Source organism: Cynocephalus volans, chromosome X (assembly GCF_027409185.1).
Source record: "Cynocephalus volans isolate mCynVol1 chromosome X, mCynVol1.pri, whole genome shotgun sequence".
Taxonomy (NCBI): Eukaryota; Metazoa; Chordata; class Mammalia; order Dermoptera; family Cynocephalidae; genus Cynocephalus; species Cynocephalus volans.
The window spans coordinates 41,426,785-41,570,963 of record NC_084478.1 but is presented as its reverse complement, the minus strand read 5'-3'; the positions used below and the strand labels follow the sequence as shown (position 1 = coordinate 41,570,963).

At 39.4% G+C, this 144,179-nt stretch overlaps 1 protein-coding gene and 1 pseudogene across 4 annotated transcripts; both read right to left on the bottom strand.

Annotated features, from left to right (window-relative positions):
* Positions 1 to 53,312: 53,312 nt before the first annotated feature.
* Positions 53,313 to 124,145, bottom strand: GK (glycerol kinase). 4 transcript variants are annotated; one of them, XM_063083227.1, is made up of 20 exons: positions 123,926 to 124,145; positions 112,202 to 112,275; positions 109,574 to 109,680; positions 103,016 to 103,093; positions 87,272 to 87,348; positions 85,062 to 85,199; positions 83,115 to 83,224; positions 82,592 to 82,658; positions 79,635 to 79,670; positions 79,175 to 79,242; positions 73,302 to 73,344; positions 72,752 to 72,832; positions 63,387 to 63,465; positions 62,515 to 62,611; positions 61,963 to 62,047; positions 61,319 to 61,439; positions 61,064 to 61,207; positions 59,083 to 59,163; positions 55,457 to 55,543; positions 53,313 to 53,483 (listed from the first exon to the last, which is right to left on the bottom strand). In XM_063083227.1, the coding sequence occupies exons 1-20, from the start codon at positions 124,001 to 124,003 to the stop codon at positions 53,473 to 53,475; spliced, it is 1,662 nt and encodes a 553-aa protein (XP_062939297.1). In that variant the 5' UTR covers positions 124,004 to 124,145; the 3' UTR covers positions 53,313 to 53,472. The 4 variants fall into 4 exon arrangements, with proteins under 4 accessions (XP_062939297.1, XP_062939294.1, XP_062939296.1 ...); XM_063083224.1 differs by lacking the exon at positions 85,062 to 85,199; XM_063083226.1 differs by lacking the exons at positions 55,457 to 55,543; positions 85,062 to 85,199.
* A 19,970-nt stretch (positions 124,146 to 144,115) lies between these two features.
* Positions 144,116 to 144,179, bottom strand: part of LOC134366650 (protein FAM136A-like) — a 415-nt pseudogene continuing 351 nt past the window's right edge.

The window sequence follows — 144,179 nt, the reverse complement described above, 5'->3', positions numbered from 1 at the left end:
TCCCCTTGCCAGAGCATGAGAGGACTCCTCCCCCATAAATATTTGCTGTGATAATCAAGTCAAACTCCTAGAAGTAAAACTCAAAAAATAAAACCAGGCAGCCCCTACACTTTTAACTGTCAGGGTTGTACACACTAAGTCTCCAGCAACTTAATAACTGCAGTTCATATTTTTCTACCCTGCCACTGGTTCCCATGAAGGTTTCAGCTTGTGGGTTTCTGTTCTTGTAAGTTGTGATTCTCTGTATCCACCTGTCTTTCCAGTTTTGGAGGGCAGCAGTTTTCTCTGTGCTAAGGTTTGAATGTTTGTATCCCTCCAAAATTTATATGTTGAAATCCTAACCCCCGAGGTGATGGTATTAGGAGCTGGGGATTTTAGGAGGTGATTAGTTCATAAGGGTGGAGCCCTCATGAATGGGATAATGCCCTTATAAAATAGACCTCAGGAAGCTCTTTTATTTCTTCTGCCATGTGAGGATGCAGTGAGAAGATGGACATCAATGAGGAAGCAGGCCCTAACCAGATACCAAATCTACTGGCACCTTGATCTTGGACTTCCTAGCCTCCAGAACTGAGAAATAAATTCCTGTTGTTTATAAGCCACTTGGTCTAAGGTATTTTGTTAGAACAACCTAAACCTTGTTACCTCACTTCTCTAATACATCTAATAAAAGTTGATTTTTCATTTTGTTCAGCTTTTTACTTGTTAAAATGGAGTAGATCTTCCAAGCTCCTTACATGTACAACTGGAAACCCAGCTTTCTTTATTAATGCCCTAATTAGAACAGTAGCTACAATTTGAGAACTCAACTATATTTCAGGCATTGCACTAAGTATCTTACAGTTGAAGAAACTGTAGCTTGACTAGTTAATTATAATGCCCAGGGTTACAGAACTAGATAGGGACACAGGTGATCATTAGCCTTGTCTGTCAGACTTCCGAAACTATGCTTTTCATTTTGGGGTCTTCTAAATCTCAACCTAATCTAAATGTATACATCTCAAAACCAACTCTGAAGACAGATGCACTTATATTTCTCCAATAAGAATTATTTTCATTAAGAGATGATAAGAGTCCAACAGTCTTCAAAATAGTTACACATTTATTCATCCCACATACTACTAATGTAAGTTTTGCTTTGCATTCTGAGGCAGTCTGAAAGCATGATACGATTTTTTAAAAGTCTATGCAGTCCATGCTCTGATGAAACAGTAGCTTCTATATATATTTATATATATTATATATATATATATTTGCTTTTAACAAAAGGCAAAACCAGAATCATGATCTCAGGTGAGAATTGGAATTGCTTGCTTGATATTCTCAGGCAGTACTTTAATTGGTGAATGTGAGCAGAAAAAATTTGAAGGGTACATCAAAGCAAATTATTTCTTTTGATGTAGTCATCCAAGATATATTTTGAGTACGAATGAGATGAGAAGAAAAGAGATCCAGACAAATTTTCCCAGATGCCAGGCATCCAGCAGATAAAAGCAAGGCTCTCAAAAAACCACCTGGTGCTCCCATAGAAGTTTAATATTATGGAGTCACAGGAAAGTGACATCAGCAAGATGGAAGAAGAGGAGGTCCCCTCTTGTATCCCTCCACAGCAACAATAATTTCACAGCCATCCACAGACAAAAGTGCCTTTGTGGAAGCTTCAGGATCCAGGTAGGTTATTATGAAATCCCAGTAAAGCCCAAGACATAGAAGGGTCTTTTGAGAGGGCAGAAGTGCACCCAGGTGGCAGACTTGCTGACCACATCCCCAGCTCCGCACTTAGCAGTAGGCTAGCCCCCATTTACATTCAGCTACAGCTCTATTTGACCTTGGTCCTACTACCAGAACCATCTGCCTAGGGAACTAAAAGGAGTCACACCCACTTATGGCTTGGATGACAGGCCTGCTGAACTCAATGTCAGCTCTAGACTCTGAAATGGCTCTAAGACTAGGCTCTAGCTCTTCTCAGCAGTAATTAGAGATCAGTCCTCCCAGTGGCACAGTGACACAGGGGGAAACATACCTGTCTGAGTCCTTGGGGCAGGCTTGCTAACCTCAGTCCTACAACAGACCCTGAAATGTCTGAGACTCAGCTGCAGTCCCTCTCAGCAGTATTCTGAGAACAGTCTTGCTGGTGGCACAGGGAAACAGAGGGAGACATGCCTACTTTAGTCCCCTGGGCAGGCCTACTGACCTCAATCCTGGATGTGAACCCTGAAGAAGTCCTGCAATTCAATCCATTTCAGCCCTTCTTGACCATAAACCAACGCAGTACTGCCTACCCAGGTATCACCCAATGACCCAGTGAAAGCTTTCCCATAAACCCAGAGGAAGCCATACCTGTTTGCAAACCTGGTAATAGGCCTGCTGTTTGTGGACCCTGAAGTGGATATCCATCCCAGGGTTAGGCCTACAGACCAAGGTTCTAGAAATAGTTCAGTCCACCCAGGGACCAGATAGGATCCATGTATGCTTAAATCCCCTCATAATAGGCCCACCAACCATGACCCCACTGCAGACACAGCAACAGACACATGACCCAGCTCCAACCACATTTTATCATGATCACAGGTGATTCCATTAGCGCAGGAACCTAACAGGAGAAGGCCTGCTAAAACCAGTCTTTAAAGACTGGAAAAGGTGCTTGCTTCTTCAAATGCATAGACAAGCAAGGCTACACAGATAATGAAGAATCAGGCAAATATGATACCACCAAAGGAAACTAATAAAGCTCCAGCATCCAACCCCAAAGAAGTGGAGATCTATAAATTAACTGAGAGAGAATTTAAAAATAATCATTTTAAAGAAGCTCAATGATATGCAAGAAAATACAGATAATGAAATGAAATTAGGAAAACAATGCATGAACAAAATTAGAAATTTAATAAAGGAATAGAAACCACAAAAAAGAACCTAACAGAAATCCACAGGTGAAGAATGACAGATCTGAAAAATCTAATAAAGAGCTTCAACAGCAGGCTTGAGCATGCAGAAGAAAGAATTAGCAAACTCAAAGACAAGTCATTTGAAATTAGCCTTAGAAGAACAAAAAGAGAAAAGAATAAAAAACAGTGAAGAAAGCACAAGGGACCTATAGGACACTAAACATACAAATACACTAATTCTGGAAGTCCAAAAAGGAAGAGAGAGGGGGAAAAAGCTTATTTGAAGAAATACTGTATAAGACATCCCAAATCCTGGGAGGGATATGGACATCTAGATTTATAAAGCTCGAAGGACCCAAGTAAGATCAACACAAAGAAGAAGGCTCTAAGGCCCATTATAGTCAAATTGGACTCGAAGGCACGTTATAGTCAAATTGTAAAAAGTTAAAGAGAATTTTACCCCTCCCTCCCACTGCTCTGCAACAATATCCTGGAATGTGAAAAATAATATTAATAAAATTTCATTTTCTTTTAAAAAAAAAGAGAATTTTGAAAGCAGCAAGAGATAAGAAGCTTATAACATATAAGGGAACACCCATATGCCTAATAGTAGACTTCCCAACAAAAACATTACAAGCCAGGAAGAAATGGGATTGTGGAATATACTACAAAGCATATGTAGGACCTGGTTTTCCAAAGCCTTGCAGTTTCAAATATTGACCTTGCGGAGGACTGGAAATTTCCCTCAGGGTATAAGTCTCTGTTGCAAGATAAGGATTGTGGCACAACAGGTTGCTGGCTCAAAGACAGACTAGTTACTGATTGTTATGTAAAGATACTGAGAAATTGCTGTTAAGAAGGAATGTTTGCTGAGATTAAACTGTTGTTGACAGGACCACTTAATTGCCTTACTGGAATGTCATCTGGCTTGTTTCACTGAAAGTTACCAGCCTATACTGTTAAACTGTAACTCCATCTTTGTTCTCTTCCTGTAACTTCCTGGTCTGGAAAATAAATGCAGGAAGAGCCCCAATTCGGCATTAATTTCCCAAAGAAGGGATGCCTCTCTCTTGAGGGTTCCAGGAGATTAACCACTTCGGGACCTCTCACTGCTCAGAAGAGATGGGCTTTGAGTAATCCTTTCATCTCTGCCACCCAGGAGAAGTGGGGTGACAAATCCGTGGGGGGCAAAGCAACGCAAAGCAACATGGGATGATATATTCAAAGTGCCAAAACAAACAAACAAACAAACAAACAAAAAACCACTGCCAACTATACTACTAATACTATACCCTGCAAAGCTATCCTTCAGAAATGGAGAGATAAAGACCTTCCCTGACAAACAAAAACTGAGGAAGTTTGACCACAAGACATGCCTTACAAGAAATGCTAAAGGGAGTTCAAGTTGAAACAAAAGAATACAAATTAACAACACGAAAACATACAAAAATTTAAAACTATGACAAAGGTAAATATATAGACAATTTTAGAATACAGGTTGAGTATCCCTTATCCAAAATGCTTGGCACCAGAAGTATTTCAGATTTTGGAATTTTTATTGATTTTAGAATATTTGCATTATACTTACCAATTCAGTATTTCTAATCTGAAAATTTGAAATCCAAAATACCCCAACGAGCATTTCCTTTAAGCATCATGCTCGTGCTCAAAAAGTTTCTGATTTTGGAGCATTTTTGGATTTTGAACTTTAAGATTAGGGATATTTAACCTATACCACAATGGTGGTGTATAAATCACTTTTAATTCTAGCATAAGAGTTAAAACACAAAAATAACAAAATGACTATAACTACAATGATTTGGTAATGGATACACAATATAGAAAAATGTAAATTTTGACATCAAAAACATAATATGTGTGGGAGAAAGTAACAGTGTAGTTTCTGTACTGATTGAAGTTAAGTTGTTATCAGTTTAAAATAACCTGTTATAATACAAGATGGTCTACATAAGCCTCATGGTAACCATAAAGCAAAAACCTATAATAGATAGACAAAAGATAAGAAAGAAAAGAATCAAGGCATACTAGTACAGAAAATCATCAGATCAGAAAGGAAGACAGAAGGGCCAGCCCATGGCTCACTTGGGAGAGTGTGGTGCTGACACCAAGGCCACAGGTTTGGATCCCTATATAGGGATGGCTGGTTAGCTCACTTCAGAGAGTGTGGTGCTGACAACACCAAGTCAGGGGTCAGATCCCCTTACCAGTTATCTTTAAAAAAAAAAAAAGAAAAAGAAAGGAAGACAGAGAGGAAGAAAGAAACAAAGGATCAACAAAACAACCAGAAAACAATTAATAAAATGACAGTAACAAGTTCTTACCTATCAATAATTACCTGAATGTAAATGGTTTAAATTCTCCAATCAAAAGATATGGAGTAGCTGAATGGATAAAAACCAAAAAACACAAGACCCACTTATATGGTGCTTAGAAGAGACTCACTTTAGCTTTAAGGACACACATAGACTGAAAATGAAGGGATAGAAAGAGATAGTCCATGCAAATGGAAACCAAACATAGAGCAGTGGTAGCTATATTAATGTCAGATGAAATAGACTTCAAGTCAAAAACAGTCACAAAGAGACAAAGAGACAAAGGTCATTATATAATGATAAAGGAGTCAGTTCATCAAGATGATATAATAGTTGTAAATGTATATATGAGTATACCTAACATTGGAGTACATAAATATATAAAGCAAACATTAATAGATCTGAAGGGAGAGATACAGCAATAGAATAGTAGGAGACTTCAATGCCTCACTTTTAGAATAGATAAATCATCCAGACCCCCTCCCCCCAAATAAGAAAACAGCAGTCTTGACCTGTGTTTCAGACCAAACGGACCAACCAGACATATGTAGAACATGTCATTCAACCTTAACAGAATGCACATTCTTCTCAGGCAAACATGAAACATTCTGCAATATAGATTATGTTGTTAGGCCAAAAAAAGGCTTAAGTATAAGATGACTGAAATTGTATGAAGTATCTTTTCTGACCACAATGGCATGAAACTAGGATTCAATGACAGGAGGAATTTTGAAAAATACATAAATATGTGGAAATTAAACAACATGCTCCTGGATAACCAATGGGTCAAAAAATAAGTTAAAAGAGACATTAAAAAAAATTGAGACAAACAAATGGAAACACAACATACCAAAACTTATGGAATGCAGCAAAAGCAATTCTAAGAATATTTACACATATATTAAAGAAAGATCCCAAACAACCTAATTTCACACTTCAAACAACTAGTGCCTGAGGTTGAATGTCCCCACTAAAACTTAATCCCCACTGTAACTGTTGAGGGTGGGAAATCCTATTATGGTAATTGAAAGGGGGAGCCTTGAAGAGGTGATTAGATTTCAGGATGATGCCACAGTGAATGAATTAATAATCATGGTCAGAGGCATGGTTCTGAGGGCTTTAAAAGCGGAACACAAAATGTCTGTCTGTCTCTCTCTGCTCCTCCATTTTCTGCCATGTGAGACCTCTGGATCACTGTTTTCACCAGACCCCCCCCCCCCAGACCCTCACCAGATGTGTTCCCTGGACTTTGGACTTCTTAACCTTCAAAACTGTAAGGATTCCCCCCCCACACACACACACAAAGTACCCAGTTCCAGGTATTTTGATATAAGCAACAGAAATGGATTGATGCAACTAGGAAAACAAACAAACTACTAACCCTAAAGTTAGTAGAAGGAAAAAAAATAAAGATCAGAGCAGAAATAAATGAGATAGAGACTACAAAAATAGAAAAGAGGAATAAAACTAAGTTGATTTTTTTAAAAAGATAAAATTGACAAACTTTTAGCTAGACTAAGAAAAAAAGAGAAGAGAAAGTCAGAGATAAAAAAAAAAGAAGATATTGCAACTGATATCACAGATATACAAAGAGCCATAAGAGACTATTACGAATGATTACATGGCAACAAACTTGATAACATAGAAGAAATGGATAAATTACTAGATACATACAACTTACTAAGACTGAATCATGGAGAAATAAAAAATCCAAACACAGCAATAGTCAGTAAGGAGATTAAGTCAATAATAATAAGTCTCCCACCAAAGAAAAGCCCAGGACCTGACAGCTTCATCACTGAATTCTAAACATTTAAAAAAGAAATATCCCTCTGCTCCACCATTCTCACCATGTGACACCCTGCATTGCTGTAGAGTCACCTCACCATATGTGTTCCCTGGACTGTGGACTTCCCAATCTCTGAACCGTAAGCAATAAATTTCATTTTCTTACAAAGTACCCAGTTTCGGGTATTTTGTTGAAAGTAACAGAAACAGACTAATACAGAAAACTGGTACCAGAGAAGTGGGGTGTTGCTTATAACAAATACTTGAAAATCTAGAAGTGGCTTTGGAACTAGGTATTTAGGAGAGGCTGGTAGAATTCAGAGGGACAGGCTAGGAAAAGCCTAGATGCTGATGAGGAAAGTTTGGAACATCTTAGAGACTGGTTAAATGTTGGTGAATAGAATGCTGATAGAAATATGGGCTGTAAAGGCCGTTCTAAGGAGGTCTCAGAAATAAGGAGGATTTTATTGGAACTGGGGCAAAGATCACCCTTGCTATGAACTGGCAAGGAACTTGGCTGCATTCTGTTCATGTCCCAAAGTTTTATGGAATGTGGAACTTAATGATGACCAGGATGTTTGGTAGAAGAAACTTCTAAGCAGCAAAGCATTCTGGAAGCCACAAGGCTACTTCCAACAGCCTACACTGAATTATGACAGAAAAAGCATGACATAAAGACAGAATTTGTAATTCAAAAGAAAGCAGAGGGCAAAAAGTTGGAAAACCTAAAGCCTGGCCACAAAATCAAAGGTGTAGCCCAGTGACCATTTGCTCAGGAGATTACAGAAGAAAGGGATTATCAAGAGAATGGAAAAAAAGGATTTGAAGATGTTTCAGAGATCTTCAAGGCTGCCCCTCCTAACAAAGGACTAGAGGCCTAGTGAGTGAGAATGGTCTTGGGGAACAGGCCCAAGGTGCCCTTCACAGGCTTTCTGCCCAGGGCCACCTCAGGAAGCTGCTTCGTACACCTGTTTGATTGCTCCATCCTGGCTGTTTGGCTGCTCCAGCTGTAGCTAAATTGGTCCCAGGTGTGGCTGGGCCTGCAGCTTTGGAAAATACAAGCTGGAATCATTGGCGGCATCCACGTGGTGTTAAGCATGCAGGCTCACAGAATGCTAGAGTTGTAGAGGTTTGGGAGCCTCCACTCCAGTTTCAAAGGGTGTATGGAAAAGCCTGGAGACCCAAGAAGAGATGTCACAGGGATGGAGTGACTGCAGACAGTCTTCACTAGGGTAATGCCAAGTGGGAATGGGGGGTCAGAGTTGCAGCAGAAAAAACCCAGTGCCATGCCTAGTGGAGCCTTGAAAGCAGGACGGCCATGGAGACCCCAGAATTATAGAGCTACCCAGATGCAATGCTACCCTGCCAAGAGCTGAATCATGGTCTGAGACCAGGAAATCCATAGGAACAGAGATGCCTGAAGACTTGGGGACCCAACCCCCACATCAGTATGCAGAGGACGTTGAACATGGAGTCAAGGTACATGATTCACCAGCTTTGAGATTTGATGCCTGCCTTTCTAGGTTTGAAGCTTGTTTGGGATCCATTACCCTTTTCTTTCGTCCTATTTCTCCCCTTGTGAATGAGAATATGTACCCTATGCTTGTTCCACAATTTTATCTTGGTAGTAGATAATTTGTTTTGATTTCACCTATGGAACTTTGAACTTTGTAATTTTGAGTTGAAACAGGTTAAGACTTTGGGGATGGAATGAATGTATTTACCTGTGTGAAGGACATAAGCTTTGAGGGCCGGGGTGGAATGATATAGATTGAACTGTAACCCCCAAGATCCATATATTAGAAACGTAACCCCCACTGTGACAGTGTTAAGAGGGTGGGAAATCCTATTACCATAAATGAAAGGTAGGGCTTTGAAGAGGTGATTAGATTGGAGGACTATGCATAGTAAATGGATTAATAATTTGATGGTTTAATGGTGGTCATGAGCATGGTTCTGAGGGCTTTAAAAGGAGAAGGAGTGTGGAATTAGCTCTTGCTTCTCTGCCATTCTCACCATGTGACACTATGCACTGTTATAGAGTCAGTGTTGCCTCACCAGATGTGTTTCCTGGACTGTGGACTTCCCAGCCTCTGAAACTGTAATCAATAAATTTTGTTTTCTTACAAATTAAAAAAGAAGAAGAAATAATACAAATTTTTCTCAAAAGCATACAAAAAATTGAAGAGGAGGAAACACTTTCAAACTCATTTTAGGAGGCCACCATTACCCTGATACCAAAACCAGACAAGGACATTACAAGAAAAGAAAATCACAAACAAATATCCCTGATGAACATAAATGCAAAAGTCTTCAACAAAATATTAGCAAACTGACTTTAACAGCATATTAAAAGGATCATTCAACTTGATCAAGTGGGATTTATTCCTGGGGTGTAAGGATGGTACAGCATATGCAAATCAATAAGTGTCATACACCACACTAACAGAAATAAGAATAAAAATCATGATCATCTCAGTAGATGTAGAAAAAACATTTGACAAAATTGAATATTCCTTCATAATAAAAACTTTCAACAAATTAGGCTTAGAAGGAATGTACTGCAACATAATAACAGCAATATATGACAAGCTCACAGCTAACATCATGCTCAATGGTTGAAAGCTTTTCCACTAAAATCAAGAACAAGACAGTGATGCCCATTCTCATTACTTCTGTTCAACACTTAGTACCGAATGTCTTAGCCAGAGCAATTAAACAAGAAAAAGAAATAAAAGGCACCCAAATTGGAAAGGAGGAAGTTAAATTGTCCCTGTTTGCAGATGACATCATTTTATATATATAAAAACCCTAAAGACTCCACCAAAACCTGTTAGAACTAATAAACAAATTCAGTAAAGTTGTAGGATATAAAATCAATATGGAAAACTTAGTAGCATTTCTATGTACTAACAATGAACTATCCAAAGGGGGTTGGGGGAAATCAAGAAAACAAACCCATTTACAATAGTATAAAAAAAATACTTAGGAACAAATTAAACCAAAGAGGTCAAAGATCTATACACAAAATACCATAAGACATTGATGCAATAAATTAAAGAGGACACAAATAAATAGGAAGATATCTCACATTCGTGGATTGGGAGAATTAATATTGTTAAAATGTGTATACTACCCAAAGTGATCTACAGATTCAATGAAATTCCTATCAAAATTCCAGTGATGTTTTTCACAAAAATAGAAAGAAAAAAAATCCTAGAATTCATATGGAACCATAAGAGACCCCAAATAGCCAAAGCAATCTTGAGCAAAAAGAACAAAGCTGAAGTTATCACACTACCTGATCTCAAAATCTACTACAAAGCCATAGTAATTGGAACAATATGGCGCTGGCATAAAAACAATGGGACAGAATAGAAAGCACAGAATTAAACCCACACATATATGGTCAACTAATTTTCAATAAGGTCACCAAGAAGACACCATAAGAAAATGATAGTTTCTTCAGTAAATGGTGTTGAGAAAACTGGTATCCAAATGCAAAGGAATGAAATTGGACTCTTATACCACACACAAAAATCAACTCAAAATATTTTAAAGACCTAAACATAAGAACTGAAACTACAGAACTCCTAGAAGGAAACACAAGGAAAAAGCTCCTTGACATTGGTCTTGGCAATGATTTCTTGGTTATGACATCAAAAGCAAAGGCAACAAGCAAAAACAAATAAGTGGGACTACATCAAAGTAAAAAGCTTCTGCACATCAAAGGAAGCATTCAACAAAATGAAAAGGCAACCTGTGGATTGGGAGAAAAAGTTTGTGAGCCATGTGTCTATATGATAAGGGATCAATATCCACAATATATAAGGAACTCACTCAACTCAGTAGAAAAAAAAAGAAATAACCCAATCAGAAAGTGGGGAAAGAACCTGAATATACAATTCTCCAAGGAAGACATAAAAATGACCAACAGGTATTTGAAAAGGTGCTCAACATCACTAATCAGGGAAATGTAAATCAAAACCACAATGATATCATTTTATGCCTATTAGGATGGCTTTTACCAGAAAGACAAGAAATAAATGTTGGCAAGGGTATGGAGAAAATGGAACCCCTTTATACTGTTGATGAGAATGTAGATTGGTTCAGCTACCATGGAAAATAATATGGAGGTTTCTAAGGAAATTAAAAAATAGAACTACTGTATGACCCAACAATTTCTCCTCTGGGTTTCTACCCAAAGGAAATAAGATCACCACCTCATAGATATCTGCACTCCCATGTTCATTGCAGCATTATTCACAATAGCCAAGATATGGAATCAAATGAAGTGTCTGTCAATGGATGAATAATGAATTTATGTTGCATATGCACACACACACACACACACACACACACACACGGAAGAATATTATTTAGCATTAAAAAAAAGAAAATCTTGGTATTTGTGACAACATGGTTAAAACAAGAGGACATTATGCTGTTGGGAAAAATAGGAATATGTCAGGGCCCCTTGGATGTTCAGAACCTTGCTGAGCAGTTGCTGTAAATATCCTCAGGTGTTCCTTGTTACTACTTAATGTAAGTTGTGTACGGGCACCCAACTGTCCAGGGTTGTGGACTTAAGTATAAAAGACTAACAGCTCTGACCCACAGTGCTTCTCAGAACTCTCAGAGAAGCCACTAGGTAGTTGCTCCTAGATCTGAATAAAACCCATTCAGTTTTCTATACCTACAGCTCCTAGAACCTTTTCTTCCCCTATTACTTAGCTCACAGACCTGAGTGTGGAGGGTTTGTAACCTATTAGGTCATATGAGAACCCTTTTTCGGACGCGCCCCATCATGGCACTGGCTACCCTTCTCTTCCGCCTTTTTCCTTCCCGCCAGTGCCACAATACCTTCCTGTCGGCGCGAATCGCATGCCAATCAGCACAGGCTCCCTGCTCCTGGCCCCTTAGCAACATAATCCATCCAATCCCCAAACGCCCCATGTCCCCTGTAAACCTATCAACTCTCTTCTAACCCTATAAAACAGATGTACTCGCTAAATAAAATTGGAACTTCTCCAGTGAGCTGCCTTGCGCTTGTGCCTCATCCTTTCATAACCCAATCTGTGCAACAGACTCAAGAGGTCTGTAAGCCCTAGCTTTACATATGCTAAGTGAAATAAGATAGACACAAAGAAAAATACTGCACAATCTCACTTATATGCAGAATCTTTAAACAATTGAATACATAGAAATGGAGTAAGATGGTGATGGGGGAAACAGAGAGATGCATGTCAAAGGGTGAAAAAAGTGATTTTGGAGTCCTATTTGGGTCAACATTTGAATTTTTATTGCTTACCAGTTATATGGGCCTTTAAAATATCTTCTTAAATGATGTGAGTTTTATTTTGTGCTGGTGTCCAAATCCTTGGTTTTGGTTTTTCCTGAGGCTCAGTATATCCCATCCTTTCTTCCACTTAGTTCAGCCTCAAAAAATGCAAGCGTCTTCCAACAAATCTTTTTCGGCTTAAGCTATGTAGCTGTTAGCTACATAACTACCCTCAAAATCAGTGACTTAAAACTAGCGTTTATTTAGCTCCTGATAATGTGGATGATTCCAGGCTGGGCTGCCTTGGTTGATCTCACCTGGGTTCACTCATGCATCTGTGGTCAGTTGGCAGCTGAATGATCAAGAGGATGACCTCACTTATAGGTGTGACAGGTGGGTGGCTGTTGGCAGGGATGCTGTGGAGGTTGACTGGGTCATGTGGTTTCCTGTCCTCAGCAGGCCAGCTTGGCTTTTCCACAGGTTCCATTACCGGCAAGACAGGGAAAGCCTCAATGTGCAAGCACTTTTCAAGCCTCTGATTGCATTACATTGTTTAGTATCCCATTGGCCAAAGCAAGCAAGGTGATAAGCCAAATTGAAGGGGTGAAGAAATAACTACACTTTGTGAAGATAGGGAAAGAATTTTGGCCACATTTGTAATCTACCACAGATAGTTGAAATTGTGTTTCTGTTCTTGTAATCAATTACCAACAGAAACTATTTAAAATTTTTAAGTTTTAAGAAAGTGTTAGTGTGGAGTAATGTTTACAATCATATCTCATTGCCACAGCAATCACTTGTAACTAATAAGGTATAGGAGCCAAAGGAAAGCTTCTTCACCCCTGAAAGTTCATTAATAAAGATCACTGACAAATTTAGACTAATGTGAAGAAAAGGCATAACAAGTTTTATTATTTAATGTGCTGGGGGGAATCACAAGAGAGTAATGTCCCAATTTCCAATGGGGTACAGAGCTTATATACCAGTGTTTGTGAATGAGAAGGTGAGGGGAGGTACAAGCCCCAGAACAATGGCCTGAGACCAGTTTTCTCCAGAGCTCTGGAGGGAGGTGTTCTCACAGGTGAAAGAAGGAAGTCAGAAGTTAAAAGTTAAGTGGAGACATCTTGTATACAAATGAAAATGTTTCAGGTAATCTCACAGCTGCCTTCAGAAAGAATAGATCCTAGCCATAGGAGGGCACCTCAGAGGAAGCCTGGCCATTTGCATTTATGAATGTAAATTTCTTTCCACAAAGAAACAGTCTTCTAGCTAATCTTGTTTTTCCACTCTCCCTGAATTAGCCATTTTGAAATATGTCAAAGAAATATATTTTGGTGCCAAAATATTTTGCTTCCCCACAAAGGCAAACTTTACAAGAAATATACTTCAAGTTTTTAAACCATCAGCGACTTCAATTTCCTACTGGCATTTTAACAGGGTAATCCCATTTTCAAGGACTTTAGATAAGATGTTTAATGAATCTCAGAGATGCACATTGTATATATTTATTCTTTGTCCTGAAATGCCTTCCTTTGCAAATCTGGTTGATAATATCCCAAAGTCCTTTTCTGCTAGTAGGCAGAGGGACAGTTTTATAAATTGTTGGTGTAAGACTGGCCGGAAAGCACGAATCTTACTTGTTGGGAAGGCTCATCTCATGAAGACCAGGAGACAGAGAGTGTTGCAATCAAGCAAGAGGAGTTTAATCCAGCATGCTGGGGTCGCTCAGTCTTCAAGACAGAAGCAGCCCCCAGCCCTTAACACAGGTGCTTTTTATACAGTTTTTTAGACAGGCTTTTGCAACAGGATGAGTTGTATACTGCTTACGGGTTATCTGAGGTGATCTTTAGATTTACTGGTGGTCTTTAGCAGGCTGGCACACCGGTAAGGAACAGTATATTTCCCAGTCATTCATCTTTCTTGTGGTCAGGCCAGGCGGCCTCTAGATAAGGAGCTGGTCCCTGGAACCGGCTGGTGGTTCCTCCCTTCCTGGAATCTAGCGTGCCTGGGCCCGCCTTGACTCCGCTTGGCATTTACATAACCCCTTAGAAGCTGCCTTACTTAAAATGGCATTAGTTATGTTTTCTCGTTTTTAGCAAGCATTAGTACAGAAGCAAATTGTGTATGTTTAAGTTATATTTTTCTCTACATTCCTCCCTTTTTCTTGTACGTATTTCAGTCATGAAATACTGATTCCTGTTGGTTTAATGCCTGATATTGTTGTCTTAACATCATAATCTGAACAGTGTTAATGCGTTCCCTAACAAAAGCTAGTAAGCAATTTAAAATGCAGGGACCGAAGGTCAGAAGCAATATTAAAATAATTAGTGGTCCTAACAGGGTCGATACGAGGGTCATGAGCCAGGGGGAGGGATTGAACCATGACTCAAACCAGCCCTGATTTTGTTCTCTTTCTCTTTTTCTTTTGGCTAGGCCTTCCCTGATTTTGGCCATGGAGTCTTTAATTACCCCTGAGTGATCAATGTAAAAACAACATTCTTCTTTTAATGCAGCACAGAGCCCCCCTTGCTGAAGGAACAAGAGGTCTAGTCCCCTTCTATTCTATAGGACCACCTCAGAAAGAGAGGTGAGGGACTCCTGTAACTTAGTAATTGAATTTTCTATATCTTTAATATCAGTATCTATGGCTGCCTGCAAACTTTGGTAATTCTGATGTTGAATAATCAGAGCTGAAGCTCCTGTAGCTGCCCCAGCTTCTCCCAATCCTAAGCCTAAGAGGACAGAGAGCATGATACTTAGGGGCTCCCTTTTGGTTTGGTAGTTCCCATTATTTTCATCCCAATATGATAATAGTTCTTCATAGGGGTGATAAACGAGCCGAGGCAACAACCGAACCAAGACAGAAATCTTGGGTCCCTTTTAGGACCTGTGACCCCAGTAGCGCAGGCCCACCATCCTTCTGGAGGGGGCAACGGATATGTGTCACTAGACCACTGGGTCACATCAAGAGTCTGGTTGCACAGCTGGCTGTGTGAGGAAGGTATTTTTCCCACACATGTTCCTTGCCCTGTAACAGCTGACAGAGTGAGTTTGACCTGTCGTTGCTGCCAACAACAGTTGGAGACATCAGTTGTAGTATTAATTTTCATTTCTGAAGGCTATTCCTTCATAATATGGGGAGCAACATTATAACAAAGCCAGCAGGAGTGGGTAGCTTTGGGATTGGTACTATTTAAGACCTTGAAGGTTTCAGAAATTAGGCTTAGGCTTAGGGGGCTGAGTTATTTCCTTTGGTGCTGTAGCCTCTGACCCTGCAGTGGGGACTGAGGACTCTGGTTGGGTACCTGGGGGTGCTGGGGTAGTCTTTGGTTTGACCCCTGGAATTAGGTATTTATTTGGGCCTATGGCAGTATACTGGGTTTCTGTTTTTAGCTTGATGGTAAACAACAGCCCATCATCATACCTCTCTTTAAAAAACCTTAATCCCCACATATATCCTTTATCCCTTCCGCTAGCCTTTTTCCCCTGCTTCTGTGAAAAACACTCTGAGGGGGTGGCACCACCCACTGCAGGTAGAGACCTGTGTCCACGTAAAGTTTCTGCTTCCTGATCGGCCTGCCCACCCTTCAGCAGGGGGAGAGGGGTGGGTATATTCAGCAGTTACCTTTATATAGTCCCAGGAGGATGAGGGTTTCCATATGTATCTCCCGTGGTCTCACAGCCCCAGTTTTTACAGAAATATTCTGCTTTGCCTCCACACTGATAGTTTAGTGCTCTGTTACGGTGGAACCCAGGGCACACATAGAAGGTGAGGGCACTCAGCATACTTCTCCATTTTGCTGTAGAGCAACCACCCCATGGATCGAGCCCGTGGTGCTCCGGTGGGGAGGGGATAGAAGGGGGGCCTGCAAGTATCAAAGTATCCTTCTAAATCCCAGTTGCTTGGGGCTCCTAAAGCTAGTTTACACACATCTGGAAATAAGTCAGGCCACCACCCTCCTGTAGTTCAGATCGTATCTCCCACCCCATTTACAACATACCAAGTGAAATTTCTGGGGATATGTGGGATGCTAGCTCTTTGGCCCTGGAAGAGAATTGTTAGGCATAAGAGGAGCAAGAGAGTTTTCGTCTTACAACACTTAGGGTATTCGAACAATTTTCAGTCTTAAGGGGTGCTCCTTGGAACTCTGGACTCTCCAGGTGGTGTCTCTCAGTCCTTGGTCCTCTGGCGGTGCAGGTTTTACATGCGAGATGTGGATCCAAGCAGAGATCCCGTCTACCTTTACAGCCGTTGGTGTCGTCAGGAGCACTAGGTAAGGTCCTTTCCAGCGGGTTTCCAGGGTCTGGGAGCGATGTCATCTCACACAGACTGTGTCTCCAACCTGGAACTGGTGAGAAACCTCAGGGGTCCCAGGTTCATAGGCAGCCACCAGCTGCGTCCAGACTTCCTTCTGCACCACTTGCAGTCCTTTCAACCTGGCATATAAGTCACTGTTACTGTGGCAAGTGGGCTCAAAGGCATCCCCCAGTAAAGTCAAGGGGGCAGGGGTACCATAGAGAATTTCAAAGGAAGTCAGGTTGAACCGAGAGGGGGTGTTCCTAGCTCTAAACAGGGCTGAGGGAAGGAGCACCACCCAGTCCACGCCAGTCTCCATGGTTAATTTAGTCAGGGTCTCTTTTAGAGTTCTCTTCATCCTTTCCACCTGTCCTGAACTCTGGGGTCTGTAGATACAATGTAATTTCCAATTGACCCCTGGGTATCTGGCCACTCCCTGGCTTAACTTGGCAATGAAGGCAGGTCCATTGTCGGACTGATTACCTTGGGTACCCCGAAGCGTGGGAAGATTTCTTCCAGGATTTTCTTGACCATGATGGTAGCAGTTTCCTGCTTTGTTGGGAATGCTTCTACCCATCCAGAGAAGGCATCTACAAAAACTAGGAGATACTTGTAACCATATTTACCTGGCTTGATCTCTGTAAAGTCTACTTCCCAATATACTCCTGGTCTGTGACCCCTGAGTCTCTTGCCAAGTCCTAAGGTATTTTTACAGACATTTACTTTTTGACACGGCACAAAATTTTTAACTATTTGTTCTGCCAATTGTCTTAGCCTTATGATGTGATATTTTGTTTGTAGGGCAGTCTGGACTAATTTGTTAACTCCCAGATGAGTGCACTGGTGCATTTGTTTGATCATGGCACATGCTTGTTCTTGTGGCAAGATAGGCTTGCCTGACGCTGCATGCCAGCGCCCTTTTTCCTGATCAAAGTGGTTATTAGAGTCCCTTGAGATCACTGCTACATCCTCAGCAGAGTATTTAAACTTGGGCTTTTCTAGCTTAGGGACGTTAACTAACAGAATAGACGTGGACCCGTGGGCTGCGGCTCTTGCTTCAGAATCGGCCAAGTTGTTTCCCCTGGCGATGGGTGAATCCCCTTTCTGGTGGCCCGGGCAGTGTATAATACTCACTTTTAGTGGTCTGTGAAGGGCCTCTAGCAGGGCTATGATCTCTGCCTTGTTTTTGATTTCTTTTCCTCTAGAGGTCAGTAGACCCCGCTGTTGATAGATAGCACCATGCACATGGGCAGTGGCAAAGGCATACCTGCTGTCCGTGTAGAGGTTGATCCTTTTGCCCTCTCCTAGTTCAAGGGCTTTTGTGAGGGCGATGAGTTCTGCCTTCTGAGCAGACGTTCCTGCAGGTAAGGCCTGTGCCCATATCAGGTTCTGGCCATCTACTATAGCAGCTCCTGCCTTTCGTACCCCTTCCTCCAGGAAACTGCTGCCGTCAGTGAACCAGGTGGCTTCGGCGTCCATCAGAGGCTGATCTGACAAGTCTTTCCGCCATCCACGTGCCTCCGCAAGCACTTGTTGGCAGTCATGGATAGGAGGGTCAAGGTCAGGGTCTGGGAGCAACGTGGCTGGATTGAAGCTCGCCAGGGGAGCAAAAGTAACCCGGTCTGAGTTCAGTAACAGAGTCTGATAGTGAGTCATGCGAGCATTTGTGAGCCAGCGGCTGGGGGGCTGGTGTACAATACTCTCTAAGGCATGAGGTGCCGAGATTACCAAACTCTGTCCCATAGTCAACTTGTCAGCATCTTTTACCAGAACTGCGACTGCTGCTATTATCCTTAGAGAAACTGGCCACCCCGAGGCTACAGGGTCTAATTTTTTAGACAGATATGCTACAGGCCTTTTCCAGGGACCCAGTTTTTGAGTTAGGACCCCCTTTGCAACCCCCTTATTTTCTGCCACATACAGGTGGAAGGGCTGGGTTACGTCAGGGAGCCCCAGAGCCAGTGCGGACATCAAGGCCATCTTGATGTTGTCAAAAGCCTGTTGCTCCTCTTTTCCCCACTTGAAGGGCTGACTGTTTTTAGTGAGGGGATATAACGGGGCTGTCATCTCAGCAAAACCAGGTATCCATAGGCAGCAGAACCTGGCAGTACCTAAAAATTCCCTGACTTGTCTTGGATTAGCGGGTGGCAGAATGTGAAACACTGTCTCTTTTCTGGCCTCAGACAACCATCTTTTCCCATCTTTAAGAAGGTACCCCAGGAAAAGCCATATAGGGAGTTTCAAGATGGCGGCGGCTGCGGCGGCTGGCGCGGAGTAGCTGAGGTGGAAAAGGTGGCCACTGGGCCTCAGGCAGCCGGGAAACTTGTGGACCTTCCTCTGGCCATCTCTTAAGGGAGGACTGCTGCTGCTGGCCGGTTGTGGGGGCTCAACGCCACTTTGCCCCCGGCAGGAGAGGCTGCGTCATCTACAGGCAACAGTTTTGAAGTGTGGAGCAGGAAAAGAACTGATTCTTAGCTGGAAAAGTGAGTCTTGAAACAGGGAACACGGCGCCAGGGCTGCTGTGGATGCAGCCAGGATCCCGGAGGCTGGGGCCGCACTGAAGGCGGCCAGCTGCCCTATTCAGGATTCGAGGTTTCAGGCCGGCATTAAAGAAGTTTCCTGGGAGCGCCCGAGCGGCGCCGCGACTGAACAGCCCGAGGCGGCAGCGCCGAGAACACGGAAGGCAAAAAACCAGAGACAGAGCGAGCGCCCGACCTGGCACAGCACTGTGAGTGATCCCTGGCACAGCTCTGTTCGGGGGGTGGATGCCCACGCGGCTCCCACCTGCACCACCAGGCCACTCACTGCCACGGTGCTGCCTCCATTTTCCCAGGTGCGGGCAGCTCCGCCCTGCTCGGCCATCACTGAGCCCATTTGCTTGGCCTGGCGCGGGGCTTTCCGGACCCTGCGGGCCGACCTCCTCTCCCACTCCCTCCGCGGTTCTCTGGCAGGGCTGGGGGTGTGGGGCGTCCCGACCAGTTTTGGGAGGGCTAGGAAGTACGGGCGGGCCGACTGTCACTCCACCACACCCTGGACTCCGGCCCTGGTAAACTTCCTGTTACTGGGAGGCAGATACCATCTCTGCGACCACCAGTTTGGAAAAAAGCCTAACGAATTTCTGGTTGGGAATAGTGTGGTAGGAGAGTTCCCAGGTCCGCTTGAACCTGCCGGAGAGCAGGCTGCAGGCGGGCACTAGACTCGGTTTATACCGGGAGGATACAAAGGTGAACAAGACCCGAGAAAGATCTACACAGTGCTACAAAGGCACCCAGAGAGACCGGTCGTCTGTGCCTAGCAGAAACCTGGTAGACTTCCTGGGCGAGGCGGTGCTGAGCAGGGTCTTGAAGGCCCAGCTGATAGACGAGGGGTGCAGAAGACACGCCCCAGCCCAGCACAGTGTGCACAGAGGGGGGAGACGTGCGGCCAGGGAGGCGGAGACTCGACAGGAACCACACACCCGGTGGGGTCGCCACTGCACGATCTAACAGCCTGGGCCAGAGCACACGGAACGGGGAGAAGTCCTGTACAGAAAGTGAAAGCTCAACAGAGATCATACACCCTGTGGTACGTGATCCACCAGCCCAGCAGAGTACAAGCTGACCAGAAAGGTGGATCCCCGGAGAAGCCCAAGACCCGAGGCAACCACACACACAAGACACTAGAGGCCAACTGAGCAGTCACGGCGGGAGCCATACCAAATTGGCAACCACAGCAACATCCTAGTTAGTCATTAGTCTTAAACCGCTGGACTGTGAAACCCCCTGCCACAATGAATAAACACCAAAAAAAAGACACCAGAAATACAAAAAATCAAGAAAGTACACCACCAAAAGTTAATAAATCTCATACTCTAGATCCTATAGAACAAGAAGCCCTTGAAATAACTGACAAGGAATTTCGAGTGATAATTCTAAGGAAACTGAATGAGATACAAGAAAACTCAGCTAGACATCATGATGAAATGAGGAAAAGTATACAGGATCTGAAAGAGGAAATATACAAGGAAATCAATGTCCTGAAAAAAAATGTAGCAGAACTTGCTGAACTGAAGAAGTTATTCAGCGAAATAAAAAACACAACGGAGAGTTTAACCAGCAGGCTTGTCGAAGTTGAAGAGAGAACCTCTGAACTTGAAGATGGGCTGTTTGAAATAACACAAGCAGACAAAAAGAAAGAAAAAAGAATCAAGGACATGGAAGAAAATCTGAGAGAGATATCAGACAACCTCAAGCGCTCAAATATCCGAGTCATGGGTATTCCAGAAGGGGAGGAAAATGGAGATTCCATTGAAAACATATTCAACAAAATAGTGGCAGAAAACTTCCCAGGTATAGGAAAAATCACTGATCTTCAGATCCAGGAAGCTCAACGATCTCCAAACGTATTCAACCCAAAAAGGCCTTCTCCAAGACATGTCATAGTCAAATTGGCAAAACTCAGAGACAAAGAGAGAATCTTAAAAGCTGCAAGAGAGAAGCGTCAAATCACCTATAAGGGAGCCCCAATCAGGCTAACATCAGACTTTTCATCACAAACCCTAAAAGCTAGAAAGGAATTGGATGATATTTTCAAAATACTAAAAGACAAAGATTGCCAGCCAAGAATACTCTACCCTGCAAGGCTATCCTTCCGAAATGAGGGGCAAATAGTACATTTCTCAGACAAACAAAAACTGCGGGAGTTCACTACCACAAGACCACCCTTACAAGAAATCCTCAAGGGAGTACTGGGTTTGGTTCCTGAAAAATAACTACCACTGCCATAAAAACCCAAGAAAAATCAAAACCCGCTAGTACAATAAAAATGGCATTCATGAAGAGAAAACAAGCTTACAAAAACACTATCTACAACCTAAGGAACCAACAAACAAAGAAACCAAACAGTAAATCAGAAAGCAAGGAACAAAAGACACCTAAGACAACCAAACAACCAATAAAATGCTAGGAATAAATCAACACCTTTCAATAACAACTCTTAATGTTAAAGGCTTAAATTCCCCAATTAAAAGACACAGACTGGCTGACTGGATCAAAAAGCAGGACCCAACTATATGCTGCCTACAAGAGACCAACCTCACCCATAAAGATTCACACAGACTAAGAGTGAAAGGATGGAAAAAGATTTACCATGCAAACAGAAAAGAAAAACGAGCTGGAGTGGCTATTCTTATATCTGACAAAATAGACTTTAAACTAAAAACCATAAAAAGAGACAATGAGGGACACTACTTAATGATAAAAGGACTGATCCATCAAGAAGACATAACAATCATAAATATGTACGCACCCAATGTTGGAGCAGCCAGATTTATAAAACAAACTCTATTAGACCTAAAGAAGGAAATAGACACTAATACCATAATAGAAGGGGACCTGAACACTCCACTGTCAATATTAGACAGATCATCTAGGCAAAGAATCAGTAGAGAAACACAAGATCTAAACAAGACTCTAGACCAATTGGAATTGGCAGATATCTACAGAACATTCCACCCAACAACCTCAGAATATTCATTCTTCTCATCAGCACATGGATCATTCTCCAGGATAGATCACATATTAGGTCACAAATCAAGTCTCAATAAATTCAAAAAAATTGGAATGATCCCATGTATCTTCTCAGACCACAATGGATTAAAACTAGAAATTAATAACAAATGAAACTCTGGAAACTATACAAACACATGGAAATTAAACAGCATTCTACTTAATGACATATGGGTCCAAGAAGAAATCAAGCAGGAAATCAAAAAGTTTATTGAAACTAATGAAAACAATGATACATCATACCAAAACCTGTGGGATACTGCAAAAGCAGTATTGAGGGGAAAATTTATTGCATTAAATGCTCACTTCAGAAGAATGGAAAGATGGCAAGTGAACAACCTAACACTTCACCTTAAAGAACTAGAAAAACAAGAACAATCCAATCCTAAAGTTAGCAGACGGAAAGAAATCATTAAGATCAGAGCAGAACTGAATGAAATTGAAAACCAAAAAACAATTCAAAAGATCAACGAATCAAAAAGTTGGTTTTTTGAAAAGATAAATAAAATTGACAAACCATTAGCATGGCTAACAAAAAAAAGAAGAGAGAAGACTCAAATAACAAAAATTAGAAATGAAAAAGGCGATATTACAACTGATTCATCTGAAATAAAAGGAATCATTCGAGACTACTATAAACAACTATACGGCAACAAATTTGAAAATCTGGAGGAAATGGATAAATTTCTGGACACACACAAGCTCCCAAAACTGAACCGTGAAGACGTAGAAAATTTGAACAGACCAATAACAATAAAGGAGATTGAAGCTGTTATCAGAAGGCTCCCAACAAAGAAAAGCCCAGGACCAGATGGATTCACAGCAGAATTTTACCAAACATTCAAAGAGGAATTGACACCGATTCTTTACAAACTATTCCAAAAGATTGAAATGGACGCAAATCTCCCAAAGTCATTCTATGAAGCAAACATCATCCTGATACCAAAACCAGGTAAAGATATAACCAAAAAAGAAAACTACAGGCCGATATCCTTGATGAATATAGATGCAAAAATCCTCACTAAAATACTAGCAAACAGAATACAGCAACACATACGAAAAATTATTCATCACGATCAAGTGGGATTCATCCCAGGGATGCAAGGTTGGTTCAACATAAGCAAATCAATAAATGTGATACACCATATTAATAAACTCAAACACAAGGACCATATGATCATCTCTATAGATGCTGAAAAAGCATTTGATAAAGTTCAGCACTCATTCATGACAATGACCCTCTATAAGTTAGGTATAGAGGGAAAGTATCTCAACATAATTAAAGCCATATATGACAAACCCACTGCCAATATCATCCTGAATGGGGAAAAGCTGAAAGCTTTTCCTTTAAGAACAGGCACTAGACAAGGATGCCCACTCTCACCACTCCTATTCAACATAGTGTTGGAAGTACTAGCCAGAGCAATCAGAGAAGAGAAGGAAATAAAGGGCATCCAGATTGGAAAAGATGAAGTCAAACTGTCCCTGTTTGCAGATGACATGATCCTATATATCGAACAGCCTAAAACCTCTACAAAAAAACTCTTGGAATTGATAAATGATTTCAGCACAGTAGCAGGATACAAAATCAACACACAAAAATCAGTAGCATTTCTTTTCTCCAATAGTGAATATGCAGAAGGAGAAATCAAGAAAGCCTGCCCATTTACAATAGCCACCAAAAAAAATAAAATACTTAGGAATAGAGTTAACCAAGGAGGTGAAAAATCTCTATAATGAGAACTACAAACCACTGCTGAGAGAAATTAGAGAGGATACAAGAAGATGGAAAGATATTCCATGCTCTTGGATTGGAAGAATCAACATAGTGAAAATGTCCATACTACCCAAAGTGATATACAAATTCAATGCAATCCCCATCAAAATTCCAAAGACATTTTTCTCAGAAATGGAAAAAACTATTCAGACATTTATATGGAACAATAAAAGACCATGAATAGCCAAAGCAATGCTCAGCAAAAAAAATAAAGCTGGAGGCATAACACTACCTGACTTTAAGCTATACTACAAAGCTATAATAACCAAAACAGTATGGTACTGGCATAAAAACAGACACACTGACCAATGGAATAGAATAGAGAATCCAGAAATCAACCCACACACTTACTGCCATCTGATCTTTGACAAAGGCACCAAGCCTATTCACTGGGGAAGGGACTGCCTCTTCAGCAAGTGGTGCTGGGATAACTGGATATCGATATGCAGGAGAATGAAACTAGATCCATACCTCTCACCGTATACTAAAATCAACTCAAAATGGATTAAGGATTTAAATATACACCCTGAAACAAGAAAACTTCTTAAAGAAAACATAGGGGAAAAACTTCAGGAAATGGGACTGGGCTCAGACTTCATGAATACGACCCCAAAAGCACGGGCAACCAAAGGAAAAATAAACAAATGGGATTATATCAAACTAAAAAGCTTCTGCACAGCAAAAGAAACAATTAAAAGAGTTAAAAGACAACCAACAGAGTGGGAGAAAATATTTGCAAAATATACATCTGACAAAGGATTAATATCCAGAATATATAAGGAACTCAAACAACTTTACAAGAAGAAAACAAGCAACCCAATTAAAAAATGGGCAAAAGAGCTAAGTAGGCATTTCTCTAAGGAAGATATCCAAATGGCCAACAGACATATGAAAAAATGCTCAACATCACTCAGCATCCGGGAAATGCAAATCAAAACCACATTGAGATACCATCTAACCCCAGTTAGGATGGCTAAAATCCAAAAGACTATGAACGATAAATGCTGGCGAGGCTGCGGAGAAAAAGGAACTCTCATACATTGTTGGTGGGACTGCAAAATGGTGCAGCCTCTATGGAAAATGGTATGGAGGTTCCTCAAACAATTGCAGATAGATCTACCATACGACCCAGCTATCCCACTGTTGGGAATATACCCAGAGGAATGGAAATCATCAAGTCGAAGGTATACCTGTTCCCCAATGTTCATCGCAGCACTCTTTACAATAGCCAAGAGTTGGAACCAGCCCAAATGCCCATCATCAGATGAGTGGATACGGAAAATGTGGTACATCTACACAATGGAATACTACTCAGCTATAAAAACAAATGAAATACTGCCATTTGCAACAACATGGATGGACCTTGAGAGAATTATATTAAGTGAAACAAGTCAGGCACAGAAAGAGAAATACCACATGTTCTCACTTATTGGAGGGAGCTAAAAGTTAATATATAAATTCACACACACACATACACACATACACACACAAACCGGGGGGGGGGAAGAAGATATAACAACCACAATTATTTGAAGTTGATACAACAAACAAACAGAAAGGACATGGTTGGGGGGGAGGGGGGAGGGAGAAGGGAGGGAGGTTTTGGTGATGGGGAGCATTAATCAGCTACAATGTATATCGACAAAATAAAATTAAAAAAAAAAAAAACCATATAGTGAGATAAGAATATGTAACATTTAATATCATTTTCTCAAATTTTATGAGAAATTAAAAAATGAGAAATATTCTATGAAAAAAAAAAAAAGAAATAAAGCCATATAAATGGAAAAAAAAAAAAAAAAAAAAAAGAAGGTACCCCAGGTAACTGATCTGTTGCTTGCAGATCTGAGCCTTTTTGGCAGAGGCTTGATAGCCCAGTTCTCCCAACTCTGTGAGGAGATGCTTTGTTCCTTCTAGACACAGTTCTTCGTTGGCTGCTGCCAAGAGGAAATCATCTACATACTGTAACAGAGTTACCTGGGGGTTAGAAGCCTGGAACATAGCCAAGTCTTGGTGGAGGGCCTCGTCAAAGATGGTGGGCAAGTTTTTGAACCCTTGAGGCAGGCGGGTCCACGTGAGTTGCCCTGCTAGGCCAGTCTCTGGATCTTTCCATTCGAAGGCAAAATAATCTTGACTTTTTACAGCCAGCGGTAGGCAGAAGAATGCGTCCTTGAGGTCCAGTACTGAGTACCAGGTCCTGTCTGGGGGTAGAGAGCTTAAAAGAGTATAGGGATTAGGAGTTGTGGAGTGGAGGTCGGCCACCCGCTTGTTTACCTCTCAGAGGTCTTGGACCGGTCGGTAATCATTAGTCCCAGGTTTTTGGACCGGTAGCAAGGGCGTGTTCCAGGCTGATTGGTACTTCTGTAGGATCCCCAGCTGGAGCAAATGGGCAATGTGGGGTCAGATGCCTTCATGTGCCTCTCGGGACATTAGGTATTGTCAGACAGCTATAGGACTGGTCTGAGCCTTCAGCTCTACGTGGATGGGGGGCCGATTCTTAGCCTTCCCTATCCCTGCAGTTTCTGCCCACGCCTGGCGGTAGTTTTCTAACCACCAGTCCATCTGTCCAGTCTCCCACCCTTGTTTTTCAAACAATTGGTATTCATCTTCCAGCCTGAGAGTTAGTACCTGGAGAGGCTTTCCTTGTTGATTTAACACCCGAGGTCCCTCGGGGTCAAAATGAATTTGAGCACTCATTTTGGTGAGAAGGTCTCTTCCCAGTAGTGGGTAGGGGCACTCAGGAATGACAATGAATGAGTGGGATACCCGGCCTGTGCCTAGGTCCACTGTTCTTCGGGTAGTCCATGAGTACTGTCTGTTCCCTGTAGCCCCTTGTGCCCATGAGTTCTTTTTGAGAAGGGGTCCATCTGCCTGTTGCAACACTGAATGTTTGGCTCCAGTATCTACCATGAACTTAGTAGGCTTCCCCTCCACTGTTAGGGTTACCCTGGGTTTGGGGAGGGGGTCCGAATCCCATCCCTCTAATCACTGTCTTCCTGCAGGGCCAAGACCTTGGGGGCCTGAGGCCTTTTCTTTTTCTTGGGGCATTCTCGAGCCCAATGTCCTTTCTGCTTGCAGTACGCACACTGATCCTTTGCTAGGGGTTCCTTCCTGTTGCCCAGTACTGTCTTACTGGGTTCCCTAGTTTCCCTGACTACAGTGGCCAGAATTTTGTGAAAATTCCTTTCTTGGCACTTTTCTCTCTTTATTTCTTTAGCCTCCTGCTCTTTCTGCTTTCTTTCTTCTTTTTCTTCCTCTGACTCTCTATTATGATAAACCTTTTCAGCCACCTGCACTAATTCCCTCAATGACTTATCTTGTAACCCTTCAAGCTTCTGCAGTTTCTTCCTGATGTCTCTACTAGACTGGTCAATAAAAGCAACTGTCACTGTAGCTTTGTGCTCCTCACTACTAGGATCATATGGGGTAAACTGATGGAATGCCTTCATGAGTCTCTCCAAAAATGCTGACGGAGACTCATTGGGCCCCTGGATTACCTCTCTTACCTTAGTCAAATTGGTGGGGCGTTTTGCTGCCCCTTGGAGACCTGCCATTAGAGCCTGGTGATAGACTTTCAGGTGCTCCCTACCTTCTGCCGAGTTGAAATCCCAGTTTGGTCTGGTCAACGGGAATCCTGCATCTATGACATCGGGGAGGAGAGTAGGTCGTCCATCGTCCCCTGGAACATTCTTTCGAGCCTCCAGGAGGATTCGTTGTTTCTCCTTGGTGGTGAACAGGACCTGGAGGAGCTGCTGGCTGTCATCCCAGGTGGGCTGATGAGTAAAGAGAAGGGATTCTACAAGGTTAGTGAGACCCTGGGGGTTTTCAGAGAAAGGGGGATTCTGAGATTTCCAATTGTAAAGATTGGAAGAAGAGAAAGGCCAGTATTGTAGGGGCTGATTGCCGTCTTCGTCAGGAGGGCCATAAGCCCGCAGGGGGAAGATAGGTATTGCCTCCGGAGTAGCTGCCTGCCTACTGCGTGTCCCCTGCGCAGGACCTTCTTTTGCTCTTTGTGGATCCTCTGGTGGGGCTGAAGGATGGGCTGCCTGTGGGTGAAGGGAAGGAGGGTAGGGAGGAGGGGGATCAGAAATAAGCCAGTCCAAGTCAGTGGATGGCAGGACCTCTGGTTTCTTTTCCATTTCTCGAAGGGCAAATACAGCCGATGGACCTGTTAGGGGAACAAAGGGATGGACCCACGGAGGAGGATCCATGACTAGATCTTCCCAGACAATGATATAAGGTATCTGGTCTGGGTGACTTTCAGAACTGAAAATCTTTCTTTTTACCACTGTGATCAATGGTGGAGAGAAGGAACCTTCAGCGGGCCACCCGAGTTGGAAAGTCAGCCACTCCAAAGAACAAAGTGTCACCCACTTATTCCTTCTAACCTGCACAGACAAATTATTAGCTCTGTCCTTCATGTCAGTCCAGTATTTCAGAGTCAGACTTAAAGAGGTTGAGACAGTCTGCCCCATGTTGCCCCAGAAAATCGTCAGTCCCCACACACATGCAACCAGACAAACAAAAACCAAAACACTGATGCGCCCCTGCCACAGGCGCCACAACCAGATTATCAGAGAACTCGGGAGGGGTCTCCTTCCTAGAGATCTCCTGTGGAGCCGAACTTGTTTGTCTCCCACAGAGGAATCTGGAGCGTCCTCCAGGATTCCTGTGGCCGTGACGTGCTGGTACATCTACCCGCCGCTATGACCACAAGAGACCGATGGCTCTGTCTCAGAGCCTTAGAAAATCAGAAACCAGACCGATGTCTCCGTCTCGGAGCCACCAAAGAATGAAACCAGACTGATGACTCTGTCCTGGAGCCACCGAAAAGCTGAAACCAGATTACAGCAGACAACAAAGACACAAAGACAGACACAGCAGACAGACAGATGACCACAGTACCTGCTCAAGCGATCCTCCGTTCTCTAGTCTCTGGTCCCAGAGAGAGCCGGTTCCCGGCCAATGCACCAAAATGTAAGACTGGCCCGAAAGTGCGAATCTTACTTGTTGGGAAGGCTCATCTCGCAAAGACCAGGAGACAGAGAGTGTTGCAATCAAGCAAGAGGAGTTTATTCCAGCATGCTGGGGTCGCTCAGTCTTCAAGACAGAAGCGGCCCCCAGCCCTTAATACAGGCGCTTTTTATACAGTTTTTTAGACAGACTTTTGCAACAGGATGAGTTGTATACTGCTTATGGGTTATCTGAGGTGACCTTTAGATTTACTGGTGGTCTTTAGCAGGCTGGCACACTGGTAAGGAACAGTATATTTCCCGGTCGTTTATCTTTCTTGTGGTCAGGCCAGGCAGCCTCTAGATAAGGAGCTGGTCCCTGGAACCGGGTGGTGGTTCCTCCCTTCTGGGAATCTAGCGTGCCTGGGCCCACCTTGACTCTGCTTAGCCTTTATATAACCCCTTAGAAGCTGTCTTACTTAAAATGGCATTAGTTATGTTTTCTCGTTTTTAGCAAGCATTAGTACAGAAGTAAATTGCGTATGTTTAAGTTATATTTTTCTCTACATTGGTTGTGGGAAAGACAATAACAGCTCACTCATCCTGTTGCAACAGTTAGCAGTTTTGATTATTTTGTCACACTTCATGTGAGTTTTACCAGAAATGCTGTAGGCTTAAACTTAAACCCCTCCCAAGTTGGTAGATGTGGCTCAGCACATATTTTAATCTTCCAGCTCAATAAAATACTCCTATTTCCTCAAGCATTGATGAAACCATCTGGAGCCCAGAATGACCAGACAAATGGGCAACATTGGTTACAATTGCTGTTCCTCAAGGAACATTAACTAAAATGTCCTTTTAAAGTAAAGCATCTGGACCTATTTATCAGTGTTTAACAATGTGGAGGGGGTTGCATCCTAACCAGAATATTGCACTAAGATGCTGAGTATGCATCAAAAGAAAATTCAACAAGGAAAGACTGCCAACGTTTCTCCTTCCCCTAAGACTTAGAACTCTCAGTCAGTGTCAAGTATGGCAAAAAATCCCCAATCTCTGTTTCCATATTTTAGAGTCTTTTTGATTTTTTTAAAATAAGGTTAGAACTTTCCACTAAATTAGATTCTATGGAAACATAAGTAATTCCATGGACACTGAGCTTTTCTCTGCCCCACCCAAACATACACACACACACACAACACATCTGACCAAACTCTTGAACAAATCTTAACTTTTCTTCTGAGAGAGACCTCCTCATTCAGTCCCTGACCCCTCAGAGCTTCTGATTCCTTCCACAGGGCCACTACTGAATTTTGAAGGCTTTTAAGTAGTGTAGTGTCATATCAGATTCATGTTTAGAAAACTTGGTTAGAGCAGCAAGATTGGGACAGTTAGTTTTTCAGTGTAGAAAAATAAACTCCAAACACACAGGCTTCAAAAATAATTCATTTGATTACTTGTGATTCTGTAGGCAAAGCAAATCACATGGCCAAGCCCTGAGTCAATGAATGTTCCAACAAACTCATGTTGGAATTTAATTCCCAATATGATATTTGAAAGGTGAGACATTTAGGAAGTGATTGGATTGTGAGGCCTCTGCCTCATGAATGGATTAATCTGTTCATGGGTTAATGGGTTAATGGTTTAATGGGTTATCAGGGAGCAGACTGGGGGGTTTATAAGGAGAGGAAGAAAGCATGTGGAAAAATGCTCTTGCTCAGCTCTCTCACTATGTGATACCCTGCATCACCACAGGACTCTGGACCGAGACCCTATCAAGAAGGCAGCCCTCATCAGATGTGCCCTCTCAACCTTGGAATTCCCAGCCTCCAAAACTGTGAGAAATAAGTTCTCTTTCTTTATCAATTACCCAGTTTCAGGTATTCTGTTATCACAACAGAAAATGGACTAATACAGTCATTGCACATGGGGACCACTGAAAGATGTGGATACAGATGTGACCAAATTTGGAACTATCAAAGGAAGAGAGGGAGCAAGATGGCTGACCAAAAGGAAACATCCCTTGTCTCTCCCACAAGGATGGAGAATAAATCAGATCCATGGCTACAATTGGACAAGAAAAATGAAAGAAGGGAACACATTGAGGGAATAGCAAAGACATTGGTGAGTGCAGAAACTCGGAATAGTCACAAAAAGAACAGAAAAATTATTGGCCAACACCACCCCAGTCCCAATTCCAGAGGAGCCCAGACTCTTGAGGAGTTTCTGGCCATGGGAAAGTGAGCAGAACTGTGACCCAACCCATGGAGGAGTCCGCACTGCCCCTGTAGCCATGCACTTGGTGTCAGGAATTGCTGTGGGCACAAGCGGCTGCACTGGCCTGGGAAGGGACACACACTGCCACCCCCAGGTCCCAGACTGCTGTGCCTAGCTTGGTAGCTTCAGCTCTGTGCCATGGTAACAGATGGTTTAGTGCAGCAAGGGTGACACCCTCTGGACAGAGAGGGTTGGTACATGTGCCCTGCAGACCCAAAAGGCACCTTGTTCAGGCCCAGTGCCTCGGCTGGCCAGTGATCCAGCCTATGTTGGCAGGACACACATACAAAATACTTATAGCTGTGAGGAGGGGGAAGCGGACCCACATGCCTGTCTCAGGGGTGGCCCTCATGAATGGGTTAATCCACTGATTGTTCAATAGGTGGTCATGGGCACGGTTATGATGGCTTTATAAGGAGGGCAAGTGAGAAGCTTAGCTCTCTCTTGCTCAGCCCTTTCTCTCCATGTGACACCCTGCATATCTGTAGTGAGTCACAACCAAGAAATCCCTCACCAGATGTGTTCCCTGGACTTTAGACTTCCCAACTTCCAAAACTGTAAGAAATACATTTCATTTATTTATAAATTACCCAGTTTGAGGTATTCTGTCATAAGCAACAGAAAATGGACTAATACAATCATAATGTATTGTCCTGTAGAAACTCACCACTGTTTGCAGTTCTACATCCAGAGAAGTACCCATTTAGATTTATTTTTCATTTACAAACTAGTTCCATATCTACACAATGGAAACCGCTTAATTCGTGATTATTCAAGCATAAAGGAAACAAAATCTTGTTCTCTTTGTCTATATTCTTATTTGTCCCTTCGAAATTGTCTAGTTGGATTAGTCATTCATTCCAAAAATAGTTATTTGGCTTATTATGTGTAAGGAGCAATGCTAAATGCCATGTAAGATATAGTCACCCATTTGCTAGCCCCTCCCCATTCCAGACTTATTCATTCAGCAAATATCTATTGAGTATATTTTATATGCTAAGTAAAATTGTCGCTCTGCATATCAAAATCATTCATTTGATCAACAAATAGGCACTACATTTAACATTAGGGCTCCAAGGGTGAGCAAAATTCATTTTTTGCTTTCTAGAGTTTATACTGTAGTTTGGAATATAGACATTCATCTTATAATTACACAAACAGGAGTATATTCAATCAAAAAAATGAGATAAGAGGTAACTACAATAAAGGAAAAGAATATAACCTGGACCAGGGGGCCAGAAAAGGCTTACCTGAATAAATGATGCCTGAGGTGAGATGAGAAGGCTGGAAGGAGTCACTGGGGGGGCAAGAGGAGCAGAATCCAAGGCAAAAGCAACAGCATACAAACAGGATCTGTGGCAGGAGGAGGTGCTGCCTATAAGCGGAGCTGAAGGAAGGCCTAGAGGTGGGAGGTGGGAGATGGAGAGCTGCACACGCTGTTAAGGGTTGTAGGTCATGACACATCACATAGTTACAGAAGGAATTTTAAGGGGGTGGAGACACTGACTGTCGGGAAAAATAGGAAAACGTCAGGGCCCCTCGGATGTTCAGAACCTTGCTGAGCAGTTGCTGTAAATATCCTCAGGTGTTCCTTGTTACTACTTAATGTAAGTTGTGTACGGGCACCCAGGTGTCCAGGGTTGTGGACTTAAGTATAAAAGACTAACAGCTCTGACCCACAGTGCTTCTCAGAACTCTCAGAGAAGCCACTAGGATAGTTGCTCCTAGATCTGAATAAAACCCATTCATTTGTCTATACCTACGGCTCCTAGAACCTTTTTTTCCCCCTATTACCTAGCTCACAGACCTATGTGTGGAGGGTTTGTAACCCAATCTGTGCAACAGACTTGAGGGGTCTGTAAGCCCTAGCTTTACACTGACAGATTTGTTTTAAAAACGATTGCTATGACTGTTACATGGAGAACAGATTGGAGCGGGGCCAGGGTGGATGTAGGGAGATGTGTTAAGAGGAATCCTTGTTTAGTAGTTCAGGTGGGATACTGGACTAGGATGGTGCCAGTGAAAATGGAGTTGAAATTTATTGGAGATAAAAACAACAGACTTTGGTGATGGGTATATGCAGGCTGAGGGAGAGAGGTGTCAGAGTTGACTCCTAGATCTCTAAAAGTTTCAATATTACCTTTATCAAGGTTTCTACCAACATCTTAGAGGTAGAAATAAGCCGCACTTTCTTACGGATAAAAATTGCAAAGGCATTCACATGAGGTCATTTCCATGGTGTATCAGTTAGCTTTTACTGTGTAATAAACCACCCTCAAAATGTAATGTTTTAAAACAACAAAAATTTATTCACTTGCAATTGTGAGCCTTAGCAATTTGGGCTGGGCTCAGATGGGTGGTTCTGCTGCTCCCATCTGGGCTCACTCGTGTGAATGCAGTCAGTTGGCAGGCCAGCCTACAGCTCTCAGCTGAGGTGGCTTATTGACTACTCCACATGATCTCATCTTCCAGTAGGCCAGCCTGGTTTCTTTACATTGTGGTATCAGAGCTCCAAAGAGAAGCAAGAGGAGGCTAGCCCCAAAGTGCTGTCACTTCTCAAGCTTTTGCTTGCATCTCGTTTACTAATGTCTCATAGGACCAAGCAAGTCACATAGTCAAGTCCAGAGTCATTGTATAAGAGGACCACCCAAGGGCATGGAGCTGTGTCCAAATTGGAGATCATTACTGAAAAAATCTGCCACACATGGTTTAATTGTTTTAATGTGAAGAGACTTCAAAGCTTGTGGAAGGATTTCCTATGATCCCAGTAATTTCTTTACATTTATGTAGAGTCAATACATTAGATTATGTATAGCCACTATTTGCCCTAGTGTTCTTGACTTAGTGTCTAGCTGTGTTGCTGTATTATATGTCCTCAGTAGCCAAGAACAAAGCATAAAGTTGACTGATGCTTCACTCCTCCCGTGGAAATTGTATTTTGGTCTGTCCGATATCTTGTTTGACTCAAAGTATTTCATGGATCACTATACTTTCCTTATCTGAGCTCTCTGTTTTTAAAGATGTCCTTTCTTTAGAACAGATACAATGATTGCATCACTCAGCTGTTGGTAAGTAGTGAAAAAACACAAAATTTCTACGGCATACAACACTAAACATTGATTTTGCTCACATGTCTGTGGGTCAGCTGGGGGGTCTGCTGATATAAGCTGGATCTGGGTCAGCTCTATGTGTCTCTTTTTGTCCTTGATCCAGAGAGATATCCAGGACACATCCTTCTCACAGTGGTGGCAGAGGCACCAGAAGACACACTCAACTGCACAAGCACTTTTCAAGTCTTTGCTTGTCTGTTAATATCCCATTGGCCAAAACAAGGATATATTCAAGTCCACAGTCAAGGGGTGGGGAAATATATTCCACAAAAGTAGAGAGGAAGGAGTATTTTTGAACAATAACATCATATTGACTTTGACAGCTAATAAGAGTTTTCCAGTAATGACTTTATCTTTTAAATCCACTGGCCTTACTGAGTTCCTGGTTAGGTTGGTTTGCTTGTTTGTTTTTTAATTTGCTTATCCCTCTGCCCCTCTCCCCCTCCCACCCCAATGGTTAAATTGTGGCTTAAAAAGTTTTAAGACACAGTAGATTATTTTTTTGACCTTTTATTTCCAATTTCTTCCCTAAATGATGGTTAATTTATCCGAGATGTCTTTTCTTTTATCTATTTTATTTATGAAACTTATAAAGACATTTTAGTTTTTCTATTATTTCTACACTTGTCTGTTGCCAGAACAAGTGGGTAGGAAATTTGTTCACTAAACTAAGTTATCAAGTGTATCACTCACTGTGCCCTTTTTACCCTAAGTATATCAAGAGATTTTTCCTTTTCTGGTATTTTATTATTATTCACAGAGGAAAGATCACCTTCTGCCCTTATCTTTAAATGTAAGTTCTAGACATTTATCAAACATCCAGCACTTTCAAAGACAGCTCAGGCTATTTTGCCAGTTAGCTGAGAAGCAATGGCCATGAAAAGAAGTTCTGAAATCCCCCCAGAGAATCAGTGATAAAAAATTGAATTACTCCTGGAACAAATAAATCTTCTGTAGCTGATAGAATAGAAATTTGCTAATTTAGAGTCACCTACTTAGGTACAATCTTGTAGACTTTATGGATTAATAATAAATATTAATGGCAGAAATTACTGAGGTAGAAAATAAAGGCATGGAAGTAAATATAACTGCAAATATTCATCATGACAACATTATTGAGTGAAAGTGGCCCACATTTCTAGGAAGGTCTGTGTTATAGACTAGACTATGGAATCAAAGCTAACCTAGTAGGATTTCGAGGCAGGTGGCTGAGTTACACATGACCATATAGTTTCACTACCACTTCTTGGTAACATTTCTGAATGTGTACATCACCCAACTTTTGGCCCCAGAAATGCATATGGCAGGACAATAGTTAATCATGACCGGAGAGTCAATGACACTAAGAAGTCTAGTTGAGTGGTGAAGAGCTTTGACTTTGGGGCAGCACCTACTGCCTGGCAGAAGACAGGAGCATGCCTGGAGTCCTAGGCAGGAGCCACGGGCAGCCCTCCCACCACCCAGTAGAAGGCAGGAGCATGCCAAAAACACCACTTCTTCATGGGTGGTCCACCACAGCCACTACCACAGCCATTGCTTCCACAAGGGCAGCTCACTGCCACAGTAGCAGCCATGGCCACTGTCCAGGCAGCCAGCCACCAACTCAACTGCATCAACACTAGGAGAGTCACCAGCAGAGACCAGAAAAAGAAGAGGTAGTCTCTTTCCTCAAAGTCCACTCCGGAGTAATAAAAAAAGCAACTGCTCTACCAGATGCCCAGACATCAATGTAGAGAAATGAGAAATATGAAGAACCAAGAAAATATGACACCACCAAAGGAATACAGTAATTTTCAAGTACCAGACCCCTTAGAGCAGGAAACCTTTGAAATGACTGAAAAGGAATTCCAAGCAACAATCTTAAAGAAACTCAATGAGATATGAGAAGACTCAGTTAGACAACATAATGAAATGAGAAAAAAATATCAGGCAAGAGAAAGAAATAAAAGGTTAAACAGATTGGAAATGACAAACTCAAACTGTCCCTGTTTGCAAATGAGATGGCAGATAGAATTGCCATACTGTCTTTCCATCTGTTTGTGTCCTCTTTAATTTCTTTCAGTAGTGCTTTGTAGTTCTTGTTGTAGAGATCTTTCACCTTCTTTGTTAAACTGATTCCTAGGTTTATTTGGGTTTTTTTGTTTGTTTTTTAGTGACTATTGCAAATGGGCTTGCTTTCTTGATTTCTTTTTCTGCTAGTTTGTTATTGGAGTATAAAAATGCTACTGATTTTTGCATGGTGATTTTTTTATCCCGTAACTTTATTGAAGTCATTTATCAGCTCAAAGAGTTTTTTGGTAAAGTCTTTATGTTTTTCTATATGTAGGATCATGTCATCTGCAAACAAGGACAAGTTGACTTCATCTTTCACAATCTGGATTGCTGTGTCTTTATTTTCATTAGTTTCAATAAATTATTGGATATCCTGTTTAATTTCTTCTTGGACCCATAGGTTGTTCAGGAGCATGTTGTTTAATTTCCATGTATTTGTATAGTTTCCAGAGTTTTGCTTGTTATTGATTCCTAGTTTTAATCAATTGTGGTCTGAAAAGATACTTGAAATGGTTTCAATTTTTTAAAATTTGTTGAGACTTGATTTGTGACCCAACATGTTGTCTATCCTGGGAATATTCCTTGTGTTGATGAGAAGAATGTATATTCTGTAGTTGTTGGATGAAAAGTTCTGTAGATATCTGCCAGCTCTAATTGGTCTAAAGTGCAGTTTAAATCCTGTGTTCCTCTGTTGATTTGCTGCATAGATGACCTGTCCAGTTCCAAGAGAGGGGTGTTCAGGTCCCCAACTATTATTGTATTGGTGTCTATCCTCTTTCTTTAGGTCTAACAGCATTTGCTTTATTTATGTAAGTGTTCTGGCATGGGTTGCATATATACTTATTATTGTTATGTCTTGCTGGCTAGATCCCTTTATCATTATATAGTGGTTTTCTTCATCTATTTTTATGGTTTCTGGTTTAAAGTCCTTTTATCTGATGTAAGAACAACTGTTCCTGCTCCTGTTCATTCTTGGTTTCTATTCACATGGTATATTTTTTCCATCCCTTCACTCTTTGTGTGTGTTTACCAGTGAGGTGAGTCTCTTGAAGACAGCATATAGTTGGGTCTAGCTGTTTAATCCGATGAGTCACTCTGTTTCTTTTGAGTGGGGAGTTTAACCCATTTACATTTAGGGTTGTTATTGAAAGGTATTGTCTTACTTCTGGCATTTTGTCAATTTTCTGTTGGATGTTGTAAATATCTTTGTTCCTTTTCCCCTTTTTATTGTTTGTCTTTGATGTCTGTTGCTTTTTTGAGGTGGTAAGATTGTTTCTTTCTCTTTCTCATTTTCACTTATGTTCTACCATTGGGTTTTGTTTTCTTGCACATTTGTGGTAGTGACTATCATTTTTTTGGATTCCAGATGCAGGACTCCCTTCAGGATTTCTTGCACAGTTGTTTGTGTGTTGGCGAACTCACGCAGTTTTTGTTTGTCTGGGAAATGCACTATTTCTCCCTCATTTCTGAAGGATGGCCTTGCTGGGTATAGTATTCTTGGCTGGCAGTTTTTTTCTTTTAGTATTTTGAACATATCATCCCATTTCTTCTGGCCTGTAGAGTTTCTTTTGAGAAGTCTGCTGTTAGTGTGATGGGGACTCACTTATAGGTGAGTTGACACTTTTCTCTTGCTGATTTTAAGATTCTCTGTCTTTGAGCTTTGCCAGTTTAACTATAATACATCTTGGAGAGGATCATTTTAGATTGAATCTGTTTGGGGATCTTTGTGCCTCCTGGATCTGAAGGTCCATGTCTCTCCCTATACCTGGGAAGTTTTTTGTTATTATTTCATTGAATAGGTTCAATGCCTTTGCCTTTCTCCTCCCTTTCTGGAACACTTGTGTTTCAGATGTTTGTGTGCTTAAGGTTGTCTGCTAGTTCTCATAGATTTTCTTCATTTTTTAAGTCTTTTTTCTTTTCATTTTCTTTTTTTTTTTGTCTACCTGGGTTATTTTGAAAAGGCTGTATTCAAGATCAGAAATTCTTTCTTCTGCTTGGTCTAACTTGCTACTTAAGCTCTCAGTTATGTTTTTATTTTGTTGAATGAACCCTTCAGTTCCAGGAGTTCTGCTACATTCTTTTTTAAGGTATTAATCTCTTTGTAAATTTTCTCCTCATATACTGGGTACTTTTTCTCATTTTATTGTGTTGTCTAACTGAGTCTTCTCATATCTCATTGAGTTTCCTTAAGATTGTTGCTCAGAATTCCTTTTCAGTCATTTTGAGGGGTTTATGCTCTATGGGGACTGGTACTTGAGAATTACTGTATACCTTTGGTGGTGTCATATTTTCTTGTTTTTTTGTATTTCTAGTATTTTCATGTTGATATGTGGTATTGGGTAAAGCAGTTGCTTCTTTTATTACTCTGGAGTGGGATTCAAGGAGTCTTCATCTTCTTTTTCTAGACTCTGCTGGTGACACTCCTTGTGTCAATGCAATTGAACAGTGGGCCACCTGCATGGTGGCAGTGGCTGCTGCTGTTGTAGCAAACCACCACTGGGGCAGCAGTGGCTGTGGTGGTGGCTGTGGTGGACCAGCCACGCAGAAGCACTGTTTCCAGCAGTAGCAAGGGCTGCAGTCCTCAATTGTGCTCATTCCTTCTGTTGGGTGGGGGCTGCCCACAGCTCCTTGTGAGGCTCCCTGGCATGTTTCTGACTTCTGTTGGTCAATTAAATGTTGTTATTGTTCCTTGTCATCACCTCACCTGAGCAACAGTTTATAAACCAGAGGGCCAATACTTTATATTAAACCTCTTAGGCATTTAGATTTAAAGTGAGAGATCTAGACTCAAATTCTGGCTCCTTCTTTATAAGGACATGCAGTATTTTTCAGGCTTTGGTAACCTCTTCTATCTCCCAAGAGGTTCCAAAATTAATGTAGTTTATTGATATTTCTCAAATATCTATTTTGTAGGTGTAGCATTATGCTAATTAAGATATTGCAGCAGGTGTCTGCATTTTCTCATGGCCACAATCCCATTCATACAGAGTATACGGTCTTTGTTTCTACAGAGTTCTGTCTCTCCCTGTCTTCTTTACTTTCCCTCTTTCCTCTTTGTATTTCTTGGCTGTCCTCTGAGGGCATTTGACTTTTTGACATGGGTGTAGGCCATAAAGAGACCAGAAGGATGCAAAAGGAAGGAGAAAAACCACAGTAGTCCATCTTCCTTTTGTAACACTTTATCTTATCATTACTATTTTTCCTACCTATTAAATGATAACAATAGCCAATATTTATTGAGGAGTTGTTCTCTGACACTCCTGTTCTAAGCAATTTATATGTATTATTTCATGTAATTCTCACAACTCTAAGAGGTAGGGATTGTTATCTTTATTTTCTAAATGAGGGAATGATGAAAACAAGTTAAACAACTAAACAAAGATCACAGAACAAATTATTGTGTGTCAAACCCAGAGAGTCCAAGGTTTTAATTACTATGCTCCTTTCCCCCACTGCTTTCCTCTGAGGTTTTAAAAACATGTTTTCTTTTCCTTAAGATTGTTGTAAGTTGTGATTTGCTTTCAATTTTATGCTGTTCTCTATGGAGTTGCAATTTTTTACTAAATCTTTTAAAAAGTCAGACAATATAGATATATATAAGGTAGAAGTGAAAAGCCCTCTTTTCCATAATCTACTAGGAAAGCATTCTTAATCGGTTGGGGTAGACCTTTCTTATGAAACTCAACAGCATTCTAGTTACACCGGTGGCCATTTTAGGAGAAAGCCAGTATCATAGAGTTTATAATGGGATGGCCATGATATGCAGGAACTATGTCCAGAATTGTACCCTGAGTATGATAATTTCTGTTGAGCTTTCCTCTCTTTGCCTCAATTTTTAAGGAAAATGGGGATGTAGAAAAGTGACTCCTGGGGCAATTCCTAGGAAATAAAATGGCTAACAAGTGGAGCCAGGGACCAGAACCTCCGCCCAAAACCAAGCACACTGCCAGTGCCTTGGGCCCCTCCTGGGGGCCCAGGGCATGGAGCTGGGGACTGGACCCCCCCCAACCAGGCACACCACCAGTGCCAAGGAGCATGCCAAAAACATCACCTCTGTGTGGGTGGCCCACCACAGCTACCACAGTAACCACAGCTGCCGCAAAAGTGGCTAGACATCACAACCACCACACAGATGGTCCAAAAGCCACTGCAGTGCATTGACACAAGGAGAGTCACCAGCAGAGACCAAAGAAAAGAAGAGGATGTCTCTCTCCACAAAGCCCATTCCAGAGTGACAGAAGAAGCATCTGCTCTATGATAATATTGGGGGACCTGATCACACCTCTCAGTATTGGACAGATCATCTAGGCAACAAATCAACAGGGTAACCATTACTCTTTCAGAGGGAGAGAAGAAATCTAGGGTAATTAGAGGGGAGAGCGGGAGGAAGAGGGGGACGGGGTGAGATTGGACAAGGATCATAAAGAATAATTACGATTTGTAACAATATATATGCTAGTAATATTGATTTGATCAACATATCTCAATGTTGAGACCCCAAAATATGTATAATCAATTATGATTTTTAAAAAAGTTTAAATGAGAAAAAAAAGTGGCTAACAGGCCTTCCTTCAAATCAAATTTCAGTGACTGATCACCACACATGCAATGAAAAATCATTATCTAAAGCCACCAGGAGGCCCATCCCTCATAAAGTGGCATTCTAAAATACCATTCCCATCTACCAGAACAGTCTCTCTTGCATTTGAAAGTAAATTCTTAGACTGCTATCCATTTGTTCATTCAGTTCACTCATCTAACACATATAGTCATATATTCAGCATTTACCATGTGCTACATACTCCAAGGCACTAGGGATTAAGAAATTCAGAAAAAATCCTTGTCTTCATGGAGCTTACATTCTAGAGAACAGTAAGGGAAATGGACAGCAGACAAAGTAATTTAACAAAATACATAGTGTGTCAGATGGTGATAAGTGCTATGGAAGAAAATTACTACAGAAAAGGATAAAGAGTGTTGGGTAGGCTTATAAATTTGTTCTTGTTGCTTTTTTCCCCTCATTTAAGATATTTTCTTTTATAGTCTCTGTTATACATTTAATTTTCTTAGTCTTTTTTATTGTAATAGTTTACATATACAAAAGTGCATAAAACATAAATATGTAGCTAAACATATTATTACAGGGTGAACATCCACGTACTCACAACTCCAGTCATGATCTGAAACTGCCATCATCCTCAAAGCCTCCCATGTTATTGCCCAACTATCATCACTCCACATATTCCCAGAGGTAACCACTCTCCTGACTCCTATGTTAATCACTCCCTTGCATTTTTAATAGTTTTACTACCTATATATGTGCTGTGGATTGATTGAATTGTGTCCCCCAAATTTCATATATTAGAAACTTAATCCCTGTTGTAACTGCTGAGGGTAGAAAATCCTATTATGGTAATTGAAAGGTGGGGCCTTGCCGAGGTGATTAGGTTATAGGACCATGCCATAGCAAATGGATTAAAAATAGTGGTCATGGGTGTGGTTTGGAGGGCTTTAAAAAGAGGGTGAATGAGAAGGTTCATCTCTCTCTGCTTCCACCATCTTGCAATGTGAGACCCCTGGGTCACTGTCACCACCACCAGATGGACTTTGGACTTCCCAGCCTCAGAAACTGTAAGCAATAAATTTTGTTTTCTTTCTCAATTACCCAGTTCCAGGTATTTTGTTATAAGCAACAGAAACTGACTGATAGAATATGCCTCCAGCTTCTTCAGTGCCCATCTCAGTTTTTGAAACCAGATCATGCTTTTCTCAGGGTGGCCCCTGGCCAATAACTGAGCAGGTGGTGGTACTCAGGCATTTCTACCCAGTGTGAGACTCCTCTAACAGGCAGTCTTTACTCCAGAACTCCCAGCTGGGCTGACAGAGATTTTCCATCTTTTCTTTCTGTGTTCTGGGTAATTTATTCTGATCTACCTTCCAGTTTACTGATTCTCTTTTCTAATGTGTCCAATCTGTTGTTCAATATATCTGCTGCATTCTTGATTTTGGTTATTGAATTTTTCATTCCTAGTTTAGGTTGGTTCTTTTTCAAACCTGCCATGTCACTCTTTATAGCTTTCTGCTTTGCATGTCTGCCTTTTCAAGTTTGTCATTTATTTCTTGAAACTTGTCTGATTATATCCGAAATCGTTAAAATCTCTTTCTTTCTGCTGTTATTTCAGCAGGTTCTCATTCATGATGCCTTGCTTTCTAGTACTATCTTTGACTCCATGCTGGTCATTGCCTTTGGAAGATTATTTCTGGTGGCGTCCAAAGGCCCACGATGGAGAGACTTTGTGATTTGATTTGATTAGGTGCCTGGGAGCACTACCAGTCCAGATTGAATCAACCAAGTTCAGGGCTTGATGGAATGAGCTTGTTGAGGCTATTAGTCCCTGGGATACAAATTTGCATAAGGGCAGGTATGTGGCAACAACTTTTCAAATATTCTTTTCTTCTTTACTAGCCCTGCTGAAAGTCAAGGCAGCCTTCTCTGTAGTCTCCTTGGATAGGGAATGAGGGAGTAGATCCAGTCCTTACCCTGGAGGTGTACTCTTTTGGAGTCCTTCTAAAGTGCTAGAGAATCTCCTTCCTATATTTTGAATGTATCTTGGTCCTGGACTTCTGGATCTGGACTCCAAATGTAAAGTTTATTCATCTTTGGTGCTCTGATAGCTCATCTCTCTGACTATAGGCTATCATCCCAAATTAAAATTTTCCTTGGGAGTTCACTACTGTCTTTTCAGCTCTTCAATACTTTTAAGGTCTGATTTCCATGTTTTCAATGAAATGGTTGATCTGAATAATCTAGTGTGATAGATAAATATGGCTGCAAACTATTTGCAGTTCTTCCTACCAAGAAGTAGAGTCTATTTTTCCTTCCCTTGAGTCTAGGCTGGCCTTACAATTTGCTTTGACCAGTAGAAAGCAACAGAAGTGACATTGTGGGACTTCTCCAGCCAAGGCCTCAAGAAGCCTTACAACTTCCACTCTTGCCCTCTTGGAACACAGTCACCATGAGAAGTCTGAGCTATTCTGCTGGATAGGCAACGTGGAAAACAACTGAGGTGCTCTGGCTGACAGCCCTACCTCATAGCCAGATGCGTGAATGAGGTCAAGAAGAGCCAGCCAGCCTCCAGGCAATGGGCCATCAGACTGTAGAGCCAAGAGTGATCCAAGAGAAACCAACAAAACTGGCCCCACTGAGCCCAGGCCAAATTGATGGTCTACAGAATTGTGACCAATAAATTCATTGCTTTAAGCTAATAAATTTTGGGGTGGTCTGTTATGCAGCAATAGATAACTGATACACACCCAGGTCACTATTCATCAAAAACTGCAACTACCCTAAACTGAAATTTTAATGCCCAAAAATCACTATTAATTTTTGTTATTCATTATATTGAGAAGATATTGATGGAAAATTTGTTAATGATCTAAGTATATTTTACTACAGTAACCAAATGTTTGACAGCAGAATTGATTTGTTTTCCTTCTGATTTCAGAAAAAAATCTTTAAGCATACCTGGTTAAAATGGCCAAGTTCATTTGGATACACCAAAGTCAATTGATTACTAAAAAATGGTAAGAAAAACTGTACCTTCCTTTCTCCAATCCCTTTCCCCAAGGGGACTAAAATTAACTCTACTAAAAGCAATATTTAGAAATAAAACTCATTATTCCTTAACCTAGAAACCTGAGAGCAGAGGAAGAAATAGTATAACCCTGAGGCCATTCACTGTATTTCAAGTTAACATCTCACTCACACATTTTGGATAAAAAAACCCTTTTTGATGACTTTCTACAGGAAAGCTCCAAAAAGTTTTGGGAGCAAGACAAGTCTCTTTGACTATACCCTTCTGGTTGTGTATTTTCAGCATCTATACGTCTGTAACTAAATTTCTCACTAACAGTACTGTACAATGCAAAGCAAAATGTCATTATTTCTCTTAGGTAATAATTAATTTGGATTACCCAATTCCAAAGTAGTCTATGAATCTTTTAGAGTCATACAATAAAAGAAAAAAATTTAATTTTCTTATTTTAAATAAAAATAATTGTTTAAAATACACTTTACCCAACAGATGCTTAAGGAATTAGGGCGTTGAAATTATTGGCTCGGTAACTATTTTATGATTAAAGGAATTTAATCCTATTTGTAGCTTATTAACATTGATATGAATCTATTGGGATTTTCTAGAAGTATACCCTTTGTCTCATACAGTTGTATGTGAAATTTCTTTTTTATTACAGATTGTTCTATAAATGAGATTATTCATCATTTTTCAAATTAGGTTTTATTATATTTGGATGCTGTAGTTCTAATGGTGCTTAGAACATGTGATCAAAATGCTGAAGGACTGTAGTAATAAAGAATACTTTCATAAAAGTTAGATTTGCTTGGTATTGAGACAATAATGATCCTATCAACCAACATAAGGTACAATTAACACAACCTTGATTTGATCACATACGTGAATTGTTATAAAAATAAATTATTTTTTCTTTATAATTTTCTAGAACCAAAAAAATGAAAGGCAAAAATACTGTAAAATAAGAGTGAAAAATAATTTGGTTTGTATTGGGAAAATGATGGCGACACAATTTTGCCTTGAAATTGGTTGATTTGTATGTCATTCTGAGTCAACTACGAACAGAGGTGTTTTTAAAAAAGTTTTAAGAAAACAGGCTGTAGCTAAGAATATACTTGTGATTGAATAAGTTTAGAAGAGTATATAATGTGTAATTAGCAGACATATTCTGATTGTTAAATGTTAAATTATAAAGAGAAATATCTATAAATCTTACTTTTATGATGAGCTGGAAAGTCTAAGGAAAATTAAAGACACAGGAAAGTGTAAATGGATTGATGGCTTCAGTTAAGCCTTTGGTTTTTATGATTCGAGCTTAAAATCACCCTGTACATCTCCCATGGTTACTACAACGCTTTCATTTAACTTCTGCGGTACGTGATATTGAAAGGATGCCCGAGAAGGCAGAGAAACCTGACTGGAAAGCAGCGCCACCTAGGGGTTGAATTTGTTTCTTACAAGAAACCAGCTTCTCAAAAGGTAACCAGATCAGTAGTTCCTATTCTGCATGGCCTTTAGCAAGCTGATAAAACAGTTTAGACTATAAGTGATGGACTTGGAAAAGATAGGAGAATCTTGTATGGTATACATTCCTTAATAAATTATGATTGAATATTTTAGACATTTCAGCAGAAACGGTTCAGCATCTGTCCATCTCATAAACACTTAATATTGACATTATGGTGTCTAAAAAATAATTCAATGAAAAAAATCATAGCCACTAAATTGGAAGCCCTATCTACCATGATCAAATGAAAGAAACCTGTTAACGCTTGTAGCTTTACACTGTAGCTTCACCAGTTCTTCCTAGAGTTGGGGACAGAAATCCTTGGCTTGAACTGCATAGTTGCTTGGCTCAAGCCAAGAATCTGGGGCTAAGCAGGGAGGATTTTCTTTCCTTAGTTTTGAAGGGCAGTCTTCTTTTGGGGAGGCCCATGTGTTTATCAGCAGGTGCAGTTCAATTAGTCCAACACAGTCGTTGGAGTTAATTAGGAAACAGTAATAAGCAGTAGCAGACTTCAGCATATACGGAGCCCTGCGTGTTATAGGCATGGCTCTGCTCAGACCTGGCATACATGTGTGCCTCTCTCTGAGAGGAAGGAATGGGGAACATGGTGTCTCTGATGAACACTTATACACTGGAGACCTGAAACTTTCCCTCCAGTAATTTTTATTATTCCAGTTTGTAATTCATAGAGAGAAGAGCTCTGGTTTTGTTTATTCTAAATGTGCCTACTTAATAGAAAACATTAAGAATCTCTCTTATACTCACGTGTGATTATACTGTACAAAAATAAGTACTGTGTGTTGATGGTGGGTGAGTGTCCTTGAAGGATACACATATACACATATATATTTAACATACAGAATTAGAGAATTAACTCAGTCTGTGGAAGGATACATAAAGATAACATTGAAAAGTCATGAAGAACTCTAGCAACTTAGTTTCAGTCATTAATTATATCTCTTCCTTTAAAATCTATTAGATAAAGCAACTAACTAAAACTAACAGCTCCCTGAGTGTGAACAAAGAGAACTAAAATATCAAAATACAATGGGGGGGAAAAAACCCCAGCACAGGTGAAATTGGCTGATTGTTCTGTTTCAGAGTCCAAGTTTCCCTTCAATCAGTTGTTAATCATTTTGATTATTACCCTACTGTCTTATTTTACTCATGTCTTTGTGGTCCCGTCTTTCCCACCAAACAGGTATAATTTCATTCAATTTTATTATTTAGTGCTTTCTTTGGACTGTAATGAACTAGAACCTGGAATACAATAAAACACATCTTATCATGCCTAACTTAAAATCCAATATGATGATCACAATTACTTTTCCCTTAACATTAAACTTAAGTGTAGAGTTGAGAGTTTTCTGTCCAGAAATTTTCTAGCCTTAACATATAAATGTGACGGGCTTACAGCCATGCAGCTATCTATTACAATTCACGGAAGGCACTATATAGGAAATAAAACAAACGGTTATTTCGTTCTTTTCTGAGACTTCTAAATTGAGTTCATAACAAATGAATGGCTAAGTAAGGATGTAATTTCTAATACACATTATTTCTTCTACATATTAGTACTTTATATGACGTGCTAGAAATAATTTTGCCAGAAGACAAGATCAATTAGATTTCAACTCTTTTAACTGGGAAGGCTGTCAGGACAAACAAAATTACTCTGATAAAGACTGAGTGATGAATTTAGTTACACACAATATGGAGGGCAATACACCTTATCTTTTTATGATGAAATACATCAAGCATACAGAAATGTAGAGAATATAGTAAATACATGTGTACCCACCACTAAGCAGTGTCAAATCTTAAGATTTTGCTATATTTTCTTTAGCTTTTTTTTAGAAACAACTCAGGTTCTAATGAAGACCCTTTCCCTGATTCCATCTACACTTTCCAAAGGTAATCACCACCCTAACTTTGGTATTTATCATCTCTATGCATGTTTTATACTTCTAGTTCACCTGTGTGTCCATACACGATACCTCAAAAAAAAAAAAAAAATCAAAATAACCACAGGGATTATTTTAGGACTATGAATTTTATTATTTTAGGACTTTTTTCTAATTTCTATTTTCCCATTTTTCTGAGTAGTAGTATTCCCATTTCCAGGCAGTTTTGTCAAAAGAATAAAGTGGACAGGAATGCTTGTTTTACAAGGAGTTCCCTTGGCAGCTGAGAAGCCAGATGTGTGAACTTACAAATACTTAATGCCATTTGAATTAGATTTACAATTAAATGAAGCAGTAGATTACAAACCTATTGTTTCCTCCCACAAGCTTTGTAATGAAGGAAGAGATGTGGTGGTAAAGTCTGAAGGTTTAAATTGAAGTAGGGGAGATGAACGGATGAAATCAAACCTTTAAGAAAATTAAGAAACAGTACAGTTAAAAGGTTACACTTAGGGAAAAGTCAAGTTACTGATAATTACGGTAATATATTTTGGGTATACTTTCAGAAGACTGCCTCTTCATTTGTCAAGTCTTTAGAGGAAACCAGCTAGCGGCATCCTTTAATATCAGGTCTATTTTATTGGATAGACCATAAAAACTCCTGGGAAGGTGAATGGAAGAGCTGAACTTATATCTCATCATAATCTTTTATGTGTTAGTGACTAAAGCATTTTTCTTATTTCCAATATTAAACGCTTGGGAAAACAAGTTAGTGAAAGTGGAACAAAAAGGAAATTTATTAACCTCCGTTTTTCAAGGAGTGAATAAAGTTCATTTTCTTCAGAGGGCTCATTTCAGGGATCACAAACCCATATGCCATCAGGGACTGGGCACTTACATTTATTTTACATAATAAAAATTAAAAGTAATTTTGTTGTTTTAAACAAACCTGTAGGCTGAATATCGCCTGTGGGCCACTAACTCATGACCTCTGAAAAATTCTCACTACAATTTTATTGAGATGTAATTCACATACCATGCACCCCTTTGAAGTGTACAAGTAGGTGGTTTTTAGCATGTTCACAAAGTTGTGCAACCATCATATCTATTTTTAAAACATTTTCATCACCCCCAAAGAAACCCCATACCTGGTAGCAGTCACTTCCCATTTCTACTTCCCCAGCCTCTGGCAATCACCAATCTTTCTGTCTCTATGGATTTGCCTATTCTGGACATTTCCTATAAATAGAATCATACAATATGTGGCTTTAACTTTGCATAATATTTTCAAGGTTGTAGCATGTATCAGTACTTTATTAATTTTTACAGCTGAATAATATTCCATCATATAGAGATACTTTTGTTTATCCATTCATCAACTGACATTTGGGTTGTTTTCCTCTTTTTGGCTATTATGAATAATGCTGCTATGAATATTCATGTATGATGACCTCTGAATTTAAGTTCAAAAATTTTAAATTAGTTTTGTTAGTTAATACATTAATATGGTTCAATATTATACATACTAACAGTTAAGATGGTTCAATATATATAATGAAAAGTTTTTTCCCATCTGCCTCTCAAATGCTTGATTACTCCTTCCTGTCCCAGTAGGTAACTATTGTTAGCAGCTTGTGTCCAATATAGGCAAAAATTCTAGTTTTATCTGTAATAGAAAGGTAGCATACTTCGTGCTGCTCTGTGCCTTGCTTTTTCACTTATCCTGAAGATGTTGCCATATGTCTCTAGAAATAGATTCTTTTATAAAGCTACACATTTTCTATTGTGTGGCTGTACCATAGTTAATTTAACCACTCTCCTTTTGATAGATGTTTTGGTGATGCTTTAAACTATTTGATATTTATGGGAATTACTTGTAAACTAGTCATACAATAATAAGCAACCAATGAGATAAATACTATCAGGTTTAAAAATAAGAAATAAAGGAAGCTACTTAATTTTAATGCTAAACTGGAAAACTGAAAAGGGCCTGAGGCTGCTTTTAGAACACAATATCATCATTCTTGCAACTGTTATGCTGTCAGGTGGAACTAGTTATCTGAAATAGGATGACAACTGGCATTTAAAGATACTGGCTTTCTACATATGGATGTCCAATTTTCCCAGCACCATTTACTAGAACCATACCTCTCGCCATATACTTAAGTCAACTCAAGATGGATTAAAGAATTAAATATATGTCCTGAAACAATAAAACTCCTAAAAGAAAACATAAGGGAAACAATTCAGGAAGTAGGACTTGGCATAGACTTTATGAATACGACCCCAAGAGCACAGGCAACCAAAGGAAAAATAAACAAATGGGATTATGTCAAACTAAAAGTCTTCAAGCACAGCAAAATAAACAATTAGCAGAGCGAAAAGACAACCAACAGAGTGGGAGAAAATATTTGCAAAATATACATCTGACAAAGGATTGATATCTTAACAGCAAAAAAACAAGTAACCCATTTAAAAAATGGGCAAAGGGCCTGGCCAGTTTGCTCAGTTGGTTAGAGTGCAGCTTTGTAGCACCAAGGTCATGGGTTCGGAACCCCTTGCCGGCCAGCCACCAAGAAAAAAAAAAAAAGGATCATAAAAATTTAAACAAGTCAGGCACAGAAAGAGAAATATCACATGATATCACATGTTCTCATTTATGGGAGCTATAAATAAATAAACAAATAAATATACAAACAAATAAAGGGAAGGGGAAGAAGACACAACAATCACAACAATTCCTTGAACTTGTTAAGACAAGTGAACAGATATGATGTTGATGGTGGAGGGAGAAGTGAGAGGGAGGAAAAGGAGGAATTGGTAAAGAGACATGAAAATCAACTACACTGTATATTGATAAATTTTTAAAAAAAAATATTGGCCTAGTTGAGCAACTTGTTTTTAACCTATCTTCTCTTTCTCAGAATATTTATCATTATGGCTCTCAAATTTAATTTAATGGGTCGTTTTCATTAAATCTGATGACACAAAAGTCTCAGGAAATACTTGTAGAGTTTTTTGTCTGTGGTATTTGGCACACCTTATATTTAATTGTAAGGGCAGAACTAAGATATGTGCCTATAAAGTACAGACAAAGCAGCAATCAAATTGGTTTAAATAGTCACTCAGTTTTCTACTAATTATTTACTATATGAACTTATTATGCAAGTTGTTAGGTTGCAAGAACAAAGGATTAAGTAAACTTCATTATTTAAATATTATTAGTTAAAACAAGCAACAAGTTAGTTAATACAAGTTATTCTTAAAAAAATTTTCTACATCTATTTACTATTAGGTAAACACCACAGGGTAAATAGTACCTACTCTACTATCAGTACCATTAGTTTCTGTGCTGTGACAACTTTTATATTTGGTGGTTTCTCCAAAATAGCTATTTTTCATTCCCACATGATACAAAAAACCCATAAACATTTCAAAGAATTAGGCTTTGGGCACCTCAAAAGAACCACTAAAAAAATCTGAAGATATCATTACAGAAGCAAAGATGTATTACTTATTTTACTGATTAGTTGGAGAACAAAAGGTTGAAGTGTCGAGTTGAGAGAACAACGGTGTACTAGACTCCAACTAACCCAGGTAGAGAGAAACTGAAGTGCAGAATGAAATCAGTAGAAGGTCATGGTTAGTCATATGAAACTCTATTGATAATGGCTATTGACCTTGTCAAGGTATTTTCTGGAAATACTGAGATGGGACAGTGTAGTCTGTTCTATTAGAATGATTAAGGTGTTCATCATTTCAGAAACTACTTCTTCAGCTGTTGGTTAATTCTTCAGTGTGCCTGATTAAGTGCTAACGGCTCAGTTTCACGTTTCCTGAAACATCTTTCTTAATTTAACTTTGATCGCATTTCTCGTCTGTAAAATGAGAAATGCAAGTAAGAATAAAGGGTCAATTTATTTTAAGTAAATTTATCATTAAATATCAGTGTGTACAATTTCAAACATTCATAAATCTTGCTATTTATAGAAAAATTAATGTGATCTTAAAATTTGAACAGTGCTTTTCACAATTATTTACAATTAACTCAACCTACCTTTGTGGAAACACAATTATGTTTAAAATACCCCTGCCACAAAGTGATAATTTCACAGTACCTTTCTATAATATTTATGTCACTTAAGTGGCAGCTGCATCAATAAAACCCTGCAGATTCGATAATTTGGAAACAACACAAGCAAACAGTAAATACAAGCTACCATTAATTTCAAACAAAGCAAAACCTTTTATATTAATATATAAACTTTCTCATTCAGCACTAATTGAAGAAAATACATAGGAGGCAATATCTTCTTGTTTAGTACAAAACAAATTTTAAGATATTTTAAAAATTGATATAAGAATCTAGATTAGGAGAGTTCTTTGTAATACTAAATATTTTGAGAAATTCTTGCTTTCATTGGAAGGCATCCCTAATGGTAAACCTTTTTCCAGTTGTAATATGACATTAAGCAGAGACTATTCTCTGTCATCCCAGATAGAATTTATAATTTCTTATTTACAATTGATAATATTTGAATTGAAGAGTCTTAGCTTTATTCCTAAATTTTTTCTACTTAGGTTTTTAACTTTTTTGACATTCTTTCATCCACTCAAAAGGATCCCAAATATGTCTAAAATTAATTCAAAGGAAAAACAACTTTACTTGGACTAGTGATTGTGTTTATTTTATTTTTTATTTTTTATTTTTTTAAAAGATGACCGGTAAGGGGATCTTAACCCTTGACTTGGTGTTGTCAGCACCACGCTCACCCAATGAGCCAACCGGCTGTGATTGTGTTTAAAAACAATATTTACTATAGTATTCCACAAGTTTTTTCTTTTTTTTTTTTTTAGCATATATCTAGCTAAGACAATTAAATAAAAAGGTAAGCTATAAGAAATATGGTTGAAGTCACAATAAGGTACGTTTTCTTTTATTGACAAAGAACATATACTTAAACTTTAAATGTTGGTTTTTTGGGTTTTTTGTCTTTTTCATGACCGGCACTCAGCCAGTGAGTGCACTGGCCAGTCCTATATGGGATCCGAACCCCGCGGCGGGAGCGTCGCTGCGCTCCCAAGCGCTGCACTCTCCTGAGTGCGCCACGGGGCCCGGCCCAAATGTTGGCTTTTTAAGAAAAAATTTTTCCTGGTAAATAATATGCATAACCATTACCCAAAAATGTATATAGCTGTTTCCCCCCCAAATATTTATATACGCAGTAGTCCACTTAAGACCAGCCTTGTTATAACCTACTGAATGCAATGTGCTCTTAATTTATAAATGGGCTACCTCAGTATATAAAATATATAGGCATGTCTGTTATACATACAAAGTTAAAAAATACAAAATGGAGGGATGGGAGAAAAAAGTGTCCTTCCCTATAAGATCTAGAAAGGAAGTCATTATAACTAGGGAGACCATGTAAAATTTCTGAAGAACTTCAGTTTTGGCAAATACTTTTCAGAAAAATATCAAAGCTATGAGAGTTACTACATTTCCATTCTAATTATTTTTTTATTTTTAATTTTTTTGGCAGCTGGCTGGTACAGGGATCCAAACCCTTGACCTTGGTTTTATCAATAACACTATGCTCTAACCAACTGAGCTACCCAGCAGCCCCATTTCCATTTTAATAATTTAGCTGGGATTTCTATTTAAATATTCAGTGATGATGTATGTTGTGGTCTTCTAATATGTAGAAAGGAAGACTTTTGGGGGTCTGTTAAAAACAAAAAGACACTCATTTTTAGCAGGTTAGTAATAACCCCTTAATCAAGTGTATTATAATGCAGAGAATCAAATTCCTGGCTCATCAGCATTTGAATATGTTATGTTTGACGGAAGATTCCAATGGACAGGATCTGAATTCCTCCTAGATCTTGGAGGGAATGGGGCAGACTGTTATGTCAATGGAGGGGTCAGCCCCAAAGGTGGCCAGCCCAACCTTAATTACCGATGTTAAAAAACACACCAAATGTTTTTACAGCATTCTTTCTGCTGCATTTTCTTTATTTCAAGCCACAGGTCTATTTGGAGGGTCATGCAGCAAATGGCTTATAAATAAAATCAGTGTCTATGAGTAGTGTCATCACATGAAGAGACAGAATTGCTGGATTCTCTTGTTCCGTAAAAAGTTCACATCTTGGGAATCCATGAGTTGGTGTTACTTATGGGATACCTAAAATGGGGGACACAAAAACCATACATGTCAATAACACATACATGCAATTCAAGAGTTAAAGCAATGAAGCTATTCAGTAATTTATTGAGCTAGAAATTCCATATGATTTCTAAATAATGCCTCACAGTTAAAATGCAACAAATATAATGACCAGTTCCAAAATCAGCAAATACAACGGTACTTCAAAAAGTTCATGGAGTACTGGCCAGCCACCCCCCCCAAAAAATTATGGAAAGATTCATATTATTTCTTAATTCTATTTTTCCGTGAACTTTTTGAAGTACCTGTGTATTACCACTGTTGCTAATTTTTTACTAAGGCAGATAACTTTCACTGTTCTCAAATGTCAGCATATGTCACCAAAGACAGAACCTAAAGATGGTGACCATATGCATTTTAGAAGCCTATGAATTTGGACATTTAACATATCCTCTAGCTTGGAGAGATGATACATGTCTCAATTTTTAGCCCAGGCTTTTTCATGCTGTCATGATACCAAAGGGGAAACAAATAACAAAAAAATCAATGTGAACTTTCAGCTGCAGTGTTTTATTTTGTTTTGTTTTTTTCCTTTTTCCAGATCATCATATTATGCAGCCCAAAATACTCAGAATAATGAAAAGTAATAGTACTTTTTCTTAAATGGCATATGTTTCTTTATAAATTAAGGTTACAGTTCTCATGGGAATGTTTAAGAGTCTTCCACCAAACATTCCCAAGAAGCAAAAAGAGAACACACACCTGCTAATTCTGTATAGATTTACGTATATAGAAGCCCTTTGTGTAAGATGTAAAGCACTAAATACCAAAATAAGGTATTACTATGAAAGCAGGTGATTTGAACAAATTTATCCTGAATATGCTTGGATATAAAGAATATAGAAAAAGGTAATATCTAGCTTTAAATTTTCATGCAAATAACCCAAATTTTCTCATTAATTAAAAGATAATCTAATTTTCTGCTGATATAAGTAATTTTCATTCCATATTTATATACAGTACTAACCTGATGATGCTAAGCTGAATAAATGTTTGTCAGATTTCTACAAACAGATGTTCTTCCCACAACAATAAAGTTTAAATTTTAGATTTTAAACCCAGGTCATCATCTTATAAATTAAGAGAGATAATTGAACTCTTCCCCTAATCATGAAGATTTTTTAAAAAATGTTTCACTTTCATGGAAACATATGGAACAATAAACAAGTTATTTCCATTTAAGTCAGTGATTTCAAGAAATATTCAGCTATCATCAGGAGCAGCATCCAAAAAATGGATATGATATTCAAATCAACAGATTATGCAATGTATTTTTAAACATGCTGAAGTCATTTTACTTTTATAAGAATATTCAATAGAGGTTAATGTACAAAAATAATAATTCGAGTTTCATTTCAACCCCAATTTATTTAAGCAATAATTTAAAAAACTTCAGTTCACAAAATTGTATTCTTCTAACTAAAATAAAAGTGACTATAATCTTCCCCAGTTTTAGAGTTTTACAGGAACTCTGCTAACATGTTCTTGCCGAAACTCTTGCCAGGATTAAAATGTTAAGACTTGCTTAACAAATTTTCAGAAGTACAAAAAACAATTTATATATATTTGAAAGCCAATTCAATTAATATCAAAATTACATGTGGACTTTTCATCAGTCACTCTGGAAAGCCTTCTCATTTAAACAATAACATTAGTACTTTCACTTTTGCTTATTGCTGCAGCTGACAGCAGAATGTGGCCCCTCAAGGAAATCATCACCAACTAAAAATAAAAAAAGGTTAAGCAGAGTCACAGTCCTTAATTCTAACTGCCCTCTGAAATTAATTGGTCTAACTAATTAGACCTTTAATTGATTTCCCAGGTTCCTAAACATAGGAAGAATGAAAAACATTGAAAACTTTCTGCTGAGTTATACACAAATACATTAAAGCTCTAACTAATAAAATCGTCTAATTTAAAGAGTAACTAACCTGAGATGTACCTTGCTCCGATTAACATTACCATGCTACTCACTATAAAAAAGCCAAAGGGCAGACTACAGAAGATACTAGTGTCACCTGTGGTCATCCAAGTAGAAGGGAATTCCAGTCAAGCAAACCAAAAGAGAGACACATAATTACAATATTTGTGTTAAGAATCACATATAGCAAAACAAAATAAGTTATAAAAATAGTATATTCATAAAAGAGTTATTACTTCAAATCAAAAATATGATCAATATTGAAGGCTTATGAGTTAACATACAATGCAGATAAGCATGCCACAAGTAGCCAAAAACATAATACATACAGACCAACATTAGCCTTCCACCGGCAAAACCAAAGAGAGCCTATGGAGAACTTTTTGGGAGGCTGTTGATTTTTGCTTTCTCAATTCTTCCCCAAAGGATACTAAATAAGCAATTCAAGTCCCCCGAAATTGAAATTATAGGTCCTTTGGCTGTCAGAGAAGAGTTGTATTAGTCTACTGAAAATGAATTTAAATCTCTATTTTTCCTAAAATATTGGTTTGGTTTTATTTTTTAAACAGAATTTGGTGTGTAAGGTAATGAACCTACCAATATTATGGTAACTGAAAAACTAATTTGTATTAATCTACATTGAAAAAATTACCCGAGAACGTGATTGTTTCGATATTTTCTAAGCTGAATTCTCTTGGTAGCCCTTCCTTTAAACAATATTCTTTATATATACCCTTTTCTTAAATTTAAAAATTATGTATCTTTGAGCTGGCCGGTTAGCTCAGTTGGTTAGAGCATGGTGCTAGTAACACCAAGGTTCAGAGTTCTATCCCTGTACTGGCTATGTAACCCCCCGACTCCCAATAAATAAATTAATATAAAAAAATAAAAATTATATAACTAGAATATTTAACACTCTTTAAGTTTTTTCAAAAATAATGTCCAAAGAGTTAAGAAAATACAACCATTAGACAAAGGGGCTTCATTAAAATATAGCTAATTAAAGATTCTCTGTGTGGGCATATTTTGTGATATAGTAAACTGATAATAGTCACTTCTTTGCTTTTTTTGAGAGAGTATTTCTTCCCCCTTAACATGCATTTCTTTTCCTTAGAAGGTAGATTTTTGTTAAAGACAGGCGAAGCCATTTCCTCATCTACCACTGCTTAAGTTATTTTTAAAAATTTAAAAATTTAAAAATTTAAAAAAATAAAAAACAAGGTTTCTTAGGTTTCCTTTTGTTTCCATATTTGTAGAGACCATATTTTAATTTGATTTTAGAAAAGAATATATTTCCTAGTTCCTTTAGAGCAACCCATCAGTTATGCTAAGTTAAAATAACTGATTTTTCTAATGTTCCTACAGTGAGCTCTAGTTTGACAAAAAGGTCCTGAAGGTTATCTGCATTTAGCAGTCCGTATCAATTTAGGTGACATCCATTTAATGAAGGTATTTCCCTTTCAATGATATATGTACACATATATACATGCATACACATATATATGTATGTATATACATAATATGTATATATCATATATGTACAAATATAATTGTTATTTGATGGCTATGTAATGCATTTAAATCAATTTGACCTATATTCGAAATGTTGCTTTGGTGAGTTTTGAGCCCAAAGCCAAGAAGTTGTCTTTTATGATAAACTCTCTCTCTAAAAATAAATCAAACCCCCAATCACATCTACGACATTTTAAACACATCAAATGTATGTTAAAAATCATTTTCGATGCATTCAAATAAAGTTATAAACAAGAAAATGAGTATAAGAATGCTTCAAAATTGGTAAGCTGCTTTGGAAGTTAAGCAAACGTAATATTCTTTCCCTAAGTTAAAGCAATTAAAAAAGGATAAGATACCAGGCAGCAATTCTAATACCCTTACAACTTTATTAAAATAGGATTCTATCTGTACTGCTGTTAGCATATAGCTTATATTGCTTTAAGGAATACAATTACCACTTCATTAATTAAGTATTATTACTCTGAGTTTATTATACAGCTCAGAGAACCCCCAAATATTATACATTAGTGTTTTTCATAAATCTATTCAAAAAACATTGTCAATGCTGATATCAGAAACTGAAGAAATCATGTAATTTTTTTTGTTTTCTTTTATCAACTTTTTTTTGGCGTTTTAAATTCATTGATAGTAAGGTACACAAAAAGAGGGGGGAATGATCAGTTGGTTGTGTGGTAATTTTGTAACTAAAATTACATCTTCAACTGCTAGCAAGGAGAACTGTGTATGTGTGAGTAAGATGCGGGAGTAGAGGAAAGGAGACAGGAGGATTGTGCCATTTAAAAAAACACAGGGCTGGCTGATTAGCTGACTTGGTTAGAGCACGGTGTTGATAACACTAAGGTCAAGGGTTCAGATCCCCATACCGACCAGCCACCAAAAATAAATAAATAAATAAATAAATAAATAAATCCAACTGGTGAAAGAAATCATGTAACTCGGCTTCTCATAAGCCATTAATTAAGGGCAAGTAGAAAAGAAGCCACGGCCCTCGTCTGTTGTATCTCACACAGCAACCAGCACTGTGCTGGACAAATATTTATGACTGAGAAGTTCAATAGTGTAGGGTCTCAAAATTACAGTCTTAGCTAGAAAAGCTTTGCCACCATCTTGGAAAAGGAATCTGAGTCTCAGAACAAAAGATTTTTTTTTTTTTTTTTTTTTAAAAAAAAGGATATTAAGCTTTTTTAGGAGAAAAAATAAAAAGCTTCAAGTAGAAATATCCAGGACTGAAAACACAGATCACAGTGATCTGTGGTAGTGAATGGTCACAGAAGCTTCTCCTAAAAGGCAGATACATTAAAGGTTTTGATTCTGTACTCACTTTGGGGTTAGAAGGCAGGTATTAGTTCACTTATAAACTCTTCTTCATTAAAGTATATGCCTCAATATATTATTGGCTATTGTTCCATTCATTATGCTCCAAATCTTTTATTTAGCAAAGAATTATAATACTATATTCTGCCATATTAAAGGCAGCTTACGGCTGTTTAAATCTAAATGGTTTCCTTAAGCCAAATAAATACCTTCCTACCTAAGCCACTGAAAAATAAAATAGTCCTCTATTTTCTGCCAAGAGCATTTGCCAATCCATTATGACACTTCTAATTTACTATGTTTGCTACATTTCTTCCTCTCCGATTCCAAAGGAATTCCCATTATGTACATTCCCTAAGTACGTGGAATCATCCTAGGAAGAAGCAGATATATTCTGAAATTAATATAGGTTTGGGTTGGTTCAGGTCATAAAGACAGCCCCCCAAAAAGGTGAAGACAGACATTGAGAGAGAGAGAGAAATTTAGTTGACTTTTTTCCCATTAAGAATAGAAATAATTTTACTTTTGGAAAACTAAATTATTATTTGAAGTAGCAGGAATAAACTAATAAGGAAAGATATGGCAGGATAGAGTTGAAGTCTGTATATCAACCTGATAATTGACATTTTCTGTTTAGAACTTAAAGTGTTTTCAAAATGTTAGAAATTCTGGACAAATGATAATGCGGTTTCTTCAGAGCTTGGCTAAGTGTAAATGATGAAATAATTAATCTATTTAACATAATAGGAAATAGTGGCAATGATAAACAATAAAAACATTTTTTACCAATTTCCGGATACTGAGTTGTAACCCAACCCATTGACTTCATCACAGCTTTCTTCCATGTAGAATAACGAATTTCACTTTCTAGAATTAGAAGGTAGGAAAAACATACATATGGAAAGTAATTTGCTGAGATGTTCTAAGTACCATACTTATGAACACTCAGCATTCTTGACAAATTGATGCAAGCATTAATCTAAACTGGGGCTTTCCCAGGACTCAGATTTGGGAGCATATTTTGCTGGTGACTGCCAGTGACTGGAAGAGATGCTTGCTTGGAAACTAGAGTAAAGCAGGATGGAGGAAATTCGGCATGGGTCTGTGGGGTGAAGGAAGACTGGGAGACAGACTGCTGTGCAGACCGGGCCTTTCACAAACAAGTGGTGATGAATTAGAAAGGGAAATCCTATTTGATCTGTTTTCTCTTTTGGGGGGGGCGGTGGGTAGACTTAGTATGAGGAGAGGGGTATGGTGTGTGTGTGTGTGTGTGTGTGTGTGTGTGTGTGTGTCTGTGTGTGTGTGTGTCTGTGTGTGTGTCTGTGTGTGTGTGTGTGTCTGTGTGTGTGTGTCTGTGTGTGTGTGTCTGTCTGTGTGTGTGTCTGTGTGGTGGGAGAGGGGAGGGGCTGGTGAAAGGGAGGACAATTGGCCTAATTGATCAACTCCAGGTTAAGGTCTTAAATGACAGCTTTCCTCAGAAAACAGCAACCCTTAACCCTTTGTGCAAACTTTCTTGCTTTACAAGTAGGAATAGTATTTGGAGGTCGTATACCTGCTCTGAACATTTCTTGCATATTAAAAGTACATTACTTTTTCAGAAGTAGAAAAATTTTTTGAACTTCATATTTTATCCAGTATTGCAAAAGTTAAAAAATTACAGGAAGAATATTAGATTTTGAAACACATTTCTACATCAGGGTACGTAGTATACTGTCTGACTATCAAATTACTAGTATTCCAATTCATTTTCTTATATATGGAAAAGAATGAAAAAATTAAAAAGCACTGACATAGTCTCCCAGAAAATTAAACGAAAATGCATTTGAAAGCTTATATACCAATAGCTCAAAATCCAAACTTTGATGCTATTTTATGCATAAGTTTCTAAAAAGTTATAAAACCAAATTCAATGCAACAGGTCTTCAAAAAGTTCTGATTCATATATCTTTTAATTCCGTTTTTCCACAAACTTTTTGAAGTACCCTCATATATAAAACCTTATTTTTTTATTCACATTTTGCTTCAATTTAAGAGATGCATCACTATATTTTAATAAGGGTGTTAACCAGAGCTTGTGGCTTAGGTTTCTTAGCATAGTGAATGAATATTTAATGCTCATTCACTTAAATTACTGCTGCCCTGTCAGGCTGGTCCTGCTGTGATTAAGTTATCAGAGTGTCGGCCAGCTAATCACGTCCTAAAGCTGGGCCATCAGCACCCAAGATGATCTGGTACAGACATTAGGGGTGGGTGGCTGATAAATCTCCCTTCGCACTTTTAAAAATGGCTATTCTGGGCTGACCCCGTGGCTCACTCGGGAGAGTGCGGCGCTGGGAGCGCGGCGACGCTCCCGCCACGGGTTCGGATCCTATATAGGAATGGCCAGTGCACTCACTGGCTGAGTGCCAGTCACGACAAAGACAAAAAATAAATAAATAAATAAATAAAAATAAAAAATAAAAATGGCTGTTCTAACAAGCTATAACTGATAGTGTGGCCATGTTATTCTCCTATACAAAAGGACTACAAACAGTGGAAGTGAATGCTTTTTTGTTTTTTAAAGTGATTTTAGAAGTTTGGAGTTTTTTTGTAACAAACTATTTCTCATTCACACTTATTCAGTATAGCCCAATATGCTTAGTAGTGAATCAGAAAAAGTAATATTTACTATTTGGTTCTTTAACTTCTAAGTGAACAGAACAGCAAACTCCCTTGCACTAAGGTCGTTTTCCCAGTACATATTAAAAGTTTCATTCTTTAAATGTACCCTCCGCGTTGATCTGAGGCTCGAAGCGCTCCATGGTGACAGCTGACAAGTCCTCGGGGTCGAGACTCCACACGGCGACCCCTTCTGCAGCGCCAGCTGCCATCGCAGCACCCAGTGCAGTTGTTTCCGGCATGGAGGGCTTCACTGAGGGCAGAGAGCCACATAAGCATCTTCACAGGCACATGTGTTTAAAGATCTAGTTCTTCCGAAAGAAAAATTACTCCCAGAGTTTAAAGGAATGGAAGGCTTACTAACCTACTGGAATATACAGAATGTCTGCTTGTAGCTGCATAAGAATTTTGTTGTTGGTCATTCCTCCATCTACCTGCAAATGTCTGAGTGGAATTCCACAGTCGCGATTCATGGCTTCCAAAATCTGAAATAAACCAACGCAATTAACATAACGAAACTGCTTCATAGTAACGTCTATGAAAATGGCAATCCTCCACTCAAAAACCCTCAAGAGTTTCCCAAAACCTACAGAATAAAACTGAGATTTCTTATACTGGTCTTCGAAGCCTTCCTTGATCTGGTCACAGCCAACCTTTCTCTCACTACACCTCTGCACTCACCCTGATGTTTAGCCAAGCCAAACAACTTTATTTTGCATGCTGGTTTCCTGCCTTAATGCCTATGTTTGTGCTATTTCCTTTGCCTGATATGTACCACTCAGCCTCGCTGCAAACGTAAAACGTCCAGTGCCTAGCAGATAATGGAAACTTAGAAGGTACTGACAGCTGGCAAAAGGAAGAAAACACTTATAGTTCGAATAGTGTTAGGCAGGCTTAATTTTTGATTAACTACATTTTTAGTATTTAATAAATTTCAGGCATTAATACATAATTTGTTTAAGAGTGATGAAGTGGATTAAGTACAAGAAAACAGGTCCATATTATTACCTCTCGGGTTTGGAAACAAACAGCTTCTAATGCAGCGAAAGCAATATGGCATTTATTGGTGAACTGAGTGAGTCCACAGATTATCCTATAAATACAAAGATTTTAGATTAGAGTGGTATTAATGAGTCATCAGTCTGAAATGTCTCCTATATGGAAAGGGTGAATTTGGTAGTCAGCAATATACAGGGAAAGAAAGCTGGACATAATCATTAACACAGAATGTCCTTATAGCCCACAATCCTGCATCCACATATGAAAAAGTTCATGATCCATCTGAATAGATGACAATAACATATCCTTTTGCTATACAACTTGTAGATGATTTAAAAGATAACATTAACTTGAATATGGATATGGCAGGGGTTACTGTCAGCTCATTTATAACTTCTTGGGGCTTAAAGGTTTTGAATTATACTCTCCAAATAGAAAAAGATTTTCTCAACACTTTAAAATCATTTGAAACCAGATAGGAAACTATTAGCTAATTAGTTATTAACTAATTTGGTAAATAAATCAAGACCCCAAAAAGCATACCATATTTTCAATACTTACCCTCTTGCACTGGGCTCCCAATAAGGTGCATATAACCCTGAAAATGCTGGGACGAAGTAGCAGCCATAAGAAGTACCTACTTCTTTAGCAAGTTTTTCTAGCATTAAAAAAACGAAAAACAAAAATCACACTAATATTTTACTTTATTGAATAAAAATACCTATTTTAAAATTAGGACAGGGCTTTTGGTTTCTGTTTCACTGGTGTAGCAAAATATTCCTAATTAACGGTGGTCTACTATGAGCAACAAAAACAAGTTTTCTCACATTGAACGCCGCCACTAAAATGTGATCCAACTCAAGAAATCAAGGAACTGGACTCATTTCCTTAAGGTATTTTAGCCTGTTACCACTATTTTTGAGGTTGCTGATTAGGAGATGAAGAAATGGCCTCAAGATGTATTTCTGATTGTCTCGCCTTCAGGCAAAGTTGAACAAGTGGATGAAAGAATGAGTAGGAGAGTTCAAACTAATTATCCATAGACTGATAATAACCATATTAATACTCAAATTATAGGTACCAGAGTTTTAATGCTCACTCTAGTCTAGGAGTTAAAGCTCTTTCTCATCAGATAAATTTAACTAGATTACTTTACCTGCCAATTCTGGCAATCTCCAGTGTTCAATTTTATACTTGGGTAATTTTTATGTCCTACCCTGCCAGTTTATTAATAATCACCACTAATTATGTCAATTCATTGTTTTATAAATCTTCACAAAATAATCTTTTTTGGATAAGTCAAACTCCTAATAGGGATCCATATAATTTATGGATCCCACTTGGGGCAAAGCTTAAGCATTTACAGATTACAGAGATAAAATATTAAAATTTTTCATTCTTCAGATTTTAACCCTTTGTTAGAACATACTTACCAATTTCCTCTGAGGTCTTTATAATTCCAAGATTATCTCTTAGCCAGCGAATAACAGCACCAGCTATAGCTACAGAACCCTAAGGAAAAAAAAATAATAATAATCTGGGACAGAATATATATTATCATTGCAAAAGATTTTTATTGAGCATATTCTCTGTGTATGATACTACCAGATGGATGAAATTCAAACAATTTAAACTTCTGGACTCCTACAAATATGATAAACTAGATCTTCTAATACAAACATAGTTTTATCTGGGCTATTAATAAAAATTTTTCATGGGATAGGGAAAAGAAGTGAGCTTTCCAGCATACCCTTGGACCTATCCCTCTACATGGACATCAACCTGTTGGGCAATTGGCTTCTTGTACAATTTTTCTATCAGTTGCTAAGCTACTGAGGTATATTATCTAGAATACATTCCCATCTTATCCACAAAGTTATTGGGAAAGGCCACACTAAAAGTTTTTTCAACTTCATTTCCCATATCTAATAGTATAATAAATTAAACAAAACAAAACAAAAAAGAAGTTAACAAAGAAGCTAGCTATTCAGTAATTACCCTTTAAAACAAAATCACCAAGGGACTGGGAGTGAGCTGTGGCAATAATGATGAAAATATATGATTCAGAGTCAGATAAACTGGATTTGAGTTCCAGTGTTAGTACTTAATTGCTATGCAATCTTAGGCAAATTACTTAGGCTTTCTGAGCCTCCATTTCTTCCACCTACAAAATGATGGTAACCACAAAAATTACCTAAACAAACTACTGTGAAGTTCAATATGAGAGCACATGTTAAGGTTCTTACTGAATGTAAACGTCATTAATTTTTCAAGTTAAAAAAGTATCAGCTAAATTCCATCAACTGATGAATGGAGATGTGGTATGTGCACACAACAGAATATTATTTGGCCACGAAAAGGAATGAAATACTGATACGTGCTACAACATGGATGAGCCTTGAAAACATTATACAAAGTGGAGAAGCCAGGCACAGAAGACCATATATCAAGATTCCATTTATATAAAATATCCGGAATAGGCAAATCCACAGAAACAGAAAACAGAATAGTGGTTGCTTGGTCTGGGGGGGGAGGCAGTTATGGAGTTTCTCTTTGGGGTGATGAAAATGTTCTAAAGTTACATGGTGGTGATGATTGTAAAAATCTGTGAATATACTAAAAACCATTAAACTGTACACTTTAAAAAGGTAAATTGTGTGGCATATGAAGTGTATCTCAATAAAGCTATTACAAAAGGATCCTGAGGATAAAAACAGGTATCAGCACAAACCATTAGGAATTCCCCCAAAATACTTTTTTTGCTCTGATGTTTCATCCATACAAATTATTTACGTAAATTTCCACAGTCCCCCCAAATCAACTGTCAGGTGATATTAAATATAGAAACCTGTCCCCAATCCTACTAACTGAATTGCAAATGGTCATCCCTTCTTGCTGTCAGTCATCAGGATGCAAACAAACTAGAGAATGAATATACTGATACATTCCAACATTCATAGCTTCGATAAGGAGTCACTATATGTTACTGCAAAGCGGCAGAATGCCACAATTGTTCTATTAATACAGTGGCTTTTTAACTACAAAACGTTATTTGCGGAACAGATTTGACACAGCTGTGCAAATACAACGAAGCTTTAAAAATGAGGCAAAAACAAACAAATACCTTACAAGGGACTCTAACCCACCTTGTCCCTTAATACACTTAAGAAGTTCTTAATGCGCTTCCTAACTTTGATGTTTACATATGTAAGTACTTAGTGGGACCATTTAGGAGAACTAAGTAAATTTTTTGTTTAGAGAAACTTAAAAATTTTACTCTCAAATTTCCTTTGGAAGGAGACAATCCAGAGATACTAGCTGCCAAATACTAGTAAATGTATAAGAGTTTCTAAACCAGTGCTACCCAATAGAAATACAATGAGCCATATATGTAATTTAATTTTTTGCCATATTAAAAAAGTAATAAATAGATAAGATTAATTATGTTATTTAACCCAATATATTAAAAAAATTATTTCAACATGTAATCAATATTAAAATTATTGAGAATTTTTTTTGTACTAAGTCTTTCAAATCTGGCATATATTTTACACTTACAGTACAGTACATCTCAATTCAGACTAGCCACATTTCCAGTGCTCAATAGTCACATGTGGCTAGTGGCTACCATATCGTGCAGCACAGTTCTAGACCTAATTGAAAAACAGATGTCCCTTTCCCTTATCCTCTCAAAAGACACTGACCCTAAATAGCATCTAACCAAGAAATGTGTATATTTTCAATAGTTTTAGGTGAGCAGAGTTAAAGTATGAATTTTAAAAGTCACTATGCTAGAAGTCCAGTAGAGTGGTTTTGTGGCAATCAGCCAGTGGGACTTTGTACTGTTGGAAACCAAACGCAAATGTACCTCATTTCCACTGAAAAAGGTAGGATCCTGCATACTTAGCCAATTTTTTTTTCTTTTTGAGAGGAAGCAATATGGTTTTAGCAAAAGGGGAATCAAGGTTTTGATTACAGGTAACTGGTTGAGAACGAGAGGGTGTTATTTAGATTAAAACAAAAGAAAAAATGAATAAATAAAGCCACTGCCAAGGCTCCAGGAGAAATCGTTTTAAATTTTGTTTTCAGGAGTGTACAGGAGTGTTTTGTTGTGGTTGAAGAAATAGATTCAATACAAGAAACTAAGAGATAAAAACTCTTATCTGAAAGAAATATATAATTTTGGTATCAGGATATAATACATGGTATAATTTAGCCTTTAAAGAAATTAATAAAAATAAGAGAAATCTCCAAATTCACAAGACATGTGATGTTCTGAATTCAGAAGTAAGAGATAAAATGGAAGATGGTATAATGCTTTGAAGCTAGACAGGAAAAAGAGTACAGGAACAGAAACCTAAAATGATAGATAGAAGGTTATTGTCTACTTGGTATCAATTAAGTCAACATAAATTACATGCTAAAAGTAAAGATCTAATACTTCAGTGCATCATCTACATGTCATCTACAAGGGCTCAGGTTCTGAGTCATGACTCTGGGGAAGGTGCCTGCAAGCCTAATAGTTTCACTCTAAGGAAGACACGTGGAAGGGAGATGGAATAAAGAAGAATGAATTACATGATAATAGGACAAGAATAAATTACTTAAAAACTAGACATGTAGCCTGGAAAGTGAAAGGCTCAGAGACAGAGTATGAGAAGATTGGATTAAAAATAATCAAGTAGATCTGACATAATGTCCTAACAGGCAAACATACTTTTTCTCAAAAGCTCCTTGATATGGATGCAACTGCCATGAGCAGTATAAATATGAAGTAGAATATTTCAGGATGCAGTAGAGTTGTGTCTTACAAGGCAGTTAGGGTTAAAATCAGTGAGTATGGAGAAAAATGATGTAAAATGAAGATGATCCTTAAATTGCTTAAATCATCCATTAGGCATAGTAAACATAATTTTGTGTATACTACAGTACCATGTATCTCTACATATATAATTTATACTATACTTAATTTGTATATATTAGATTACAAAAGCAAAGTCTAACTCTGTAGCATTTTTAATTTGCATAGAGAAAGGGAACAGAGTTGAATTGGGGCAACATTATTTTTGAAATGTAATATGTTTCATTAATACCTCAGGAACAAGTTAGGGAATTAAAATTAAAAGCATTTATTGCTCATAAGGTTTGCTTTTTTTTTCTATTTGGCAGCCGGCCTGCACAGGATCCAAACCCATGACCTTGGTGTCATAAGGCTGCATTCTAACCAACTGAGCTAACCAGCCAGCCCACAGAAGGTATACTTTTCAAGAAAGTTCATTATAAGTCCAGAAACAATGTTTATAGGCTGTGGTAGACAGATTCTTAATTAAGGGGGCCCCCATGAGCCCCACTTCCTGGTATTCACACCCTTGTGTGATTCCCTCCCCTTGACTGTGGGACCTGTGATTTGCTTCTAACCAGTAGCGCACGTCAAAAGTCACGGGATGCATGTAATGATGTGCATGTGATTACATTACATAAGACCACTGCACTTGTCCTGCTGGACACTTTCCCTCCCTTGCTGGCTTTGAGAAAGCAGAGACCATGTTGGGGCCCCCATATGGCAAAGAACTAACTGTAGGTGGCTTCTAGGAGCAGAAGGTGGCCTCTGGCTGACAGGCAGCAAGCAACTGAGGCCCTCAGTCCTACAACCACAAAAAAATTGAATTCTTCCAATAACTTGAGTGAGCCTGGAAGCAGATGGAACCTCAGATGAGACCACAGCCCTGTGAGACTCTGAGCAGATCACCCAGCTAGACTGTGCCTAGACTCCAGACCCATGGGAACTGAGAGATAATAAAAACGTGTGTTGTTTTAAGCCACTTAAGTTTGTGGTAATATTGTTATGCAGCAATAGATAACTACTGCATAGGCTTACAACCTAGAATGCAATATCTAGCTCAAGAAGGATGATACACTTCTAAAAAGGAAATCTTAACACTATAATCATAAAACATACCAAAGAAAAGATGGGGGAAAGAGACATTTAAAGAAACCAATGATGTGATATAGGACACCCTCTCTGAAACTCATTTTTAAAAAAAATGGCATTACATAGGATTTGGTATTTAAAAAATATTCATTGAGTGTCCACTATCGGCCAGGCTGCTGGGATATTGGTGAACAAGACAGACAGGTACCCTAGCCTCAGGAAACTTATATTCTAGTGATGGAATACAGGACATGAAAGTCTCAAATCCTAAGTAAGCTCAAGTTCAAAATCATATTAAAGGCTCCCCAAAAGATTTTTGTTTTATGAAACAATGTTATGAAAAAGAAGAGAAACAAAGAAAGGGAGAAGCACAGCTTTGGGATAGTGTACTATGAGCACATGACGGAAGAAGGCGGAACCACTCAACTGCTCTATTTTGCTCCAGCTTCTTCCACCACTAAGAAACATCTTCCAACTGCAAGGGGAGGCAGGGACAAATTTAAGCAGTTTAACATGAAGTTAAAGTTGTAGAACAACTTAGGATCACATGCCCAATTCCTTTTTACGAATAATGAAAATGAGACTTCAGAGATGTTAAAATGTCAGGCCTAGTATCAACTGCAGGGTGCTTGGGAGAAAAAAAAAAAAAAAAAGAATTTTCTTCACGATGAAAAGAAAATGTAGATGTCTATCTACATCAGCAGAGACAGTGAGTTTATACTTCAAAAATCCCCTTTATTCTAAACACAGAGGATAAAAGACAAAATCTAAAATGAGAAAACTAAAACCACACACACTGACTCAAAATACAGAATAACGTCTATGTGGACAGAAACAGAAATGCACAACCGAGTGGGACAGCAGCCACAAGCATGATGGGTTCTGATTTCTTTTTCTGTGTGTGTCAGGCAGTAGTGGTTGCTGGGAACTGGTTCCTCTAGAGGAAGGGGTCCAAAATGCTTTGTGCAAGACACGGAACAGAATCAAGCTCACTGTTGGAAACCGGGGGCTAGGTGGCGCACTCCTACTGGTGTAGGGATGCTGGAAAAATAAGCCACTGTCTACTTGCTGACTAAGGCTCCAGCTTCATGGAAGATGAGACTGAAAGTGAATATTCCAAAATACATGAAGAAATCTATTATTAAAAAAATCAGCCAACAAAACTTAACAGCTGGCACAGAACTGACTCCAGTCTGACAAGGACTTTAAAATAAGAATGCTGAAAGCATTCAAAAAGATAAATTAAGGCATGACTTCCATTAGAAACAAACAAACATGAAGTTATGAATCAAAAGAAGAGAGAAATGAAGCGCCGGCCTGTGGCTCACTTGGGAGAGTGTGGTGCTGATAACATCAGGACCACGGGTTCAGATCCCTATATAGGGATGGCCGGTTGGCTCACTTGGGAGAGTGTGGTGCTGACAACACCAAGTCAAGGGTTAAGATCCCCCTACCAGTCATCTTTTATCTTTTTGAAAAGAAAAGAAAAGAAAAGAAAAGAGAAATGAAACAAACTCAGGGGAATATGAAAAATAACCAAATAAAAATCCTAGAAAAATAATGAAATAAAATAATGATAGGATAAACTCTGGACTAGACAAATATGACGAGTAAATTAGTGTTCCCATACACTGCTGGTTGGTATATAACTTGCTATATTAACTGAAAAAAAAGATTGTGCTACCTACTCAAAGCGAAGACACACAGAATTTATAGCCTAGAAATTCTACTCCTACAAAAAGCTATACCCATAGACATCAGGAGATCTGCACAAAAACGTTCATAGCAGCATTTTCATAATAGCCAAATACTGAAAACTCAAATGTCATCAACACTTGAATAAGTACTAAACTGTGGTAATTTCATATGGCAATGAGAAAGAATTAAAAAACATATATATCAAACAACATGGATGAATCTCACAAGAATAATGTTGAGTGAACTATAAAAATGTAACAACAGCCAAGCTGGGGCTGCTGGAGCTCAGGGGAAGAGGAGGAGAGACCTATGGAGTTCATGAAGGCAGGAGAAGCCACGATGAGAGAAAGAAAAAGCTGCGCTGAGTGTTTCGGGCTGCAGCTGATTTAAGGCTGGGACTGCTGAGCACATGGAGCAGAAGCCGGCAGAAGCCACAGCTGTGTCCTTCAGATGGAGTTGTTTGGAGGCGGCAGGGGAGAAGAGGGCCTTGGTGGCCCCCAGGACAGCAAGACCACTAATAGGGTTCCCGTGGACCCATGCAGGAGCGAGGAGCCAGAACAGCTGAAAAAGGGAGCCATTCAGAGGCTGGTGAGTCATTGCAGAGGACTGGTGCAGGGCCTGTCCCATGGGAAGTGTTTGGAGCACAGGCAGTGGGAGAGATGGGCCCACCAGGAAAACACTGGGACACAGCAAGGACAGCCAATCCGGCCCCCAATCAGCACAGGACCACTCAGAGGAGATTGGACGGGAATGCAGAATTGCATGGGGTGCCGTTCAATAAAGACTCAGCCACAGATCAGAGTTTCTACACAACCCAGGTACACCTGATCTCTGGAGAGCTGGAAGTACCTATAGGGTCAACCATTAAATCCTAAATCCTGAGCTGCATGAAAAGTCTTCCCTAAGGAAACAGCAGCAAAGCAGCAATTTAGCTCAACCACAGAGCTCAAGTACTGGTTCCCACAGGAAGTTCCCCTGTTAAGAAGTAAGCAAAGGACAAAAAATTAGTTCTGGTCCAGGCCACCACCAGGACCTTGGGCCCGTCAGGGGACCTGAGGTATGGAGCCGGGGACCAGCCCCCCCCACACACACACAACGGGGCATACCACCAGTGCCTCGGGGCCCCTCCTGGGGGCCCAGGGCATGAAGCCAGGGTACCAGACCCCCCCACAACCAGGCACACCACCAGTGCCAAGGAGCATGCCAAAAACATCACTTCCATGTGGGTAGCCCACCACAGCCACCACAGTAACCACAGCTGCTGCGAAAGCGGCTAGATGCCACAACCACCACACAGATGGTCCACCAGCCACTGCAGTGCATTGACACAAGGAGAGTCACCAGCAGAGACCAAAGAAAAGAAGAGGATGTCTTTCTCCACAAAGCCCATTCCAGAGTGACAGAAGAAGCATCTGCTCTATGATAATATTGGGGGACCTGAACACACCTCTCAGTATTGGACAGATCATCTAGGCAACAAATCAACAAACTAACCATTGCTCTTTCAGAGAGAAAGAAGAAATCTAGGGTTATCAGTGGTGGGAGGCGGGAGGGACACGGGGATAGGGAGAGATTGGACAAAGGGTATAAAGAATAAGTACAATTTGTAACAATATACATACTAGTAATATTGATTTGATCAAAGTGTCAACATCAAATCCCCAAAATATGTATAATCAATTATGATTCAATAAAAAATAAAATAAAATAAAGTCAATCATTAATTTTTTTTAAAAAAAGCAGTTTTGGGTGCTATATTCAAAGAGAAGTTGGAAGACTATCGGTAAAGGAGACAAGAGAAGGCTTTTAATATTGGGAGGGAGGTTAAGACCGGGTGACACCTGTCTCTGAGGCCCTTTCCAGGTTTAAGGCACCTATAATTCTAAATCACTAATTGTCTCCTGTGTGAGGAAAAAAGAGTATCATGCTATTGTTATTATTATTATTATTGTTAACACTTACTGAGTGCATATTCTTTGTGCCTAGTAATAAGCACTCTCCAAAGAGAAAAACAGAGGGGGAGAAGACTTGTAGGATTTTAAGTTCTGAGAAGTGTTAAGATACCTTTAATACACTAACCAACTTTTTCACAAAAGCTTCTATTCATAGAAAAGGGGTAGGGAGGACAGATTACAGTATTTATGGGTAGGAGAAAAACTGAAATAAACTAATATTCTTTATGCTCTAGGTGTAACAACTAATAAAATGTTTTAACTATAACTAGAAGTCTAAAACTTGTGACCAAATTATCATCAGGCACTCCAGGAAGTGAGCCTCAATAAGTTTTCATATCAACTATATACTTGTACATTATGAGGTAGCCACTTCAAAATTAATTGTACAGAAATGCCTATAAGAAATGTATCTGATTTTCCAGGAAGAGTACTGCTTCTTTGACTTTTAATGTTTCTAATAAAAACTTACTATATCCTATGGAGTTAGAATGACATATTCCTACTATAATTGACAAATATGTTTGAAATAAATGTTTCCAGTGATACACGGCATAAATCTCCTCATTTTCTTTCCCATGTCAAAATGTTACACAGATTTATTCTTCTGGGAAGACAAGTGAAGAGAGTCACTCTGCCTTTTTGCAGCCAGTGGTTCTCTGTGGAACACTGGGGCATTTTAGTCATAAGAACACAGAATTTTCAAGCTAAAAGAAAATGTTACAGAGCAAGTCAATCCCTTCATTAAACTTGAGAGACAGGGCCGGCCCCGTGGCACATTTGGGAGAGTGCAGCGCTTGGGAGTGCAGGGGCACTCCCTGCGCGGTTCGGATCCTATATAGGAATGGCCGGTGCACTCACTGGCTGAGCGCGGTGCGGGTGACACCAAGCCAAGGGTTGCGATCCCCTTACTGGTCACAAAAAAAAAAAAAAAACTTGAGAGACAGAAACCCTTACATTGCAGACTGGTCAAGTCATATGCCCAAGCTGACACAATTAATTGGCAGAAGAACTGAGGAACTAATATAATTAAGAACTCCTGGGAATCCTGACCCCCAGCTCAGTCCCAGGTTCCTTCCACTAAATCAAGTGCCAAACACAGAATGTTTTGAGTCCTATATGTTAACATTTACCAGAAAAGGTGCTAGAAAACACTGTAATTCTCATTAGCTTTGAATGTCTGTCTTATTATCCATACTGATTGAAAAGAACTTACTTCCAATGCATAATAGACTGGTTTGTCTCTGCCAAGTTTGTAAGCCACTGTGGTTAGAAGGCCGTGTTCAGAAAATACACACTGTAGGAAAGAAAAAAGAGATTTCAGTAATAGAGAAAATGAAAAGATAGCATAAGAATATTTTTAAAAACTAAAACAATACAGGTACAAAATAATCTGATGAATAAACCAATTAAATAAATCTTACTCGAAATTATCAGTATTAAGAAGAACACACTTAAGCTGTACAAAGTTTTTCCCTTGTTTCAAATTAGGTTTGCATTAAGAATCTGACATGGTCCCAGTCTAGACTTCCCATCAACATAATTAGAAACACACATACAAAATTCAAAGAACCTAAAATGGTTCTTACTAGAACCATTCAAATTTCACAATTTGCATCATTTTTATTGAGCTCTAAATTAAACCCTAATAAAGATTAAATTAACACTGAACACTCAAAAATGACTTAATGGCAAATTATACTCAAGTATTATTTACATGAACTTAAAGAAGACTTTTATCAATCTTTTAATTTTAAAAAACCAACCTTACGGCCCGTATTACATAGTAAGAAACATCCTGTTCCATACCTATAGTTGGGAGAAGAATGAACAGTATGGCAATTTTATTCAAAGTAAATGATGAAACATTAATAATATAAATGATCTAAATTGACATATAATTTAATACAATAAAAGTCATTATATTAAAGTTTTAGAAAGTCCCCAAAGCTTAACAAACATCATACTCTTTAAAGAATAAATGTTTTAAAGATCAGTCTAGAAGAAAACGTACTTAGTACAATCTTACAGGAAAAAATGCAGGTATAGTATTTAGCATTTAGTCAGTCATAGCCCAGGGCTAAGTTTATAAAATACCACTGAATTACAACAAATTCTACATTCAGTCACAGTTATGTTACTACTAATCTATGTGGATTGAAGCATCGTGACTAACAGCCATTCACCAATGGAGCTGGCCAGCTTAGTTCTATCATTAATACAGTCATAAACTGAGAAATGCCACTGTCTTCTGGCAGGGAGAAGAGGCTAGGTGCCGTGTGGGAGAGTGTTGCTGGAAAGCTGGTATAAGAGTGGCATCGAGGGGAAGGCTATTTAAGGCCTCCCTTTCCCATTCTCTCTGCAGGATAGGGCATTAGAGCAGTGGTGGGAGAATCAGAGCCAGGACGTAACACAGCTGACATGGAAGAACTGAGTTTATTTTGTGGCAGCCTTATCAGTATAAACTTTGGACTCTGCAACAAGTCTGGCACTTGGACATAAATGGGTAGTTTTGACTTGTGTCAGGCAGATAAGCAGCCCTACCTGATAACAGTAAGTGTCACAGAGAAAGTTTTAAACTGAGTTGGGATAACAAAGCTGGCTCAGCTGCAGCTCAGGCTTCCCTCCCCACAGGTCATGCAGTTGTGCTCTGCACCACCACAGTTCTAACGGTATTGGTGACATTCCAGCAGGTGGGAGAAGGGAGAGTGCTCAGTCCAGGGGCTGGCAGAAGGATCCAGCAGAAGCTACCACCAGTCAGTACTAAGTCACAAATCCCATCAGCTGCCTTCCATCAGTTGCCTGTGCAACAAACACACACCGAGGGCAATTTTTTCTGATCAACATTTTTCCAGGCACCATTGTTCTGAATAAGGATTAGCTCAAGATATTCTATTTCTTCTCACCCAGATATATTCTTGGCCTGCTTGATGAACATTCAGGGAGTGTGGGACCAATGAATATCTAAGTTTGCAAAGACACTTGTCAACAACACCAGGTACAGGTAGTACATTTACAAACTAAAACATAAATCACTACACCTCTTTTTACTGCCACAACACTGAAAAAGCTTTATATTTCCAGCTAATCCCTTTTAATAAATATTCATAAAAATGAAAGTTAATTACCTATTTTATGCTTTTTAAAGGAGAAATCTACCAATTTAGCACCCGGATAAACGCTCTTTATACTGAATGGTTGTATGCAAGCCTTTAAGTACAAAACTAATGAGAAGGCTCAGGGTACTTAGTAAAAGTGAATTTTTAATTTAGTCTACTTAAGTAATTAATGAATATTATCAATACATGAAGAGACTTCTTTGCTACATTTACTCCACAGCTTTAAAAGCAGTACCCAGGCAATTATTTTCCTCTTAAATTTTATTATTCTTTCTTCCAAGTCATCAAGCACGTATGGTGCTTTCAGCATTTAAGTGGTCTACCTAGCCTTCCTCAACATTGTACTGTGTTCAAACATCCCAGAAAGATGTCTGACTTTCTAACCTCTGCAGAGATCAAGGTTGCCTGATCTCCCTCATGACTATTAGATCAGGACTGAGCAGTCTAGAGAGGTGTGCCCAAGACGGCCCAGTACAGGGCAGGGTGAGTGGCCCTGGGTGAAACCGTAGAGACTTTTTATTACACCCAGTCAGTGCCCATGGGGAGATGAGGCAGCCATCTTAGGTTCTCTTTCTGAAAAATAGAATTTAATGTTTAAATAATCCATGTTCATTCTAAAAAAAAATTAGAAAATACAGCTAAACTTAAAAAAAAAAAAAAAAATTTAGAATCATCCACAATTGTTCTCCCACCCTGAACCAGAGATGACCTTTCCATTGAATTCTGAGCTGACCTGTCATTTTCTCCCTGCTGAGGTTGGGAAAGATTAACTAAATTCTCAATCCCAATCCCTCCAACCTCTTAGGATTTCATTCTGCCCATCACTGTCTCCCATTTAATTTACAATTTCCATCTGTTCTCTGTTCAGACTCTGAACAATCTCGGACTTACCACAACTTAAAAATAAAAACAAACAAAATTCTCAAAATGTTGCATAATCCTGTTAACCTCACCAACTGTCGAATTCTCTCACTGTTCCTGGATGGTTGTATTTTTATAAAGCACTTTCTTTCTTGCTGTCTCTATTTTGACCATTTGCAACCTGGCTTCCATCTTGAGCGTTCTACTAAAACTTCACTCTTAGAGTCACCAAACGAAGACTTAATTTCTGTGGACAATGGTCTAATGGTCTGTTCTTGGTTCTCAGCCTGCATCACCTCTCTGTGGTATTTTGTGCTGCTAACCATGCCTTCCTCTTAAATATCTCTACCCTGGGTTTCCACACTAATGAATAACAGCATTCTACTTTTCTGATTTCTCCATCCTGGTGTTTAAATATCTCCTCTCTCCCTGTAGGAGGGTACTTCAAAAAGTTCGTGGAAAAATAGAATTAAAAGATAATATGGTTTGGATCCCTGTACCTGCCAGCCACCCCCAAGGAATGGCATCTATTCCTGTTGATTTAAAATCACCTCCATATAGGGGAAATCAAAAATTTCTACTTTCATACTGAACTCATTTCACATTTCTAAATATGTGCAATATATAGCCTGCCAGTACCATAAACATGCTCCAAACAGAGATTCTTCTACTCAGACCTATTCATTACTTTGTCTAGAATGTTAGACAGACATTCCATGGTGTCCAGGTCCCTAGACTCTACACCTGCTTCCTTTCCCTTGCTCCTCTGCAGTGCCATGCACGTACACCCACAGCCTCCTTCTTTGTCCCCATCCTTCCCAGTTCACGGCCTCATTACTGGGACACCTCTTTGCCTCTAGTCGCTGCTCAGTGACCCAGCACTGCTATATTATCAACTGACAACTCCAGTCATCTCTGAACACGAGCTCATAAACCTTCAGGAGTTTCCCACTGCCTCAAGGAAAAAGATCCCATAGCCTGAAATTTAGGGCTTCATAACTTGACTCTAGCCTTATTTTCTACCACTTCCTTATCCTAACGTTCTCTACATTCTTGAAAAGTCTTCAGTTTCCCTGTTGGTATCTTTGTTCAACGTTCCCTGCATCCCTCAATATTGCTCATTTTTCAAAGCATCTCATTGCTAACATAATCTTTTGTAACTTTTTTTCCTTCCCTTGGAAGCCCAACAGCATGACTTCAAAGTTTCTTATGGCACGTAAGTCCTGATTTATGTGTGATTAACTGTATATTCATGTTATTTCCCCTCAAGGAGGGAAATATGAGATCCAAGATCTTATAATTTGCTATTTCCCTCTTTCAACTTGCAGTAGCTGCAGAGGTACTCAAACAAGCACTCTCTAACTTCAATTCACTATTAAGGACTTGGCTGATAATGCTTAAGAGGAAGGGGAGTAGTGAGAAGAGGAAAAGCAGGCTATTTTATTGGGTACCTACTACCATGTGCTATAAACAAGGGCTCCTCAAAAAATTAATGGAAAGATTTGGATTATCTCTCAATTCCATTTTCCTACAAACTTTAATTTTTTTTTTTTTGCCAGCTGGCCAGCATGGGGACTCAAACCTGTGCCCCTAGTGTTATAAGGCTGTGCTCTAACCAATTAAGCTAACCGGCCAGCCTCCATGAACTTTTTGAAGTACCCTCGTACTCTGCGAGGCACTTGATGTTATATAGATAGCATCTGACTTACTAGCATTAGTGTTCCCCGCAGAGGAGAGAAGGGGGAAAATAGCTTAGTTTTCTTTTTTTTTTTTTTTTTTTTTTTTGTGACCGGCACTCAGCCAGTGAGTGCACCGGTCAGTCCTATATAGGATCCGAACCCGCGGCGGGAGGATCGCCGCGCTTCCAGCGCAGCACCCTACCAAGTGCGCCACGGGCTCTGCCCGAAATAGCTTAGTTTTCTGTCTTATTTCTCTTGACTCCTGATTCAGCTGCCTGGAACCCAGATTCAGAGAATGTTTCCAGACTCATGCTGACTCAGACGATCCTGATTGTGTCCTCAGGTTACCATGACCTATAAAGAATTGCATACCCCCACTTCCTGAAACACTCCCACAGGAATAATGTCACACTGCTGCATGAGGACTGTGGACCCTGCTAGACTACAAGAATGTTTAATCTAGAAATGTTAGACATTCCTTATTCACAAAAGAAGAACTTTAACCACTGAAGTTAAAATTGAGAGAATAAGGAAATCCTCAAGAAAAGAATAATTCAATGTAGATCTCTTGCCAGGTCTGTGAAAATCTCTTTTACACAGGGGGCAGTGAAATACATAGGTTAAGAGCCCTGGCTGAGGAAAGAGATGGACCTGAATGCAAATATTGCATCTCCCACTTGCTAGCTACACTACTTTGCATCAATTAGTTATCTTCTCTAATTCTTGCATAAACTAGTTATTTTCTCTAATTCTCAGTTTCCTGGTTTATAAAATGGGAATAATAGGATTTGTAAGTAGATTAAATGACATAACATGTTTAAAGCACATGGATTATCTTGTAACAGCCATTGGCTGAGCTTGTATTATAATTACCACTATTATTTCGGCTTCTGAGGCCTATTTGTTTCTGCCCATCAATATGTGTAAAAGGTAGGTAATTTGGGGTTTTTTTTGTTTTTTTTTTTTCAATGTTTAAAAGATTACCTTCAGAAGGAAAGAAAGACCACAGTAGTGCAGTGGTCTTACAGAGGGAGGGAACATTCTTAAGGCTGTAAAGCAGAGGGGGGGAAGAGGGGGAGGAAGAGGGTGATTGGGGGGACAACTGGGTGGGGACACGGTATAAAAGCAATTTCTGGTAATTTGTATCTCATGAATATTCATAATAATCAAATAAATAAATAAATAAAAGATTACCTTCCAATAAGTATAGTCAACGATGTAAAAGAAAAAGAAAGAACGCCAGACTCAGAGTCAGAAGGCATGGGCTGGCGATCTGGCTCTGCCTTTGAGTCAAGGTTATGACCTTAGGCAAGCACTTAACCTCTCTGAGCATCTGTTTTCTCATCCTAAAGTGGGAGTCACCTTCTTATTCCTCTTAGATATAGGGCTTATTCCAGACTCTGCATGTATGAGTAGTTAGGAGAAGAGATGAGGAGAGAAATACACCAAATCTCTACTTCTGTCATTCTTTCTACATCTTGTCAAAAGAGAAACTTCAGATAATAGGGAGAAAATATAGTGCCAGGAAAATAACCTTGAAAAATCCCACAAAAATATGACTTTATAGTTATAGTGAGAAAGACTTAGGCAGAAATAATATGCTGAAAATTGTAGTTTAGATCATGGCTCTTCCTTACCTCTTCCCAGCCCCGCCGCACCCCCTCCCTGGCCCCACAAATCTCCCCCAAAAAGGCAAGAATACTTTAAATGAAAATTTAGTTTCTGGGATAGAAAACATATTGAATTTTATAAATTAAGGTCTTTATAAACCTTATTGGCGTGTTTACATATGGTATAATGTATTTTACTTGAAGGAGATAAAGAAAAACAAATGGTAAAAAATTTATACATCCATATTGGAGCTATTAAGCCACTGATTTTCAACCTGGATGAACTTCAAAAGCCTTTCCTCATTCAAAGCACCAAAGGGGGGAAAGAAATAAAACAGCATTGGTTTTTAAGCATGTTTCTTAAACTCACGTATTTTTGGCTTGTCCATCCTGGAAACACATTTGTCCCACCAGTGCAGCAGACTGGTCCCCCAAACACTGAAAGTATAAATGACAATAAAGAATACTGACTAACACAATATTAATTTCATTTTTAGAAAAGCCACAGGATTTATTTTTCCTTTTTTATTTATCAAGGAATGGATTGTCTATGTTTCTTGCATTTCCTCCACCTGGCCACTTTTCCCACTTTTTGACACCCTTACAAGATAATAGTTACGGGAAGGGAGAATTAAGAATTAATTTATTCAAAAGATTCTAAATGGCCCACACTGTGTCAGGTAAGAACAAGAATTAGCCAATTAGCCAATGTTGCTGTTCTTACTTGTTTCCCCTAGTTTAGGAAGAAGTAGACATTAAAACAGAAGAGAAAAGCCATAACGTGGAAGGCGGGGGATGGTGGCAGGGAGATGTTTGGTGGTGAAACTTACCCCAGATATTGGCACACCTTCCAAGGCCCCAGCTTTCTAATAAAATTTTAAAAAAAGGATTGTGAATAATTACAAACTTTTGGCTCTACTAACATTAACTGCAACAGGAATGAACACAAGTAGCAGGGTGCCAGAGGATGTGGGCAGACGAGACAAAGCAAGTGTTTCAACTACATGAGTGGTACAGAGACAGATACTAGAAGTACTCCTAGAATGGCAATAAGAAACATGGCACTGGAGAATGAACATGAAACACTGGACTGGGAGTCAGGAGATGTGGGCTCTACTCCTGGTTAGTTAGTGTTAAGCCACGAGCAGGCTACTGAAACCTCTCTATGCCTCAACTTATTTACCTATGAAATGGAGACTGGGCTACATAATTGCCAAGTGCATTGATGCTTTGCTGCTATTGTCATTATTTAAGGAATAACTAATGTATCCTTTAAATAGCTCCCAAATCAGCATGTAACATATTTATATTTTGGAAGGCTATATTTTACCAACTCGTCTTTCTACCCAAGCTCCTCTCGAGTAAGAAACACAAGAGTGTTCAGGTATTGGATATTATTTGCTCATAGCAAACATCATTCTTCAAATTTAGATAAGCAACAGTTATTTTATGTCACAAATAGTGGTTTTTATTTTGATCAATATGGCCAGCATTCTAGGAAGAAAAACGAGACTGTGGCTGACTTTACAAACTTAATTTTTAAAAGACATACACCAGCACAAAGCAATTTTTGCTGATATTAAGGAATTAGAGGAATTAAGGCATGTGATCTCTGAAGCAGGGGTGATATACTCGGAGGAGCACAGAACTAAAGCTATGGACTGAGTCTCCTGAGCTCTGGGAGCTTTAGGCTCCATATCTGTTAAAGGGAGGAGAAGAATAGAATCCACCTCACATGACTATGATCATAAGGAAATAAAAGCATATATGTGGAAACCCTTAACAAAACAGAAAATGCCTTATTTTATTTCTTTTATGCTTTCTGGTTGATTTAAGACCTGCTATTTTTAATTATTGTATGTATTTTTTGAAAATCTGAAACTGGATACTAAGTAAAGGGTAAATTTCATAAAAGGCTTAGAATCAAGAGGAAACATAGAGACTGTGTATCTTGATATATTTAAATACTAAAAAGAAGTCTTTGCTTATACTTTGGAAATTATCAAACTATCAGCAGGATAGGATGTGTTCAGACATGTACAGTGCTCCTTTTCCTTCACAAGGAGGGGCCTCTGGAGGATTCCTGGAACATCCTCTGATGAAGCATGCAGAAAAAGTGACAGTGCATTTCCAACTAAATGATCTGAAAGGTTGGTCAAGAGATCATTTAAGGTAGATGTTTGGGACATTTAAAAACTAATTTCCCTATGATGCTAAAGCCCAAAGCACATCACAACTGTACTTTGTAATGGGGAACATCAGAATCTCTCATTCTGGGAAACTTAAGTTTTTTATTTTAGAAACATCACTCTCAGTCTTATTGAAAACTTAGAAAACAAACTAAGTTATTTTTTAAAAAAAGAAAAACGAAAATGTGACAAGAGCTTATAATGATTTGGAGGGCACGGAAATTCTAGACACATCTACTTAGTAAATGAACCTCTTTTTGTCTAAAACTCAACGGAAATGCACTGTATCTTTTCCATGTGAATGGGTAGCATAATTGGGCAACCTACTCACCAGGCTATGAGAGATTTTCTATAGTCAGCGAGGGGGAAAAAGGGGACAGAAGCAGAATATTTTAAATGCAAGAGAAAACTAGGCCAGTTAAAAATTTTTTTTTTTCTTCAACCATCCTCTGAAACTATTTCAAGAATATTTTCTTTTTCTCTGACCCAAGTTAGTTTGTTGATAGCTATGAAATTATCCAAGCACTTTTATTATAGAGAAGCAGTGACAACGCCTCCCTTAAGAAATTCCATGTTGAAAAAAAAATAAATTAAAAAAAAAGAAAGAAAAAAAAGAAATTCCATGTTGGGCTGTCCGGTTAGCTCAGTTGGTTGGAGAACAACCTTACAACCCCAAGGTCATGAGTTCAGATTCCCATACTGGCCAGCCACACCCACAAAAAAAACCCCTTGTTGCTTTAAAAAGCTTTATTATAAATGAAACAGTTAAAAATTTTTGCTCAAGCTTTATCCAGAGCACTTAGTTTCAACTCTATTATTATTATTAACTCTATAAGTGGAGTTTCTAATATTTCTTATGAAATGCCTAAACAATATTTTTTGCAATTTATCTGAGATTTATTCTTAAGTTTAATTATAAATTCCAGATTTTTGTACTCAAACACCAGTTCATATCTTCCTAGAGGTTTTCATTCCTCATGTTTAACCAGACTCTCAATAATGCTAAGCATACTTTTTTGCTGAAACTACTTTTTTTCTGGATTTCAATAACAGCAACAGTAAAAATGTCCATTTATGGTAACCAGTTTAATTAGCAATCCTAAATCAGAAGCAGACTCTTTGCTTTCGTTTTCTTGGCGAAATTTTGCTTATGCTGACAAAGAACCTAACATATAACATGTTAGGCCAATAAAAGAGTTTCAACAAAAAAAGAATGCCCTCCTATGAAGAGTCCCTCCTCTAAACTAAAAGCAGACATCACAACTCCTAAACAGTTATTTGGATTGAAAGAATAAACTGGCTCAAATATTCCCATGCCACGGTGTGGAGTTAGGTTACCCCATTAATACTTTAAAAAACAATAATACTCAAAGAAAGGACAATTCAAGTTTATAAATATTGAATCAACTGGTAAAAAGAACTTGAAGGTTTTTATATTATAAAACTATTTAAAACAATACTAAATTCTTATTTTACACACTATCAACATTCATAGACAGTCACAAATCCCAAACTATAAAACATAATTGACTTTTGAATTTCCAATAGTAAAGTATTTTTAATGAAAAAAGATTTTTTTTTTTTTTTTTTTTTTTTACCATTAGGCCATAGATCTCAGAAGAACTCCGAACATTTGGAAGAATTTCCATTGGAATCCCAAAAAAACTGAAAAACAATAAGATTGGGTACATAACACTATTTTAAATACAAATCTAGAAACGTTTATATGTATTTAAAGGCAGAAAATATAAATAACAATTAGGAAATAGATATATTTGAGCAGAGTTAAATAGTAATAAATACATAGCCAGCAGAACATAGCCGTATGCTTAGATGTTTAACATTCTAAATTTATGCAACCAAATCAATAAAAATTTAAAAGCACAAAAAACCAAAGTATTTTTAAAGGAACTTAATCTTCTGTGAAGAATAATTAATTTGGCTTGTTTATTATATATGCAATAGTCTCTCTTATACACACTCACACAACATGGACTTGCATATTGTAGTTGAAATATTCAGAAGTTAAATTTTGGTGCTCTGCTGACACCTGAAAATAGTTTTAGGTTATATATAGGTAACACATTGGGAAAACTATAATTAGGGCAAAACACAACTCACTCGCAGAGTTCTTTATCCCAGTCCAAAGAATGAATATTGAAAAGCATTGTCCTGCTTGCATTTGTTACATCCGTACAGTGGACACCTCCATTGACTCCTCCTGTCAAACTCTATAGACAGAATATAAAGGACAGGTTAAATGTGCACTTACTTACAATCTAATTTACACGTTAAGGGCCATATCATCAGCAGAGCACATACAGCAGGAGAATGGAACATCTCAATTACTTAGTTTTCAGCAACATCCAACAGACATAAAATGTAAGCCGCATATGTAATTTAAAATTTTCTAGTACCTACATTAAAAGAGTATAAAGAAATAGGTAAAATTAATTTTAATAATACTGTATATTTTATTTAACCTAATATACCTAAAATATTGTTTCAACATATAATCAATATAAAAAATTAGAGACATTTTATCTTCTTTTATTTTGTACTAGAGTCTTTGAAATCTGGTGTGTATTTTACACCCATAGCACATCTCAATTTGGACTGACCACATTTCAAGTGCTCAGTAGCCCCATGTGCCCAGTGGCTACTGTATTAGCGCAATTCTAGTTAATTGATGGTTAAACAAAAAATTAGTTTTGTTTTTATCTTCTACCTTTGGAAAATTCACAGTCTTTAAATTTGGCAAGGTGGAATACATTCTCCTAAGGGTCTTAGAGAACACTGTGGTGTTGTTATCTCATTAGTTTTTCTGTTTGTTTGTTTTTTTGAATAACAATTCACATTGGGCTGTGTCTGCACTGACCCAAACATATATCCTGAAAGCAGAGTTTTAAATTCTCTAAGGTTAACACCCTTGTGCCTGAACTAGAAGCACCGCTGCCTTCCTTTATGTGGAAGCAATAAGAGGTAAGAAAGAACAAAGGTGGATAAAGAGCATCCCATAGGGTACAGCCAAAATGTGCTCCCTTGAGTCTCCCGTGGCTCACAGTTCTCACATCCTGCCTTCCTCTGGTTTGAGGCAACTACTCATTCAACTGTGACTGACACAAGTGAGCCATGAGCACAAAGCACAACCTACACTGGGAGGGGTGGAGAAGGCATCTCTTCCTGGTAGCAGTTTGGAAAAACCTGCTCTGTGGATCCAGCAAGTGAAAATCAGGACAATATTCCCTTGAAGTTCCCTTGAACATTGAAAAAGATCATTACATACTTACTGAAGAATTTACAAATGAAATTATATGTCTGGGATTTGATTTAAACTTATCTGTGGGGAGAAAGAGTGAGTATAGTTGAAAGAAGGTTGGCTATAGGTTGATGACTGCAGCTGGCTTATTGTTGGAGAGGTTCATTACACTAGTCCCTCTACTTTGGGGAACACTGAAAAATGATAAAAATAACAGAGAATGGGAGAGACACAGAGAGAAACGGAAAGAGAGAGAGAGAGAACCACCATAGGACATGTACTTTGAAGATACATCTTGCAATGTTTGAAATGCTAGTTTCTACTCATTTATGTTCAGCTTAGACAAAAAAATATTATGGTACAGGAGTTTTCACTATGATTTAGTTTCATATTATGGCTTGATTATACAAGAGACAGCTGTGTAACGTTGAAAGGAAATGATAAATGTTGCCTTGATGTTTTATCATGTTAAACAGTTATGTCTTCTAAGAAATGGCTAGTTGGAAAAAAAGTATGGGATAGGCAAGAGAGAAAGGCTACCTAAATTACTTATCCTAAAGGTAGCAGATATGAGATATAGTTTTGGTAATTATCCTCTATTTTCACTGAAATAAGGCAAGAAAAAATACAGAGAAGTAGGCAAAAATGCCTTTCAAATGGAGGCTGTAATGTTCTGCTGTTTCTTGAGTGGTTTTTCTTAACAATGCTGCTAACTAAAAAGTTTAAACTGTTAGTAAAAAACAGTAGGCAAGGCAGTCTAAAAAATTCCTGAAAAAAATTCTCCATACATTCAGTGTATTTAAACATACCCAAATAAGCCATGAATCAATGGTCCCAAAAAGAGCTCTATTTTCTTCAACAGCCTTTTGAACTTTTCTCACATTGTCAAGGAGCCAACGAAGTTTCAATGCACTGAAGTAAGTGCTAAGTGGAAGGCCTGTCTTGGACTAAAACAGTTATGAAGTCAGCAAATTAAAGTTTTAACAGTTTAAAGCAAACCAAAGAACTAAACAAATCACAAAACATTCAATGGCCCTAAAGGCAGTCCCATGGTATTATGAATGAAAATGCTTTCCCTATCTCATGGCACAGGAAAGCGTGTTCGTAAACAAAAATCAGGGCAATATATTTGCAGTTCAAAGAGCATCCATGTAGCAAGGTGAAGAGAAAATTAAATAATCCAGTGTCCTGTAATTAGAGTGACAAAGTAGATGTTAACTTTTTCAATAAATTAGTATTATGCTCATATGTAGAACCTAGTACAAAACTCTGCTATTTATTTTATATTCCAGGTAAGTGCTATTTAAACTACTGAAAATCAGAGAGTATATCAAATTACAAAGTAATGACCATAACCAAAAATTTTATGTTTTCAAACACATAAGACTTAATAACAATAATATATTTTTGTGTACATACACATGTATATTCAAATAACAGAAGTAATATAAAATTAGTGAAGACTAACACAGAGCTCAAAGACATGCCAGATTAAAGTAATAAGAGTGGCTCTACATAAAAAAAGCAGTTGCCTAAATTCAGTGAATACATTTGAGCAGAGGGAATGTGGACTGAATAAAGGCTTAAAGAGTAAAAAAAAAACCCACATATGGGCTTATCAATCTTCCCTGAGAATGGGTCAGGTCGAACTCTTATGTTAGTATATGAAAAACCAAATTTATTTATAAAAGCTAATTAAAGTTAAGCGGTTAAGAAAATACATACACAGCAATAATGCAACTATCTTTCCTCTCCCCTGATCTCTATTCTCATTTATCACCTAACTACAGAAAGTGATACCTTCTTCTTTCTTATCTCATCTGAGTATGTTTCCTAAGAAAACTCAAACCAAAGGATCTGACATTTTAATGCAACCTATAAGTTAAGAATCTTAAGTCAAGGTTTTCTAGCTTTCTTAGAAAAAGAAAAGGATCAATGCTCAAAAATAATGGAAGGAAATATTTATGGAAATATTATTTGATTTGAAGGACCAAGGGTCATCGCACAGGATGACCAAGAAAGATCCCACAAGCCAACAGTGAGGTAGTGCATAATATCTTATTGTCACGATATAGGTAGAAAGTGTAAAAGTTGCCTGAAATGGCACTGGAGACGAAAACATGCATCCCTTGAAGCGAAGTGCAAATAGAGGCGAGGGTGAGGGTTAGGCAGGGTGACAAAGAAAACAAAATAGGAAATGGGTAAGGGTTTATTTAGGACAAGCCTGAAGTTATCTGTGTGGGAGGGGGAGCATGAAACGGTTTGTTAGATTGCTGCAATTAATGGAATTTGAACACTAGTTCCAGAACCAAGGACCAAAAGAAAATGCCATAAATATCCCACTGACAAATAAAAAGGGGATAAACAGAAAGAGAGAGAAAGAGAGAAAGAGAGAGAGAGAGAGAAACAGGAGAGAGGGAATTTCCTTTTGCGTACTAGAACTTGGCCTTGACCTTACTAAGAAAAATGCCTTGCCTATTTCAAAAATTCTCTCTCCCTTCATTTATCTGAAGAGAGATTTATATAAGGACTGAAAATTAGGCAATTTTTATTAGCCTTCTTCATATAAAAAAAGTGAAAGAGGGTAGATAAAAGGGTAGAGTGTCTTCTACTTTCTCTCTCTCCCTGAATCCAGGTGCCTAAAAACTCAAAGGCACTCAGAACTTTTTCTGAAGGGCAGTAGAAAACAATAGGGATGGATTTGGAAAGCACGGTTGAGTTACGGAAAACATCCCTTGGAGAGTATGGCGGCTTAAGCCACTGGGACACCATTTTAATCTCCTCCAGCCTGTCTACGTTGGGGTATTATTGTTCCAATCCATCACAGGGCGAGAAAGACAGGAAGGTAAAGACTTGAGTTGGCCGCAAGTATCTACGGGAAATAGGGAAATATTCTATAAATTGTATCAAATAACTACTGTGCCGTCACATGTAAGGCCTAGATAGTCTTTCTGGGAGACCTGCAAACTTTTTTTTAAAAGAAATATTCTTATAGTATACTTTTGAAGAGATCTCTTACCTTGACAAAGTTATTGTTTCCTGGAATTCTTTTACTAAGAATCTCAACGGTAGACTGGGTTCTTAGATCAAGCCACACTATAGACCAAAATATAATAATATATATAAAAAACTTCATTAAAAAATAAAAAAATAATGAAATCACTGTCAAGGATAGGAGACTGGTTAGTTTCCATAAGCAATTAAAATGCTATAGGTTTCAATAGATAGAAAATTAGAGATGAATGGGCATATTGTTAATATAAGGGAGAATTTAAAGTTTTTATGCAAAATTACAGACCAAGTTAGGAGAACAGTACAAACCTTAGGACACTTATTTTGTATTCTTTTTACAGAAAAAAAACCTACCAAAAAGTGTTTGAAATATAGATTTTCTAAGTATATGAGGGGTCTTGAAAAAGTTCATGGCAGGATTTGTATTATCTTTCTTTTTTTTTTTGGCTGCTGGCTGGTACAGGGATCAAACCCTGGACCTTGGTGTTATCAGCACCACACTAACCAACCGAGCTAACCAGCCAGCCCCTGTGTTATCTTATGATTCAATTTTTCCACAAACTTTTTGAAGTACCTTTGTACCTAAGTACAGGGAAGATCTAAAAGCTAGGCAGGCTAGCTGACAGTGCAAAATGCACAGCCTAGGATCACTGTACCATGAACAAAGTGTGTATCTTAGAAAACTTGTGGGCAATTTGTGACAAAGTAGAGAACGTGATCCTGTTACTGAAGGAACAATTGATTCAGTCTCTCATGTATAAAATGCTTTAATTACGTTAAAATCTTTCAAAATATGCTAGACCTAGAAGCGTTGTGAATTTTTTTTTAAAGTCATCATTCTTTCTTCATGCTGTATTGTAAGAAAAAAATCTCCATTTTAATGGATCAACATTATCTCCACTAAATAGCTATTTTCCACTTTCTGATCCCCTAGTAGAAAGTAATTGTTTTGCTTCGTGACAGAGGGCTTGAAAAGGAAAAAGCATTAAATAGCACATAAAGCAACCTTTATTTGTCAGATTTAAGTTTGGTACTTAACTTTTATAACTTTTACTCTACTAGCGGTCACTCGATATATATCTAGGACACTACCCGTGCTCAGATGCCTCATGAAAAAATTCAGGCCCATAAAGGATTCCAGGGAGGATTACTCAAGCTTGCCTACTACACACGCTTGAATGCAGGCAGTTATTGTCTAGTTTGGTTCACTCTTGACTATATTATTCTGTTCTCTTCACTTTAAAACCAGTTCTTTCCTGTTGTGAATTTTAATCAATTTTTTCTAATTACTTACACTGTCATTTCCCTTCAGGGCCCTGTGCTTGATTTTGACAGTGGCTACTTCTCATGAGATTTAAATAGGGAACTTCAGGACATGATACTGGTTTCCACAGGTGTGAAAAGCAGCAAGAAAAGACTCATCACAACCACAAAAATCGGAAAAAGAGGAAGACCATGAACATCAGTGGCCTGTAGAAGACCATCTGCATTTGCTGCCCAGCAACTACTCTCCTGCATCTGGGAGCACTATCTCAAATTCTCTCTGGGAAATTAGCCCTTTCTCTTTCTAACCTATGTGGTTTGCCTGAGATTTGACCCTACCCCCAGTGCCAGTATTGGGGCTGGAGCCCAGTGATTGGTTCTGGACAGCCTGTGGTCATACAGCTCACTTGAGACTTGTGCTCAGTCTGCAAGAGTCCCTCTTCTCAGCAAAGCTCGGCAGTGTGTGGCTTAGACCTGCTGCCTTCATGAAGGCAGAACTGAACCTGCCACATCTGGAGCAACCCCAGAAAAGACAGACTTGAGGGGGATCTAGGTGATATTGTCTGAGTCCAGAATCAAATAGCAGCTAAAGTAAGCTATACTGTTGGATCACTGGTTCCATGAGCAAAATAATCCCCCCCCCTTTTTTTAAACTTCACTTATTGGAATTAAGATTTCTGTTATTTACACTGCAATTAATACAAGCCATTGGAGACATCATCTTGGAGGTGGCAAGGTCTCCCGTGTCCAGGGAACAGGGGCAGTCTACTTCTTACCCAGTGGCAGTTTTGTATGACTGCAATAAAAATGGACCTTCCTTCCAGGCAAGCAACCTAACAGGTGTTATTGGCTCAACAGGAGTAATAGGAAAAAGTAGAAGAATTAGAAAGAAGTGTTTTAGGGCCGGCCCGTGGCTCACTCAGTAGAGTGTGGTGTTGATAACACCAAGGCCACGGGTTCAGATCCTTTTAAAAAAAAAAAAAGAAAGAAAGGTTTTAAATCTGTGATAGGCAGAATTCACAAGCATATCTCAATCCTCAGTGTTTCAAACTATAGTGAGATAGGAGTTTAAAAATCAATTTAGTGAGGGCTGACCCCGTGGCTCACTCGGGAGAGTGCAGCGCTGGGAGCGCAGCAGCGCTCCCACCGCGGGTTCGGATCCTATATAGGGAAAAATCAATTTAGTGAGTTTTGATTACCTACTTTAAAAAATGAAATAGAATGGATTAGAATGGAAAATATCAGAGTCCATGCAGTTGGTAAGATAAATATTGATCTGTGAAACTTTTGTTTTAGTTATCTGGGCTTGCTGAATCATGATGTAAAACATTTTTTTACCAAGCAACACAAACAAATATACTTGAAAGCCACTTCTCTAGGCTTTTTGTTTAATCACTTAAAACCTTGTAGACCAGTGTTTTTTCTTATTTGAATGGGCATACATCCACTAGGAAGCTTAACAATGGACCCTATCCCCAGAAATTCCGGGATAGTAGGTCCTGGAATGGGGCCCAGAAACCCGCCTTTTAAATAATTGCCCCACTTTGAGAAATACTGCTAGACTCCACAGCAGTGGTTCTTACCTAGAAAGCATACCAGAACCACCTGGAAAACTTTGAAATAACAACTCCATGCCCTACCTTTCAGGATTCTGGTTGCAGGTCTAGGCAAGGCCTGAGCCTCTGCACTTTTGTTAAAAGTATCCCAAGTTATTCAGCATAATACTAAAACCCAAGAACTTTTTTCCTAGGCCATGTTCTTTAGGATACTAGGTGTGTTCCAAACATTTATATAAAAACAAAACTAAAAAACTGACAATCAGGTAGCTGCCTGAGTCCCAATGGCTCTGTGACTCTATTGTTCCTTGACAAGAACAACTTAGGTAACTGGGCTCTTTATTCCTTACTTGAAAGCTTACAGTTATGACTGACAACAGTAGCATCCACACAGTTAAATCCTCACTACAACAAATCTAAACACTGGATGTGAAATCAGGAGACCAAAGTTCTATGGTTTGGCTTTGCCACCAACAAGCTATGTGACTTAGGCAGATCATTTTACCTTTCTTGCCTGGATTACCTAAATATAAAATAAGGAGGCTGGACTAGATGGTCTCTAAAGTCCTTCTCTTTCAATTGTTCCATGATCACAGAAGGCTGTCATGATATTTACTTTGTTTTTATGGCCAAAGACTTAAAGGCAATTAGAGTACATGTAATGAATTAGTAAAACTGCCAAAGAGGAAAATGTCAGTGGTTGGTACACTACCAAGTAATTCACAAATGCTCAAAATTAATTAAATTAAGAACAAAAAAATTAGAAAACTCATTAAAGAAGCTAAGATGGCATAATTAGATTTGCAGAATAAGAGACTAAAAGCCAAAGAGAGGACACCAAGCTGGAAGACTAAGCCCCTTCTATAGGTAATTTCTGAGAACAATCAAAAGTGACAGATCCAGATCCAGCAGCAGCAGTCAATCTTCCCCAACATGTCTGAGCTGGAAGGCTAGGAAGTAAACAAAAGCCAGAACACCAATACCTGAGGAAGTACCAGCAGCTGCAACTGAAGAGCCAGAGGGAACAACGGCAACTGGAACTGAAGAGCCAGGAAAAACTGGAGCAGCTGGAGCATTAGAAGAAATAATGGCAATTCATGCTAGAGATGGCCAGATTCAAGGTCTATGTACTCTTCTTGACCACTTCCAAAACGGTAGATCACTTAGGCAAGTTCATTGGAATGAACATTTTCTACACATTTGAGTGTAGAAAAAGAAAAGGAAAAGGTATGGAGTAGAAGGGGGCCAAAGGAAGTCCAGGATGAGTCTCTGCTTCAATAGTATTTCCATTTGGACGAAGACCAGGTAAATACCCGCTTCTTGTTCAGGATGATTCTTCCCTACCTAGCAACATACACGCATCCTAATCAGATAAGCAGCTCAATTGGTCATCGAATGCTCACTCAACCACTGAATTGGAATAATGCCTGATGTACCGAGGGAGCACATCCCTAGGGAATGGGGGATGTTAGACAGGAATGCTAGAGAGCATGCTACAGTCTCTCTTGTTGCCATCTACAGTAAGACATGAAAAGGCTGGTTTAGGAAGGCATGGTCCCAAGAAAGCACTTTCCTGGTAGGGTTGGCCAGAGGTAAAGGCTAGCTCCACAGAAAGGAACAGCATGTCTAGAGGGAATAGAGAATTGCTAACTTCCAAAGTAATTAGGAAAAAAAATAGAAGGGAAATAGACTCTAAGGAGTCCAGAACACTGTATAGCCTGCTTCTGGAAGGCATGACCCTTATCTAAACCAACTAAATTGGAATTAAATGGCCCAGACCATCAAACAAATATGTAAAAAACAACTTGAATGATCTGAAAATCATTTTAATTACATAAAGTTGCATCCAATATGTCTGGCAGATTTAGTTCTGGAGGAAAAAAAGCACTAAGAGTGAAGAGAAATGCAGTTGCCTCAATCCCCACGGACCAGGGTTAGTGATGTAGTAACAGTACAGAAAAAGAAATTATTTTTAGAATATTTAGAACAATAAAACCTCAGGAATTTGCATAATTTTTGGTTAGTCTTAACAACAGAAGGAAAAAGCATCTAAGGAACAAAATAAAAACTAAAAAACTTACTAGAGATCATCTAAATTATTTCCAGCTGACTAGAAACAAAGGCAAATAATAAATCTCCTCTGAGATGGTTTGTCATGAGGAGCTTCTGGCCTGATAGGAAGTGAGATGAAGGGACTGGCCAGTTGGCTCAGTTGGCTAACTGTGGTACTGATAACTCCAAGGTCAAGGGTTCAGATCCCCATACTGGCCAGCTGCCAAAAAAAAAGTGCAATGAGAGTTCCGATCAAGATGGCGGAATAGGGCCGAGCCCGTGGCGCACTCGGTAGAGTGCTGCGCTGGGAGCGCAGCGACGCTCCCGCCGCGGGTTCGGATCCTATATAGGAATGACCGGTGCACTCACTGGCTGAGTGCCGGTCACGGGGGAAAAAAAAAAAAAAAAAAAAGATGGCGGAATAGACGGTCCCCAGCGTCACTCTCTCCCACCAATCAACGAATTTATGACTATAAAAATGTAACATCAGCCAAGCTGGGGCTGCTGGAGCTCAGGGGAAGAGGAGAAGAGACCCACGAAGTTCACAAAAGTGGGAGAAACCACAATACGAGAAAGTAAAAACTGCTCTGAGGGTTTTGGGCCACAGTCGCTTTAAGGCTGGAGCTGCTGAGTGCATGGAGCAGAAGCCAGCAGAAGCCACAGCTGTGCCCTTCAGATGGAGTTACTTGGAGGCAGCAGGGGAGAGGAGGGCCTTGGTGGCCCCCAGGACAGCAAGACCAACCACTAATAGGGTTCCCATGGACCTGTGCAGGCATGAGGAACCAGAACAACTGAAAAAAGGGAGCCAATTCAGAGGCCGGTAAGTCATCGCAAGGGGCCGGCACAGGGCCCATCCCACGGGAAGTGTTTGGAGCATGGGCGGTGGGGGAGACGGGCCCACCAGGAGAACTCTGGGACACCACAGCAAGGACAGCCAATCTGGCCCCCAATCAGCGTAGGACCACTCAGAGGAGACTGGTCGGGAATGCAGAACTACATGGGGTGCAGTTTGATGAAAAAACTCAAGCCCAGATCAGAGATTCTGCAGAACACAGATCCACTGGGTCTCTGTAGAGCTGAAAGTACCTATAAGGTCAACCATTACACCCTGAGCTGCACAAAAAGCCTTCCCTAGGGAAAAAGCAGCAAAACAGCAATTTAGCTGAACCACACAGCTCAAGTACTGGTTTGCACAGGAAGTTCCCCCATTTTAGAAGTAAGCAAAGGACGACAAATTAGTTCCGGCCCAGGCACACCACCAGTGCCTGGGAACCAGAGGCTTGGAGCTGGGGATCAGACCCCACTCCCACATCCAGGCACACTGTGCCAGCGCCTTAGGGCCTGCCTGGGGACCCTAGGCATGAAAAAGGGGACTGGACCCCCCCTTCCACAACCAGGCACACCATGTCAGCATCTCGGGGACCCACCAGGAGACCCGAGGCATTGAGAAGGGGACTAGACCCCACTCCCACATCCAGGCACACTGCCCGCACCTCAGGGCTCTGCCTGGGGAATGGAGCCGAGGACCAGACTCCCGCCCCCATAACCGAGCACACCGCCAGCACCAAGGAGTATGCCAAAAACATCACCTCCATGTGGGTTGCCCACCACAATAACCATGGCTGCCACAACCACCATGCAGATGGTCCACCAGCCACTGCAGTGCATTGACACAAGGAGAGTCACCAGCTGAGATAAAGAAGAGGATGTCTCTCTCCACAAAGCCCATTTCAGAGTGACAGAAGAAGCATCTGCTCTATGATAATATTGGGGGACCTGATCACACCTCTCAGCATTGGACAGATCATCTAGTAGACAACAAATCAACAGAGTAACCATTATTCTTCCAGAAGGAGAGAAGAAATCCAGGAGAGGGGAGGGAGAGAGGGTTGGGGAGAGATTGGACAAGGGGCATAAAGAATAATTATGATTTGTAACAATACATATGCTAGTAATATTGATTTGAGCAACATATCTCAATGTTGAACCCCCAAAATATGTATAATTAATTTTGATTCAATAAAAAAAAAAAAAAAAAAGTGCAATGAAAGTGAGGCTCCAGGTTATAGAACACATCCTAACCAAGCACTGCTCACAGCTATGCAAAGTGTCACTGGGTTGTTTCCCCACAAGAGAGATACTAATAGTAAAACAGATTTAATTACTATGTTTTACTATTTGCCAAAAGTTAAGTTATTAATTAAGCTAGGTAAGAGGTTGTTTGCAAGGGAAAAGAGACTATATTGACTACTGCCCCTCACCTGATGACATTTTCAGAAACAGGTGGGGCCAAGAGAAGACCAGAGAGTGGGGGAGGAAGGATTAAATTAAAACCTACTTCCTCTCACATATTCTCATGCCAAAAGGTGGAGGCTGAAATCTATTTCAGCTCTTAGGTGTATAAATGCCAAACAAAATGTTAATGACTGACCTGAGTGTGAGTGACCCCAGGTAGGCTCTGCATTTCCCTTAGGAAAACCTGTCCTGTATAAACCAGTCATTTCATCTGGCGTTCCTGGATTAAAAGGGTTATCAAGCTCCAACCAGCCACCAAAAATAAATAAATTAATAAATAATAAAAAGGCTATCAGCCAATTCAGAACAGTGGCCACGACAAATACTTATTGAAGTCTTACAGTCTGCCAGGCACTATTCTAAGTACCCTACACGTATTAAGTCATTGATCTTCACCTCTAGCCTATGAGGTCCATACTTTTAATTTCCCCATTTTAACCATCAAGGAAAGAGGAGCAGAATGGTAGGAAGTAGAAAGGTCAAGATTCGAACCCAGAGTCTGAACCCGGAATTAAACCCCTATGATAAGGAATAGCCACAACAAATTCATAGTCTTAAATGGAATTTAAAAAACTATTAAAGATTGGATACCTCAAAGTTGAAATCTAAGTCAGTTTCTCTTTGTTTAAACTAACCAGAGTTGCCCTCTGCCTGAAAGCAGGCAAGCAGCAGAGCATGCCCAGGGGACCTAGGCAGGAGCCGAGGGCAGCAGCCCTCTCTGCCCAGAAGCAGGCAAGCAGCAGAGCACGGCTGGGGGACCCTAGGCAGTAGCCAAGGGCAGGCTCCCCTTCCAGAAGCAGACATGATGAAAAGACCACTTCCATGAGGGTGGCCCACCACAGCCACCACCATAGCCACGGCTGCCACAAAAGTGGCTTGACACCATAGCAGGAGCTACAGCCACCATGCAGGTGACCTGCCAGACACTCAACTGTATTGACACAAGGAATGTCACAAGCGGAGACTGGAAAAAGAAGAGGATGTCTCTCTCCTCAAACCCCTCTTCAGCGTAACAGAAGAAGCAACTGACCTACCAGGTGACCAGACATCAACGTACAGATACTAGAAATACAAAAATCCAAGAAAATATAACACCAACAAAAGAATGCAGTCATTTTCAAATACCAGAAAAAGGAACTCTGGGCAACAATCTTAAGGAAACTCACTGAGATATGAGAAGACTCAGACAACATAATTGCAGTGGATTGAGTTATGTCCCCCCAAAACTCAATGAAGCTTGAATTGTCTCCCAAGTTTATGTATTAGAAACTTAGCCCTCACTGAGATTGTTAAGAGGGTGGAAAATCCTATTATTGTAATTGAAAGGTGGGGCCTTGAAGAGGTGATTAGATTGTAGGACTGTGCAGTAGGACATAGATTAAAAATGATGGTCAGGGGCATGGTTTCGAGCACTTTAAAAGAAGAGGACTGTCTTTCTCTCTCTCTGTGCTTCCACCATATTGCAATGTGAGACCCCTGAGTTACTGTCACCACCACCAGATGGACTTTGGACTTCCCAGCTTCAGAAACTGTGAGCAATAAATTTTGCTTTTCTTTATAAATCACCCAGTTTCAGGTATTTGTTACAAGCAACAAAAATGGACTAATACAATAATTAAACAAGAAAAAAAAATCTAGGATATAAAGGAGGAAATTTACAAAGAGATTAATGCCTTAAAAAAGAATATAGCAGAACTCATGGAACTGAAAGATTCACTCAATGAAATAAAAAACACAACTGAGAGCTTAAGCAGCAGGCTAGGCCAAGCAGAAGAAAGAATTTTTGATCTTGAAGACAGTCTTCTTGAAATAACCCAGGTGAACCAAAAAAAGAAAAAAAGAATTTTAAAAAATGAAGAAAATCGGGCCAGCCCATGGCTCACTCGGGAGAGTGTGGTGTAACACCAAGGCCACAGGTTCGAATCCCATATAGGGATGGCCGGTTGCTCACTGGGTGAGTGTGGTGCTGACAACACCAAGTCAAGGGTTAAGATCCCCTTACCGGTCATCTTTAAAAAAAAAACAAACAAAAAAAAAAAAAAAAAAGAAGAAGAAGAAGAAAATCTAAGAGACCTAGCAGACAACCTTAAGTGCACTAACATTTGAATCATGGGTGTTCCATAAGGGGAGGAGAAAGGAAAAGGCATGAAAAACCTATTCAACCAAATAATAATGGAAAACTTCCCAGGTAGGGAGAGACACAGACCTTCAGATGCAAGGAGGCTCAAAGATCCCCAAACAGATTCAACTCAAAAAGATCCTCTCCAAAACACATTATAGTCAAACTGGCAAAGCTCAAAGACAGAGACTCTTAAAAGAAGCAAGAGAAAAGTATCAAGTTGCCTATAAGGGAGCCCCTATCAGACTAACAGCGAACTTCTCAACAGAAACTCTACAGGCCAGAAGAAAATGGGATGATATACTCAAAATACTAAAAGAAAGAAACTGCCAGCCAAGAATATTGTACCCAGCAAGGCTATCCTTAAGAAACACACGTTTATTGAAGGCAAAAACAGTTTTTCTCATCAGCTTCTTCAACAAGCCTATGCTACACTCACCAATAGTATCCTGAAATTCTCCTATCTTGATTTCTCTGTTGCTGTACTGGGGTGAGTTGCTCTGAGCCATAAAAAAAGGTGGCTCCATGAAAGGGAGATGCTCCTCTCATTTGCTTGTTTGTAGTAAATATTACTCATCAGTTATACAGTTTAGTAAGTAAAGGCTGAAAAATGAAGAAGAAAAGGACAGGTCTAGAGAGACAGAGATTCTCAAGAAAAAGAGACAAGGAAGGAAGAAAATATACAGAGAGTGCTTGAACTGAATGTTGTGTCTCCCCCAAATTAATGTTAAATCCTAATACCTAACATGATGGTATTAGGAGGCAGAGAATTTGGGAGGTGGAGCCCTCATGAATGGGATTAGTGCCCTTATAAAGACAGGAGAGACCTTGCTTTCTTTCTCTCTGCTTTCCACCTTGATCTTGGACATCCAGCCTCCATTGCTGTATAAGCTACTCAGTCTATGGTATTTTTGTTATAGCAGCCTAAACTAAGAGAGAGAGAAAAAGTATAAAACGCACAGACTGTGATACAAATAAAGCCAAAGAAGCTCAAAGACAAAAATATGTGAAAATCTGATTCTGTTTCCATCCATCCCACCTGGTGTTGTTTGAGGATAAAGTTGCTGAAGATGTAATATTATGTTGATATTCTCAACTGAAGATATGAACCCTTATTGTTTTCCTGGATGAAATAAAATTGGAGGTAGAATCTTCCCCTGTCATTACTTAGTGGTTTCTCTTCCTAGCTAATTACTCCTCTCTCTTCTTTTTCTATACTCCTTTCTCCTTCTAGCTTCCAAATTCCTATCCTTAGCTTTTCCTGCCTAGTTTGTCACTATATGCCTAGAGGCCATCACAGAACCTTTTGTTGAGTTCATTTTGCGTTCATTCCTATAGTAAATTCAGCTGTGAGTTGAGATTATCACGTCTATGTTTACCAACTTTCAAGTCTACATTTTGAAAAGTCTAATTTCTAATTGTCCAGAAATTAGCTTCGATCACAAGTCCAATACTCACTTCATCCAAAACAGAAAGTCATTTTTTCTCCCAGGTTGGCACCCCTTAAATATTACTTAATTTCCTTCTGTTCTCTCATGCTGAATACCTTGCGGTCCTGTTTTATTTTTCCCTTATCTTTATGCCCTGTGCAATGTACAAACATATAGCCTGTATCCTTCTGCTGAGAAATCTTGCCAATTTGCCTTTTCTCTCTCATTGCACTAACCTTGGCAACTCACTAGCCGTTTCAATTGACTCCTTTGTTAATTAAGATTTTACTGCAGAGAGAATAATCTTGTCCTTTTTAATATAGCCACTTATATATTTAGATTTAAATGCTTTGTATTTGTCCTTAACTTTCTGTTTCATCTTCCTTTTTCTTTCCTTTCTTGCCTTCTTTTTAAAAATCATTCCATTTCCCCCCCTTTATAAGCTTGTTAATTATATATTATTTTACTCTTCTTGTATTGCTTACAACACACATCCGTGGTAATGCAAGGATCTCAAAACACTTTAACCTCATTTACCTCAAGTTCCTTTCATGAACTACTGTAACCACGCATATTTTTTCTTCTTCTTCTTTTTTTTTTTTTAATAAAAAAAGATGACCGGTAAGGGGACAACATTTGACTTGGTGTTGTCAGCACCATGCTCTCCCAAGTGAGCTAACAGGCCATCCCTATATAGGGATCCAAACCCGTGGCCTTGGTGTTATCAGCACCACACTCTCCCAAGTGAGCCACAGGCCGGCCCTTATAACCATATATTTTAAGTCTTAATATATATTTCTTTTTATTTTTTGGCAGCTAACCTGTTTGGGGATCTGAACCGTTGGCCTTGGTGTAATAACACCATGCTCTAACCATGTGAGTAACTGGTTAGTCCCCATTATTGTTTTATCCAGTCAAAATCCATTTAGATTGACCTACATTTTTACCCTTTTTAGGGCTCTGCATTCCTTCTTGCATTGCCAAATTTCTGTCTGAGAACATTTTCCTTCTGCCCAAAAAACACTAAGTTTTTCCTTTAGTGACTGCTATGGTCTGAATGTTGAGGTCCTCCCAAAATTCATGTTGGGACCTAATACCCAGTGTGATAGTACTAAGAGGTAGGGTCTCCGGGAAGTGATTATGTCATGAGGGTGCCACCCTCATGAATTGGATTAGTGTCCTTATAAAAAGAAGCTCGAGGGAGCTCCCTTGCCCCTTCCACCACGGGACACATAGAAGGTGCTGTCTATGAGGAACGGGCTCTTGCCAGACACCAAATCTGCTTGCGCCTTCATCTTGGACTTCCCAGCCTCCAACACTGTAAACAACACATTCCTCTTGTTTATAAATTACCCAGTCTAAGGTATTTTGTTATAGCCACTCGAACTAACACAATGGGGGTTTACTTATAATGATTTCTCTGTTTTTATTTGTATTTGCCTTTATATTTCACCTTCACCTTCACCTTCATTTCTTAAGAATATTTTCACTGGATATAAAACTCTAGGTGAAAGTTATTTTCTTTTAGTACTTTAAAGATTTAATTCCATTACATTCTGACCTACTTTGTTTCCATTGAGAAATCAGCTGAAAGTCTTAGTGCTTAGTGTTGCTCTCTTGAAGGTCTACATCTTTTTTTCCTCTGGCTACTGAAATTTTTTTCTTTTTTATCTTCAGAGAGCAGCAAATGTTTATGCATTGTTTCCTGTGTATCTTGCCTGGGGATCATAGTGCTTCTTGAAATTGCAGCCTGATACTTTTAATCAGTTTTGAAAAACTTTCCACCATTATCTGTCAGATATTATTTCTGCCCCATTCTCTCTTGCCTTTCCTTCTGGAACTCCAATTACAAACCTTAGACTTCTCACCTTACACCATATTTCTTTAGATACTTTTCCCTATTTTCTAAACTCTTGTTTCTCTGCGCTTCAGTGTGGATATTTACTTCTGATCTCTCTTCTGGTTTACTAATTCATCTTCACCTATGTCTACTCTGATGTAAACCCATCAATTGAGTTCTTAATACTGTTCTAGAATTTCTATTTTTAAATTAATTTCCAATTGCTATCAATCTTGCCAATTAATTCCTTGAACGTGTCAACCATGGTTATTTTAAAGTCTAATAACTCTAATATCTGGATTTCCTGAGTCTTTTTCTTATATCACTTGCTTCTGTTGGTTTTCAGTTATATTTTGCTTTGTAAGAATGGTTATTTTTGATAGAAAACTAGATATTTCATATAAAAAATTCTAGACATAATTTGAGGCGCTAGATGATGTTTGTCTTCCTCCAGAAAGGGTTTACTTTTGTTTCTGAAAATAAGTTAGGCTCATAGCATTAGCCATCTCAGGTCACCTTAATCCAATCAGGGTTCAAGATTATTTGAATCTGGGCTTCAATTCCTATGAAGATTGGTATATTTCCAGTTTACCTTACTTCTAGGATTTGGCCCTTCACAATCTAAAGCCTGGGATTTTGCCAATAGTTATCCCCACTCTTGGCAGCTCCTGACTCCTTATCTTCAAGAACTTGTAGATGTTTTTTGCTTAGCCTCTCTGATACTCCTTTCAAGGGCTGGCCAGTTAGCTCAGTTGGTTAGAACACAGCCTTGTAACACCAAGGTCATGGGTTCAGATCCCCATATCAACCAGCTGCCAAAAAAACAAACCTCCTTTTAGAACCTACAGATATCTCTAAGGGATAAGCAACACCAAATGCCAGGCTTACCTCTCTGGGCTTTTCTTCTTTCCTGGATCTTGATCCCACAATTCCTCACTGCCTTGGTAGCCTTCCAGTCCTCCAGTTTCTTTTCTTTTTAGTCCAGCTTTTCTGGCTGTTCTCACCAGACCATTGTGGGATGCTAAACTATCCTTAATGACCCATTTTGTCCCAGGCTGCCCAATGTATAAGGTCTACACTACATGTACACTACATTAGCATGGCTTTCAGTGCTCTCTATACCCTCACCAACCCCGATCCAAATTTGAACACAGGCTTTGGGGTTGGAGAGTGTTTATGTTCAGACTGTGGCTTTACCTCAACTTATAGCTATGTAACATTTGACAAGTTATAAAACTTTCCCATAACTCATTTATAAAATAAGGCTAGTAAAACCTGCTTCACAGGGTCACTGAGATTAAAAAATATAGGTAAAGTATTTAGCACAATCCCATAGTAATAGCAGTTAGCATTTATTGAGCATTATCATCACTGCTAGTTCTACTAAAAATAATAAGTCAACGTACGCTCAAATCCAATCAATGTCTTCACTCTTTGGTAAAATATATATACACATTTTTTCTTCATAGCTTGTTCACACTATTTCTCAATTCTCCCTTTTCCTAATGCAATCTAACACATGCTTCAAGGCCCAAATGAAGTTCAACCTCTACTATGAAAGGTGTGTCAAAAATTCAAAATCCATATTGATGTGTTCTTGCTCTAATTCCTATTCAACTTAGCAGCATACAATTTACCAACTATTCCCTAATTTTGTGTTAGTCTCTTTCCAAAACTAGATTATAAAGTGCTTACAAAATCAGCCAATATAATATGTATACTCTATAACACTTTGGATAACACCAGGCACATAAGAGGTTCTCAAAACCTGTATGTGGCTCAGTATAGAAAAAAAGTTTTTCATATCCTATAGGTAACACTTGAATTTACACTCCAAAGCACACAGAATGAAGGATGGAGGTGCAGAGGGACACAGGCAGAAGAAAAGAAAATAAATAAACAAGCACATCACAGAAATATTTTCTGGCAAAATATTTACTTAAATCCTCCACTGTAAGCATAACTTCAACTAACCTAGTTGCATTATTTTAAAATGAAAATTCAAGGTCCAAAGTTCCATTCTTAAAATTCAAAGTTTAAAATTTAACAGGAACTTTCTGGTTCCCCTGAGTAAGCCTTTACTTTCACTAGTGGGGAAAAAAAAGTAAAATCCTCACTAGTTTAAGAGGTTAGCTAACGTTGATCTATCAAAGAACACCCTCCTAAGAACTAGTGATTAAAATTATAATAGTCTGCCTTACTTATATTCAAAATGAACTGCCCATGAGAATGAGAACAAATACAAACCACATACTAAATGCTTTCTCATAATACAGTAACATCAAATATCATTTTTTTACAAAGATTATTCCCAAAGAATTTATGCCACTTTTATAACTCACCTTTTTCATATATTTTCTGCTTTAATATCACTTTCTTCCAATCAATACTAAAGTAACTACATTACTAAAGTAACTGTCAAGTAAAATAAAAAGAGCTCATTCTATAAATCATCCCATCTCTGACAACTTCTAGCTCCATTTCCCACTTCACAACCTGGTATTTTATTGAGAAAAAATCGTGCTTTGCTATTTCTGACAGGATGAAGACTTTTAGCAATTTTAGATTTTAGAACACAATTTTCCTTCTAGGAAGTGGCAATGTCATTCAGTGCTCAACAACTGTCACGTGCCAAGAATGATGCTAAAATATACCCATGGTCACTTTAATCTAATAAAACATGATACCTAAAAAGTGGTACATTTGAGATTTTGAGTTTTTTAACCCCTGCTGAAATAGTAAAATTTGTAGCAGAAGCAGCTAAAATTCTGATATTTTATTCTTATCACCTCAGAAGAGTAATTCAAATACCTAGATAAAAAGAACAAGTACACAGTATTTTATAAACACATGACTGTGAACATTTGTAATTTTAGTTTCTGAGAGTAGAAAGAGGTGAGATCTCTTTTAGATGTCAGAAACAGCAGGGATTATAAAACAGTTCTGGCAACATTCCCTCATTTGTATAATACGAGTAGTTAACAAAAGGAAAGAGCATGAGAGAGTTAATTCAGTATGTGGAAAAATATGATGTGAAAATGGTAAATACACAACAGTTAATTTCTTAGAGGACTCTTGTGCCCATCCCATCAGATTATAGGAAACATGACCGCATGCTTTTTAGCAAGATATTTTAGTATGACCACATGTCCAAGTGGAGAAAGCCTGCATTTGACATTCATGCATGACAGCTTACCCACAGCATTGTAGAGAGGCTCTCCAGTTAACTTGTCCCAGACTACAGTGGTTTCCCTCTGGTTGCTCACACCAATAGCTTTAAAGAGAAAGTTAAACAGAGGGGAGTAGAAAATTAAACAAGTAGAAAACTGCTTCAGGAGGATAAGCTCTCAAATTCTTTTATAGGCACAATTAAACAAAACAATGTAGAAAAACATTTGTAACATCTGTACCAGTATTTAGTTGATTTTCTTTGAGTGGTCCCAGGAAAAGTGAACACCCAATGTCAAGCATTTCTTTTTATTTCCATACTCCTCCCTGCTTTACTACCAGCACACAATGACATGGACCCAGATCAATACCCCAATGAAATGCTCCCAGGTTACCTTAAGGAAATTCAATAACTTTCCAAATTTATCATAATACCCAACTGATTATTCCGAGCAGACCAACAATCACCTCATCCATTTATTTACCAATTCTATTGCTACAAGAAATTTCCCTTCCTATATGCGTGTGTGTGTTTGTATGCGTGCCTGCATTTTAAGAAAATAGCCAGACAAAATCCCTCATGCTCAGCAAACTTATATTACGGGTGGTTAAAAATTCAGTCTTATTCCTACATTTTAATAATATATTACAACACATAAGAGTTTGAATTAGGCATAAATACAATATGTAATGGCATTTACATTATACTGACCTATATACAACTCAAAATGCTATATTTACAATAAGCTGCTTTAAGTAAAATACTATTCCATACATCTTATTCAGTTCAGCTTGATTCAGCTAAATCAGAGGTTCTCAGATTTGGCTGTACTTTAGAATCAACTGGGAAGCTTTTAAAACATCCCAAGGCCCAAGCCCAGGTCATTTAACTGACCTGGGGTAGGATCTGAGCATTGGTACTGGTTCCTAAAAGCCCCTAGGGGATTCTAATATGCCTCCTGGGTAGAATACACTGAGCTAAAAGATCAGCTCTTCCAGAATTTAAGATTAGGACAGACTTTAAAGGCCATGTAATTAACAACACTTCTTATCCTCAAATCTCTTCTGAAATCACCTGTCATGTGACCATCCGGACAGCATTTTTGACAAGATACTCACTACATCTCCCAAGGCTGAACAATCTTTACTGGACAACTTTGATACTAAAAACAAAAGTCCTTTTCCTTGTAGTTGCTACCTGCAATCTTAGCCATATTCTTTGGATATATATAAAATAAGGTTAATCCTCCTTCCATATGCCAGTCTTTCAAAAACTTGAAGCAGCTATTTTGTCCCTCAAGTCTTCTCTTCCACTGGCTAGGCTAAACAATCCAATTTTTTTCAACTGCCCCTGCCTTCATATGGCATGGTGTAAAGTCCCTTCACCACCGCTCCTAGAAACATGCAACTATCTGTCCATATCATTCAAATTGTATACCCAGAATAAAACACAATACTCTAGGAATGTTCTAATCGGCACACAGCTGAGGTGAACCATCATCTCCCCTGTTCTAATGCTATGTACCCAATGCAGATTGACTGACTAGTATTTTTTCTAGAGGGGAAAAGATGATTGAGATTCTACTCCAAAGAAACATAGAAGTACAGGGTAAAGGGAAGAGATTCGGGATTGTTTATTTTTAAAAATAGAAGACAAAAAATATTTGTAGGGATAAATAAAGAAGAGAAAGGAGAATGTGGAGGGGAGGCTGAGAATCAACGGGACATGATTATAATCACTGTAGGCACAAGAGGGAATGGGATTAACAGTACAGCTGGAGGGAGAGGAGGCCCAAGTAGGGCAAAAGGCTATTGCTTCCCATGTGATGAAGGAAAGTTGGCAGGAGATCCAGATATTAAGCACAGGAAGAAGAAGTAGAAGAATTAAGGCCCCAGAGCCTCAACTTTCTCTGTGAAGTAGTGGATAAGGTTGTCTGATGAAACAGGGCCAAGCAAAAAACTAGGATGGAGAGTTTGGGGCACTATTCAATAGAACTCAGGCTCTGAAGTCAGACAACTGAGGCTCAAATTCCAATTCCTCTGCTGCCTAGCAGCATTTGACCCTGGGTCTCAGTTTTGTCTCCTATAAAAGGAAGAGAATAATAGTTCCCACTTTACAGGGTTACAGTGAGGAATCCCTGAGTGAATGTATATTAAAAGCAGATGCCTGGCACACAGTGAGCATCCAATAAATGTTACCTACTGCAGCTGCCATTGTCACAGTTATTATTGGGGAGAGAGTAGAGTAAAAGTCACAGAGAATGGGACTGAGTCAAGCAGGACACATAAAGGAATTCCCCAGCAGCTCAGTGGGTATAACAGTGGGACCTCAGCAGCAGGTTGCCAAAGAGGATTTCTGTGAATTGATACTTTTTTGAGTGACAACTTTACATTGTGGGATCCCAATGAATTCATGGTCAACTCAAATCTCCTATTCTTCCTCACTACCACTAATTTTCCCATGAACAAGCTAGCTGCTCCCTTAGCCACCATCCTTGAGTCGCTATTCATGTCCCTCATGCTTCCTTTCTTTACTGGCTCACCACAACGTGTATTCAAAACCTAACTTGGATCCTTGCACTGGCCAGCCACCCCCTGAAAATTTAAAAAACAATCTAATCTAGAACTATTTCCATCTGATTCTTAGGTCATGCATTCCTCCCTGACCACTCCCTCTTTCCGCTCTATCTTAAGTTGATTCCTTGCCAAGGAAAATTGCTTTTCTTGCAGACAATCAAAGTCCAGTGACACTGCTTCTAAGGATTCTCTTCCAACCACAAACACATCTCGATTACCCCTTTCTCCCCAGGGCACATATAGGTCTTATGCAATATCACTGAACTTTTTCACTGATAAAACTTTTTGTCATTTTTACTCTAAAATCCTCTATGTTTTTTAAACAAAACTTTTCTGACTGCTAATCCCAGCACATGTGCCATTCTTAACAGTTCCTAATTTTAATTCTTTCTTTCTCAGAATAATACATTTGGGTTTTGTAATTCTCCACTCCGCTTCATCTGTACTACTCAGAAGCACATGAAAAGTACATCCATAAAACATCTATTTCTTGACCTCACAGCCTTTTCATTACAGATATCACAACCATTAGCATATGTAAAACCCAACACACTGCTTTTGTATCTAGCAGGTTCATACTTCACCTCCATATTCTTTGTTAGGGGGTATTTTTCTCTACACTGAGTGTCAGTAGTAAAATTAAACTACTTAAAAGCTACATTAGAAATCTCTGGTTAAATTTTGCTTAAAATTGTCTGTGAAAAGTTATAATCATAGTTAAGAAAATATACTTAGAAAAAAAGTCTTTTGAAACACCTCAGGACATTAACAATTGTTGTCTTGGTAGAATTATAGATGACATGCATCCTTTTTAAAAAATAAAATCATAATTTATAATAGAAACACATTTAAAAACAAAAACGAAAACCTAAAAACACATAGAGAAAAATAGTAAGAGCTCCGGAGGAAGGCTCTCTGGCTACACTGTAAGTGCCATGTGGGAAGAAGGCATAAAGTTTTTTAAGAAAACAGTGTCTCGAAGATGTGTACTTGAGGCGAGTTATAACAATCTCAAAAGGGAAGACTGGCTACTGCTGGAAAGTTAGCTGGAAGAATGAGGTGCCTTTCTGAGACCCCTGCAAGGCCCCTGAGAGTATGAGTCTAAGAGGTGATAGAAATGTGCTGTGTGTAACTATGTTGGGTACGGCAAGGCAGTGGAGGAATGAATGTCAGGTTTTCCTTTCCCCTAACAGTAAAATAACTGCTTTGGTCTAATCCCTGAAAATTTTATGCTCTCAGCTTTGAAACAGTTTATGTCATATTTTGCTTCTGTCACATGAAAGAGGATGATGAATGAGAGCATCTGGTAATTCTTTATACTTTGTAATTCCTTAAGACCAGTGACAGACAGAGCTGCCTGCCTCTTTAAGTCAAGAAGGAAAGAAGCTGCCTATTTACTTGCCTCGGGCTACAATGTGGGCTATTCAGATGGAGAGGGAATTTTAACTTTGGAGGCATTGTTTATAGTGACCTGAAATCAACAAACTTTCGAGGACAACTAAAACCAACAAGACAGGAATTTGGGAAAGAAATACAACCAGATATAATAAACTTTGTTAATGATTATCAGGTAAGACTATAAATGACATTGCTCTTCAGCTGGCAAAGCTAATTTACTTGCCACACAGGAAATAAAAACTGAAGTGGTTTGTGAGATTATCATCAGTGTGGTTCAGGAAAAAGAGCACTGTTCTAGGAGTCAGGGGAGCTCTGCTTTCATAGCCACTAAATAGCTACATGACCTTGACCTGCAATAAGTCCACTTCCCTCATTTGCAGCTAAAAGGTGCTAGATAGAGTAGGTAGCTGAAGATCCTTTACAGCATTAACAGTTTGTGATCTAGAGTTCTATAAAGGCAGGCAAAAGCTTGGCCCTTGGCAATGCCAATTCAACAAACTATCTAGGAAAAACAAATTAGCACAACTGGCCTGGTATGGAGAAGCTTGTAGGCCATTCTGCTCCTCGGCCACAGGTTAGTAGTTGTAGAGAAGGAAAGGCTGGGTCACTTTGGCTCAGGAATGGATTTCACACTGGCCAGATTCAGAGAAGTGTAGAGAAGAGAGCGATGTGTTCAACTCTCACAGACCAGTTGGTGCAAGTAGAAGACAAGTCACTTGGGCAGCAGTTTTGTGTCATCTTCATATACCATAAAAACAAGAGAGAAAGGAATGGCACCCGAGTGGGTCCAGAAGGCCAATGCATTGCAGACTACCTTACTTGCACTGTAGGTAGAACAACGGGGAAGCCACAGTCAACCACACTGGACTCTACATTCTGAACATGGATTTAAGCTGCCTGGATTACCTATGTCTTTGGTAATGAATATTTTGACGACAACAGAGTGTGCTACTGAATGCCTATTATTTGTCTACACTGTTTGCACTGTGAGAGCTGTGAGAGCAGCTCAAGGAAATGATTGACAAAAATCACTTTGACAACTCATCTAAAATTTGTTGACTGCAACTCTAAAAGTTTGAAGCACTTCCACATAGATGTAGGAATAAAAGGGGGTAGGATTAGTAGGTGTATATTAAAAATTGTTAATAAAGTATCAAGTTGCACCTAGGTGCTAATTTCTTTTAAAGTGTGCAATAACAGAAATAGCATTATTGTTATGATTTTCCATTTATTTGCGATTATTGCTTGAACATGTTTCTCCCACTTGACTCTATTTGTGCTCCACTATAACCCTAGCACACCTAGCACATAGTAGGTACTCTGTGGGTTTGCTGAATGAATGGTTTCTATTACGTGTAGTCTTTTTTTCTTTAAGTGGGTTTTTATTTATACTAATAGGGGAAAGTCTCAGGAGCACTGGTAAGTCTCAGAGTCAAGATGATGTGAACCAAGGCACCACCACAGGGCTGGTTAGCTCACTTGGTTAGAGCATGGTGTTGAGGACACCAAGGTCCAGGTTCGATTCTGTACCAGCCAGCCACCAAAAATCAAAAAGAAAACAAAAGAAGGCACCCCCACCAAATAACGGTTCCCTCTATCTACAGTCAGACTACATAAGGAAGAAAACAACAGCACTTGAATGGTGAACTTGAAACATTTAAGTTATAAAGAGATCCAATTACCACATTATGCTTCTATCCTATATGCGTGCTATTATATGAATCTTGGGTGACTTGGGTTATTTTTTTTTCTCCCTGTATGAATGATGAAAAGCCAAACGTGGATAGATATTCTATTAAAACTATTAGGAATTCACAGAGAGATCTGTAATAATCTAATACTCTCAAAGCAATTATTACAGGGAGATTTTACAAGTGTTATGTTTGGATTCCAAACACCCCTCTCCCAACCCATTCCTTCCTCTAGTTCTTTCTCTCCTTAGTAAAAGGCATCCCCATCTATCCAGCAGCTGCAGCAAAAACCCAAGCATTATCTTTGAACCATCTCTTTCTCCCACCCCACTACTCTCTCACTACCCTGAAAGCTAAGCCATCAGCATGGTCTGGCCCATTCTCCCCACCTCCACCACTGCTACCACTGCTGGTCAAGCCACCATCCTCTCTTAGGACTTCCACAACAGCTGCCACACTGGTCTCCCTGTGTCCACACTCCACACAGAAGCCAGGAGGTTGTCTTTAAACTGAGAGTCATCCCCTGCCGCCTTGCTTAAAACCTCATGGCTCCCTGTGATGTGAAGAATAACATCCAAACTCAGTGTCACCTCCCCAGAGAGGCTTTTCCTTGCCACCCAATTGAAAGTAAGCCCCTTTAGGCACACCCCACTATGTTACCTGGTTTTTATTTTTTGCATGGAACTTACTAGTATCTGAAACTAGCTTATGTTTGTGTGCTCTTATTGTTTGTCTCACTGCCTCCAAAATAAAAGCTCCATGAGAACAGGGACTTAATCTTCCTGTTCATTGTTATATCTTCAAGTTCTCACAGAAATGCCTGGCACTGCACAGGCCCTCAATTGTGAGTTGAAAGAATGAATTAATGAATTTGATTGAGAGAGTCATACTATGTGAGTAAAATATTCTATTTAAAATACCTTTTATGTTGGAAATATCGATATTGAGCTGTCCAAGTTTCTCACAGGTTTTCTCTATACACTCATAGACAGACTGCAGAATTTCCTTAGGGTCTTGTTCCACCCATCTTTGAACAAAAGAATGCACTTGGTTAGTCTACAAGAAAGCAATATGAATATAACTTATTTCTATAGAAATGTTAATTTGTTTGATAGCACCAGGTTCAGGGCTGATCCCCTTAGGAACACCCCCCCCAAAAAAAATGTTAATTTGAGGGTGTGGCAGGTATATAAATTAAAGAAAATCAGATAAGCAAAGCATATCTCACATTCTAAAAGGATTTAAAGAAAAGCCCATTTCCTGTACATTGTTATTATTCATACAGTAATTAACCATTTTAAAGGAAGCCACTAATAGCAGTCCACAAATAGTAAATATTCTACCTATTTTTAAATTGTTTTTTCAAGTCCAATAAGAAATTAGTTCCCCAATTCTTTATATCCTGTAGGTTTGGTGAATTTTGATAAACTATCTGGATGTTTCATGACTGACTAGTTGTTTCTAAGTAGACTGAAATATACTTAATTATTCTTGGCAATTATATATTTAGGAAGCAATGGAATTCCAAAAAGTCAAATAAGTATACTAATCTCTTTTGCCACTTTTCCCCCAAAATGTTTTGTGGGAATATAGGGAAAAAATTGAGGGGCCGGCCTGTGGCTCACTCAGGAGAGTGTGGTGCTCATAACACCAAGGCCACGGGTTCGGATCCCATATAGGGATGGCTGGTTTGCTCACTGGGTGAGCGTGGTGCTGACAACACCAAGTCAAGGGTTAAGATCCCCTTACCTGTCATCTTTTAAATAAATAAATAAAATTTAAACTCCTAAAAACTATTTCATGTAAACAAGTGATCGGTCCAAGTTTTCAGACCTTATCCTGGTGCAATTTTGGAAAGGTATCAGGGCCTCAAAAGGATGAAAAGCTAATAATAAACGAGAAGGAAGAGAAGCCTGGGAGAAACAAATCGCAATTTTAGGAAGCCCAAAAGTAGATACCACAAACTAAAAAAATTCTACCCTAGGATGTGTAAGTAGCAAGGGAATTCCAAATGACTTTCTTCTCTCCCTTCCACAGGCCAGGCTAAATGCTTCCTTTCCTGATTTTTGGGTTCTGTCTCTAAGTTCTCTCTTTTCAAAAACCCAGTCTCCTTCCACATACTTCTAATTTTCATCCCTCCTGGATCCTGGTATCATCTTTCCAAACAGCACTGGGATCAGGCCTGTGGACAATCATTCTAATGCTACTAACATATCAATAGCTTTTATTTTAAACAAAGGAACTCTATAAAAAATAGGAAAACATTTTTTTCATGAAAAGAAAACAATACAATTTGGTAAGATATCAATTCTTTTCTCCTTTTCTTAAATTGAGGTAAACTTTAGAGGAAAATGCACAGATTTAAAGTGCAAAATTTGCTGAGTTTTGACAAATGTACATGCCCATCTAACCAACATCCCAGTAAAAATGTAGAATATTTCTATGACCTCAGAAAGTTCTTTCGTGTCCATTTCAAGTCAATCACACACCCCCACAGGCAACCACTTTCCTGATTTCTATCGTCCTAGATTAGTTTAGCTTATTCTTGAATTTCATATAGAGCCATGCAGTATGTACTCTTTCAAGGCCAACTTTTTCACCTTCCATAATATCAGTGAGATGCATCTATGCTGCTGCATATATCAGTTCACTTTTTAAAAATTTCTGTATAGCTTCCATTGTTATCCATCCTACTGATGGCAGACATCTGGTTGTTTCCAGTTTGGAACTACTATGAATAAAGTGGCTATAAACATTCCTGTGTAAGTCTTTCTATGGACATATGCTTTCAATTCTCTTGGGTAAATTTTTAAGAGTGGATGCTACAGGTGTGTGGATAACTTTACAAGAAACTGCCACATGCTTTTTCAAAGTGGTCATATCATAAACATCATTAAATTTTAAATAATATACCTAACATTGTATTTAATCACAATTACTACATACAAACACTGTTCCCAAAAAGGGTAATGTTAGTATTAGATTGTAAGATATGTGATAAAAACAGATATCCTTTTAAAAAAAAAAATCTTATGTTCAAATCAGCAAAGCACCACTTTGGCAATGACAGGGACAGAGAATTAAATGACTTCAAAGTTAATGTGGAATTTCTGACATTTAATACTTTTTTGCTCTATTATTTTATCCTCTCTTTCTTTTCTGTCACTGAGTTCCTAAGCTGTCAATTACCCACATGTGTGGGCCGGCCCATGGCTCACTCGGGTGAGTGTGGTTCTGATAATGCCAAGGCCATGGGTTCGGATCCCATATAGGGATGGCCGGTTTGCTCACTGGGTGAGTGTGGTGCTGACAATACCAAGTCAAGGGTTAAGATCCCCTTACCGGTCATCTTTTAAAAAAAAAAAAAAAAAAAAAAAAATTACCCACGCGTGTTTGCTGAATTACCAAGCTATTGCTGCTTTTCTAGTGCTAATCCCTTAAGTCTTCTCAGGAGGGTTGTCTAGCTAAATTTACAAGTCTACAGGGCAGGTGGGGTAAGACAGACTAACAAGCAAGATGTCTTTTATGTATTAAATCAGGAAACATACCCTTCTTTTGGAAACTCTTGTTTTATTTCCACTTGATGATGACTAAGTAGTTCAGCTGTTTTCGAATTGAAAACCTGAAAAACATATTGCAATCTTAGTGTAAAAATGCAGGTAGATATCAAAGATTTTTAAAGTTCTTCAGCAACTGAAATTCACTGATAGAAAAGTCCATTCAGAGGAAATGCCATGCAAAATGTTAGACCTTCTCTTCAGATGAAATCAGAAAAGTTATAAGACAGCTTCAGAAATTACTTCTCTATTATTATTTTTTAATTGACACATAATAATTGTACTTATTTAGGGGATACAGAGTGCTATTTTGATACAAGTATACAATGTGTAATGATCAAATCAGGTTAATAATTAGCATATCCATCACCTCAAACATTTATCATTTGTGTTGAAAACATTCAAAATCCTTTCTTCTAGCTATTTATATATATTTTTTTTTTCGTGACCGGCGCTCAGCCAGGGAGTGCACCGGTCATTCTTATGTAGGATCCGAACCCGCAGCGGGAGCGTCGCCGCGCTGCTAGCGCAGCACGCTACCGAGTGTGCCACGGGCTCAGCCCTCTTCTAGCTATTTAAAAATATACAATATATTATTGCAAATTAGTTACCTAACAGTACTATAGAACACTAGAACTTATTCTTCCTATCTAGCTGTAAGTTTGTATCCATTAACCAACCTCTCCCTTTCCTCCTCACTACCCTTCCTGGCCTCTGGTAACCCACTATTCTATTCTCTACTTCTATGACCTCAGCTTTTTTAGCTCCCACATATGAGTGTGAACAGATAAGGAAAATGTGCTATATATAAACAAAATGAAATACTACTTGGCCATAAAAAAGAATGAAATCCTTAATGAGCCAGAAGACATTATCTTAAGTGAAATAAGTTCAGAAGACATTATGTTAAGTGAAATAAGTGGGCCGCAGAAAAATAAATAATTTCTCTTTAAGATGAAAAGAAACCTATTGAAGTAAAGGTAAATTAAGAGGCAATTCCTTACTCCTTAAAAACTAAAATAGCTTTCTGGTTGTAGGAAAGTTAATACATTAACCAAACAGATTTCTTTGAGAGAACAGGAAAACCAAGAATAATGAGAAAGAGCTGATATAATGCTAATAGCGATAGCCTGAGGTTCCACTCCTCATTCATCTTGGATGTGGAGACAGAAAGGGTCATAGGTCCCAGGCAGGGATGCATACTGTGTGAATTCCTTTGTAGGGAAGTGTGGTGATGCATCTAGCTCTTATAAGAGGGAAACAGCCCCGTCTGTCCACAGGGGGGAGAACTGTATACTGGGCTCCATCCAGCTGAACACTCATGACATACTTGTCATAAATTGCTGACCCTTGATATAAAACATTAAAACCAATGGATGAAAGCTAACAAAGAAGTGCTGTACAATCCCCCACAATTTTAATGCTTACTGAAACAACACTTTTTAAAACTTAGCAACATTTTTTCACATATATTGTTTTTGTTCTTTTTCTTTTTTTTTTTTTCTACTTTTTTTTGGTGGCAGGCTGGTATGGGGATCTGAATCTGTGACCTTGGGGTTATAAGGCTGTGCTCTAATCAACTGAGCTAACTGCCAGCCCATATATGTTGTTTTTCACCTGGCAGCACCAATATGTGAGTACCAAAATACTCTTTCTGAGTAAGGATGCATATTTTAATTAAAATTAACTTCCAACGTCACTGTAATTGCAGAAGCAAAGTCACGTCCAATTAGTTAAGAAAGTGTTTCCAAGCCTAGGTTTCCTGTGGGAGAAAATTACCTGTTCAATGTAGACTAAGAAAAGAGAAAGTAATAAGAGAAAACACAACTGTGACTTGTTGCCTCCCTCCCTCCCCATCACACACCCCTCCTTTTCTGGAGGAAATGATAAACATATCGAAAGCAAGAGGGCAAATTCTGAAGTCCTTTGAGGAGATAAAATATCTTACTAGTCAAAGGTTAACTTGACATATCATAAAAACAAAAGGCACTTGGCGGAATCCCATGTAATATCCCTGTAATTTACACAACTTAGCATTAGGCTATGTCTCTAGGATGTCGGCTCCTCAGGCCTAGAATAGTGTCTGGCACAGAGTTGGTGCTCAATAAATACGAAAGGACTTCTAAAGGTTCATGGGAAAATAGAATTAAAAGATAATACGAACCTTTCCTTAACTCTTTGAACACCCCTCGTATTTGCTGAATGTCTGAAAAAATATGGTGTATTACAGGTACTTATTAGGAGAAAAAGTATCAAATAAAATGAAAAACAGTTATGTGGCAGAAAAACTTGAACAGGAAACCACAGTTGTATTCTTGTCATTCTTATAACTACTGCTCCGCTGCTACTCTCAAATCCCCAAAGGACTCTGGGTTAGGAAACAAGGTGTCCCTTTTTGCTGGCTAGATTCATGTAAGACCTCGATAAACAGCAGACCGATGGAGCTATGAAAGCAGGATCCCTCCTTCCATCTCCTCCTAGTTTTAGCTAAGCTAACTTCAGGATGCTGAAGATGGACTCATAGGCATTTGGAATAGGCACAGAAAAGGGAAGGATTTTGGTAAATTGTATTTGCCATATTAGAGCATGAAGCCATCCAAATCACACAGCACTGGGACCTACCAGGATGGAGAGCCTGGACCTCTCTACTTTGTTAAAGCTCTGAACCTTAAGGAGAAGACTGACACCACCTTTAGGAACTGGCAACTTTCTTAGTGCAGCATTGTTCAATAGAAATATAATGCAAACCACATATGCGAGCCACATATGTAATTTTAAATTTCCTCATAAAAAACGGTAAAAGGAAACAGATGAAATTAATAACACTTTATTTAAGCCAATATATCTACAAAATTATCATTTTGACATGTAATAAATATAAAAAGTTATCAATGAAATCTTTTACTCTTTTAGTACTAAGTCTTTGAAACCTGGTGTGTATTTTACTGTCTACCACAATTCGGACTAGCCACATTTAAAGTGGTTAGTAGCCACATGTGGCAAGTGGCTATCATATTGGACAGTGAAGTTCTAGAGTACCTTTTTCCTTATATATCTAGATTTACACAAGAATTATAATGAAGCCTCCTGGCAGTCCATTTGTCTGCAGGTGGATAAATGTGCAAACAAAAATAACATGATGAATGTGCTTATTACCCTGATTTGATCATCACACACTGTAAGCATGTATTGAAATATAACTCTGCACCCTATAAATATGTACAGTTATTATATGTCACTTTAAAAAATAATTTTTCAAAAAAATTTTTTAAAAAAAGAAAGCTAATGGTATTCCATAAGACTCTATGGTGGAGGGTAACTCCACATAGAGAACACATTGCCTAGTAGCAAGAATGCTAGTCAGTTTTTTCCAAGTACGTTTCAAAAACCATTGTCAATTAAAGATGTCAGTGGCTGTATAGTTTGCTTTAGAAAATGTCTAGCATGGGGCCGGCCCGTGGCTCACTTGGGAGAGTGTGGTGCTGATAACACCAAGGCCACGGGTTCGGATCCTATATAGGGATGGCCGGTTAGCTCACTGGTTGAGTGTGGTGCTGACAACACCAAGTCAAGGGTTAAGATCCCCTTACCAGTCATCTTTAAAAAAAGAAAAAAGAAAAAAAAATGTCTAGCATGGTCATTTGCTTAAAAATCATTTGAAGAGAGAATCTTGAATGTCATTACCACAAAGAAATGATAAATGTTTAAAGTGATGGATATGCTAATTACCCTGATTTGATCATTATACAATGTATACATGCATTTAAACATGACACCATACCCCATAAATATGTACAAATATTTATTTAGTTTTTTTGGGGGGGGGGCGGCATAAGGCTGCACTCTAACCAACTGAACTGACTGGCCAGCTGTACAATTATTATTTGTCAATTATAAATTTAAAAAATCATCTGTGGCAAGGGACAAACACCACACAATTATACTCATCTTTTTCTCTTTTTCCGGTTTGAAATTCACTAAACATAAAGGTCAGTTAAAACTTCTAATGCACAACAGCACAGAATATAAGACTATCTTTAAGAAGAGAAATTAAAAGGAATATTTTAAAGGCACAATGAGTCTATGGGAGCTAAAAAACATGCTAGAAATCCTCTGGCCCACCATTTTCAAAATGTGCTCCCTGCATCTCTGGGACCCTTCCAGCAGCTGGGAAAGAGGGACAGAGAGCTCCAGCTGAGCCTTGCCACCATGCCCTCCCTTAGAGTTCACATTCTGACTTCAGCTTACAGATTTCAACTCTTCCAGAAAAGAGGTTCATTAATAATGGAGTTCCAAGGCAAAAACCAAATGGCAACACCAACTGAAACCCATGACCCTAATGTAATGCTCTCATATTTCTAGGTGATATCTAATAGATTAGACAGTAATTACAAACAGGACTAAACTCCAGGTTTTCTGAATACCAATTCAGTACTTTTCCCGTTCAAAATTACACTAATACTAATTATGATTTTTGAATCATCCAGTAAGTGCCAGCAAGTGCAAAGAAGTTGTATAACACAGGGCTGCCAGGGCTATGAAGAGGAGAAAGGACACCTGACCCAGACTTGTGGAGGTCAGAGAAGGGCTCTCAGAAGAGATAACTTCTAGGGCCACGCCGTGGCGCACTCGGGAGAGTGCGGCACTGGGAGCGCGACGCTCCCGCCACGGGTTCGGATCCTATATAGGAATGGCCGGTGCACTCACTGGCTGAGCACCGGTCACGGAAAAGACAAAAAAAAAAAAAAAGAAAAAAAAAAAAAAAGAAGAGATAACTTCTAAACTAAGATTTCAGGTTGAACAGAAGTGGGTCCATGTGGGACAGGAGTGCAGGTATAAAGGGCATACAGATGAGGCAAGGTGCACAGTGCTAGCTGCTCCTGAGAAAGGATTAGAGGGGGGTGAGGCTGGGGTAGGGGGAGCAGCTGGATGTGCCTGTAGTGATCCAGGTGAGATCCACTGGCAGGGCAGCAGCAGTGGGGGTTGAGAGAAGTGAAGTGCAAGTGCAGGGAGAGATTTAACTTAGGAGGTACTAGCAGGAAAAGGAGGAACACTCAGGGAAGACAGGTTATAGGTAGGCTGTGTTTACAAGACAAGGGTTAGGGTAGGAGCAGTAGTTTCAGGACAGGAAGGGGTAATGACATTGCAAATTTCGTTTTAGATAATGTGTGTATTAGTCCGTTTTCTGTTGCTTATAACAGAATACTGGAAACTGGGTCGTTTATGAGAAAATGGAATCTATTTCTTACACTTAGGAGTATGGGAAGTCCAAGTTCCAGGGGGCACATCTGGTGAGGACCTTCTTCTTGCTGGGAACTCTCTACAGAGTCTCATGGTAATGCAGTCATCACATGGCAGAAATGGCAAGAGCTCTTTAATGTGCTCACCTGCTCTCCTCATAAAGTCACCGGTCAACTAACTCCCTGATAACCTATTAAACCATTAACCCGTTACTCCATGAATGAATTAATCCACTCAAGAGGGCATAGTCCTCATGATCCAATCACCTCTTAAAAGCTCCACCTTTCAAATACCATAATTGGATTTTTCCACCCTCCTAACACTATTACAATGAGGATCAAGTTTCCAACAGATGAACTTCTGAGGGATCCATTCAAGCCATAGCCATGTGTTTGAGGTGGTGCTCTGGCACATTAAGTGGAGATGCCCAACAGTCAGTTGCTTCTATTTTAGGTCATAAGCTTAAAGATAAGAGATCCATTCTCAGATTTCCATAGGGGCCAGAAAGGCGGCTGAGAACTTCACGTTTAGTGTGGTGCAGAGGCAGAGCACAGGCCGCAGAGGCAGAGCACAGGCCACAGAAGCACACAGAGCTCTGGGATGCTAAGCTCCAGCCCTGCCCATGTCAGCTATTTGTCTTTAACTTTTCTGAACCTCAACTTTTCCTTCTGTAAAAGGACTGAATAATTTATGAAGAGTATTTAGCCCAGGGCAGGAACATAGCATGCACCCAAAAGATATTACCACTTTGGTTGTTGCTACTCCTGCTACTATTTTTATTACTACTACCACTCCCACCACCACCACCAATATGTGATAAAATTAGAATTAAAGACCAGTTCTATATTCCTCTCTAAGACCAAATCATACCTCCATGTCAGATTTTGTTTTGGGGAAAGGGCAATTAAAAACGGAAGAAACAAGGAAAGTTAATGTAGGAAAACAATTTAGCACAGTGCAGATACATAGTATATACCTGAAATATGTTGCCACTTCTGCTGCTGCTGCTACTACTGCTACCTTATTATTATTGTTACTATTGTTTTTATAAAAAAATGTTTATACAACACATGCATTCTCTGTCTTATAAGAAGGAGAGCTGCAGAGAGATGAAATGCTCTCCTTACTAAGTAACTGTTCTGTAGGCTTGCCTCACTCATCCTATAACTAATTCAGCCATCCCCTCATAAATATGCACATTCATTTCCTTCCCCATGTGTTTTCCCTACTAGCCTGCTCTTTTATGGCACACTAAACTTTACTACGGGATAAGACATTATTCAGGAATGTAAACTCCCTCTTGAGAACACCATGATAATACATAAATGTGAATAACTGCTTAAAATAATACTAGCCACAAATATATTACATTGCAAATTTGACCAGAAAAGGCCTAATAATGGCATCTTCCAACAAGCCACAGAAGTAAAAAAAAAACAAACAAAAAAGCAAACAAAAAAACCCCCATAGCAAATGGCATTATATTTTTCTTAAAAATAAATTGTATTAATAGCATATGCGTACATCTAATACAGCTATACTTTTATTATACACGGCTATAGTTTAATATAAAGCTGAATTTGACTTTTTCCAAGATCCTCCAAATTTTATCTTCCTATTCTTCTAATCCAAAAGTTCTGAATCCTGTAGGCCCCTCACTGCTGATGTTAATTCATGTAAACGAACACCTACCACATGCCAGATGCTGAGTCAGGCTTTGAGGGCAGAAGAAAAGACACTATTCTGCTCAAGAAGCTCAAAATTGAAAGCTCTTACTGCTTAAGCTAGTGAGGGACAAGAAGACAGGAGTGGGTGGCAGCTCTCTGATGAGAATGTGTTCATGCCACTTGTATAATGTGATGGGCAAGAAAACAAGCCAGGGTAGTGGGGGAAAAAAGAAACAACAAAAGAATCACAACTCTAATCATCACAAGAGTGGCCTCATTCCAGCTATGAGCCAAATTAATTTTACCAAATTTACTGTTCATTATTCCCTGGCCTATAATGGGTGCTTAATAAATATTTGGTGAATAAATAAATGAAAGAAAGAGGAAATCCATCCATAAGCCTTATGAGATCTCTAAGTATGATGAGACAACTGGGGCCAAGGCAACATTTCCTGCCAAAACAAGCAGGAAACTACAATTCTAGTCATTCTTCATATACACTGGCTGTTGGAACAGAATGATTATGCAACCATTATCCACAGTGACACACCTGAGCCCTGCCCAGGACCCGCTGAATCTGAGTCACAAGATGATAATAACCTGCAGCACTTATTGAACAGCAACATTACTTATATATTGTAAAATTAACTTGTAAGCATGGTTTCTTTGTTTTAGTTTTTTTGTTTTCGGGAGGTAGGGGCTGGCAAAGTTTCATTCATTTGTGACCATAATCAGAACTGACACTTGATTGATAGGTGGGGAGTTGGCCATCCTCATTCTCCCATCTCCCCCTTCACAGTAGTCCAGGCAGCTGGGGAGCCCAAGGCAGTAGTTAGGAGGACTGGCTGCAGAGTATGACAGACCTGGACTTAAATCCTAGTTTCACCAGTTACTCTGCAACCCTGGGCACAATCGTCAGCCACAGTCTAATCATCTGTGTAAAGGAGCTTACTAGTACTATCTATATTGCAGCGTTGTCATGAGGATTAAATGAGATAATGATGGAAAAGTCCTCAACACAGTACCTGACCCATTTCAAGTCACAACACATTGTAAACCTTTTTTAAAATAATTCAACTTAATTAGAAAAAATTTGTTACCAAATTAAAGAAGGAAGTTGATTGTTTAAACTGAAACTTTTGTCTTATAAAGAAATGGCCCCTCCTTAAAACCTGTTACACTAATTCCCTTTCCAAGAAGTTCCTACTCTGCAATCTGAGTAACCATGTGCCAACCCCAGTTCACTTTCCTATCAGACAAGTTGGAAATTTTCCTTCAGTGCAAAGCATATGCATAGGGCCCCAAGATTAATTCTTTGATAACTTGACAAAGAAATGAACATATTCTAAAATTGCAGGTCTACTACTGATATAGAACTTAAGTAATCAAACATACCCAAGTCGGCAAATTTTAAGATTTTTTGGCCAGGGAAGAAAGAGAACTAGAACTAAAGGGGCCGGCCCGTGGCTCACTCGGGAGAGTGTGGTGCTGATAACACCAAGGCCCCGGGTTCGGATCCTATATAGGGATGGCCGGTTTGCTCACTGGCTGAGCGTGGTGCTGACAACACCAAGTCAAGGGTTAAGATCCCCTTACCGGTCATCTTTAAAAAAAAAAAAAAAAGAAAAAGAAAACTAGAACTAAAATTCAATTGACCTATTAAAGAGAAATAAAAATCTATTCAATAAACATACATAAAGTATTCCCTGTAAATAAAGCACATACCACATGTTCATTTGTCATGTGGACCCAGATGTTTTAAGGAATGCAAAGATGAACAAGGCTTAAGAGGAAATCCCTGCTCTCAAGTACAGCAGGTATTCAATTACAATACAATGGACAAGGTAATAAGAGCTATCTACAGGTATAAAAAAATGCTTTAGTAATTAAAAAAAAAATGCTTTAGGAAGAGGGAGAAATTCTGACTAAGGGTTTCAGGAAGCCTACTAAGAGATGGCCACTGTTTATTTATTTTTATTATTTATTTATTTTTGTCTTTTTCGTGACCTGCACTCAGCCAGTGAGTGCACCGGCCATTCTCATATAGGATCCGAACCCGCGGTGGGAGCATCGCTGCGCTCCCAGTGCCGCACTCTCCCGAGTGCGCCACGGGCTTGGCCCATAGATGGCCACTGTTTAGAGGTACAGTAGTATTTCCAGAAACACATATGGGGGATAGGGGCAGAGGCACTTCCTTCAGATGAAAGAACACCAATAAAGCTTATTCTTATGGGAGAAAGCTAATATTGTTAACACAGAAAAAGGGAGAAGAAAGCTTGGAGAGGTTATTGGTCTTGTGAAAGGTGAATTAAATATGCAAATATAATAAATAATGGTCGGGAAATTATTTAAATACCTTTAACTTTATAAGCTTCTTTGTGACAATTCTTATCCACTGTACTTTATCCTGAGAAGGTAAGCAATTATTTTTGAGTCATAATTATAACGTGAAACAATATGACTGGAATAACTCCTGCAAATCACCTTGTGATTGAAGCACTTATTCAGCAAATATCTATTATCTGTGTTTTGCAGGGAGTGGCTTAGCAATCTCTTTCCTTATAACCACAGGAAAAAAACACCTTGCTAACCCATTCCCAAGTTTTTCTCTCCTTCACACAGATCTCTAAGTCTTTTATGTATCTCTAAAGCATTCTTTTAGTTGTTCCCCAAGGAGCAGTCAACTTTATTGATCAACTTTTATATGTCATTCTCTAAGCAGGATGGGAATCTTCTGAATTTGCACCTAGGCTTACTATTGAGATCATGCCATATAGAGACCAGTAACCAGAACTTTTCAGAACTTTTGAAGTTTCATGTTGTTCATGTTAAACACTGAACAACTGATTGTGGTAATATGAAGTCGATCACTTCCTTTTCCATTAATGTAGAAATATGTCTTTTGGGCAACAGAATCTGGTAGACTAGGGACAACCTGCAGTGGATAAAAGACTGCTGGGCTTCATGGACAGCAATAATGAAGAGTCAAAAAGAAGGCAAGCACCACCAGGCTGGATTCTAAAAAGGAAGCCTGCAAAGTTATGAAATATTTTACCCACTTTCATATAGGGCAAAGGCTGTACAAACTTGAGAACAATCATCATGCTTGGTTTGGCCCCCACAGTGCTTTGTGAACTATTTGCCAACATTTACAAATTGGAAGATTTCACTGAAAAACTCTAGACCACCAGCTTTTCTTAAAGAATCTGAAGATCTGGCAGCCCTGGGCTTGGGTTCCTGCTTGGCAACTACAGGCTGTCTCCTTGGCCTGGGTATACTCTCCAGTCTGCTCCCCCCTTCTACCTGCCTGGCCCCTGCAGGCATTTGTGTGGGCAAATCTTGAATATGGCTTTAAAAATCAACCCACAGTTAGTTGGCACACATGTCATAATGGTCTTACTCAAGTTGGGAAGATCATAATGAAGACTGTGTATTTTATTTATTAATCAAATCCAGTTAAGCAGACTCTCTTCCTTATGATTCAGGATTACTTTATAAACATTTATTTGAATATAAGACAAAGTGAAACCTGTCCTAATGATCAAAAGATAAACAACGCAAGAGATCGTGGAACTAAGTCTTGGCAGCTCAAACCAGTATAAGTCATGAAATAAGATTCAAACTAAAATGAACTGAAAGCTTTGCACTTCAGACAAGAAAGATAGGTGTCAGAATCAAAGCACAAATGCAGTTTTTAGTCAAGTGGCCAGCTAAACAGAACTTTGAAAAAATATATATATTGTATATTATATTATATACATATATAATATATATGTATATATGTGTGTATAATATATAATACGTGTATAATATATATGTGTATATTATATACATATGCACACACGCATACTAAATGATGCAGGAACAAGTGATTTGAGGTAAAGTAAAAAGAGAGCTAAATAACTACTAAATACATGGACTTGCCAGGTTAGTCAAATGTCCATTGAAAGCATGGGATTTTACCAGCAACTGTTCATTTAAATTACTTTCTAATTATTTTGCTGAGCTCAGTGCCAGATCACTTTAAGAGCAAGTTTCCCAACTGCACAAAACAAAATAATCAGCGGAGTCGCTTAAATAGCACTTTTACGGTAAAATTCTACTATCATACATGGTAAATAAAAAGCGAAACAATTTCCTGTAACATTACGCTGTGAAGCTCAGAGAGGACAATCATTTGTAATGGGCAAAGTGTCAGAAGTGAAATTTGCGAGTCTACAAAATTAAATAAAGATTCTAGCAAAAGCAATGTAGTGTGACTGTTTCCTAATTTGTTCTGCTACCCCCCTCAGTATCTACCCTCTGCAATTTCCGTGGGAGAGGATGACAACGCACCATCACGCTAATACTTTATTCGATCTACTGCTCGAAAGGACGCTGTTAGGCTACCACAGCCGTGACACAGCTTTCCCCCCATCCAAGGACGTCCTGCGCCTCGCAGGCCAAATGCTCCTGGAGAAGACCGCTGTAGCGGTCAATGTGGCCACCTGTCTCCTGCTACAGGCGGGCCACTCTCTGCGGATGCTTGGAGAGTCCTTAGTTTCTTTTAAGGGAAAAGTCCTCCCATTAGTAGGTGACCCGGCTCCACCACCAAGGCTGCGACTGCTCAACTCGGCCGCGGGGGTCGCGGGAGGCCGAGGTCCCCTAGGCCCGGGCGGGGCAGCCCCAGCGTAGCAGGTCCCGCTCCGGCCTCCCTCCCTTACCCAGCTGCCGGGTCCCGAGGCCGGGAGAGGCTCGGGATGGGGACGCAACACCCAGCCCCTCCGTACCCGACTCAGCACCTCCTCAAATGTCACCCCGGGCTCACCAAAAAGCGCGTCGAGCTGGTTCCCTGGTCCACCGCCCCCACCAGTGGCCCCAAAACTGCTTTCTTCGTGGCTGCCATGAGACCGACTTCAGATCTGCCAGCGATCGCGGCTGGTTTCCCAGGTGACGGCGGCGGACGGAGGAGGGGTGAGCGGAAAGTCTGTAGGGCTAGACGGCGTGCGCCTGCAGAACACTCGGACCCGGCTCGAGGTGGCCCCTTTACCCGCGCTGAGCCTTCTCACCCCGCCCCTCCGGTCCAGACCCCGCCCCCGCGGCGTTCCCCAGGGCTCCGGAGGCGTGGCTGAGGGGGGGGCGCTGTCCAGCGCGCCAATTAGCAAAAGCGGAACGAGGCTGAAGGTTCAGGCAATCGGAGGGCGCTGTGACGTCACGGGGGCGTGGCCTGGGCTCGGTGGAGGAGGTGGCCCGCGCAGCAGGTCACGTGGCGTGGCCAGCTAGCCGACCGCTGAGCCAGCCTGCTGCAGGTTCGGGGGCGGAAGCTGGTGCTGCCCTTTGGCGGGGAGCTTCCTGGCCCGCGGAAAGAGCACAGCCCCCCCCCCCCCCCCCCCCCCCCCCCCCCCCCGCGCCCTGGGGCTGGCGCCGGCGGAAGAGTCCCAAAGTGCAGGACTGCTTGTCCCCTCAGGTGGGCTCCGCACAGCACGACAGGAATCGCTTTGTTTACCGACCCGCCGGCCTTCCCGCGCTTCCCACGCCCCGCCCACCTCCCCTGCACCTGGTCCATGATAATAATAGTGATAATCCCTTCTACAGGAAATGACTCCAGGTGTGGTCATCTCAAAAAAACAAGTCGAATCCCCCACCTTTGTAGGCTTTTCAGGGCCAAGGAACGGCGGAAATTCTTATGGTTTAGCATATTCAGAATCAACCTCCCCAAATCCCTCAATTAACCTCCCAGGGCGAAGGGGCTCGGAACCTCGCTGTCCTGAGGCGCCCTAGGTCCTCGCTTGGCCTCTCTTTAGTGTCCCCTCCGCCACATACCATTTTTTCTCCCTCCATTAACTGCTCTGGACTGCAGAGCAAGAGAAAAGGACGTCTCGTTTGACTTCGAACTTACCTTACCGGGATCCTTTTGGGTCCTGTGTTCTAGGGGCTTTCAAACTTTGGACCAAGACCAAGAACGATAGGGGGTGATTTCTGACTGATAGAGCAGGAAATCAATGTTAACCTCCCATGGAGAGTCTCTAGGTGTTTCACTCATTTCTTCTCTGTTTTTTTCTGTTCTTTGTTAATTTACACAGCATTTATATAAGTATACTATATATAGTAGTTACATACATAAATACATTAGATTTGTATATATACTGAAAAATGTTTCCAAAGCAATATTTGTCCTTCCATGCTATGCATTCTGTATTTTCTGTTCTATGGCATATCACTTTTTAAAACGCTGATTGAAAAATTACCAAATTGATTCTGTAAACCACCATGCTCTGTATCAATATCAAAAGCACGCTACTAGGGCCAGCCCGTGGCTCACTCGGGAGAGTGTGGTGCTGATAACACCAAGGCCGCGGGTTCGGATCCTATATAGGGATGGCTGGTTAGCTCACTGGCTGTGCGTGGTGCTGACAACACCAAGTCAAGGGTTAAGATCCCCTTACCGGTCATCTTTTAAAAAAAAAAAAAAAAAAAAAAAAAAAAAAAAAAAGCATGCTACTATTCCCACTCTCTCATTTCTTTCTATCCCTTTCCCAAATCTCTCAGTGTTCTGGGACGTCATTTTTATTTTTTTCCCCTCTTGCCTTACTCCACACCGCCTCTCTTGTCCGTCTCTGTTTGTATAGTTTTACCACACTTGGCTCTGGAAGCAAATTTTCCTATGTTCTGTCTAAACATCAGATTCTGTTGTTCCAGATGAGGCCTGATTATTCAGATGCTGGACTTGATAACTATTGATAAACTGGCTTGTTTTAAGATAGGAGTGCAGATGAGTCAGTATTTCTGAATTTCCTGGAAGAGGAAAAGAGGCAGAGAGGCATCTAGGCAAATGTTAAGGAGATAAGCCAACGTGCCTCTAAAAACCGCGGAAAGGCATTAATTACATTGAGTGAATGATATAGATAAGGATTTCCTTGGTTCTAGAAGGGAATAAAAGCCATCAAACCTACCACACAGAAACAAAACAAAACAAAAAAATTTTAAAAACCGCCAAGTAGATCCGTTAAAAAAAAAAAAAAAATCTCTGACTATGTTTAAACTTTCACACGCTTTTGACTCTCAGATTCTAACAGGACAGCAAATTATTTGTTTAGCAGCACAGTGGGATCAGAATTCAGACTTTACAGAATAGGTAGGGCTAGATGTACATGACAGATTCTTCAATTTATTCATCCTGTGGTTCCTACAACAGTGTGTATCCCATATCCTCATTCTTTTACTCAAAACTAAAAAGACAAGTACTAAATGGAAGAGTTGAACTCAGCCTCTCTCAACTTCACACCCTAAATATTTACTCCGAACTCTCATGGGTCTATTTTCTCTTATTTTTTTTTTTTAAGAATTACTCCCTTTTGCTTGCCTTTTCTAACCCCTTCAAGTCCCATCTGCAGTTTGAAAACTCTGATTTCATTTGTCATACTATCTTTGAGACAATGTTGGCTATTTCAATGGGGCATTTGAGGCCCAGAGAGCATAAGTAACATACATGTCTGAGACCAGCAAGCTTACTATGTTAGAACCAGGACTAGGTGAATTCTAGTAGTTTCCTCACAAGAAACCTAGTGCCCTTTTACAACTGCCTAAGGGAACGGAAGCTGAGGGAAATTAGGAAGGAAAATGAATGAATAGGAAAAGATAGGATGCTAATCTACCTTGACCTCCGCACTGCTCACCCCAGATCTGAAGACAAAGCAGCAGAAAAAAACACTAGACTGGAAAGGAAGCGCCTTGCTCTGATCTTGGCCCTGCCATTCAACACTTAAATCTTCGTGAGCTTGAGCAACTCATTTCCTCCCATGGCTTCTTTTTGCTCCTTTGTAAAATAGGGAAAATGTCATTGACGTCCATGGGTTAATGTGAGATTTCAATGATCTAATGCCTGTGTAAGCACTGTACAAACAGCACGGTTAATCATGAAAGGCAAGATGCAGTCTTGCTGTCATGTCTGTTTCCACCAAAGAAATCCAGAGGTGAAGACCAAGGTCCTTTATGCAAATGATTTAAACAGCTTGAGTCATCTAAAGCTCATTGGGATGATTTGTGACCGATAGAGCAGGAAATCAATGTTAACTTCCCATGTAGAGGCTCTAGGTGTTTGTGGAGCTACGGCTGGTTCTGGAGTTCACAGACCCCTCAAGTCCGTTGTCCAGACTGGGTCACAAACCCTTCACACACAGGTCTATGAGCTAGGTAACCAGCCAAAAGGTCCTTGGAGCTGCAGGTTCAAGAGCATGGCCGTGTGGGGCGGACACCTGAGGCAGTAAATGCTAGCCAAGTGGTGGCACTGTGCATGTGCCCTAACTTCACCCACACACAATTTGCTTACAAAGAATGTGCCACACCACCCCCAACCAGACCTAAGGTCAAGGGGCCTGATTAAATTATTCTATTTTCCCAACAGTGTTTCATTCATTTGTCCTCTGGTTTTTCCATTCTTTGTTTCTACAGCATTTCTATAGGCAGAAAGCCTACACATCCCTAGAGAATCTTTTCTATTTTTTTTTGTTGTTGTTGTTGTTCCCTAGTCCGGTAACGATCCTTGGTCTTCTCATCTTTGCCTGAGAAGTAGTACTTATTTTTTCTAGTCTAGTGTATTTGGAAAGCTAGCCATTCCTTAATCCCTCTTTGCTGTTCTGATGATTACTTGGATATGGATTAATATGGATATGGAGAGCATAACGTGAAAAGTTAGTGCTAGAACGTGTGGAGTGTGCATAAAGCAAATGTATTTCATAGGGCCCAGTTTTCCAAAGCCTTGCAGCTTCAAATATTGACCTTGCAAAGGACAGGAAATTTTCCACAGGTTATATAGTCTCTGTTGTAAGATAAAAAATTGTAGCACAGCAAGGTTGCTGGCTCAAAGACAGACAGGTTACTGATTGATATGTAAAGATACTATGAAATTGATGTAAGAAGAGAATGTTTGCTAAAATCAAGCTTTCGTTAGTGGATCAACTTAATTGCATTATAGAATGTCACCTTGCTTGTCTTACTGAATGTTACTAGCTTTTATTGTTAAACTTGTTAAACTGTACTTAGCAAAAACCCCACCTAGGTTCTCTTCCTGTAACTTCCTGGTCTGAAGAATAAATGCGGGAAGAGAACTCCAATTTGTGGTTAATTTCCCAAATGGAAGGAATGCCTCTCTTTTGAGGGTTCTGGGAGATTAACCCCTTTTTGGGGCTTCTCACTGCTCAGAAGAGATGGGCTTTGAGTAATCTTTGGTGGCTCCGTCACCCAGGGGAAAAGGGGTGACAAATCCATGGGAGGCAAAGCAACAGGAAAAGATTACAATAAAGAGCACAGACACTCCTTATTTTAAGGGACTGGGATGATTTAATTAGATATATGAAGTGATTTGCCTAAGGTAGCAGAGGGAGTTAAAGACAGAGTAGGAATTCAATATACTTGATAAAAATAGCCAAATTGGGATCCTCCCCCCTGCATATTGGCAAACCCACTCACATGCATGTTAATAATCAAAGTGTAACTACCTGAAATTGTTTCACTTTGTGCAATGTTGCAGTTGTGGTAGGGTTAGGATATGGCAGTGATTCTCCAATATTCTCTACATCAGAATAACCTAGAGGGTTTGTTAAAACCTAGATTACTGGGTTGCAATCTTAGAATTTCTTGTTTAGTAGGTGAGGTCTGAGAATTTGTATTTCTCACAAGTGCCCAGATGATGCTGACACTATTGGTACAGAGACCATACTTTGCTGGAACTTCTGATTTTCTAGAGTTTAGCAAAACTATGGCAAAACCATGAAGCAAGAGAAGTCTGTTTTATGAGTTGTTAATATCCTTTTCTCCTAAATCCTAGGTCTGTGCTAATAATCAAGTAATCCACTTAAGATAGTGGTAGATACAGGCTTAAGGCAAAGGTTCTCAAACATTAGTTTATGTCAGAATCACACCAACTCCTCTAAATGCAATGAGATAGGCTCCTTGATGCCAGGGATTTTGTCTTGATCATTATCATATCCCTAATATCTGGGTGTTCTATATGTGATTGTTAAATGAATGAATATGGTAGACTGCTACATAGGTGGCTCCTACTATACTCATGCCTTCTAGAAATAATGACCTCGTGTTGTGTCCTCCATCGTTGACCCTGGGCTTGGGCCATGTGATTTGCATGGGCAATGGAATATTAGCAAACATGATGCAAGCAGAGACTTCATAAGGACTTATGCAGAAGTGGGCCTCTTGGGACCTAGTTAAAAACCTAGTTGCCATACTGTAAGAAAGACAGTCTAACCTGCTAGCTGATGAGAGGCCATGTGGAGGAGAACTAAGGCACACCAGCTGGTCAGCACCAACTTCCAGCTATGTGAATGAAACCATCGTGGATATTTCAGCCCCATCCAAGCTCACAGCTGATTGCACTTACTGAATGAATGACCCTGTTTAATAAGTGACCTTAGCCAATACCACCTAGAACAAGAAGACCACACAGCTGAGTCCAGCTAATCTACAGAATCATGAGAAATAATAAATGACTGTTCTTTTTAGCCACCTAGTTTTGGAGTCATTTTTTATGCAGTGATAGTCAAATGACCCAATCAACACATTTTTGGTGTGGTCTTTATTCCTCACAATTTAATTCTTGGTCATATTTGTTTATGACCAAGGCACTGAGTGTTTGGGGAAAATAAAAATACGATCATAAGGAAGTTTTTCTCACTTTTCAAAGATGTTTGAAAACTTGCAACTAGAGCAAGTTAAGTTCTCAATTTGAAAATCTATTCCTGATAAGGTTCTGGGGCGAGAAAGATACCTGCAATGCCCTTGAAGGTATAGTTGGATCTGTTAAGGTCAAGGTGGTGCTTAAGGTGGGACCATTGGTCACAATGACTGTTTTATTTCCTTACTGCAGCATACCTTTGGCTTTCCCATCTCCCATTCCTCTCATTGTCTTCATGCTTTCACTTTTGTGTGCTTGTTTGTTTTGTCTTTCCTGATCTATGCTCACCTCCAAGCCTCCAGTGGCTAATAGAAGAGACACAAAGATGTATGTTCTTTTTTATTTTCTGCCTTTTGCCACTGTATATAGAGAAGTAAAAAATATGGATACTAATAAAATGAAGCCTTAGAAACCACAATTATGTTCACGTACGTACTGCATTTATATCACATTTATAATCATGGGGCTCTGACTTTATAAGTGCTCCATTCACACATTCATATCATACAGAGAAAAGAATGTTTAGTGCCTCCTATGACAAGTCACAGAGTAGGCACAAAATATATGTTGAATGGATAAAGGAAATTCACTAACCTCAATGACATTGTAATCATTCATTTGCTGGCTCTTTAAACAAATGTGCTATTGAAAAGAAAAGGTAACTTTACATTTTATTTGTTTAGTCTCTCTGTTTAAACTTGATTAGGAAGAAAATGTATTATTTATCACACAATAATGGCATGTAAGGAAAGAGGAATGCTGGTCTTAATTGAAGTATATATATTGTCTTTTACTTTATTTCATATTTTTATTTTTCTGGTGGCTGGGCAGCATGGGGATCTGAACCTGTGACCTCAGTGTTTATAAGGCTGTGCTCTAACCAACTGAGCTAACTGGCCCACCCTATATTGTCTTTTTAATGAAAAACTCTACTCTTTTTTTAAACATTCCACTGAGATCTTCTTTGTATTTGAGAACATTTCTGCTTTGTGAAAGAATATATGGATTTAATGTTTATTAATTAAAGGACTGAAAATAACTTTATAGACTGTCTAGCTCAGCTACATGTACCAGACATGAAGAAAATAAAGGCAAGAATCAGGGTAACTTGTCCAAGGTCACTCAAATGCATGACGTTGGTCACCAGGTGGTGAAATGCACATGTGTATCTTATGAATTTATCCTTATTCTTGAAAAAAGAACTGAGTATAAGCCAATCAATAATCAATCAACAGTATTATTTTTCCCAAAGGTATTGTAAACATATAAACATTACAAGTACACATAATTAGACCATCACACACACACACACACAAAAATTGTGGCCTTTTCTCAGCTTTCTATCATACCTTCAGTACTCCATTCTCCCAAGCCCCCATTCCTTACCAGTGTATACAAAACTTAGGTCTTCATGTCTGTCATCAATCTCTCTATGTTAGAGACTAAGGGATTAAAAACTGTTAGAGAAACATCAAATGCTGGAAAGGATGTGGAGCAACAGGAACTCTCATTTATTGCTGGTAGGATGAAAAATGGTACTGCCACTTTGAAAAATAGTTTGGAAGTTTCTTACAAAATGAAACATACTCTTACCATATGGTTCAGTAATCACACTCCTTGGTATTTACCTAAATGAGTTGAAATTTTCTGTCCACACATAAACCTACACACAATGTTTATAGCAGCCTTATTCATAATTGGCAAGACTTGGAAGCAACCAACATGTCCTTCAGTAGGTGAATGGATAAATAAACTCTGATACATCAAGACAATGGGATGTTATTCAGTGCTAAAAATAAACCAGCTATCAAGCCATGAAAAGACATGAAGGAAACTTAAATGCATATTATTAAGTGAAAGAAGCCAATCTGAAAAGGCTACATACTGCACAATCCCAACTATGTGATGTTCTGGAAAAGGCAAAACTATGGAGACAGTAAGATCACTGGTTGCCAGGCTTTAGAGGGGAGGGAGTGATGAATAGGTGGAGCACAGAGGATTTTTAGGGCAGTGAAACTTGTACAACACCAAGAGTGACCATAATGTAAACTATAGACTCTGGGTGATAATGTTGTGTCAATGTAGGGCCATCGATTGTAACAAATGTAACACTTTGGTGTATGATGTTGGTAATTGGTAGACAAAAAAAAAAAAAAAAAAAAGGCTGGCTGGTTGGCTTAGTCGGTTAGAGCATGGCCTTATAGCACCAAGGTGAAGGGTTCAGATCCCCTTAATGGCCAGCCACAAAAAAAAAAAAAAAAAAAAAAGATAATTGGTAGAGGCTATGCATTTGTCTGTGGACAAAAGGTATATGGTAAATCTCTGTACTTTCCACTTAATTATGCTGTGAACCTTAACCTGCTCTAAAAAATAAAGTGCATTGACAAAATGTAGAGATAGTTTTGCTAGATTTTCATGCTACGGTCACCTACTCATCCTCCTCAGCTGATTGCATGTTACTAGGTGTTCATTACCTTGGTTGAGAAATCACCACTTTTTCCCTCCCTGAGTGAAGGAAAAACACAAACCGTGTGTTTTTCCTATACTTTATTCAGTCAATAACACAGAAGTCTGACTTTTGTGACCAAATGTGTGGGGATTTCTCCCCACTAGTAAGTAAACCAGCAATTCTGTAGCAGACACCAGCTGGATACTACAATTCAATTCAATTCTGACACTATCTACCTGGAGACAGTGTCAGATCCTACAAGTTAAGGGCTCAGTCCCCAAGACTGCCCCACATTTCACATGCTAGTTGCAAGTCCAGGCCTCTGGAACTGACCAACCAGCTATAAATTGGGATTCCCATGACCCCCTCCCTGGGTTCAATTAGAGCAGCTCACAGAACTCAGGGAAACATGTTTACCAGTTTATTATAAAGGGTATTTTAAAGGATACAAACAAACAGCTAGATGAAGAGACACAGAAGATGAAGTCTGGAAGGGTTCCAAGCACAGGAGTTTCCCTTCCCATAAAGTTGGGGTGTGCCACCCTCCCAGCACGTGGATCAATTCAGCTATCCAGAAGCTCCCCAAAACCTGTGCTCTTCGGTTCTTATGGAAGTTTCATTATGTAGACATGATTTAAAACTGGACAGCATGTAGAAATGTGATTAGACAAAAAGCATATGACCTAATGCTAACAGACTGGGTAGGGTAAACCCAGCAAGGCCTGTCTGTGCATATTCTTCTTGGACTCTATGTGCAGCATTCCTTCTTCCTAGGCATGGGTCAAGACCCCATCTGAAATGAGGGTCTTATGACTTGCAATCAAATAAGGCAGGTCAGATAACTTCTTTATGGCCAGCTCCAGGGCAGAAGGGCGGGGGAAGGTTAGAACAAGCCAGGAACCATGTGTGAATACCAAATACGCTTATTATAATATCACTCTCCCATCTCCACTTCTATTCCCTGGTCTTGACCTCCCAACTGTTGGCCACATTGCTTGCATTGACATATTTCCTTGCTTACGGTAAAAGAGATTTTAGTAGAATACTTTTTAGGGGCTGGCCAGTTAGCTCAGTTGGTTATAGAGTGTGGTGTTATAACACCAAGGTCAAGGGTTCAGATCCCCTAGCTGCCAGCCGCCATAACAAAACAAAATAAAGCTTTTCATTTATATTAAGTAAGTTATAGTATTAATGTAATAATTTTTAAAAGCTAAGTCTATTTTAAATATCTTATAAGCTATTGGCACAACATGAAATCACTAATTTAGGGAGAATAGAATCCCTCTCCTTTTAAAAACAATCCGCCCCCAAATCCCTGCTATTCAGGACAATCTCAAGTACACTTTCTATTTACATTTTCAAATGTACCTTAACTTCTCCACTCCCTTTCACGCCCCTTCCCCTATTGCTGGTTAAAGACACTACAGTCCACAAATGGAAATTTTCTCTTTTGTAGCTTGTGTCTGACTGCCTGGAAATGTTGGTGATGTCACAATCGTTGGTTTGAAGTTAGGCAACATAGCAAGAGGAACTTGGTTAAAGGGGAAATAACTTCTGTTTGTAAATGAGTATTTGTACAATGTGGAAACTATAAGTTTGCATGACTCTCCTTTCATGACTCCCTCTTCTTCTGCATAGGCTGATATGATATTCCTGCTTCTTGTAGAGGACTTGCTTTAATGTAGTGCCTATGTCTCCACACAATGGGATGTCTGCATTTTCCACAGATGACCATATTGCTTTGACCATTGGTGATCTCCAGTCTGCCAACCTCTCACTAAGACACCCACACTGGCATATGTGTTCAGGAATAGGGAACAGAGTGACTGCTTTTAACTTATGATTCACAGCTATGTGGCTATGAAGCTTAAAGGAACAAGCCCCATTTCAAGTAAGGGTTTCGCGCCTTCTGTGGCATGCCCTGCTGAAGTTTTTTGCAGCAGAATAGTTTTCCCCACTGTATTTATGTTTATTATTTGGGAGCTTTCTCTGCTATGAAGTGTAAGAGAGCTTGTTATGCGGATTGTATTCAGGAAAGGCTTTATTTTCATTCTCTGTATATATTTTTTCTCTGTTAATTCTACTGAAACTATATTTTTCTAAGGAAGGAAAGGCAGATAATGTGTTCCAATGAGAGTGAAAACACCAAAGCTAAGTATTGTATATTTTATAACTTTATTTATTTAAAACATTCTTTTGGTGGTTGGCTGGTATGGGGATCTGAACCCTTGACCTCGGTGTTACAACACCATATTAGCTAACTGGCCAGCCCCTTTTTGTAACTATTTAGACCAGTGTTTGTATGACTTCAGAATCATGAGTCCCTGAGTTAAAATCTTGTATTCCTCCAAAAGTCTGTAAGGTCAAGTTTAGCAAACTGGAGGTTGTCTTAGATTCACTCCCTTAGAAATATCACTCCCCTGGCATTTAGTCTTTGCTCACAAACCCTTCCCTCAGTAGTATTCCTCTTCCTTCCCTGCCTGTGCTATATATGGTGGCAGTAATGACTTTCAACGTGCTCCAACCCTATGTGTTTTCAATGTGTTCTAAGCCCTTGCTTAGTTTCTATCTACTTGAGTCTACACTTGACTGGGTGACTTGCCTTGGCTTAGGGGGCAATAGTAAATACAACCTGAGCAGAGACTTAAAATGAGCTTCTTCAATGGAGCCTCCTTTGCTGCTCCCTTGGGAATCTTCAAACCACCATGTGAAAAAGACTGGGCTAGCCTGTTGGAGGATGAGAGAACCCCATGGAGCAGAGATAAACATTGCCACTGAGACTTTCCTAGAAATACCAGCTTGACAATCACTAGACATGTGAGTGAAGCTGTCCTAGAACATTCAGCCTCAGCCTGGCCAGCCAAGACCAGAAGAGTCATCACAAATGTCCCAAATACGGGCCGGCCCGTGGCTCACTCGGGAGAGTGCGGTGCTGATAACACCAAGGCCCCGGGTTCGGATCCCATATACGGATGGCCGGTTTGCTCACTGGCTGAGCGTGGTGCTGACAACACCAAGTCAAGGGTTAAGATCCCCTTACTGGTCATCTTTAAAAAAAAAAAAAAAAAAAAAAACAAATGTCCCAAATATCCTGGCCATCACAAACGATCCACAAAATCGTGAGTTAAATAAAATATTTTATTGTTTTAAGCTCCTAAATTTCATGATGGTTTGTTATGCAGCAAAAGCTAACTGATACACATCCCACATACTCAGTGAGTTCCATTTTCCACTATGAGAGGGAATACCAATTACACAGCTGGTTTCCCATCTTTTTTTTTTTTTTAAAGTTTATTTATTAAGATATATTTTTTTACATTTAATGATGTTGTTGCAGAGCCATTGGGGGACAGGGGGAAAAGGGAACGGGGAAGGAAATAGGGTGGGAGAAGGAAGAAGGAGGAGGGACAGGGTCAAGGCCTGTGGCACCCTCCTCGTTCCTGCAGGGGAGACCAGGGGCTTCCAGCAGTGTCTTGGTCATTGCTGGGCTGGGTGCAGATGTCAGGGGGGTGTGGCTGAAGCCCTCACCCCCCACCACCCCAGCTCAGGAGCCCAGGGTGCTTCCTGAGGCAGCTCAGTGGTCACTGCTGTTGGTTGCCCATCTTTCCTCTTCTCCCTTTATGGAAAGTATCATAGTCAGTTCTTCAGATGCAAGTAACAAATCCATTTAAGTTAGCTAAAAACGAAACTTGTGTGTGTGTGTGTGTGTGTGTGTGTGCGCGCGTGCGCGCACGCGCGCGTGCGTGTGCATGTGCACATGTGCATGTGCTTAGTGGGCAGTAAGGGACAGTTTTGATGATAAAACAGAAAACTTTTTAGACATAAGACCTGTAACTCAGCCAGGCTTCATGTTGGATGGTGCTGAGAAGCCTCTGAGCACTAAGTCTGTTCTCCCAATCGCTCTCTCTCTCTCTCCCGATCTCTCTCTCTCTCTCTTTTCTGAAACTCTTTCAACATCTGTTCTGTTTTCTTACTTCACTCCGAAGACTGGCTTTCTCTGTTTATTCAGCAGGTTACACAGGGCTCCAAATGATACCTCAGTATCCAAGTCTAAGACTCCATCCCTTATTGATTACAATCTCTTTCCAAATACAAAACCTTAAAAAGAAGATCTGATTGGCTCATTTGCTTACTGCCTACAGTCAAGTGATTACCCCTGATCTGAACAGCAGTGGTGATATGGGATGCATGGGGTGAGCAAGATGACCTGTGCATCTGCTGGCTGGTTGGAGTTCTGCTGATTTAGGCTGGGCTTGGCTGAGTGTCGTGCTTCAGGCTGTGGCAGCTAGGGTGGCCCTTTTTCTCAGTGCCCGTTGTGTATTGGGTAGGGTGGCTATGCTCTGTGTGTGTTCTCTTCTTCTTTGGACCAGTAAGAGAGCTTGTCCTTGGGCATGATCTTCTCATGCTGCCATCCAAAGTGCAAGAGAAAGAGTGGAAATGTGCAAGAATATTAAGGCCTAGGCTTGAGTTGCCACACTTAAATTTCTATTCAGATATCATTCTCCAAAGCAAGGTACATGGCCAAGCCCAAAGTCAAGGGTCAGGAAAATACATTCTACCCATGATGAGACCATTGCAAGTGTCCACATGCAGGTGAAGAATTGGGGCCAATAATTCAAACTGGTATACCTTCCCCTTTTTATGTTTTGAATGCTCATCTTTGTACCAGCAGAGATGGTAGTGGTGGTGACTAATGACAAAGAGCTACAGGAGATGGGTTCAGGGGATAGAGGAACTAACTTGCCTATAAGCATGACTTTGAAGATTGTCATCAAGTGGGCTGGCCAGTTAGCTCAGTTGGTTAGAGTGCAGTGTTACAACACCAAGGTCAAGGGTTTGGATCCTAGTACCCACCAGCCTCTCCCAGGGCAGGGCTATACTCCCTGAAGTGAAAAAAAATTGCTATGCACATCAAGAAAGCAACAGAGATCTACAGTAATATATCAGCCAACATAGTAGAGGTCAGAGGCAAGGTGTTAGCATGGCAGCAAGCACTGGTCCAAGACTACTCCAGGCTCCAGAAGGTCTGCTTTGGTCAGGCTTGAGCAGGGCTAGAGATATAAAGTTAGTGAAGGTTCTCAGTGCCTGCCAGAAAAAAAGGACTCATCTTGCTTGTTCACAGTGCTTTTTCTGTTTTGTAAACTTGCTATCTCCCGCCCCATCCCGCCCCAAACTTGGCTGGTAATTCATCATGTTCCACCTTATCTGTTCCTTTAATTTGTTATGTGTGCATTATGTGAAAAATTATGTAACTATTTTTAAAAATAAATCCAGAGTAGGCCCATGCCTATATGGTTGATCCTGATTGTTTAAGGTGCAGAAATCAGGGTCACAGAGTCAGAAGATGCAGCAAATAAAAAAAAAAAAAAAAGAAGAAGAAGAAGAAGACCCAGAAAGTGTAAACTGATGGTAGGAGGAAGAGGCAATAAAAGTAAGCCAAAAGCAGTGCTTTACTTCGATAGTCCCAGGAGAGGCTCCTGATACAAGCTAGTTACTAACTGAGGAAAGGAGGTCGTGGCCAGACTTAAAGTATTAGGAGAAATAGGGGAGGAGCTGGCTCTGAGCACACGGGAAAAAGTCAACATAGGCCAAGTAGCAGTGTGAACTCTTTAAATTTCCTCCTCTCTGAATTCAGAGTAAGCAAGCTCCTTTGTACCTTCCCAGCGTCATTTCCCACGACTTCCCCATCTACACTCTACCCACTGCCAATGAGAGTGCTTTCCTTTCCCCAAAGACTTCCTGCTCTTTCCCTGTTCTGTTCCTTTGACTGTGCTATTCCCTCCATCTGCGATGCTGCCTTTCCAATTTCTGCCTCCCAAGTTATTCTCATTCTTCAAGGCCTATCTCCAATTCCACTTCTATGCAGTGGATTCCCTGAGCAAATATGACCTGTTTTTTTTTTTTTTTTTTTTTTTTTTTTGTCTTTTTCATGACTGGCACTCAGCCAGTGAGTGCACTGGCCAGTCCTATATAGGATCCGAACCCGCAGCGGGAGTGTCACCACGCTCCCAGCGCCGCACTCTCCCGAGTGCGCCACTGGCTCGGCCCTGACCCGTTTCTACTTTAACTCCCTTAGTACATCTCATAGTCTGCTGTATATTATCATTTTACCTATGCTTGTTTTACCCATCCTTTCCCCTGCTTCCCTCTGTATTAGTCATCTATTGGTCATTCTGTATTTTATCCGGGCCTATTAAGACACGTGTCCTCTAAGTTTCTGCACTCAAAAGATTCCAGTTGCTCTAGAGGGAGACACAGACAGGTAAGCGAGAATTGCAACATGTGGTAAAGACCAAATGGATGTAAGAGTAAGTGCTGTGAGGACCTCTAAGAAGAAAACTCTAACAAGTCTTTTAGAACCAGAATCCTGAGGGTAGAGGGCAGAAATCACTCCAGCAGAGACAGCAGCATGTGCAAAGGCCCTGGTGTTATTTACTAATTGCCATAAAGAGCAATACATTAAATACCCACACTTAGATCTTGGGAAATTAATAACCTGAATGTGTAAATGACATAAATTCTTCCCTATTTGTTATATCTTCTGGCAGCCTTCAATTAGCCATCATTAACCCCAATCTATAAATAAGGAAACCAAATCTCAGTGTTTAAATGATTAATCTGGAGTAAATAAAATTCAGAATGCCAGAATAAGAATGACAAAATATGTTTTCTGACGTCAAAGCCATGCTCTTTCCTCTACATTTTGCCTCTCAGATCTGGTTCCCCCTGATAGGAGAGAACTGGGCAAAATGTCAAGCAGAGGCTACAGGAGAAAAGTTAGAAGCTAGAGAAAAAATGATATGACCTTCACAATCTTTGCCAAGAGACTAACTCTGCTTAATAAAGAATACGAAATCCAATGTTTAGTAGGTACAGTGCCTTAATCCCTTCCCGTGAACTCTTCTCTCCTTTCAGTGGTTGACACTGCCATTCACATAGGTAATAAAGGGGCAGGGGGACAGGATGACTTTAACCTACTTAAAGAACTAATATGGATGCAGTGATGGTAGCCAACAAGAATGTCATAACACGGCGAGTAAGTATACAGAATTAGCTCAGAGTTGCACAAATCGCCTGACTGAAATTCTAACCTCAGCACCAGTGACACCCCAGTGCTCTGCCTTTTTCTTTCTTTCTTTTTTTTTTTTTTTTTAAAAAGACGACCGGTAAGGGGATCTTAACCCTTGACTTGGTGTTGTCAGCACCATGCTCACGCAGTGAGCTAACCGGCCATCCCTATATGGGATCCGAACCTGTGACCTTGGTGTTATCAGCACCAGTTTCCCGAGTGAGCCACGGGCCGGCCCTGCCTTTTTCTTTTCTAAGCAATAGGATAATACCACATTCTAACACAAAACAAAGTTTCACTTTATTTCCACTTAAAAAATACACGTATCATATAAAGCATTTAAGAAAGGTAATAAGTGTTTTTTGAAATCTAACAAATGATAAAGCTGCTGTTATCTCTAAAAATTCTGGTCCTTATGGAGACCAGCACTGCCACCCTCAGTAAGAGGTGGAAATTGCAATTATCAGGTACGAATATTGTATCCTTAAATTAAATATAAATTGCTCCCCTAATTAGCAGCCTTGAATGATAGGATATTCGTGTTGAAAGAAACCTTGGAGATAACTCTTCATTTTCCACATTAAAAATAGATTAAAAGAAATTTGGTGACTTTGCTAAGTAACTTTTGAGGGATTTTCATATACATGATGTCATTTTATTTTTGATACCTTGAAAAGTAGACATGACAGGTGGTATTCTGGTAACTAAGAAAACTAAGACTCAAAGAGTTTAAACTTTGCTTATTAGCACAAGAGTAATAAATGACCACACCAAGATTTTTGTGCTTTCTATTGTACCATGTGACCCTTCATGAATTTTTATTGATCTAAAGGAAATGATAGTAAGGAATAATAATAACAAATTAAAAACTTGGCATTTCAATTTTTTTTTTTTTTTATGTAACCCAGTAAGAAGGTGGAAAGGGTTGGGGATTGAGACTCGTTTTCAGCAGTTATGGCTGAGTGACCTTGGGTTAACTTCTTACCCCTATTCATCTCTGAAGTCACATGCTTAGAGCTTCTCCTGTCTCACAGGGTTGGTGGCAGGCTCAGATGAGATAATGGATGAGAAAGTGCTGTGTGAACAACAAAAGGTTAAGTGATTATACGGTCAAAACAAATTTTGAATGATTCATGCTTTAGAAATATACAACTACTTTGGGCTGGCCCGTGGCTCACTCGGGAGAGTGCGGTGCTGATAACACCAAGGCCCCGGGTTCGGATCCCATATACGGATGGCCGGTTCGCTCACTGGCTGAGTGTGGTGCTGACAACACCAAGTCAAGGGTTAAGATCCCCTTACCGGTCATCTTTAAAAAAAATAAAAAAAAAATAAAAAAAAAAGAAATATACAACTACTTAGGTACTAATGTAACGAGAGACATTTGTAACTTATAAAAGAAGATTCAGCAACTGTAACAGCAAAAAGAACACAAGAAGAAATATATTGCTCATCTTTGGGAAGACAATATGAGAAAGAAATATTTCACAAGTTGATTTATAGATTCAATATATTACCAATTAAATTCTCAATAAAATACTTAACAGAACTTGAGTATCTGTAGTAAATTTTTATGGAAAAATGTCACCGTGGTATATTTTTAGCAGAAAACATAGCAGAATAAGATTTAGTCTGCTAAACTTTTAAACAATTGTCACAATTTTCTGGTACTATATTAAGTAGAGAAAATAGAATGATGAAGTTGAATAGATGTAAAAAGTAGACTAAAACATTTTAAGATATCAATATATGGCAAATCAGGTGACATTAAGTAATACAAATTAATTACTTATAAATCTGTTAAGGCAAAGGAATATGAATATAGAGAAAAATAAATTTATAGCAATATCTTTTCTATTCAACATATATTTCAAATTAAAGTGTTAAATATTATAAATAATATAAAAAGCCATCCACAAACAAACAAAGCTAGAAGAAAGTGGAATCATAGATTTTAAATCAGTTGTAGAAGGGGGATAATTTTTTTATAATTAAGGTAATAAAAATATCTGTGGTAAAATGGATAAGAAATAAAATGTTTTTCCACACAATGAATAATAAAATGAGAACAACTGAGCAAAGAAGACATTCATAATTGGTATGTAGGAGCAGAAATTTTAGCCCCAAAATATAAGCAAGAGATACTGGTTTATAAAGTCAATAACCACTCTCTAATGGAAGCATGGTCAAAGAATATAAATATACAGTTATTTAAGAAAAAATATATGGAGTAAGCAAAGTGTTGGGAAAATGGAACAATTTGGTCCGGCTCCCCTCGCCTTGGAGCCAGTTCAGGGTCGTTTGATAACAATGTGCGTGTGGGTGGAGTAGGTGCATGTGCATGGTGGTGCCACTTTGGCTGGTGTTTACTGCTTCGGGGGCTGCCCTGCGTGACCATATTTTCCCAGACCTGCAGCTTCCAAGGACCTTTTGGCCAGTTAACTAGCTCACAGACCTGCGTGAAGGGGTCTGGTGACTCAGCCTGGTGTGTGTGATGGGTCTGGTGACCCAGCCTGGCATGTGAAGGGTTTGTGACCCAGTCTGTGAATGGGCTTGAGGGGTCTGGGAGCTCCAGATCCAGCCCTAGCTCAACCATCGGCCTAGTCCGTGCAGGATTACTGTTAGGTAAAAGAGCCCAACAACTGGCATGGTTGAGCAGCTTTACAATTGGCCTCACGAACAGGATTAAGAGCTAGACAATTGGCGCTGTGAGGATTCCAGACCTTAGCCATAGCTTAGCAGTAGCAAGACACAAACCTTATTCAAAACTTAAACTTCTAGAAAAATTTTAAATTTCATAAACTAAAGCAACTGTGAGGTGTCACCTTAACTATGTAAAAATGTCACCTTAACTAGTAAAAATGAATCAATTTGAATTGATCATCATTGTTGACAGGGTTGTGGGGAAAAAAAAGATATTTTTATGCATTGCTGATAGAACGTGGGCGATATTTACCAAGGAAACACTTTAGAAGAAGAGAAAAAGACCGCTTGTACGAAGACATTTACATCTGCGCATTGTATTCCAGTTAAAACTTGAAAGTATCTGAAATACCAAGATGGAGAAATTGCTAGGCAAATTGTTTTTTTTTTTTTTTTCTTTTTCGGGGGGGTGGAGATTAAACCTTATTTATTTATTTTTAAACATAATCATTAGGAAAGTATATCACAGCCTTGAAACAGCAAACAGACAAGCTATATATTATCAAGCAGTAAGTTGGTAATGTCAAACGAGAGGCCCTTTTCTCTTGCTCTGCGGCCCAGAGCAGTTAATGGAGGGAGAAAAAATGGTATGTGGAGGAGGGGACACTAAAGAGAGGCCAAGCGAGGAGCTAGGGCGCCTCAGGACAGCGAGGTTCCGAGCCCCTTCGCCCTGGGAGGTTAATTGAGGGATTTGGGGAGGTTGATTCTGAATATGCTAAACCATAAGAATTTCCGCCGTTCCTTGGCCCTGAAAAGCCTACAAAGGTGGGGGATTCGACTTGTTTTTTAAGATGACCACACCTGGATGTCAAGGGATTAAAAAAGTAAGCAACTTGGGCTAGGACAAGCTGTGACTCCCTTAGAGCAGAGGAGGGGCAGCCCCATTACCGGAAGAGTCCCAAAGTGCAGGGCTGCTTGTCCCCTCAGGTGGGCTGTACAGAGCACGACAGGAATCGCTTTGTGCAAAGACCCGGGAGGCCTTCCCGTGCTTCCCACGCCCCGCCTACCTCCCCTGCACCTGGTCCATGATAATAGTGATAATCCCTTCTACAGGAACTGTTGCCAGGGGATTTTCTCAGTAGGGCTCTGTTAATTCAGGGGGCTAAGCAGGCAATGGTGGGTTTAAGCTTCTTTCACTCTATTCTGTTCTATGAAAATCAAGTTTTTCCAAATGCAGTACTTCACAAATCTCTTAAGTAGCCAATAGTTCCTCATTACTGTTCATTCCCGGATACTGCTATTTGTCACAAACAGAACCCCCTTTCTATTCAAGGGGAAAGTGTTACTGCAAGATTGTCCTGTCACCCTGCTGCAGACAGCCTCAGAACCCATCAGGCAATGAGAGGGAAGCTCTGCTTCTTACATTCAGTGTGACATCGTCTCTCTCTCTCTTTTCTTTTCTTTTTTTTTTGGTATGGTCTCTGGATTGAAAGATTCAGTGTAAGAATTTCAGGAAATGCACATCCACATCTTGATGGCCAGAAAAGGAACCAAACTACTCTCCCTTTCTACTCCACATCTTAAATCAACTTCATGCACTTGTATATAAAACAAAACCAATTAAAACAAAGGCCCAGAAACCCTTTTTCCTCTTCTAACTTAAGTGACCTCATGGATTTTGTTTCATAGCTTATGGAAAAATGGTCTGTTGACACTTCGGGTAAACAGGTTGGTAACAAACAGAAACACCAGATCATACTACAAACTACATCTTCAAACTACACCAGATCATACGTAAGTTAGAGGAACATGCCAGCCTTTTGGTAACTGTATTTGTGTAGTAAGAAGAATCCGGTAACTTTGAGGGCTCTGGCTTGGTATAAGGGAGATCTCTACTGCGAGGACAAGTACTTGCCACATGAAATTTAGACTCTAAAACACTCTCCTGTATTATCTCTGACCCAAATTTTAGCACCAGTTTTTTCCATTTCACTTTCTAGGATTGAAACATAAAAGAACCAGTGTCCAGAGGCAAACAACCTATGCCTTAAACTTGTTGCCATTCTTAATTTCTCCATTCATCAACTTCGCTTACAAGGCTAAAATTCCCATTCCTCTTTTTAAATAGATTCCTGCCCTCAGTCCTGATGGCCACTGGCAAAGACTTTTACTTCCCAGTGGATGAGAGAGACTCCTTCATCTTCCTGCTCATAGTCGGGATGAGGGGCATG

Excerpts from the sequence above, each read along its gene's own strand:
- GK (XM_063083227.1), bottom strand. The coding sequence starts at position 124,003 with ATGGCAGCCACGAAGAAAGCAGTTTTGGGGCCACTGGTGGGGGCGGTG. Across the intron at positions 62,612-63,386 it reads AAAGACCTCAGAGGAAATTG|AAAAACTTGCTAAAGAAGTA; the intron begins GTAAGTATGTTC and ends TTTTAATGCTAG. Across the intron at positions 55,544-59,082 it reads AACTCAGTATCCGGAAATTG|GTGACACTAGTATCTTCTGT; the intron begins GTAAAAAATGTT and ends GGATGACCACAG.